Here is a 123,137-nt window from a genome sequence, read left to right on the forward strand (position 1 = left end):
TTCTCAGCACTGGTTTAGCCTGAAATGTGGCAACAGTAGTTGTTAAGGTAGTCTTCCTTAAACAACTTTGTCATCTTCACTTTTCTTCTCATTGCAAATAGACCGTATCTGAATAAAGCTTAGCTTGGTGATGCAATTGTGAGTGGTCCATATGAATATTTGCTATATGATTGTTTATTTTCAGCCGAGCGGTTAATGATCATGCATCTTTTCAAGTTGACTATACGTCATACAAATACAAATTTTCTTTCTCGAAAAATTTAAGTTTATTTAATTTCTTCTTTTTCACAAGTTTATTTCATTTCCCTCCGTCTCCTCTTTCTTTTCCTCTTTTTAGAGGTTTTTACTCTTTTTTCCTTTTTGCTCTGTTGGCCAGCTTCCTATAATGTTATCCTACATTTAATACAATTACTTTCATTAAAATAAATAATTGTGACATGTTTCTAATCATTCCCATTTTCTAGGAGATGCCTAAGCTGTCTTCCTGATCTCTCCACAATCGTCGTCATAGTATCATGCTCTGAAAAGTGAGTATTTAATAAGAGTACTTTCAATTTGTTGTTGGGGTTAAGGTATTGTTTCTTAAAGGTTTCATCGGCATATTTTGTGGTTAAAAGACGACGCAGAACGTGTTGCCAAAATCCATTTCAAGGTCATCATTTTTACCTCAGGAAACATTTTATCTCGAAGAGATCATTGGCTAAAAAAGCAACTTGTAATTATTAAAAAAAACTCACGTTTGAATTGGGGCAATAATAACTAACGATAATGAAAAGTTCTAGTCCATATCATACGCACATTCATTAATTATTGCGTGCAATTGATAATGTGCTACTTGTTTCGAAGAATAGCATTTTTCCAAAACAGCTATGATTTAGTCACAACGTAATGATTGTACACACACATATTCAACAATTATAATGAAATTTCGCTTTGAATACCTGTTTAGTCAATTCGCAGTCGGATTAAATTATATGTTCTACTACTTAGTTCTGAACAGGGTACCCTTCATACATCATAAGAGATACAGCAAAATGGTGCTTCGATTGAAATAGTGTTGTATTTAATGGAAAACTAAAGAGCCATTTTGTATAGTTCCTCACATGTAAATTATTTGATTCACTTAATGCTTTTAAAGGGCGTATTTTGTCAGTACTTGAGAATCGTGAATTGTGATTAGGTACCAGAAATTCACGCCGCTGTTCAGTTTCGCCAATAATCTAGTATGGACGTTAAGTATAGACTTGAGACAAATGAATGGTCAGTTTTAATAGAGACTAAAATTGTAGCCAACCAGACCACTGGATTCTAACCTTACAAGCAAGTTCGACTTTAGTTATGTTGGTCCAGTTCAGTCATGGTTCCTTATGTTTTATTTTTGTTGTTCAGCATCTATTCATAGTGTGCATTTATTAACTTGTTCATAATACTCAAATTAATCTTATATAGGGCTTACTTTATTTAATTTTTCTTTGATATATTTTATTTAACGGGTACGTGTGAGGCTTGTAAGTTAGAGTTTACTTGATTAGATCAGATTTAATAGTATATGTATATTTTAGATCATTTGATTGTACATTTGTTGAGGCCAACATTGAAAACTGACCGAAGCCATATGTATCTCCTCATTTAAGATGTTGTAAATAACATAATTGATAAGCAAATTCCTGAGTCCAGTTGTATTGCATGTAAATAGATACACCGTTTACGTTCAGCTTTTGTACATCGTCTTTGAGACAACACCTGTAATTAATGTATTTGCTCGCTACTTGAATATAATGATGTTTTCTGTTTGCATCAATATTTGTTTTTTATGAGCCATAGGTTCTTATATGCAACTGTAAGTGAATTCATAGAAAATGATAACGTTTATTTGGATTTAAAAAGTTAGATAAGCTATCCATGCACTAGATTATTCACCCTCTACCATTGCTTTGAAACTCTTGTACATCTGTTATATCGATTCTAAATCAGTTATTTCTTTGATCTTCATTATTTGTTCTTATCATGCTCTAATTAAATGACAATTATTCTCAGCATAATACAAAATAGATTCCATGGCTCAAAGCAAGATTGTGGGCTTGGATTCCGATACGAAGATTGACTTTTGGCGCCACGTGCTGATGATGGTCATGGAGCAACTGGATAAAGAAAACCTCCAGATGATTACTCGTCTCCTTCGTGATGAGGTGGATGTGGACATGGAGCAGATTCTAGATGCTTCAGATGGTACTGAAACTTTCCGGAATCTGTTGATTGCGCTGGAAGAGAAATATGATAATGCCATTATTGCGCTGTGGTTGGAAAAAGCTCTTGATTTGTTGAATTTGCGAGAGGAAACCACAGGCACAAAGTTGTCGAACATATTTGTAGATTATAGGACCCAGTTAAATAATCATCTTCAGTCAATGAATGTAACACGGCGGAATGAACCCTTCCTTGGAAGAGAAAATGATTTAGAGAGTGTCAGAAAAGAACTTGAAAATGGTGACAAAAATAGTTAGTACATTTTGTATGTATTTATTTACATTCTTACTCTTCTTCTTCTTCTGTTTCGTCGTATTTGTTATACTCCAAGTAAATGTGATGTGGTGCAATGCCTGTTAAACTAGTCTGCCTTACTATCTGTTTCTAAAGTGGCATATACACTTTTAGCACCATCACATAATACACTCAGATATAAAACTTGATTTTAGCCTCATAAATGCCCTTGACGTGCATGTGATAAATTCGCTGTTATCCCCATTACTTCGCTTAAGGATGTACCACGAATATTTCGGTTCAGAGATGAATTTAACTTTCATTTATATCAACAAAATCTTAACGACTCTAGAAGATTCTTCCTTTTCTAATGTTTTATGATGGTATTTTAACTGGCTTGTTGGTTAAATATGTCATGTTATTCTGCTGACTAGTAAGTCAGCTACAATAAGGGATTATGCTATTGGCTGACTTGGTGTTTAAAATGCTTATGATATTCTGCCAGTCAGACAGCAGTATTAAAAGATGATGCTATTTGAATGATTTTACTGTCACATATATTGAGAAAGCCTGCCAACAACTCGAGCACAGGGCACTGGGTCGGACGGGAGAGAGGCTCATATTATTTGGATAGGATGTGCATCCCGGGGTTCCAAAAGATAACTGAATGTATACATATCCATGTCAAAGCATATGTGCAAGGTCTATAATCTTTCCCCAGGGTTTACTGAGTCAGACACCTACTTCAAAGTAATAAATTTGAGATTACCAATTTTGTATTTATTTACTTTCAGAGATTCAGAGATAAGGACTTTACCTAAAATTTATTACAAAGATTGACCATATTGAATGGGACCTCATCTAATACCAGGAATACCCCTTTCCATTTTCATACCAAACTGAGCCAAAGATTAATTTTGAAATAATGACAATATTGCATAAAAGCTAATTTACATATATGTTTAGATCAACATCTCTGAATCCATATGTACAGAAATGTCACAATATTATTGACACAAATTCTGAGCAATCGAATCATTTCGTTAGTGCTGGAGCTACGAGATGTAACTGAACCGATTTCCTCTGATCGGGATGCTGATGGCTGGCAAGACTAATATCTCATATGTTGCTGTCTGTTCTGGCTAGCCAATGAAATAGCTAATGTCTCTTTGGCCTGCCATCTGGTCAAATAGCTCATAGCTAATTTGCTACCTAGCCGGTCCAATATCCATTTCCAAGGAGCGTTACTGTTGAGCTACTGAGATTACTAAAATACGCATTTACTTATAAAACAAATCTCTAAATAAATAGCTGGTCGTAATTCGTGTTTAAGTTTGCAATATTCCTCAAAAACAAACTTGATGTTTACGTAGGGCCCATGTTTTAGCGACCAGACCCATATAGACCGCTGACAAAGGATATTTAGTATTAGTCTGAGAGGTCCTATCGGAGTTTCCTCGATTCGACGTTACATACTGCGGGTACATTTAGAAATCATTCACTTGTCCAGCTAGAAACAGTTTCTGTCCTCACACAATAGTTCCATTTGTTTTTTGTTATCATAAAGTTTCAGGTACATATAATATGCTAGTCAGTTAATTTATAAAAGAAACACATGAGAAGCCAGTACGTTAAGACAAATACCAAGCTTTACCACTGACATACCCCCTTCCTTCATGGAATGTCATAACCAATCAGGTTCCATAACAGTCAAAGAGCACCATAACTAGACAGTTATTCAAAACAGTCAAATTACGTCATAACGCCATAACTAAACAGATATTCATGTCACATAACGGTCAAATAACACCATAACTAGACAGATATTCGTGAAACAGAGACGTGTACTGACACTTAATACATGATTCATATTACCAGGACATTTTAAGACCTATTTCAGAAGACTGTGTATGTTTCAGGAAAAATATTCAAAAATATCTGCAGTAAATAAATATTATTTCTTGCCAGTCATATCTTTAGTTCCCACATAATTGCTGACCGAGACCTCATGAAACAGAGGCAGATAAAGCACAGTTAATTGACAGGTGATATGTTTATAAGGAATATGAACTAAAATAACCAGAAATTTTGCTTAGCTCACTTTTAACTTGTGTCACTGTTGCAAATGGTATGCCTTCCGAGGGAGGTATATCAACTAATGAATTTTAAATGTAGTGGTGTCATTATTGTGTATTTTTGAGGGATGATAGTTACGTGTTCAATTTCAACTTTTGGAATTAACAGATTTGGAGAGATTTTACAGAGATTATTTACTGGAAAAGCTATAGGATTAGTATGTACCATTTACAAATTGCTAAATAAATATATAAATACAAAGAAAAAGTCATCTTCCAGGAAATCTATCCTGATTAATTCAAGATTTAACCACTTCAGTGTTTACCAATTTAGTCCAATCGGATTATTATTATTATTATTATTATTATTATAGAATGTAACGGTGTATATATATGCGGCATGGGTGGAATCGGAAAAACAAGCCTGGCGCAGCAAGTATGCAGTCTCATGGCCAGCAAATGGAAAATTATCAAAATTAATCTTAGGTAACGTATGTTTAATGTGTTCGACGCTCTTTGTACGGATAGTTTTGTCTCAAGAAAGAAGAATAATTATTTTCAAAACAACAACATTTGTTAGTACTTCTGTTTTTATTTCTACTGCTTTCAGACAGTTCAATCTTAACGGATGGCCTGTCGTCTGTCGTCCGTCTGTTTTGTTATCGTTACTCCTACCAAACGTATTGGAGGATTGCCATGAAACCCACACACGCATCTTATAGTCCATTGATCCGATATGAAAATGGTGCCGCTTGTACATGGATGGTTGTATCAAAATGGTGTTTCAGCTAAACGATTTCTTATGATTTATAGTTGGTCCTAACATGTTGACCATAATAACCAGATTAAAATTCATGTTATCACTTTTTCGTGAATGAATGGTCTTTTTCAGCTCGGGTTTGACTAAAAGACTTTTGATGTCTGTTGGTGCCGATTTGACTTCCAATATGGCCATCATGAAACACTTTATTGCCACTTCTGCTGGGTTACTGGTTTTATCAACATTGTACTTCCACCAAAGATTTACCCATATATCTTGTTGGCCCTGAATGGAAATGGTGCCAATCTGATATCCAACAACGCCATAATTTCGGCTGTCTTGAAATCTAGCTTTTGTTTCTGCTCCAAAACGGAAAGTCGCATCAGCATGGGTTTTCTACAAGATGACTTTTTATATATGGGATAAGTCCAGGCTGTTTTTATCACCTATTTGATTTTCATTATTTCTAAATGATTTGAAAACACATTTCTGACACAATAATTGTGTAATTTTTGAATTTGCTGAGATATTTGAACTGGTGTGTGCAGATGACTTGGTTGCATCTGTCAAAATTGATATTCACCTTCAAAGAATTCTAACTAAAGTAAAAGAATATTGCAACATCTGGAAACTAAAGATAAGCCTGGGAAAAACTAAAATTGCACTATTTCGAAAATTAAGATATTTGAGAGTACATAAAAGTTGATATTTTGATGATAAAAACGGTGATTTATTACAAATATACAGGTTATGTATTATGTTTGAAACAAATTCATGTTGTGTGTGTCAAAACAGCGAGCAGCACAAGCAGCAAAGGCACTTTATAGTTTGAAGACAAGACCGGCTCTTTTTTGTAAACTGTCTACTAAAACGTTTTTCAAAATATTTGATACTAAAATAAACACATTATTGTAACTACAATGCTTTTATGTATAATCAGTTAGGCAGCGACTTACGTAAGATGCAGATATAAAAGAATGATAAGTTTAAAAATGAGTGTCGATACATTCCCAGAACAAAGCTATAACCTACAACTGACACGGGCGAACATTGTAATTGTTGGGTAAATAAAGTTAAGAAGCTACTATTTTGATACGGAATGTGAGAAGTTTGGGTTAATCAAGAGGAGGAGGGCGAAAAGCTCTTTTTCATTATATTCAAGCAACATTGTAAAGTTATTTTTCTACTAGAAGTAAGTGGTGAGTTAAATACAATGGATAGATTACGATTCTATAGTAAGATGAATAGCTCTTTTGGTAGGGAATAACATGTGGATTGTTTAAACTCTTCGCATAGTGTTCGCTTACTGTGTATGTTCTTAACTGGAAACTTTCCTATACCTGTAAAAATAGGTTGGTTTAGAAATATCCCTTATCCTGAAAGACTGCCCTAATTTGGCATATTTAGAAGATGAGTTTCACGTCGTTGTTAAATGTCCTCTGTATTATAATTTGAGTAATGCTTATTTACCTTCATACTTTCGCTGTAATAGAAATCAAATAAGTTTTATAACTGTTTTGTGCAAAGAATCAGTAATAATTTTAGTATCATACATAACTGTTCTCTTTATCTAGTAAAATCTATAAACCTTAGAGAGTCATCGTGCCAGAGTTGTTATGAGTCTTGGCTGTACCATATTTTTTAATAAATGTATTTAATCTGGGCCGGTGGCTTATGTTACAAGAAGAATTAAGATTACTATTATTATTATTGCCATCATTATGTTGTGATAACCTTGCCATGCATACAGTAAGAACTGGAGTAAACTTAATAAGTGCAAGGAAACAGTTCACGAATGATGCAAGGTAATGATTTTGAGATGAGCTGTAATCAATGCTGTTATAAATGAATGGAAAGTGACTATTGATTTTCTGTCTGCTCAAACTATCACTATTCCCTAGAAGAATTAGAACATTTCAAAATCATCTCTGTAAAATCATATATACGCTCTCTGTTGCACTTGATATAATATTAAATGTACTATCTTTAATGACAAATATTTAATGTACTATCTTTGATGACTAAGAAATCTTGAAATCTGACCTTTGAAAAATTAGCGAATATATGGAAAAGATTGTCTCTGTTCATTTTTAATTTAGTATGAAAACTATTTTATCACTGCTGCTCCTTTTCAGAGACAAATCAGACTTGGGTTCAGTTCTTTGTGAAATTGTCAGTAAAAATGGTGAAGTTGTTGGACAAAGTCCAGGGAAGCAAGTCTTGGAACTTCTCGAAAGCATTAGCAAAGGTGCACAGTGGAACGAATACCTCTCTCTCTCTCTCTCTCTCTCTCTTTCTTTCTTTCTTTCTTTCTTTATCTCTTTCTCTCTGTCTGTATGAGTAATTGTATATATATTTATGTATATATATATATATATATATATATATATATATATATATATATATACACACACACACACACACACATACACACACACATACATACATACATATATATATATATATGTGTGTGTGTGTGTGTGTGTGTGTGTGTGTGTGTGTCTGCGTGGATGGGTGGTATCTATATAAATATAGATTACAATACATTGTTGTTTATGATAAAGATCTTGCCCTTCATAACAACGTGATATACAACCAGATATGTTGGGGTAAAGGTGTATATTCCCCATAAAATGTGCTTGAGGTCCTCACATTTCTTAGGGCTAATTGCATGTTTCAAGCTTTGCAACCATCGTCAACAAAATCTGTTTCCTTATTGTCGCTCCTATTATTATTATTATTATCATTATTATAGCAACTCTCTGGTTTATTGACGATGTAGATGCAATTCTCCAGAACGAGGACAGTAGTTTAGAAATGTATAATTTCCTGGAAACACTCACATGGAAAATGGAGCAAACTGACAATCTGTGCAAGGTAAAATGTCTTGTTTTGCATTTTGAAAGTATGAATGTGATGGTAAATCATTCGAAATATGCAACTCTTCTTTTATTTCTATCTTGCATTACATCGCTTTTGATAACTACGCTGATCTTTTTATAAAGATGGAAAGGAATAATTTGAAAGCAAACAAACAATACAAAACATAACAATGAAAATAGCTATTGGATATTTAGGTCTGTAAATTAAACAATCCACAGAAATGATTTATTTGAATTGAAGGGCATCAAGATCAAAATCTTCAACTCGAAAATCCGTACATTTTGAGTAACTTGCCTGTTTGTTCATTTTTTCATTAAAAAGAAATAAAGTCTTATAGCTACACGTAGCCGACTTTGTCAATGGTTGCTTGGTGATTGAGTTAATGTCTCTTAAAGAATTCCACGGTAAATGTTTTAGATGACTCTAGAGGTTTTTCTCTGTGAATGATGGACCTAATGGTTTATTCTCAGACAAAATAAAGACATTTTTGTGAAATTTGATTGATCTGTGACAGCTGAGAGGTATGGTAAGTATGAATATACGTGTATGCTCATGAGGCAACGTCCATGCCAGCTTGGATGATCCAGTTGCTTTGGGTTTGTCATATGTGTCTTGACTAGGATGCAGTGGACCAGGGTTCTAGTCTTGAATGTATAGTTAATTCCATTTAGAGATTATGCCAATCCATCGACAATAAAATAATTATATTTCTCTAATGTTACATATGTTTCTGGCCACCTATGTGTTAGTCTTATTGAGAAAGAATCGGGAAAGAAACAATTATCTATCATAAAGGAGAACAGTAACAGAGTGAAGAATTTTATTGCTCATTTAAACTCTGCAACTTCTGTCTTCTAATATTTGATACTTTTTCTTTTAAGGTAAAACTATTACTAACCACAAGACAAAAACTTTCAAAGAAAGATTTGAATCTAAAGGAGGTTGAGCTTGGGCCAATGTCTGAAGCAGATGCCATGGACCTTCTGAAACAGAATATCAAAACGGTAATATGTCATCTGACAAGTCCTGGACATCAATCTCATCTTATATATGTACACAGAAAGACCATGTTCTGTTTTCTGAATTAAGGTCTTTCATCTGAAGCAAGTGGAAGCAAGCACTTTAGCATAACATGACCTGTTTGGTTGGTGTTTTTTATTCTTTGTTTTAATGCCACTTTCTACACCTTCGTACCAATTAAAAATAAATAGCTTAGTATCCTTCTAAATGACACATAGAGGTCTGGATTAGTCCATATCATCCATCAGGAGATAAACAACATGGCCTAGAAATGGCTGTTTCTGATTTTCGTGTCATCTAACACTTGTGCCTTGTATCTGTCCAACGGTGTATATATTCACCCTCATTTTAAGGCCTCATTTAATGCATCGAAATAGTAATATGGACTGAATGTCACATGGGATGTTGATTATGTCATGGGGAAATTCTGACACGCTTTAAACATGCTCAGGGAAATAACTTAACATGAAAGTACAACTTTAATTCACTGAAGGAAAAGAATCACATTTCCAGATCTTACTGGAAATTACAGTCTATTCATTTAGTCGGTTTGCTGTGGCTATTATTTTAGATTTCCCTGGAAATGTTGGTGATATCACTGTTCTTTCTATGCCTTTTTCTTAATTTTTAATTCCTTATGATAACAAATTATCCTGCTTGGTAAATATATTTTAATTGGATATATCACATGCCTCTCAAAAGCCTTGCTCATGTTTTCACAATTTATATGGCTACTAAACAACGCAGATATTTTTCTTCAAAATCTTGCATGGTCACCCTTCTGAACTAGAGTAATTAATGGTTGTCAGCATGTGGATTTCTTTTCAAGAAGCGCATTATATATATATATATATATATATATATATATATATATATATATATATATATATATATATATATATATATATATATATATAGAGAGAGAGAGAGAGAGAGAGAGAGAGAGAGAGAGAATTATAAATATACACCAGACAGAATTATCCCTTGATTCCTATAGAAGAATACTTAATAATAGTAGGCAGAATTACTATTTTAATGCAAAAAATACTATCATACAGGTTAAAGGATTTTTAATTTGTACTCGACGGAGATTCGAACCCAGATCCACGGATAAACGCCACCCATCGCCTTGCTTGCACACACCAGCCCACATCCCCTCACGGCTAAGCACACATCACCATAATATGATGTTACTAAATCGGTGTTATATGCACTCGTGTGTAGCAGACACTCGCATGACGATCCAGTATTTAATTATCATGTATCTACACAGTCATTCCGGATTACTATGAAAGAAATCAAAGTTCATAGAATGAATTATAGAGAATTATAAATATACACCAGACAGAACGGAAAGTGCTATCCCTGGATTCCTACAGAAGAATGCTTATTAATAGAAGGCAGAATTAATATTTTAATACAAAAATACTATCATACAGGTTAGAGAATTTTTAATTCGTACTCTACGGAGACTCGAACCCAGGTCCGCGCATAAACGGCACCCATCGCCTTGCCTGCACACACCAGCCCATATTCACGCACGACTACGCACACATCACCAAAAAATGATGTTACTCATTCGGTGTTATGTGCACTTGTGTGTAGCAGGCACACTCGCTTGACGGCCCAGTAATTAATTCTCATGTATCTACACAGTCATTCCGGATTCCTATAAAAGAAATCAAGGTATATATAATTAATTATATAGAATTTTAAATATACACCAGACAGAACAGAAAGTGCTATCCCTGGATTCCTATAGAAGAATGTTTGATAATAGTAGGCAGAATTAATATTTTAATACAAATAATACTATCATACAGGTTAGAGAATTTCAAATTCGTACTCTACGGAGATTCGAACCCAGGTCCGCGGGTAAATGGCACACATCGCCTTGCCTGCACACACGAGCCCATATTCCCTCATGATTAAGCACACGTCACCATTACGATGGGTGCCGTTTAAACGCGGACCTGGGTTCGAATCTCCGTAGAGTACGAATTAAAAATTCTCTAACCTGTATGATAGTATTATTTGTATATAATTTCGGGGGGGGGGGTGTATTTATTCCTCGTGCGATCTCAACCTCATTCAGTTCCAGCCTGGGCTTGATACATTTACGGGTTATCTTGCACAGATTTCTCTTTCTCTCTCTTGTTTGTTTCGCTCCTTTGGAGAATGCATTTATTTGCCGATGTGTACATGCATAAAGCATTTAGTTACGAGTAATTTAGTAATGGATTCTTTTATTCATATGATTAAAGTATTTAATTATTCTGAATTTACTGACCAATCATAAGATAACTTAACGCTCCATTTGAACTGATAAATGTAGTGTGTAAACACTCTGGTTTGTGAATGACATGCCGCCTCTCCAGTTTCATCCTTCATACAAAACTGCTTTCACAATAGCAGAAGACATGTTTACTTGTCAATGACTCAGGATACAATGTTGTCAGTAGTAAGATTGCTGGTTTATCTTTCCTTTCCTGAAGCTTTACATACGCCCACTTTTAACTTCGAAAGGCTACGTTATTACAAAACGGTTTGCCCTTGTAAATATGAAAGTATATCAGCAGAAAATAAGTAGTAATTATGAACCAGTTTACTACTTATCATATCTGCTACTTCATTGTAACTTTTGTACATTTGGACAGAAAATAAATTTCGTGGAATAGGTAGCACAGATGTCAGCATTGTTCATATATTCATTATAGCCATGGGGGAGTATTTTCGATGGTTACTATTACATGTAGGAAATCATTGATGATGAAAGATATAAGTGTAAGTGTTGTATGACTATACAATATATATGTTTGGACACATATTGCAAAACAAAAATTACACCAAAGGTTTGGAGAAAAGAACTCGGGGAACATAAAATTTAATCGCAAAAATGAATATATCTAATAAATACAAATGAAATCTAAGAATAATTATGCAAACATTACAAGAGGAAAATAAGCAAGTAAACAACAGAAAAATGAACTTAAATTTTTATAGTTTATAGTTTATGATATAGCAGACATATAACAATATTCGATTTCGTATGTAAGCAAGTACTTAGCAGTACACCTTATTTCTCCCTGCAACTTATTTTAATATTTCTTCCCTAAGTACGTTACCGAATCATAATACCTTAGGAGAACTACTACTACCTCACAAATCCAGCCCTCCCAGATACTACCTTTAGCTAAAGGGAACTAAATGTTGCCTGCCGACTTATGTGGCGGTCGGGCAGAGTGATCTCTCCTCATGTATAAGAATTCGCATCAAAGTCTGAGAACCTATCAGCTACTACTTCTGCTCGGGCCAAGAAGCTTACTCTTGTTACAGGAGACCTCGCAAAAGCCAGAATATACGTGGAAGATATACTACTACAAGCTGGGGTGGTCTCACGTCTAAAGTTTGTATACTCGATTTATATTTCCAACTTTTTCTCTTTCTATGCAGACAATGGTCTGCCTTTACAATTTGCCAACCATTTTTATCGTCGTCACACATAACAATACTGAACATTAAGTTCAGGCAATAATTATGTTATGTACACGCAAGCCTCTAACGCTTATAAATCATTTCTAATATATGTGTAATTCCATTACGAACAGTTACATATCGGCGAGTTTCTATTCCAAGGCATTCGCAGCATTCGGGCGCCAATTTCATTGATTTTACTTGTACAAGCAGTCTTTGGGCCTTTTTCCCAATAAGTCATACCTTAAAATGGATATGTCGCATCTACTTTGTACGGATCTATAACGGTGCCTTAATTCCCTTTTATGTAAAGGTGTTTGTATGTAATAGAAACACTTGTGTACATTTCAGTATTGCTTCCGTTCTGGTCGAACAAGTATAAGTAAGCTTTCTATACGGGGTTTGCTCAGTCGAATCTTGTTCATGCATAGTTCTATAGGCGAAACCTAAGTGATATTTTCTGCATGAGCATTCCATCATATTTAAAGAGCACTTAGTCACTCGCAAGGGTAGCCTATGTGACTTTACAAAATAGGTTCGACTTAATAAAGAAAAGCGTGCATGTCTTTTTTCCCCTTAAGAAACTCTTTATAAATGTATATAATTTCATCATTTCTAACACATACAGATCAGTTTCCTTTACCACGGCATCCTCAGTCTTGGAACGTCATCCTTCAATGGTTATACCTGTACATGCCGTCATTGACCTTCCCTACATGTAGTATTGTAATTGAGCTCGTCAGCTATCACCATTATCCGGGTAATCATCATTTGGTATAGCTCTGCGCACACGATGTATTTGCACAACACATGCGAATTATGCAAATATTTGCAGCGACTAATCGAACCACATACCACCTCGAGACGCTCATTCCGAGAGATGCCAAAGCAGTTCCTCACGCTTCAACAGATGTGGCTTTGCAATGTCTCTACACTCCCTACACTCTGCCATGAGAAGAGATTCGTTACTCAGCGACTGTCTCGAAGCCACGGTTACTAATTCAGGTCGTTCTACGAGCTTAGTGAGTAGCAGACAGCATCACTCTTCACTAGCTAAGTCTCATGCATTACAGGATACCTTAGCTTCACCTCATGCGACCAGAAAATGGTGTTTTTTCTCAAGTAATGTCATCACTTCTAGAATATATGATGTCACGGGAAGATTCAGCCTTCCGAACCTCCATTGATGACATTTTCAGCCTTTCACCCGCGAATTTCTGGCCTCCTCCTCCCACTTTATCAGCCTGGACTAGAGCTCCAGCATCTTCTTGATCTTATGACGAAATGGAATAGTCCAACTTACATTACTTCAACAGTCTGGGAGAGTTCTGAACATTCCTGCCTGCCTTTATCATCAGATCGGCGTCGGTTCAACCTTGGCCATATACTAATATTTCATTTGGACACTCCAGAAGTCAATAGTGATATTGTTTTAAACACATCTGGGCATGCATTGGTGCCGATCTCAAGAATCTCCCGATTACTGAACAGAGCTGCTGATCATATTTGGGCCAGTTCCGTATCACAGCTATAAATTTACATTTAGCGGAACGCTACTCGGTGCTCTGTCTTCACTTTCCTGACGGACCATTATAAGGGAAAGCTAAGAAAACATCATTTATTCTCTAACCATCCTTTAAAGGCTAGATTGAAAAAGTCTGCAAAAGGCCACGAAGGGGATCAATTTCCCTCTCTTGCAACCACAACATTGATACATGAATAGTACAGGAAATCAGCAAAAGGGCCCAAGGACCACGCATAGGATACAAACCTCTGGAAACCGTCCTATCCAAGCTCCATTCAGTAATGCCTACAGTTCTCGCAACCCAAGGCCGATAAAGCACTAAGAGAATCATATCGTTCGTTCCAACGTTTCTTTGGGGTTTTATTCCAGACTTTCGTTTAGGTCCCAAAGGCAACGGCACTCTGTCTCCGGTCATCGACCTAAGAGTCCTTAATCATTAATTCACACCCCTTGGTTCTCATTGGAAACACCAAGGTGCATTTTGGAATGCCGTTCAAGAGGGAGACCTCGCCATCATTGTTGACTTACACGTCGGATTAATTTATGTCCCTACTCACAAAGCTTCCAGGATACCAATTCAGAGTGCTTTCGTTGGGACTCAACCTCTGCCACTTTGTCTTCACTCGTATGATGAATCGAGTAATGTCCGGAACTTTTCTACTGTGGCAACATCTGGACGACATCCTGCAGAAACGTCACGTGAGTTTTATTTAAACACGACATGTTAACTCTTGTTACACTGCTTGCCAGCATGGACAACAAGGAAAACTACGACCTAGTACCATCTCAGCAATTTGTTCACATATGTTTGGAGTGTAGCACACATGCAACTATGTTCATCTCCCCAAGATCGGACACTGAAGGTCCGAACCATGTTGGTTTCATTACTTTAGAGGAAAATTCTATCCACACGGGAGTTCCTTCGCCTACTAGACTTACTCAAAGCGGCAGCGGACTTTTTTGTCCTAGGTGACCATTTTATGTGCCCAGTGCAGATAATTATTCTGTCCCAACCAAGCGTTTGCCCGCTGAACCAACCTCTCCCCATTTGCACATATTTGATGCACCATCCTTTAGAGAAAACAGAGGTGCATAGCTTCACCAGGAACGCCATATGCATATCAATATTCTGGAGATGTAGGCAATTGTGCAAGCCTGGTGGCAGGAATGACTAAATGGGAAAAGAGCTATCATTCTGTCCGACAACTTTACAGTAGTGACTTATTTCAAAAGAAACCAAGTCCACAAACATTTGCGTCCTTGTCCGGGACTTTCTAAGGTGTGTTGTCAACAACAAATTCACATGCAACTCCCAGGAAAATTCGGATTTTCCTTCATCTACTCAAACTACGAGGAAAGTTGTTTCGTCTCTACCCAGAATTACTAACCTGCACCTCGGATCATATTAAACAAGCCCTTAGAATTAAACAATTTCCGCAACCAGTCATGGAGAGAATCCCTCAGGCACAAAGGCCTTCCACTCTGAAAGCATACGAAGGCAAATGGCACATTCTCTTTCAGTGGTGCAGAAGCGAACATATCCTGTCTTCCCAGGCATGTGGGTCGCAGATAGCTAATTTCCTTCTCTGGTTCTTTGAAGAGACAAAATTATCACCGAGTATGATAGAACGTTACCGCTCCACGATCTCTGACATCTTTCGTGATCATGGAAGATTGGATATCGGACAAAGCAAGAACATATCCGACCTACTCGCCAACTTTAAATACACGAGACTGAAAGGTTTACCCTGTGGCCAAGTGGATCTTATCTTGGATATTAACCTGGCTGAATAAGACGCATTTTGTAGCAAATTCAAGAGTATCTCTGGCGCAACATTTATACAGGAGATCTGCTTCATCATGGCGTTAGTGACTGCAGACAATATTTGCGAAATACATGCCCTATCAGCAGACCCGAATCACATGCAGTTCCGAAAAGACGGGTCAATCTTACTCATAAAGTCATCCTTTTACAGCGCCAACAACCGGCTTCCTTCCACGGTAATAAGATTTTCTTATGAAACCACTGTCTCATCTGGACACATCATCTGAAGACCACATACAAGACCCAGTTAGGGCTTTGAAGTGGTACCTTAATACACAGAGCCATTGTGTCAAGAGACCACGCCTCTTTTTTCTTCTCAAAACAGGACAGGATGATATATCAACACGAACTATCTCGTCCTGAATTAGTTGGGGTATTAGCTCTGCAGACAGAGAAATAACCCCAGCTCACATGAACTTATTATGCATTTCGGCTCACGAGGTTAGATCGGTTGCCACCAGCCCAGCATTCGTCCTGTGTGATTAAGAACTGAGTCCACATTCTCTAGCTTTTATATCCGAGATCTGTCATCCCAAAGGGCCCAATTCAATCACGTAGGACCTATATCACTCTTTGAGGTTGACGGACAGCTTCTTAAGAGGAGGCTTCACGACTTCCGCTGGATTTGCGGGGAAAACCTTTCCCGATTTGAAACCGCGCCCCGAAAGGTGTCGGATTACCTAGAAGATGTCTCTTATAACATAGACGACCGAAGATGTGTATCTGTGTGATTTGGATTTTTAACGTAGCTTTAACAATTTTCTAGTCATTTCGCTACGATGTCTGCAATGTGGCAGTTTATAGTGATGTCTAGCGCGGGGGCATCATGCCCCAGACATGTAGCATGATGTCCCATCCAGTCACATTATCCTGTCGACAGGCCGACCAGTCCTAACACTAACCTCTTAATGCTGAGCGCCAAGTGAGGCAGCTGTTAGTACCATTTTTGCAAGTCTTTGGTATGACTCGGCCGGGGATCGAACCCACGACCTCTCTCATCAGAGGCGGACGCTCTAACCACTAGGCCAATCGAGCGGTTGGACCGAAGATGATATCTCAGGGGTAAGGGGATGTACCTCCCTCTACCTCTTATCTATTTTCCTAAGGTATTATGAATGGGTAACGTATTTAAAAAGAAAACAATTTTTCGTAGTAAAATATGTTTCTTCGATAATACTTACCCATTCATAATACACATACACATTCCCCGTAGTTACATCCATAGAAAACATGCCTTCCGCTCCGGTAGTATCTGAGAGGTTTTGTTGCCATGTCGCCAAGTCTTGTACCTAAGGGGAAATCAATATGCCCGACCGCCACATATTTCGACAGACAACTTTTAGCTCCCTTTAGCTAAAATAGTATATAGGAGGGCTGGATTTTCGTGATAGTTACAGTTCACCTAAGATATCATGATTGGGTAAATATTCTCAAAGAAACTTACTTTACTAGGAAAATATGATTTATTTTGCCCAGACATTTCACAGATATTTAAGGAGATAAAATGTTCCTCGACACAAACAATTATTTCACGTGCAAACCATTGCACATTTTAACACGTTAAATTTAACTGAGATGACTTTTTGACAGATATACAGCATAATGTGATAACAAATCCTGACACAATCAATTAATCTTTGCAGTGTGGATTGTAGACGCTGTGTGTGGACTATCTTATTTGCATTAACAGCTCAAAGTGTAGCATATTTAGAAAAATTTGCGTATAGGCTTTGTGTTTACTTTGCGATAGGAAAACGGTTTGAATGTGCACTGCCATTACCTGATGAAAAACGTGTTGATACAACCGACATAAATCTAGACTATTTTATATAATCAGTAATATGTTCAACAGTTAGACTAGAATGTGCTCTTAATGATGATGGTATATTTTTATTACGGTGTAATATTGTAAATAAGACGGAACATATTGCTGGATACAACAATAATAACATAAACCAGTGATCTGATTGATTTATACTAAGAGTGGAGATACTATAAACTATAGAATACAACACCATCAAGTCACTCTGAACCAAAGAAAACAAAGAAATATTAAAATGATGTACGTTTAGCTATTACTGCTTTAAACAGCAAAATCAAATATTAAAGGATAAGACTGACAGCGCTAAAATATAAACTTGCTATTTTAATTGGATAATCTAAAACAGATTTAAACTAATATGTAGACTGAGAACTGATTAATAAAATTTAAATATGGTAAAAGGTAGTATTAATGTAAGGATACGGTTAATGATAACAATTTAGGAAAGATGTTTGTTACCAACAATCACTTCTTCTGATAGTCATGGTCCTTTTAAGCTGAATGACTGCAAAATATTTAGAGCAGGAACATATTTGCAGACACCTGATTCAACTTGTAGAACAAAGAAAGTAGAACAAGATATTATAAATAATATATTGAGAAAGCTAAAAGATAATGCAAAAAGTATTAGAAAAGAAGCGATTCATTGACTAGTAGCAATGGTAAATTAGCTAATGTTCAGCAAGGCTTACGCCTGTAGATATATAGGAAATATAATGTAGATGCGAACAAAATATACATCTACGTGGCTGATGCTCACAAAAACATTCAGAATGACCAAATAAATCTATATACTTTTTAAATATATGGATGAATTATATTTTGTGTTTACAGATCGTGAATGTGACAGATGTAATATGAATGATGCAGATAAACAATAAAGCATAAATTGTTCATGGTATATTGACTTTGAAACAATTTGAAATCCTAAAGGAAAACGAAAAGTAAAAGTCATATTAAAGAGACTACAAGCTAATAACAAATCTATCCACCTGTTAATTGTACTGAGGCGGCTATTGTACAAAAACTGTAATGAGAAAATAAGGAAACAATTACAACAAAGAGGGATAACGTAATAGAGTTTGGTAGTGATTTCCACTACATTTTTAAAACTCTAAAATTCGACAATATCATACAAGACTAACCATATTGCGTACAAGATATTAAACACGGTAAGTGGCAATGAAATAAATAGAAATACTGTTGGTTAGCGTGTAGAGGTAATTATTAAAATAAAACTCTCGTCAATTTTGTGAAAATCGGATACGGTAAACAAGACCTAAAGTATTCCTACTGTCCGGACTTAATTTATAATGAAATACATTCCAATAGCAAACCAGTTGTCAATTCTTGAAGAAATGCTTTCTGGATGAACATTAAATAAAAATGTATAGGGCAGCACCTACTTACGGATTTTGACTCAAATTGATGCTGTTTTTGTTGTTTGTTAACGGCTACATGAGTGGTTTATGGGCCCCGAGTGGCCGAGTGGTCTAAAGCGCTCTCCGTTACGGATTACTGCCATCTCACCTCTGTCTGCGTGGGTTCGATTCTCGGATTCGGCTAATGTGGGTATTTAAAAAGGTCGGTGGTTCTTTCCGGGATTTTCTCGGGTTCTTCCTCCACTATTAATACTGGCCGACATGTATAGCCTATCGTGTGCTGAAAATTGGCGCTAAACCCAACAACAACATGAGTGAGAAAAACAATTAAAATTGCTGGTTAAATGTGTGTGAATATGTAGCACTTTTGGACGGTTTATTTAACAGATTTGTTGTGTAAGCTAATGGGGGAAAATTAAAAGCGTCTGCACGAGCACGTTGCACTTAAGCGACCTCTAAACCGTGACAGAATAGCAAACCGGGGCCGCTTCGGTATTCCTTGTGGAGAACGCTGTTGTGGCTTTTAAAGACAAACTGGTAATTATGATTCATCATGATAGTAAACCACACATACTAGCAAACTCAAAGCCCTGTCAATCAAATGACGCCTGTTCTTACCTATTCTTGGCCACGTAATTAAGACAGTGCATGATTATTAAACCCCATGCTGTTTGTGTGCTACCCATGATTTAATTGTCGTAATAAAGATTTTATTCTGCGATGCTCTATTCAGCGCATCCTATCGATTGAACTCGAGTCCGTTCAACGTTTTATCTAGGTAAACTGATGTGGATATGATCACAGAATATTGTCTGCAACATTATTCATCGAGAGAAAACTTCAATACGGCACATCGACTGTACTGAAGTTCTTTATACGCTATTCGTGAAATAGACGTAGTATTGGATAGTTTTAACTAGTGCAATAATACTTTATAATCTACATTATCACAGATAGACGACAGTGGATTACTTTTCATTGTTTTAATAAAATGTATAAATTGATTCCAACAACCATTAAACTATTTCGTTTCTCGCCAGCAAGCCTTACTCATGCAAGTACAGTACAAAAGGGCATATTGCACTATTGGTAAAAATATAAATGCATGAATAAGCGACACAGAAATGTCACAAAACATTAATTTGTTAGCATGGAGATTATGCACAGGTAAATAACTACTGTATATTCGATGGCGCGTAATTGGATTAAGTATGCATGAAAATAGTTAAGACTGAATCTTGTTTCGCTTAAGTTCAGTCAATGCTTTAACCTTATTAGTGATAACATATTTTGGAATAATGGAACGAATGATATTAACCATACAATTTTTTTCTAAATTTCTGCTATCTTCTTTTTGCAACTATAACATCTCACAGTTTCCATTTATTTGTCAAACCGTACAAAGTAGTTGAATTTATAAGTATTAAGCATACGTCTAGTAGTCATTTTCTGGTTATATACTGTAATATTTTCGAGGGCAGTGCCCTCGTTACACTGGTGTACAGCCAAAATTCTTCCGAAATAAATGTTGTCAAACTTTACTATTCTGGGTCACAGAGAACGAAAATTATGCTTACAATTTTTGATTGGCTCCAGTTTTAAAGATATGATACTGGGTCAGTATATACGTCCCAGGGAGTTGGGAATGGCGGAGGATAGGTGAGTTATAAAGGGAAGGGATCTCAATTTAAACCAGAAATGACTAAAATTCATCTTTGACTAGATCTATGAATAAATATATCACTGGGTTTGGACAGTACTTGCTTTTAAGGCAAAACAATGAATGATGCAATTTGAAGCTGGTATTGCGTCATACATGATATTAATTGCATCATGTTATCCCTACACGTCATGGATGATGCAATCATAACTAAGCTTGCATCGCTCTGCTGAACAAATTGCCCTATATTAGCTCTAGAAATAATAGTTTCGTGCTCTTTTATTTGTCAGTGTTTGATTTTGGAAAGGGACACATTTCTGTTTAGCCAAAGTGACAGAGATGTCTCGCACTTGTGTGAACAATGCAGATAACTTCTGCTGTGTTTGTGGTGAAGTGACTTTTGCATCACTAAAGCGAATTATAACCACTATGGTTAAGAAAGCCTATCACCTTTACACCTTTAGTTTGGCTGCAAAAGTGGAGATCAGGAAAAGAGGTAGGTCTCACACATACGCTGCAACACTTGTGCAACAATTCTTCGGCAGTGGTTGAACAGGAAAAAGAAATATATGCCTTTTGCAGTGCCAATGATTTGGAGAGAGCCAATATATCACATCAGCAATTGTTACTTCTGCATGGTGCCTCCGGCTAGGAAAAGTGTGTCAAAGAAGAAAACGTGGGCTGTGCATTATCGATACATTCCATCCGCTATACGCCCAGTACCCCACGGAGAAATACTGCTGGTTCATGATGTACCAGAATAATTCTCACTTGAGTCAGATGAGGAAGAATAGGATGAAACGTCTAGTCCTGAACCATTAATGTCACATGACCCGTATTTTCTCCCAACCTCCTCCTCTGAACCACACCTCATAACACAATGTGAACTGAATGATCTTGTCATGGATTTGGAACTATCCAAGAGTAAGGCAGAGCTGTTGGGATCGAGACTACATCAGTGGAATCTCCTGGCAGGTGATGTTAGGATTTCCATGTTCCGTGCCCGTCAAAAGAATCTTGTCCAATTCTTCTTCATGGAAGGTGATCTTGTAGACTGCAACAAAACTGATGGTGTGATGGCAGCCCTCAACATCGTTCATGATCCAGATGAGTGGATACTGTACATTTGATTCATCGAAGACGCGTCTTAAATGTGTTTTGCTGCATAATGACAATGTTTTGCCATCAATTCCACTTGGTCATGCAGTCCGTATGAAGGAAACCTATGCAAACATTAAAAAAAAAAAACTTTTGAGATGCATGAACGATGATTAATATCAGTGGCAACTTTGTGGCGATCTGAAGGTTCTTGCTCTCTTGCTTGGTCTGCACAAAGTACAATTGTTTTCTCTGCGTATGGAATAGTCGTGCAAGAGATTCCCACTACACCAAGAGAGACTGGTCAATTCAACAGTCCATGGAGCCTGGGAGGAAAAGTGTTCAGCATTCACCACTTCATGAATCTAGGAAGATTGTGATACCACCCTTGCACATCAGAGTGGGTCTGATGAAGAACTTTGTCAAGACCATGGACAAAAAACAAGCAGCTTTCAATTACCTCCGTGGAAAATTACCACGGTTAAGTGAAGCTAAGATAAAGTGAAATGTCTTTGTTTGTCCTCAGATTCATGAACTTCTTTAAGATGATACATTTGACCGTGCACTGCGTGGCAAGGAAATGATGGCATGGAAAGCCTTCCACTTAGTAACAACAAATCTTCTCGGAAACAACAAGGCATACAACTTGAAGGATTTGGTGGAAACCCTTCTCAAGGCATACGAAAGCCTTGGTTGCAACATGTTACTAAAGATATATTTGTGCACTCTCATGTAGATTTTCTTTCCACCGAACTGCGGAGCAGTGAACGACGAGCACGGCAAGCGATTTCACCAGGACATTGCAACAATGGAGAAGCGCTATCAGGGCAAATAGGGCCCATCAATGCTTGCAGGCTATTGCTGGACAGTGACAAGAGATGCTCCATTTATTGAATACAAGAATCAAGCCAAGAAGCGCCGAGTAGACACTGAATAAGGACTAAACTATGTAGTTATATGCGCATAATAGTTTTTTGCCTTTTGTTTCATAATACATTTTATTTATAAACCCCTTTTGATGTGTTTCAAATTGTTACATAAACAGGACAAGTGAATATATATCGACGTAAAATGTAAAAATTTAAATATTTTGAAAACAGAAGCCAATCAGTTGTTTTAATTGTCCTATTTGAATTCAGCGCATCAAAATCCATAATAAATAGCAAACTTTATCTCTGAAGCAGACGACTTCGAAAAGTGTAGACCAGTGTTATCCGATTGCGCAAGGCAACTGTAAATCTTCACGAGTTGAAACTGTTAATCAGTGAACATGAATATTATAACTTCTATTTCGTTTTCCTAGATTCTTTTTTCTTCATTGCATATATTTTGATTTTCATCCGGCAATTTTACATAACAAAATGTTCTTGCTGGTCGCTCCATTATAACATATCAATGTGTATTTTATGCTGTCAACTCTGACCGAGTAATTTTTCACGATATTGAGGAAACTGTATATTGACTGGGAAATAATGAGAAATATAATATTTTAAACAGTTGTAAATGCCACATTCAAGTCTAATCGAAACCTTAATATATTTCACATGGTCTGAACCAGCAAATAATATGGTTTGAATAAGGCTGCGTCCCAAAAAATTACATGTGAAACTCTTACTACTCCGAAACTCATTTATAACAGTATATATAACTCTAATTGCAACAAATTACGTGTCATGCTGTTCATAAATTTCTAGAAACGTATCTTTTTCTTATTCTTATTGATGAAAATACTGTTCCATCGAACACATATCATCGGCTCTTTTATATTAAGATTCAATATCATCTGCGTTTGTATTTACAGATGCTAATTGAAGAAAAGGATTGCAGAGATATTGTTAATGGCTGTGGTTGCTCCCCTCTTGCTATAACTGTCATTGCTAGTAAAATTAAAAGGGAAAATATCAACCCCAGACAAATTGTGTTGCAGTTACGTCTTGATGAAAAGGATGTTACGGAAACTTTACGAGTCAAGAAGTGTCTACAACAAACGATTGACACGCTGCAGTCTGATCTCCAAGAAATGTTGGTGTGCATGTCTGTATTCCAGACGAGTCCAATTTCATTTCATGATGCATGTAGCATTTTGTATAGTAAGGGGGAGAAATCTACAAAGCTGCGCAAAGGCACACATGAACGTCTACCTATGGATAAGCTAAATGAACTTAATCGATATCACCTCATCGAGATGGATAAAGAGGAGAAAAGAATTAATGTTTCTTTACATCCATTGGTCTTCAAGTACCTTATAGAATGGATTCCTCAGACATCATTTAAAATGTCTTTAGATGAGGCATACAAAAGCTTTGCCGTGAAGATGGAAAACATCATCAACAAAATAGGAAAGTATCTTAGTACAGACTGTTTCAGAGGACTCAGAAAAGTAGAAGAATACAAAACGCACATAATGAAGTATTACCATCACATGTACAAAGATCCACGGATCTTACCTTCATACAAAGAGAGAGTTTCATCAAAACACGTTCTTCAGAAACTCAGGATTCGTGAACTGACAGACATTTTATTTAGTAACGACAGAAAGCGCGCGTCCTTCCAATCAGAAGCCAAAAGGGCACAATTAGATGACAATATGGATATGTTTCTCTTTTGGATGGTACAGGTAGCGGATGTGTATGTAGCACAAGATCGACCAGAGTTCGCTTTAGATTGCCTTAACACACTAGAAGATAATTACCCCTACTTTCGAAATTTTGAGAATCAGGTAATGTATGCAAGGCTTGTACATGTTCTTTTCCACGTGGTCAAAGGTCAGAGTCTGGCTAGGAAAGAGATTCCTCAATTGAAAGATAGTTATGAACATTTGAAATTGGCGAAAGTCTTCTGCAATGGGTTTCAACCTCGAAAAGACTACAGACACCTACTTTCCAAGATCACAAAAGAGATTGGAGACATATATTACAAGAAAAAGGACTTAGATGGTGCCGAAAAGTATTACGTGGAAGCAGAGAGGATGCTTCTTCAACCAACATATCTAGATAATCCACAACTACCCTCCCAGGATGATAATGGCAAGCCAATTGATCATCATTTGGACAAACCTAATTTCTTGAACTGCAGAGCCCTTATTAACTTCCAAAGGGGGCTCATCGCATCAACAGAAGAAGAAAGAAAGCGCTTTTTTGATATAGCTGTAACCATATTCAGTGAAGGAATGAGCTTAGACATAGAACTAAAGTTAGATCAGAGGGATGGATTTGCACAAAAGTTAAAGAATCGTGCAGATGTGTACATCCAGATGGGTTTGCTAACGGAAGCACTGCGAGATGCAGAGGAGGCTATGGATATGCGCAGAGAGATCCTCAGACCCCCTCATTCCTTCATGACCCAAAGCGTTTTTCAAGTGGCCAAATTGTATGACTTGATCGGAGACACAAAGTTACGTGAAAAGGGTCATGGTAAGAATACTATTTCCTAGACATGTTATAGTTTTTCAGATGTAGAATGCAAATATGTAAATCGTACATTCGTGCACACTTAAAAGCACGATCATATTGGTTCATTTTGTTTTTATCTCATAACGTTTTATTTCTTTTTCCTTTTAACTGATACATGTCCATTATCGCTGAAACTCATGAGACGGTATCCATATCCATATACTTTCATAGCGTTACCCTTACAGGATCTTGAATAACTGTAGTTAGCCAAATTACTTACTCATCCTTCGGTCTTAATTTAAGGCTCCAAAAATGAATATGGGAAATTAGCATGCCTTCATGGGCTTCATCTTATTCTTAATTTAAATTGGAAGTGGCTCAACGTTTCTTTTAGCATCAACCATGATTGGATATAAACACAAAAAGACATTGTACGAACAAGTCCCTACGTTAACGATACTGCCCAATGTTTACTTAGGACCAGACACTATTGATTTGTATCGCCTTACTGAGACAAAAGCATTTGAACATGCAATTACGAAAGAAATACATACTCACCTGGATCTCAAATGAGGTTTTGATGGATGGACACTAAACATTTGATGAAACTTTCAATATCTCCGTCTTTTCCCCTGATTCATGAGTGTAGTTCTGCTAATAGGACAGTATATGGAATATAATTTATAATTTTATAAAATACATTTCTTCTATTGTCAAGAATATGCTATGAAGTACTGGCTGACATCAAAGTGTTATTTTGATGAACTCGTGAAGCACCACTTTAAGATGGGCAGTATTAGTAAGCGAAATATTCTGTACCCGGATATTAAAGAGGAGCACCTGCAACTTTTGCGAAAGAGAAATGATATGAAGGAACTGAAAAGTACAGAAAAGTTCTACAAGGTAAGCATCAACACTGGATTTATAATGTAAAGAAATATTTTGATTGCCTTAAAGAAGATACTTGTCAAATCTAGCAATAACCCTTTCTAAGCCTGAGAACATTTTCTTTCATTCCTGTAGCAAATTTGCTACTCATGAAGATTAGTTATTCGCTGTTATGTACAATGTCGGTTTTAGGGTAAGGAACACAACTGGCAAGCATAGAAATGTATTTGCTAACTTCTAATTTTTATCATGGTCCCTAATTTTACACAATATACAAATGTATATATTCCTTCCTTAAAGAAACTTTTTTAAGAATATTGACTATTTGGTGTAATTGCATGTGAGCAGATTTAGTGAATTAAACTTTCAGTGTCTTCACAATATCAGCTTAGTAAAAGTCTTCAGCATCAGAAACATCACAAATCGCACCACAGAATTAAACAAATGCAATTTAATGGCGACGGGAATAAAATTTGTTCGGCTTCTTGAAAGACATAGCAGTTATTAGGAAAATATGAACTTCTTACATTTTTTCCATATTAAACTTTATTTTCCTAAAATGTTCCACAATGTTTAGTATTGGAAAGTTAATGTTCCCATAAGAGAAAATATTGTAACAAGACATTAAATCATTCAGTTCTTAACTATTCAGTATCATAGGTGAACATAAAAACGTTTTCATACTTTTCAAAAGATAATAAAAGCTTGGATCACATTTCCTCTCTTATATGAAAACCCACTCGCTGATGCACTACTTTTTAAAACAGGACTTTGAAAATGGGAAGTACGACAAAGAAGCTGATAGGGGGAGGCGCATTCTTGTGAATCAGACGATGCCCCCGTCAGAGTTTCTCGAGGAGTGTTTCAAAAGAGGCCTAACCTTTGTACAGGCACCTGAACCAATGGAGGGGCTAGAAGGACAGGACCCAAGTGATCTTGGTCTGGGTCCTGAACGCAGGCACAGCAGTGAAGGGTCAGAGGATGAGAACTTCGAGTCCTCCATGGAAACAAAGGACGTCACAGACTCTGCGTTACAGAGCTTATTACAACAGTTTGCATCCCCCTTGGTTAATAAGTCTTCTCAACCACCACAAGGTATCTAATGTTCTCACACCTCCTAAAATTAAATTCCTTAAGAGTTTAATGTGTCTTTAAAATTAGTTTCCAAAGGACATGTTTATCACAAAGTAGATACTTAAGTCATTGTACAATATCTCAAAAATAATGTTTGGAGACTGTCCAGTCGAGTAAATGTGTTAGCCTGGCGGTTTGAATATGATAACCTAGACAGTGTAATGGTTGAACAGTGGTGTTTACGTTACAATTATTATACAATGATTAGGCAATAGTATATACCAGCGTTTCATAAACTTTTATAGTAAATAACTTCTGAAATGTCTATAATTTGACATACTTAGGTGATATTCCAGTGTATTTCTTCTTATTTTATGGACAGTTGAAAATACTCTTGGAATATCATTTATACTTTGTTTTAAATCTAAACTCTAAAATGGTGGGAAAATGCCATGGCTATCCATTATAAAGTGGTGTATGCATACATTAATCAGTGTTCAAAGTATGTTCGTAATTTTCAAAGCATGATTGATGGTTTATTAGACGTGTTTTTAAGGTTTTTAAGAATTAACTGTGAAAAATGTTTCACATTTTAAGATTACATTAAATCATAAAAGTCCTATTAATTTTTACAGCATTTTCTGGATTAGTTCAAATAGTGTTCAAAAGTGTTGCCTTGTTTGTATTCACATGAATATACTGTATATAACATTCAAATACAACAATCTACTTTCAGTTTCTTCAGAAAATATAAAGAAACAACCGAGGAAAAAGAAAAAGAACTGATGCAGAACTAGATTAGATTCAAACATCTGCAATTGTCTTAGTTTTATTATTTGCTAAACTCGGATAAGCACAAAATAATTTGCAGTCTTGTACTAATGAGTTTCTTTATTCCATATTATATTAGTTACAACTGTATAAGAAACAAACTCTGCATATATTATTTGACTAGCCATAATGAATACTTGAAAACAATGTGCATTTTAAAATATTACTGGTTTATGATTACATTTTGCTGTTGAATTACTTGAATATCTACACTGTTGGATGTACATAGTATTTTCCAATATTTATGTATTAGGGAAAATATAATTTTGCACTGGTAATTAATACATTAATTGTAGAAAGTTGTTGCATGATAGAGTGCAAAATGTTGTAGATAATATAATAGATTCATCTTTAATCAGCCATTTCAAAGTTTAAATTATGCATGCGATGGTCCATATATTAAAGAAGATATTGTAAGTAATAATAATGTAAGTGTTTTTGTTTTAAATAGAGCATACATTTCTTTTAATGATATAGAAACATGCAGAAATGAATATGCAGACAAGTCTTTGTTTTGTATACGTTATATGACAACAAGACAATGCCGTGTCACACTAAAAAGGTTTAATTAATTTCAAAGAATCAATTAGTAGACAAGATATTCATCACGTGACCAGGCATATTGTCAAAATATAGTTTGCTCAATATGTTGGCTTCCATTTATAGTACAAAATATGTAGATTAGTGAATCCCCAATGGTGAAGTTGATAAGAAAAATAGAGATATTCATACATCATTCTAGACTATCTGCAATCATGTTCAAATCCTTAATCAAAAAGATGATTCAGATTCTGTGTCTGACTTTTGCATCGGGTCTGATTCTAAATATATATCAATTAATGAAAAATTAACTATAGAAGAAAAATGGAGATAGTAAAACTCTCCAATAATAGAGCACCCAGCATAGATGTATTGCTTAATTAACATATTAAAGCAACTGAAACAATTGTGCTACCGTTATATAAAAACAAAATACTTAACTTTCATGTCCCCATGCATATAAGTTGGGTTTTGACAAGGAAAATATCTGTAACAGTGATTATTCGTTATTATTTCTAACTTGTGAAGGATTTGTAATCTTATCTAAGCATTAATGGGTATAGAGATGCTGAGTCGCATCATCTGCAAACCTCACTACCGCCCCATCTGATTTATTTCTATTGAAGATTTTCCATAAGATTCAGCATCAGATTTTACCACGTTCAGATTTGTTACTGTCTCAATGATTTTTTCCTTTAAGATTGTGATTCGGATATTCAATTATACATTGCCCAAATAGGGCTCTCAGATCCCCTTGTACATGTTTATGTTCTTGCGCTATCACATGGGTAAGTACTCCTCCTTCAGATATATACCAAATATGCATCATCCTTAATGTTAATTCTGTCATCATTGTGCTATCAATAGCCATGCCTGTTCTTGCCTATCACAAGAGGCGATATATGATCCTTTGACCATCTCTAATTGCGGAAGTTTTTAGATATCGTCATTCAGAGTGTCCAGCACGTTATTTTTGCGGTCATTTTTATTTAATTTGATTCTAAATGGGACCGTTTCACGGAACTCTGATGACTGATTCGTCCCCAATGACCTATACGCGGAATGATAAATATTACCGATTGCAGAATATTACCGAATTTATCGGATATTTAATCGCTGTTCAGCCTTGATGATATCATCGATGACACAGATGCATTTGCATTTGTTGCCGTCGACAGCATCTCTGTGTATTCATGTAATTACCTTCTTTCACATGTTGATAGCTATTCGCGATAATATTAAGACTACCAGCAACGCCGACTCATAGAGACACGCCAATTCCTATTACTAGTACTATTACGTACGTTGCTGGCAATGTACCTATTAAAGATGTTGCTCCAGTGACTACAGCGGACACCACATGTACAACGTTGACGATGACGACGATGCGTCTGCTATATTTTCTTTTCTTTTTGTTTTCTCTTCTTTTTTTATCATATGCTCGTCTATGGTGTTTTCCGGCTATGACTTCCACGCACATACTTGATTATATCTGTAAGGCTGTGTGGGATTCGTACCCGAATCCAAATTCATTGCCATTATATGTATTAAGTAAGCAATTGAAGTTTTCCGGCAACAAATTCAAGACACCACCAGTACATCGCCGCGTTGAATGTTTTATCTGCGGCACCCAATATGAAAATTTTCTCGGTGTTTTGATTTAGAATTATTGACATGGTTCCAAAATATACATTGGTTGAATGGTGCTATGGATACGTCGTTTATATCCTGAAGTTTGTAGCGCTTAACGCTGAGGGCCTGTACACGCCGGTGACCTCAGCGGTGTCTCTGATTATGTTATCGCGTTCTTACCAGTTCAGACAGCGCCAACTTATTTTGGCCTTGTTCCGCTGTTGATTTCAGTAGTAGTGTTATTCCACAAGTCTTTTTGATGTATATTGCTGCTTTTCAATCTGACCAGGAATCAGAATAATAGTGACGTATTGATAGATAGGACATTTTATACGGTATCATGAAGTATTCAATTACATGTTTTCTACAGGTGTATCAACGTCCACCAACGTATTTGAGCTTCATTAATTTATTTTATAATATTACAGCGATTGCTCTTTACGCACCAGGAGCAGCTGGTGGTCGTGCTACAAGATCTCAAAAATGTATGTCAACGACGGATTTTCTAAATAGATCCAAGTGTTCCAGTGAGAAATAATAAATCGGATATAGCGTTGTAAATCCGCTGAGATATATGTAGACCAGAACCAAACTTCTGATCACGCCCCATAAATGTCATGAAACGATGATACGCACGTGCGACATGATTGTTCGAAAATTCCGATTAAACTTCTTTGGATGGTTCTTGATGTCCGTTTATTCTTTGAGAAACTTTTCTAGTATCAAACACGATTGGATTTCGCTCCCATGAATCTGCTCTGGCGGCATCCTTAAGTGCTATGAATTATGTCGTGGTATTGAAACTCCCTGCTGTGATGCTATTTGTCACGTGAATAAGCCATCAGCAATACTTTGCATACTGCCTGTGGTCATCGTCAACTGTGACAATGCTGATTTGTCGCCCCTATCCATAAAAGAGAGCTCCTAGATTGGAATACATGCAACAAAAATGTTATGTAAAGATAATATAGTTGACTTTGGCCAAATATTGACTATTTTACTTGAACAAAATGAAAACTCATGTGTACAAAAACTACTATCTTGTTCTTGTAAGACATGCCATAAACCAGGATAGAGAACACTCTAAGTACACTTGTATATAGATCACTTGTATCATGTAGGATATTCAGGTATGAATAATTTTAGGTAATTTATTAAAGATATTGTATTCCTTCCCTCTTTGATTTTAATTGTCTTTCTCTGATTCTCCATTTTTGTACTGGAGCAGAACGTGTGTAGTTTCTAATTACGAATTTGATGAATTCCATGCTCAGATTTTGTACATTAACTTCTTAGTTCGTTTCTAGCCTGTTAATAGCTGTATTTTGTACATTACACCTCATATGAGTCTCTGCACAAATCAACTGAATTTGTTGTAAAATGGTAAATTAAAGTCGTTCTCATATCAGTGGATATATTATTTCACGTGCCCATCAACCTATACAAGGTTATGATTTCTGTGCATATTCGTAAGTGGAGACTCTTCCGGAGACGGGCGCTTTTCTGTTCGGTTGAGTTATTCACTATGTGCGTAGGCATCACTATGTGTGTAGGTATCACTATGTGTGTAGGCATCACTATGTGTATAGGCATCACTATGTGTGTAGGCACGAATCGTGTTCATGTTCCTTATGTAAATTTGTATTTTGTATTTTCAAGTATAACAGCTGTCCCCTATCTTTCAATCCACTCAACTTTGTGATAATACGTATTTAACTCCTAATATATCCCGAAAATCGTATCCACTTGGCAGTAGATTTAGGTATAATTTGACCGAGTTCTTTTTGTTAAGGGTCCTGATCATGTGACTGACTACCTAGCACCCAATTCAGCACCTCCCTAATAGTACTTACCAATATTCAATATAAAGTAATTGTAACGCGACGGATGAAAATTTTAAGTTCAATATCATATAAAACTTGTTTAAAAGTTTATATCCAAATGCCGTGTTCACAGTAGGCCCCGCCAAAATGATCCAGATCGGGCCCAGCATTTTATAAGGCTGTTACTTCCAATATCTATCTACCGTAGAGACCTTAGCGAGGTGTGAAAGGTGCGATCGCTAGCAAGCCGGGGGGGGGGGGAGTGTTTGGGGTTTGCTTAAAATAGATTATAATTATATAATTAAAGCAGGTTGTTTAAAAATAAGTTTAATTTTTTAAAACAAACCTGGATTTTACTATGAATATTTCCTAGAATTTCTTCAGTGATATAGAAATTAGATTCATGGGTGCCCATTGTCCTCATTTCGCATCGGGCAAGCCACTGCTGTCTATTCATTGCGGAATACAAAGACACAATAAATTTCCCGTCAAGGGCCTCATATGTACCCGAATCAAATGACATCACTCGGTGGTGATTCATGCAAGGCACAAGCGGTGAGTGGTATACTTAGATATATTTATCTCTTCTGTTTCATTGATAATAGTTGCTTTGTGATAAAGCGATTTCTTCATTTACTTTACTAATTTAGTTTGCTGTTTTGCATTTTTGGATGTTGCTTGCGGAATCTAGATATACAAGCGAATGCTCAGTTGTTTACGGTCTAGTTACATGTTGAACATCATACATTCCTATGCTCTCGTGGGTCGGTGGTTCTTTCCGGGGTTTTCCCGGGTTCTTCCTCCACCATTAATACAGGCCGCCATGTATAGTCTATCGTGTGCTGAAAAATGCGTTAAACCCTACAACAACAACAACAACATTCCAATGCATGTCCATTATATGGGACACTGCACTGATCAGGAATTCCATTATAGCCTTGGAAGATTTTATAATCTAGATTTTAAAGGTGCGGTTTTATTGTAAAGTCCACAGGAAGTTAAACAATAATGGAAGATATTCATTCAAACGAAAAGAATAAAAGCTCATGTACACCGTTGTATTGCAACTTTCGTTTTAACTTCTTGTGCGTACTAACATACTATACATATGTCCTTAGTCACAACCTTAGGTCGGGGCCCCGAGTGGCCGAGTGGTCTAAAGCTCTCTTCGTTACGGATCACTGCCATCTCACCTCTGTCTGCGGCGGTTCGAGACTAAGATTCAGCCAATGTGGGCATGTGAGAAAGCTTGCCAGCAGCTTCTCGTGGGTCGGTGGTTCTTTCCGGGGTTTTCCGGGTTCTTCCTCCACCATTAATACTGGCCGCCATGTATAGCCTATCGTGCTGAAAAATGGCGTTAAACCCCACAACAACAACAACAACACAACCTTAGGTCAAACATGATTTTGGTGAAGCAAAGACGCCAAGTATTATCAGCTTCATATTATCTTTCATAAGCATTTTACCACTTCAGTGCTGTTTGATAGTTTGCATATTTCAATCAGTTCAGTAGAACGATAATAATACAGATATTATTACATCAACAGATGAGTGGGAGTCCCTCAAATGTTTATAGCGGGCTGACTATGTTAGATCGCTCTATATAGTTATTAGATTTTACAGAGGAATTCGAGTCACAGAAACAACATTCTCTTAGAAGAAGCCTCTTGACATATACATACAAGGAGTTGTTGTTGTTGTAGGGTTCAGAGAGAGAGAGAGAGAGAGAGAGAATTTAAAATATTCTGCCCTCTAGTGCGTAGCTGTTATCAGTGAATTCAGTACACTGTTTCACCCCATGTATAACTGAATCACGTTTGCTGTGCGTTACATAGATTTCAGTTTCCATTCACTCATTTCAATTTATGGTTCATAACATCCGCTTATATTTACAATGAGCAAACTCGGCAAATGACGAAGCAAAGCACACACACAGAGAGATAAAGTCTCAAGTGGTAAACGATGAAGAGTGAACATGACTTTTGATGACCTATACATTAGGTATATATTAGGTTGGGAAGCAGTGTTTATTTGGTATCAAGTAGTTAGCGTACTGTGAATGCTGGGACACTGGTGTGAGGTTAAGACAAAACTGAAATGAAGAAATAAAATATATCTCAAACACTTTTGATTTATTTTCCTCCAACCCACGTATTATTTATTGAACAAGCTCAATGTTGCTAGTCGAACTGTCGCATTAATTCTTTTAGTTTGCACATTTGTGGAACTATTCACAGAATGATGTTTATTACTAGTCCAACATCTGAGTTACACGACATGACATTTTTAGGTAGTGGGTGAATTGGAGAATAATGGGGTTTTGTACTGACATGTAAAGTTCGTTCTTCTAAATAATCCATGGTTTATTTGCCTTTATCTATGATCAATATCATTTTGATTCATGTAAATGTGGAGCTGTTGATGTGAATTGTATTCGTCTTCTGCAAAGTAAGTTCAAAATGGTTTCGGTCAAAATATATGTTCCTGAATGTGTTTTGGATCAAATACCTGCAGTTAACATTTATCATGTGTTCCACGCTTGTACGAATACAGCTGGTTAATGTGGGTCAGTATAGTTCTTACCATGTTTGTGTATTGACGTTATTATTGCCATGACAACAGGAAGGCGTTATCTTCTCAAATTGTATTCGAAGCTTTTATTAGTGTATCGAGCATTGCCTAAGGTTAATGTATGAGATGTTGGTAATGGATATCGTTTGGTTCTGGGGAGGTGCCACGGGTTCGATCAGGAGTGTATGCGACAGTTTAATGTATTTATTTATTCAGATTGTCAACTGATGGATAGGCACTGAACTCACAAATAACCTTTTTTATTTCGATCCCTGATATCGTTATTGCATGCATCCCCAAATGATAGTTTGCTGACACGTTTATAGTTGCCTAAGTGTTTTACATTTTGTGGCAGCAACGTCTATTCATGTTAGTAGATTCGAGTATCGGAGTAGCTTCAGTTTTGAAACCATCAATAGCCCAATATTATGATTCTATAAATAGGTTGCCCAATCATGATACTTTAGTAGAACTACTGCTACGTCGCATATCCAGCCATCCCAAATACGTTTTTAGTTAAAGTGAGCTAAAAGTTGTCTCCCGACCTATGTGGCGGTCAGGCAGAGTGATCTCCCCGTATGGATAAGACTTGGCGGCAAAGCCTAAGAACGTGTTAGTTACTACTTCCACTCGTACCAAGAAGTATGCTTTCGTCACTTGGAGTCCTCGCAAAATACAGAATCTGCGTGGAAGATACAGCGTTACAACTTGGAGGAGGGGGCCCTGAGTGGTCGAGTGATGTAAAGCGCTCTCCGTTAATGATCACTGCCATCTCACCTCTGTCTGCGTGGGTTCTAGTCTTGGATTCGGCTAATGTGGTTATGTGAGAAAGCTTGCCAGTAGCTTCTCGTGGGTCGGTGGTTCTTTCCGGGGTTTTCACAGGTTCTTCCTCCATTATTAATACTGGCCGCCATGTATAGTCTATCGTGTGCTGAAAAATGGCGTTAAACCCTACAACAACAACAATAACAATTTGGAGGAGTTTTTCACTTATAAGGAATATATACTCGGTCTATATCTCCAATTTTTTCTGTTTCTATCCCAAAAAGTTATGCTTTTACAATTTACTAACTTTTTGTCGTCGTCACACATTTAGGTACTTGCAGTGGGAGACCAAGCTACTTCACGTTAAGTTAGGGCAATAATTATTTCATGTGCGTGTAAGTCCCTAAAGCTTATAAAAGCTCTTAAAATATGTCGATGCCATTACGAACGGGCACATATTGGTGAGTTTCTCTTCTAAGGCAATCGTAGCACCCGGACGTCTACTCTACTTAGATGGTTTTATTTGAATATGCGATCTATGGGCAACCTTAACCATGATTCGATTATTTTACCTGCACATGCCGTCACTATTTTCCACTTAAACATCATTTGGTATATCTCTGCGCGCGCTCTGTATTCAAACAATGCAGGTGCAGGCCCACAGGTTTATACTTCTCCCTACAGGTGGTATTGTCATATATTTTACCTGTACGGTTCATTCCTTTATTAGACTGTCTGTTATCAATTTCCGGGTAAACTTTTTATAGATTTGTTTCTTAACCAACATTGCGTTCTAAAGATAGGTGCAGGGCCACAATTTCATATGATTTGTTATATTTATCTTACATATTATAACTATGGGTAAAGCGTTAAAAAAAACACACAGCTCAGAACTAAGACGTCACCAGTCTGCATGCTGACGTTTCCTCAGTATGAGAATGTTGGGTGGAAAAGGGAGATAAGTCATCCCTTACCCTCCAGCCACTTCCCGCCGGACATAGACACACTCTGAAACAGCTCCGGCACCCAAGTCACCACCACAAGACTTGCCTCCTCATGGTTCGAAATGATTTCTATTGCGGAACAGCGAGGGACAGAGTTAACAAACAGCCAAGTTCCCTGTCGCTAAGCAGACATACGGACGGGTTACGTGGATCAAACATACCGCAAACCGTCCCAACTGATGTTCCTGACGATATCCTCCCCACACGGATGGCCTGTTTCCTTTGCGACCGGCCTATGCCATATACTAGGGATCACAAAGCCCCAAAACAACAATATTGCGGGCATAATCACTAACAGCCTGGCTTTCAGTACGTCGAACCCAACTTTTGCAGACATGTACAGGGACCAATCTAACCCACATACCGCCGTGACAGTCATTCAGCACTATGCCAAGATTAGTTCCTCACGTTTCAACAGATGTCGCTTCGTAATATCTCTACACTATGCCTTTAAATTGGTCTTATTTGAAGGTCGAAACAAATTGAATAACATATTTTTAGCATCAATATTTTCAGTGAAATCTTGACAGTTTAATTGTAAGATGTTTTTTTTTTTAAATATTACATATGAAAGTAGGGGCCCCGAGTATCCGAGTGGTCTAAAGTGCTCACTGTTCTGGATCACTGCAACCTCACATCTGTCTGCGTGGGTTTGAGTCTCAGGCTCGGCTAACGTGGGTACGTAAGAAAGCCTACCAGTAGTTTCTCGTAGGTCGGTGGCTCTTCTCGGGGTTTTCCAGGGTTCTTCCTCCACCAGTTATACTGGCCGCCATGTAAGGCCTATCTTGTGCTGAAAAATGGCGCTATTCCCTACAACAACAACAACGACAACATCAACAACAACATACGGAAGTGGTAGAAGTACGGGAGTTTTGGGATATTTCACTGGTTTGGGATACTCGGTTTCCATACTTTCTAGACTTCCAAATGTTACCGAGTCTGAGAGGATCATCGAATTTCCAGACGTTTTAATAGAATCTTTGGTTTGTTCTTTATCTGGTTATAAAGTAATGGTTACCACTGTAACCAGCGATTACTTACGCTTGTGTGAGCTTGATATAACCGAGTTTTCAATGACAGCTTTGAAATTCGTATTTAACAAGCTAACTTTCTATATTTGCATCGTCTTCTTCAGTCTTAGTTTGTATGGCTGCTCGCACCTGATTTCGGAAGCATCATGGCTATAAACTTGGTCTCACCCTGCCGCTGTGCAATATCTGTTGGGAACCATGGTCAGAATAATAGATGCAACATGTGGGAAAATCATTTTGAAGACTTACTCAATAGTGTTAAAAAATTAATCAAATAAAAACATGTGCTCTCAGCACTGAATACCCTTTCTGTTCGTATTGAGGTAATTACATTATCTGAGATCCAAAGTGCAATAACAAGACAAAGGTGGGTAAATGTCCAGGATCAGCTTTTTTATATGTGGAACATTTTAAATTTTCAAATACTAGACTTCATGTGCTATTGATCATTTTATTTAATTGTATGTTTATTCATAACTTTGTACCAGATGATTTCACAAAGGTTACAATTATACCGCTACTAAAGAACAAAATTGGTAACCTGGCTGACAAAAATAACTACAGACCTATAGCTCTTACGACTATTATTTCAAAAATATTTGAATGCATCATACTGTAATGATGTGAAATCACGATCATCGATAATCAGTTTGGTTTAAAAACCAGCATTCAACAGATTTATGCGTATATGCCTTTAAAGAAACTGGCAGCTATTATGTAGAACATGGCGACCCAGTGTTTGCATGCTTTGACGCTAGTAGGGCATTTGATAAAAGGTTGATTGATATTAAAATACCTGTCTACATATTTCATATTGTAGTTAACTGGTATGGCAAACAGTTGTATTATGTGCGATGGGGAATTGTAATATCCAGCGCTTTCCATGTAACCAATGGGGTGAGGCGGGGAGTGGGGTATTTTCCCCCCTTTGTTATTTAATATATATAGAGAGACGAGTTAAATCGTAAGCTGGTCAGTCTTACGTGGGGTTATATCTGTCACCAAATATGTTGTTTCTTAACAATTTTAGTTTTGCTGATGATATGTCATTGATAAGTCATTCTATCACAGGTTTAAGGAAATTATTAAAGATATGTGAACAATTCGCACTGATATAATCTATAATACAACCAAAAAAATCAGTATGCATGGTCTTTCGGCCAATTTCTTTCAAATTACCATCTCCTCCCCTGTACATCTTAACGGGATTGCTTTTACATATGTCAAGAGTTATAACTATTTGGGTCATATTATGAAATCCAATCGGTCAGATAATAAAGATGTGATGAGACATTACCGATTGTTATGTACTCGAACAAACATGCTTCTACGTAAATTTAAGAACTGTTCATTGAATATCAAAATTAGATTATTCAGATCTTATTGCTGCACTATGTTTTGTGCTCCTCTGTGGACAAACTTTAATGAATATGTAAAAAGAAAACTAGTTATTGGTTATAATAATAGTCTTCGTTTTCTATTAGGTCTTCCTGGATGGAACATTGCCTCCAACACGTTTCTAAATTATAATGTATTCAGTTTTGATGAAGTAATGAGAAAGTGTGTATTCTCAATGGTGACAAGAATATCTAGTATTAAGAACTGTTTTATTGAAATCTCTTTGGAACTATGACATTCATTTAAATTCTCAAATTATTAGCGGATCGAATAAAGTACTCTTTAAATATGCCACCATATTTCATTCATAATAATGCAGGGCGCAGTTAATTGTGTAGATGTATCTGTATACTTGTACGTATGATATATATGTTCTGTTATGTTTACAATGTTTTTTACGTTATATCTATATTTTAATTTAGATGTATAGACTATGTAGTCTGAAAAAAAAGAAATCTTATCGATTCCATTCCATTCGAACCGAATCGAATCGAATCGACAGGATTTGTGAATGTCTTAGCTGTGCTGGCGTACAATATAAGTTCCAAGCAGATAACAAATGTTCAGGCCTGAGTGGAAATTATGCCTTCGTCATGCTTTGTGTATAAAGTGACAGTCAATCGTGTATCTCTACAAGCAGTTTTGAACGAAGGAATTTAGTTGGACCAAGATATGATTTGGTTGTCCAGCCATATGGGGGTGGGGGCGTGGCTTTTGCAACAACAGAATGCAAAAAGATTTGTAAACTTTTGATTGTCATCAGGTTGAGAAAAAAAACACAACTTTCTTGAGTTGAGTCAGGTTCATCGTCCGAGTCGGTAGCAGAATTACTCCTGATCCGTTTTATAGCAGGTCTCCCACGATTCAGTGTTGGTTTGTTGTGTTTTCCCATAATGGAACGCAAATATTTTATCACCAATGCTCCCCATCTCCCTCAGAACCAAATTAGGTAAAATATATTTACATTTATAAATTGGGTTTGGGGAAGATTGATATTGTTGTGTGTATTTGATTTAACTTATACCTGATTTAATTGTTTGTAAGTTTTAAAATCTTTCCTTTTTTTAATTTCATTATGTCAAAATAATTAGTTCTGTTTACTAGAAACTCATACTTTTTCCAGAAAATGGTTTGACCGTGACCGTTTATTTCTGTAAACACATAAGGCTGACCTGGTTCCCGACCTTCATTCAGATTTAGTAACAATCACGTCAATAGGTTCTTTTTTATTTAAGTTTTTGTATAATATTTTTATTGTGGGAATAATAAGCGTAAGATCGAGGTTGTATTGAATACGTGACCCTAGGCTTGTAAATAGTTTTAGCGAAGTAAACATTTTTTTTCTCGGAGTAAAATTATTGGTTTTTATCAAGGACATAAAGGAGCTACGTGATTTTTTTTTAATAAGTAAACATGATCCTCTATTTCGAAATTAGGCATTTCCAAAATTGCGCATTACTTAGTTTAAATAGTGATGTTTAAAGAGAGATCTCACAGTCTGGGCTTCTAAACGTTTGATTTCAAGTCGTTTCCTTCTGTTGTAGCCAGTTTTCGAGTTATATGTTATTTTTTTCTTCAGATTATTTCGATTCCAAAAAAACTAATTCGTTTCTCTGGAAATATATTTGTGCTCATACAGAATTCTTGAACAAAGACATTTCTTAAAATAATTATCTGGATTTCCAAAATCGGAGGACTAATTATTGTGTTTCTACAAGGAACTGTTAAATTTTTCAAAGCTTCTTGTTTTCACTCTTTCTTGTCTTTCTGTTCATTCGAGCCTAAACACGCAACATAAGAATAGGGCAGCTCGTCCGGATTTTTAATTTTAGCTAGAGTATTTCAGAAAACTTGCTTTTAAAATTTGAATTCCCCTAGTCATTTAAATCTTTAGTGAAATCGACAAGCTTTTTCTAAATTATCGTCAAAAGTGTAAGTCTTTCTTTCATATCCTACCCAGTAACAATTAGATCTTTTCAAAAAAGATGAATTGATTCAACTTGCCAGAAAATACGATCTTTCTGAGATAAAGGCTTCCTTCACGAAACAGGAAATAAGAAATATTTTGGTTCAGTATTTGGTAGAAAAGAATGTTTTGGATAAAAGTTCTTTGGTTTCAGTAAGTCTGTATCAGACTCTGACAAAAGTGAAGGAATTCTAATTAAAATACAAGATGAAATTGGAGTTGTGGAAGCTGGAGCTTCAGAAAGAAGAAAGAGAAAAACAAATGCATTTACAAGCAGAAAAATGAAAGGAAAAGAAAGGCAAACGCAGTTACAAGAAAAACAAATGCAGTTACTATATGAGAAAGAGAAGATAGAGACAGGAAAGAGAGAAAGAAAAATGCAAGTAGATAAGGAAGAAAGAAAGAAAGAAATACAAATGCAGTTACAAAAAGAACAAATGCAGTTACAGTTGGAGAAAGAGAAGCAACAGAGGGAATAACAATATATAATGAAAGAAATTGAACTGGCAAGTGAAAAGCACATTCATACTTCAAATCCAAATTTAAGTTTTGATCTTGCAAAGAATATTAGATAATGCCCCCTTTTAGAGAAAAAGATGTAGACAAATATTTTCCTTATTTTGAAAATCGTGCTGCTGATGGGTATTTTTTAACTCATAAAATTCCTTTTGTAAATATGACTTCAACTCAACAGTCTTCTGGCAGAAAAGTATTTCAGCCTAATACAAGCCCTTCTAAGCCTCCAACTGGCACGACTTCTAAAAATCAAACTTCAGAGAAGCTTGATTCAAGGTCCTTGTCTCTTCCTACTTGTACCTATTGCAAGAAAAAAGGACACGCAATTTCTTTTTGCTAAAGTTTGAAAAATAAGGTTCAGAATCAAGACAGGCCTATTCCAAATGCTCTTATTTCTAAAGGGTCAAGGTCACGGTCATGTATTGAAAGCAATACATTTGTTGGGTCTAACAAACCCCAGTCAGCTTTTATTATGGAGAATTATGAACCATTCATATCAAAGGGTTCTATATCACTCGTGGGTTATTTGGCCAATCATATCCCTATTAAAATTTTAAGTGACATAGGAGCTTCTCAGAATCTTTTATTGTCAGGTACTTTGTCTTTTTCTGAGAAGTCTTCTTCTAATGAGAGTGTTCCTAATCAGGAAAGAGAGGGCGACGTTGTTCATGTTCCTCTCCATTGTGTAAATGTGTCATCAGACCCATGACATTCGGCACAGTGCATGTTTTACCCGTTGAGGGCATTCATATGCGACTAGGCAACGTACTAGCTGGAGACAAGGTTGTAGTTAATCCTCTTGTAACTGATTTAAGCTTTGCTTGGATCAGAAAGTCGATCCAATTGGAAAAGAATGCCCTGATTTATTCTTAGCTTGTGCATTTACCAGCGCTAAGGCAAAGAAAGCTCTTGAGAGTAATGTTGATAAGGAAAGTAATCCTTTAGCTGACACATGTATTGGTCAGGCTTTTGATGAGGTCACTTTCACTCCTTGTTTGGATCAATCAGAAGGTATTGATCACTGTGATCCTCTTTTGACAACTTTTTCTCTTTATTCTAATCAGGGTGATAAACTACAACCACTTGTCGTCGAACAGGAAAAAGATCCTGAGATATCCTATTTGTTTCAGAGGGCCATTCGTGAAAGAGAAGCTAGTGAAGTTCCTGTCTGTTATTCATCAAAAATGGAATTCTTCTGAGAAAATGGAGAGCTCTTAATGTACCTGCTGGTGATGAGTGATCAGTGATCTATCAAACTGTAGTTCCAAAATCTTACAGACAGGAAATACTTAGTCTGGCCCATGAAAGTCCTTTGGGATTAATGAAACTTATCACAAGATCTTGACTCACTTCTATTGGTCAAAAATTATAAGTGATGTTGGTAAATACTGTAGATCTTGTCATGCCTGTCAAATGGTAGGAAAACAAAATAAAAAACACCTAAGGCTCATCTACAACCTATTCCTGTCTTTGACAAAGCATTTAGTAGAATTATGGTAGATTGTGTTGGTCCCTTTCCTAAGACCAAGTCAGATAACCAATACATGTTGACCATTATGTGTGCGTCAACAAGGTTTCCCGAGGCAATTCTCTTGAGGAATATAAAATTTAAAACAATAGTAAAAGCTTTGATAAAGTTTATTTTACTCAGTTTGGCCTTCCTATATCTGTACAATCGGGTAAAGGGTCAAATGTTAGGTCTGTAAGTCTCCAGCCTATTATGCTTGAATTTTGCATTCAGCAATTCAAGTCAAAAGTGAAACTACTATTTGAATGAACTTCAATGGAGAAAACTTTTGAGTTTGGTAATAATGGAGTTCTGTCTCTCTTGTTCATTCTTCAAAATTTTCTTCAGATTAGATATTACGAACCTTAGAAAGTTAAGAAGAAAATGAATGAGTTAAATTATAATATTAGTACTCCTGGGATCTAAATAAATTATAGGAGTACCAGTATATTGATAGAGATAGCCAGGTTAAACATGCAATTAATTTAGTTGTACCTGTCCCACTCAGTGAAGATTTAAATGAAGGAATATCATCGGATTCTACTGATATTGGAGTCACAAATCTTCGGAATTCAGAAATTATGAAAGTTCTGGACCCCAAACTTTCACATTTGCAAGACCAAGAAAGAAATGAACTTAAACAGCTATTATTTGAATTATAGTAGTTATTTCCACATGTTCCTACAAGAACAAACAAAATTTTTCATGACATTTAAATTGTAAATTCCAAAACTGTGAAACAACACCCGTACAGGATGAACCTTCTCAAACAAGAATGCTTGAAAAAAGAAATCCAGTATTTGCTTAAAAATGGTTTTATTGAGCCCAGTAAAGGTGACTGGAGTTCACCATGCAGACTTGTTCTAAAACCAGATAAAACTTTTCATATGTGTTCTGATTTTAGGAAGGTGAATAGTGTGACAAAAACAAATTCATTCCCATTACCAAGAATCGATGACTGTATTGATAAGATCGGGGATGCCAAGTATGTCACCAAATTTGACCCTCTGAAAGGGTTTTGGCGAATTCCACTAACGGAAAGAGCAAAGGAAATTTCGGCATTCGTGACTCCAGATGGACTTTACCAATATAAACTAATGCCGTTTGGGATGAAAGGGTCGCCAAGTACATTTCATCATCTGGTCTAGACAATTGTGATGCTTACATCGATGTAAAGCCATACTTAAAAGCGCGCCAGTTCTTACAGCTCGAAATTTCAGCCAATCATTTAAACTGTATGTTGATGCAAGTGATGTTGCAGTTGAAGTAGTTTTGATTCAAGAAGATGAAAATGATATTGATCATCCAGTGTGGGTTTTTTTCTACGAAGTTAAATAAGCACCAAAGAAATTTTTCAACAATAGAGAAGGCATTTTTGTCTTTGATATTGGCATTACAACATTTTGAAGGTTACCTTAGTTCAGCTCCTTCTCCGGTTATCGTGTTTAAGGACCACAACCCCCTTACTTTCATCAGCAAGATGAAAAATAAAACTAAAAGACTGCTAAGGTTGAGTTTGTTGTTACAGGAATATAACCTTGACATCAGGCACATCAAGGGAAAGATAATTTAATAGCAGACGCGCTTTCCCGTGTGTAACAGTGTATTCATGTACACGTTGTGTAATATATATATGAGTTCTTTTTAACCTCATGTATAATTAGTTTGTGGCAAAAAGAAAGCTTTATCATAAAAATCTTTTTCTTCATGGGGGAAGTGTTATGCATATTTGATTTAATTTATATCTGGTTTAATTGTTTGTAAGTTTTTTAAAAAGATATTTTTTTTTTAATTTCATTATATGTCAAAATAATTAGTTCTGTTCACTAGGGACTCATACTTTTTCCGGACAATGGTTTGACCTTGACTGTTCATTTGTGTAAACACATATGGCTGACCTGGTTCCCGACCTTAAGTTAGATTTAGTAACAGTCACGTCAACAAGTTCATTTTTATTTTTATTTTTTGTGGGAATAATAAGGATTTATTAAATGCGTGACCCTAGGCTTGTAAATAGTTTTAGTGAAGTAAACAGTTTATTTCTCGAAGTAAAATCATTGGATTTTATCAAGGATATACAAAGGCTACGTGATTTTTTATATATGTAAACATGATAACGTGATACTCTATTTCGCAATTAGGCATTTCCAAAAATTGCGCATTACTTAGTTTAAATAGTGATGTTTAAAGAAAGATCTCACAGTCTGGGCTTAGAAACGCTTGATTTCAAGTCGTGTCCTTCTGTTGTAGCCTGTTTTCGAGTTATATGTTAATTTTTCTTCAGATTATTTGGATTCTACAAGACTAATTCGTTTCTCTGGAATTATATTTGTGCTCATATAGAATTCTTGTACAAAGACGTCATAAAAACATTATTTGGATTTCCAAAACCGGAGGATTATTTGTTGTGTTTCTACAAGTAACGGTAGACAACAACATTGAACAGGATACAGCATACGTCATCTCCTTCCATCTTGGATTCTTCGTCAGGACTTGAACTTAATTTCATTAGAACATTTCAGTATTCGGACTTCTAAAATTTTATTCGTGGATTATGCTTGGATTATTTTTCGATTTGATTATTGAAACCGTAAGTTCTTATTTTTCATTTTTACAGTATTTTTCAAGGGAAATAAAACATTTTTCAAAGCTTGCTGCTTTCACTATTTCTTGTGTTACTGTGAATTCGAGCCTAAACACGTAACATAAGTATATATCGGAGTAATGTTGAATCCTTACTTGGGTGACTCTTGCATAGCCATCAGAAGTTATGTCCTTTGCTCAGTTTCAAAACTAGACAACAATATTTTCCCTTAGTCGATGTGATGTCATTCCGCTGACTGAGAACATATTAAGACCTTTTTTGGATTTAACCTTACTCCTGAAACAACAAACCGGGCTCTTCCCAGTACTGGTTTAGCCTGAATTGTTGCCAAAGTAGATGCTGCATCGGATAAGCAACACTCAAGAATATCCTCCGCTCAACTACAAGGACCCTATCCTCCACCGACAAGCACGCAACCACCGGCACGCACGCAACCACCGGCACGCACGCAACCACCGACACGCACGCAAATACATGCACGCACGCAACCACCGGCAAACAGGTTGCCTCCATCAGTTGGCTCTTGCGACATGCAACAGGACGTATGCAGTCTATTCAACATCACGAAAATGGTGCATGGGTAGGTGGATTGAACAGCAAGCGATCTTCCTTACGTAAACAAAAAATGTGTTATTGGTAACAGTAAGCTTACCATCAGTGATGTTTTCCACTGGACAGACAGAACTATATTTCACTTCTGATGGTGCTATATCTGGTCCAGAGTCAATGAAATAGACACGATTTTTATTAAAATGATCTGTACCATTTAATATTTCCAAACCTCGGTACACGCATTCAGCTAAAGACGACTCTGGTAACAATGTATTCCTTCAGCCCGGGAAAATCTTGTGCTGCATTATCAAATTACATAATTTACGGTCCCTTGGACTATTGATTGGAATTTTGTGGCCACATAATGTTTGGTTTAGCTTTGGTTTGGTGCTTTACGGCTCAGCAACACAGTAAGGTTATTTAGTGCCGAGGCAACTAGAGTAAAGTGCCTTGCCCAAGGACACACCACGGTAGCTGAACCAGGCTATCTCATGGTGGGCATGCTAAACACTCAGCCACCGCAGCTCCCGTCACTTACTGTAAACATTAATTCAGTTAAGGAAAAGTATTTTTCGTGTGATATCGGATAAGAGGCGCATTCATTGATGCAGCGACAAATAATACTAATAATAATAATAAGAAGAAGAAGAAGAAGAAGAAGAAGAAAGCTGATACAATTTATAACTGCATTATACTAATCAAGCCATCGAAATGGGTTGCGCTGATGGATACACGAGCACCGTCGTCAATCTCAACATCGACATTATCATTAATTGTATCATCAAGATGCATTGTGTAATAAAATTTGTTTCATTCACTTGACTACAATGTTTGTTCTTACCTCCTTCCATTTATCAGAACTGAATATAATCAGAAGATAGAGAAGCGATGATAAATAATAAAGTTCAGAATATATTCGAACATAACCTTTTTCGAAATTATGATCTTGATAGAAAAAATGATTGGCAACTTTTATCTGCTTCATCACAGATGAAACGTTGTAATACACCTGCCATAATACGGAGTGTTATGATGTGATGATGTCCGTCCCTCCGTCCGTCATTATGTAAGCATAATAACTTGTCCACAATTTACAGTTTACAAACATTCAAGATTGCTTGCACGTGGAGTAAGAAAGAGTCTTACTGATTTCAGGATCAAATGCTCATTCTGAACGTCACTATGGTTGAAAGTAGAACAGTAGTTTCCGCACAAAGACTACGGTGTGTTCACCAGAGTTACCAATTCCTGTGGATAGCCTCCAAATGTGGTGATAAAATTCTGTCTACTTTAGGTTCAAATAGTCAAATATTAATGTAAGTTTGACGGAGAAAAAAAAAACAATTAGTTTCACAACATTAACGCGTGTCCTCCGCCATCTACAGTTTCCAATCTTTGTGGATGGATTGCACTAGTGACAAGGAACAACCATATCGATTTTTATTTCAAAATGTCAGAATCACTGTGACTGAATGAAGCTACTTTTTGTAAAATACCTCCCTATTTTGTGGATGGATGGCACTTTGGTAAGTAATAAATCTATAGATTTGTGACTGAAAAGGTTACTGGTCAAGATTCGCACAAAATAACTCGACTTCTTCACCATCCCCAGCTACTAGACTTTGTGGATGTTGAACTTTGGGCAAGGTAGAACTCGAATGTGAATGGCGAAAAATGGTTTCTGTACAATATCATCAGTTTTGCAATACAGGCTAGTGTCAAACGTTTTCACTGCATTACACTTAGGGTATGTAAGAAGTTTTTTATTTGGGGTGCAAGAGGTCAAAGGTCAGTGTCATTATGACCGAGAAAGAAAATAGTTTAAGCAGTTCAGTTATCTCAACTGACGACTATTAAAGATGTGGCGGGCATATAATGTGCTGTTCAGGACAGTCTTGTTGCAATTAGCTGTAGTTGTCATGTTCAAACATTTACATTGACGCTGCTTTTATAAATCTAACGCCAAAGTGCATGTGCAAACATAATTTGGATGGATGTTAAATAGTTACATAGTAAATGGAAAGGGATATTTGGTATTACTCCGCGTAATGTAGACATTCGGTTTGATTCAAGGACTTGGGTATTCTTAGACGATGTTATAAATTGCTTCATTTTGTTATTTTACTCAGCAACATAAGATGAGATCTGTCTAAAGTGTTGGCGGCTGGGATCTTTGAACAACTTTGCAACTTGCAATTTTCTACCAGATTGCAAATATACCGTATTTTAACAAAACTTAGCTTGGTGATGCAATTGAGAGTGCTCCATATGAATATTTTCCATACGATTGTTTGTTGTTAGCCGATCGGTAAATGGCCGTGCATCTTTTTGAAGTAGAATATACGGTATAGATATTAACAGTTTTTCTCAATATGATTCCAGCTTATTTCTTATTTTAAAATAAGATTTTTTATTCCATTAACCCCTTCTGTTTCCTTTCCTTCATTTATCTGTTTGTTCCTTTTTGTTTATTTCTTTAACTTTTTACTTTGTTTGACAGCTTTGTATAATATTATCCTCCATCCAATACAATGATTATCACTAACAGAAACTATCGTGACATTTTCAAAAGATTCCCATCTGCGAGGAGCTGCTCAGTCGGTCTTCGTGATCTCATCACCTGGGCTGTCGTCGTACAAGCATAACCTGAAGAGTGAGTATTTAATAGGATTAACTTATACATGAATAATTTCAACTTGTTGAGGTTTAATTATTATTTTGTTCTATATTTCTTTGGCGGCATATTTTACGTTTAAAGAGGGTGCATAAATTTTTGCCAAAATCTATTTCAAGGTCATCATTTTTACCTAAGGGAACATTTTATCCCGAAGAGGTCATTAAGGAGAGAGCACATCGTAATTTTTTTTTAAAAAACCAAGCCAAGCACTTTTCAATTGAGACAGTCATAATTAACGATATTGAAAATTGCTATTCAGTGCTATACGAACATAATAGCATCAATGATTTGGTCTGATTATAACGAACGAACATTCACATACCCAATAATTATAACGAAATTTCGCTTTTAAAGCATGTCGAGTCTATTCAAAGTCGGATTAAATTCAGTTTTGTTAGCACTTAGCTCTGCACAAATTACCGTCATAAATCATTATAGATATGCAAATTGATGCTTCAAATGGAACAATGTTGTATTAATGGAAAACTAAACCGTCATTTGGTATAGATCCTCAAAAGGAAAATGATATGATTCACTTTGTGCTTTTAAACGGCATAGTATGCCAGTACTGAAAAATTTTGAATTGTGATTGAATACCAGATATTTCGGTTGCTCCAGTTTCGCTGGCCAGCGTTTTGTACTGGCATTATGACTAGACTTGAGACATCTGAATGGTCAATTAGCGTTTTGTGTTTGCGTTAAGTATAAACTTGATACATTTGAATGGCCAGTTCGCATTTTTATTAGCTTTATGACTAGTTCAGACTTTGTTAGCAAAATTCAATCATGGTTGCTTACGTTTTACTTTTGTTTATCTCAGTCGATTAATTGTATGTATATATTTACTACCTAAAACTCATATGAACCTTATATATGACTTACCTTAGCTGATATCGTTACTTTTTTGCATACTTATTTAATCAGCACACACGATGCTTGTAAGTTATATTTTGATTATATTATCTTTAATGGTACACGTGCATTTTAGATGATTTGATTGTAAATTTTATTGAGGCCTACAAGGAAGACTGACCTAATGCCAAATGTATCCACTCATTTAATACGTGGTAAATAACATTATTGATAAAAACATTCCACAAGTCCAGATGGATTGCATTCAATCACATACATTGCGTTCAGCTGTTGCACATCGTTTTTGAGACAACACATGCAATTAATGCATCGACTTTGCCCCTAGATAAACATACTGATATTTTCAAAATATATGTATTTTTTACGAACTGTTGTAACTATGAGTAGTTTGATATTTAAAACTATACCTAGGCTATACCTGCATTAGAAAATTCGCCGTCCACAATTGTTTTTGAAACACTTGTACACCTGTCTTCCCACGATTATAAATCAAAGGTATTTCCTTTATCCTAATTGTTTGTTTTAATCATGCTTCTAATCGAAGTTACAGTTATTATCGACACAATCCAAGATGGATTCTATGGCTCAAAACGATATTGTGGGGTTCGATTCCGATACGAAGATTGACCCTTGGCACGATGCGCTGTTGAAGATCATGGAGCAGCTGGGTGAAGATGACATCAAGGAAATCACTGTACTCCTTCTTAATGAGGTGGACGTGGAAGTGGAGAAGTTTTTAGAGTTTTCGGATTTTCAGAAACTCTTGATTGCGCTGGAAGAGAAGCATGACATTGCCACCATTGCCCTGTGGTTGGAGAAAGCTCTTGACCGATTGAATCTGCACGAGATGACCACTGGCACAAAGTTATCTGATATATTTTTGGAGTATAGGACACGGCTAAGTAATCATCTTCAATCATTGAATGTCCTACGGAATGAAACCTTCCTTGGAAGAACAGATGATTTAAAGAGTGTCAAAGAAGGGCTTGAAAATGTTACGATAAAGGGTCAGTCCATGTTGTTGCTCTTCATCTTCTTTGTTGTAATTGTTATATTCCCAGTAAATGTGATATGGTGTCATACCTGTTGAACTAGTCTGCCTGACTATCCGTTTCTAAAGTGGCATAATATGCAGTATCAACACCACCACCACCACAACCATTAGATGTAGGACATTATGTAAGCCTCCAGAATACCCATGACGTGTATGTTTGCCTACATTTCTGTTTTGGTTCAGAGATGAATATATATATATATATATATATATATATATATATATATATATATATATATATATATATATATATATATATATATATATATATATATATATATATATATTTGCCAAACTTTAAAAAGATGTATGGGGCCAATTACGATTATATTTGTTATCCATTGTAATTGATTACATTGCAGGCTGTAATCATATAATCATTGATTTCAGGAGTTCAGTAATTGAAATCATAATCATCCATAACTCACAATGTAATTGCAGAGTGTAATCATGATTAGAAATAATTACAACCTAAAAAATCACTAATTATATTCCTAATTATTCTAAGAATAATAAACTTTCCCTTAACAACAGACCATAAATGTTAACTATTAAAATAAGGAATGGGTAATAATAAGTGGCCAATATACAAGCCAAGTTTTCAAAAAATATACTGACAGATGCAATCTTTGAATGCTTAATGTTTATATATTGTAATAACAGTAGCAACTAAAATTGTTGATGTGAATGTGTTGTAAACAGTGCTAAGTAGTCCTCGTGTGTCATTTTAATTTGCATGTAAATAATTGACAATAAACATATAGATAACAAGTAAATACTTAATGAATCGCAATTATAATCATAACCATTCCCCAGTAATCATAATTGTAATCGTAATCATGTTTTCCAAATATAGGGGCAACATAATCGTAATCATCAGTGTACACAACCTGTACTCATAATCATAATTGCAATCAACTGCATGATATTGGATGAGAGGTCCTAATGACCTCATGCATGATATTGGATGAGAGGTCCTAATGACCTCAAGCATGATATTGGATGAGAGGTCCTCATGACCCATGCGTGATATTGGATGAGGGGTCCTCATGACCTCATGCATGATATTGGATGAGAGGACCTAATGACCCATGCTTGATATTGGATGAGAGGGCCTCATGACCCCATGCATAATATTGGATGAGAGGTCCTCTGTGCAGTTTAAAGAAATGCCACTTTTCATCTTCGTACCATAATGAGCCAAATATTATATTTAAATAAAGATAATATCACAAGATAGCTAATACACATGTTCAGTTCAAAAAATCTGAACCACTATGTACAGGAATGTCACATTATTATAGAACAATGCATACAAATTCTGAGCAATCATTTTGTTAATGCTTCAGCAATGCGATGTAATTAAACCGATTACCTCGGATCTGGCTGTAGATGGTTGTCAAGACTAACAGCTCAACTGTTGTTTTTTTTTTTTTTTGTTCTGGCTAGCCTGTCATATAGCGCATGTCTATTTTACCTGCCAGCTTGTAAAATAGCTCACAGCTATTTTGGTCATATAGTGCATGTCTATTTTACCTGCCAGCTGGTCAAATAGCTGACAGCTACTTTGGTCATATAGTGCATGTCTATTTTACCTGCCAGCTGGTAAAATAGCTCACAGCTACTTTGGTCACATAGCGCATGTCTATTTTAACTGCCAGCTGGTAAAATAGCTCACAGCTACTTTGGTCACATAGTGCATGTCTAGTTTGCCTGCCAGCTGGTCAAATAGCTGACAGCTACTTTGGTCATATAGTGCATGTCTATTTTACCTGCCAGCTGGTCAAATAGCTCACAGCTACTTTGGTCATATAGTGCATGTCTAGTTTGCCTGCCAGCTGGTCAAATAGCTCACAGCTACTTTGGTCATATAGTGCATATCTAGTTTGCCTGCCAGCTGGTCAAATAGATTTTACCTGCCAGCTGGTCCAATAGATTTTACTTGCCAGCTGGTCCAGTAGCTCACAGGTACTTTGGTAGCTAGCCAGTCAAATATCCACCTTCAGCAAGTTTTATTGTTGAGCTGTTGCGTTTACTAAAACATACATTTGCTTCCAAAACTAATATTATAAGTGAATACCTTTTGTAAGCTTGAAATATTCCTCTAAAGAAAATCTGTATTGTTCAGTATCGGTATGACCCATTTTATTACGGACTAGACCCAAAAAGACCACTAATAAATAGTATTTAGTATGGTTACAGAGATCTAATCCAAATTTCATCGATTTGACACAATACTATAGCTACATTTATAACTTTTATCAAGTCTGCTTTTTCAGAAGCATACATATCCAAAGTTTCAAGTCATACTTGTAGTTATACTTCTTTTGAAGGCAAATATAATAAATATGCTAGTATGCTAGTTTATAAAAGAAAAACATATGAAGCTACTAAAATAAGACAGATAGCAAAAATTATGATCTCCTACTCATCCACTAACTCACCAATATCCCCCCATTTAAATGCCATACCAATCAACCCACCCATACACCTCCCTGATTGAAATGCCATACCAATCAACCCACCCATACATCTCCCTGATTGAAATGCTATACCAATGAACCCACCCATACATCCCCCCAATTGAAATGCCATACCAATCAACCCACCCATACACCTCCCCGATTGAAATGCTATACCAATGAACCCACCCATACATTCCCCCCATTGAAATGCCATACCAATCAACCCACCCATGCACCTCCCTGATTGAAATGCTATACCAATGAACCCACCCATACATCCCCCCAATTGAAATGCCATACCAATCAACCCACCCATACACCTCCCCGATTGAAATGCTATACCAATGAACCCACCCATACATCCCCCTCATTGAAATGCTATACCAATCAGGTTCCAGAGCAACTACATAACACCATAACTGGACAGATATATAACAGAAACATCTACTGACACTTAATTCATGATGTAGATTATAAAGATATTCAAAAGCATTTCAGAAGGATGTGTTTCAGGAAAATATAAAATAATATCCAAAATAAATAGGTGATATTTCTTGTCAGTTAAAGCTTGTGTTCACACATAATTTATGACCAAACCCTCATGAAACAGAGGCAGGTAATGCACAATTAATTTGATAGAAATATACCTATAGGGGATATAATACATACTATTGTCTCACAGCTCACCTTTCAATTGTGTCACTTCTGCAAATGGTAAGACTTTGGGACATCGATCAAACCATGAAATTTAAATGTAGTGGAGTCATTATTATTTATATTTTAGGGCAGATAGTCTTCAGTTGTATCTTTTGGAATTGACAGATTTTGGAGAGGTTTTATAACGATTCTTTACTGGAATAACCACAGAATCAGTTTGTTCTTTTTCAAAATTGTTAATTAATAAATAATTAAATGCAAAGAAAACGTCATTTTCCAAGAAACGTATCCTGATTAATTCCATTTTTAACCACTTAAAATTATTATTATTATTATTATTATTATTATCATTATTATTATTTAATTTAAAGGTGTCTATATATGCGGCATGGGTGGAATGGGAAAAACCAGTCTGGCACGGCAAGTGTGCAGCCTCCTGGCCAGTGAAAGGAAAATTATCTATATTAATCTTAGGTAACAAATACATAATGTGTATGACACAAAATCTACAAATAGAATTTTATAAAGAAAGAAAAACAATTATTGGCTGGAACAACAACTTTTATTACTAATTATTTTTAGGCCCTACTGCTTATAGACAGTTAAGGTGTATATGATGGTCTATTAACTGTCGTCCTTCTGTAAGGACAGATTAGGAGGATTGCTATGAAATCCATACAATCATTCAATAGTCCATCGGTTCTAAATGAAAATGGTACATGTACTGCTTGTACATGGATGGTCATATCAGCATGGTGTTTCTACTGAACGATTTCTTATATCTAGTTGTTCCTAACTGAAAATGGTTTCACTCAGAATCCAATATGGCTACCACAATAGCCAAATTGAAAATCTTGTTAGAACTACTTTTCCTGAATGAATGGTAGTATCAGCATGGGGTTTTCACTGATTCATGATATCTAGTTGTCCATAAATGAAAATGGTGCCTATCTAACTTTTAACAGTGCCACCACAATGGTCATCATGACATCAATTCTACTAGATTACTGGTTATATCAACATTGTTCTATGAAAAGACTTCTCATGATGTTTAGTTGACAATGAAGGCAAATGGTGTCAGTCCGACAACTCATATCACCACAATGGCAGCCATCTTGAAAATATATTTTGTGTTGCTTCTCAAAGACAGAATATTGTATCAGCGTGGGGTTTCCACAAGAAGACTTCTTATCTTTCTTGGTCCTAAATGGAAATGGTGTCAATCTGAAATTCAGTATCTCCACTACAGTAGCTAATTTGATAATCTTGTTATAACTGAAGAATTTTAGAGATGGTTTTGACACTCCACATTGAAATGAAAGGAATGGTCATATCTTGTATCCCTGGAAATTCTTTTTGACCAGTAGGGCGACAGACCTATTGAAAGGCTCTTTTTGCTTTTGATTTTCTAAATATTTTTGGAATGGATTGGTATTATTCTTCCCTTGTTTTAGGTTTGTATTTTTCATCCCAAAGGTTATGTGCATGGCCATAAAATACAGAAGAATAGAGGAGATGATTATGATGGTTATCATCATCATCATCATCATTATTATTATTCTTACTATTATTATTATTATTATTATTATTATTATTATTATTGATTTTGATATTTTGCACTGGTCAAGACTTGGGCTTATGATAATGGTTTCTGGAGTTACATCAGTGGGAGAGATGATGATGAGCTTCATGCAAAATGTTATTCTGGATTTATTACTTTATATGTCATAGAACATAATTTCATTATCTATCAACATGATAGTTAAATAAAAAATAGTATCTGGCTGATATTGTACCATTATGTATAAACTGTTCAGAAATACCTGATTTTCGGTGGAGTATATATGTCACCTGAACAAAGTACACGCAGATGAAGACTTGTTTAACACCATAGAAAATGAATTGGTGATTATCAAGTTATGTGACCAAACCACACTTGTATTATTTGTGGAGCAAAGACAGTTTATATTCTGAAGTCATTGACTTACTTGTTTTGGTAAACTGTCTACCAACAGTCTATTCTAAATATTTGATACTAAAATAGCATCAATTTTGAACTATGGTTCAGAAGTTTTGGGCTTTTACAAAGTAAATGATGTGGAAGCTGTACATCTGGCATTCTTTAAATATATTATTAGTATTACAAAACACTCCAAAATGCTTTTATCTATAATGAGTTGGGTGGAATGCCAGAGTACATAGCAAGATATAATACTGGTTCAAAATTTTAAAGATGACTGATGATAGATTCCCAAAATAAACCAATAACCTTCAATTGACATGAGGCAAACACAATGATTTTTGGGTAAATAAATTAAGCTAAAAGTCTACTTTTTTCATATGGAATAGGAAAAGTTTGGGCTAATCAGAATGTGGGGTGATGACAACCTCTTTTTAATTATATGTAAACAACATTGTAGAGATATTTTGCTGCAAGAATTAAATTGATAGATTATGATTCTTTAATATGATCGGAAACTATTTGGGTTGTCAATATTAAACTCTTGTCACATTATTTGCTTACTGTGTATATTCAGAAACGGAACCTTTCCTATAATGGTAAATATAGGTAAGTTTCAGAATACCCACCTTTTTCAAAGATTGTGCCCTTTTTGTGCAGATATAGAAGATGAGTTTCACTTTGTTGCTAAATGTCTCATTTATCATAATTTGACAAATATCTATTTACCTTCATGCATTCATTGTAATGCAGATAACATCAAGTTTTATAACTTTATGCAAAGAATCAATAATAATATTAATCTCCTAGATCAGTTTGCTTTTTATCTAGCAACATCTATATACATTAAAGAGTCACTGTTTTAATTCTAGAAATGTTATGTTTAATGGTAGTGCCATAATTTTTCATAAATATATATAATCTGGGTTGATAGCTTTACAAGAAGATTAGAGATTATTATTACTGTTTAAAGATTATTATTATTATTATTATTATTATTATTATTATTATTACTATTATGTTGCCATGAATACGGTAAGATGCAGAGATGTAGAAAAGTTAATAAGTGCAAGGTAATGACTTTCAGATATACTGTAAACAGTGTTCTTATAATTGGCCATAAAGTGTATATTGATTTGGTGTCTAGTGAGCCAGTCACCATCGCCCAAAGTTCAAAATTATCTCTGTGTAATCAGATGTAGATATTAATGCTTTCTGTCATGCTTATAATAGTTTAATTAACTTTTTTATAAATAAAAAATCTTGAAATCTTACCTTTGAAGTTTCATGAAAATGTGCAAAATATTATTCAGTGGCTTTTACTTTTAGTTTGGAAAATCTTTTTTCACTGCTGCTCCTTTTCAGAGACAAATCAGACTTGGGTTCAGTTCTTTGTGAAATTGTCAGCAAAAATGGTGAAGTTGTTGGACAAAGTCTAGAGAAGCAAGTATTGGAACTTCTTGAAAGCATTAAAGAAGGTACACAAGGAATACCTCTTTCTCTATCTCTATGTGTAAGGTTAATTAAGGTCATTTATTATGTATTTCACATATACATGTATCTCTCATTCTTTCTCTTGGTTGTATGAGTAATTGGTTTCTTCACTGATATATTTTAAGCATAATCAAAAAGTAATTTTACATACATGCATGCATGCATGCATGCATGCATACATACATACATACATACAATACATACATGGATACATACATACATACATACATACATACATACATACTGTTACAACTCTATGGTATTAAACTAAGTAACAGAAAAGACAAAAAGAGAAATGCCAACAAGTTTTGCAAAATTCAACAAATAATTTATTTCCCTACAATACAAAGTGAAATTGTTTTAAAAAGAACTCACAGTATTATGAATTAAATCATAAATAGGCCTAAAAGTTTTATTATATGTCCAGATGTCTAAAGTTCCAACTGAATTCCAAAGGTATTTCAAAAATTTCCCAATATTGAATGTGTCAATATACTTGTAGTCTCAGATGGGGTAATCTGCCAAAGGCCTGATATGTGATTAAGTGCTAACAGTCTTTTGATACATAACAATAATATAAGCCATAAATAGTCTTGTCTTAATTCATTATAATTCCAAATTAATGTTCCAGTCCAATAATATTATTTATGAGCACTTTGTGTTTTCAATGAATAATATTTTGAATAATAATTCCACCAAAATGAAAAACTGAACACAACAATAAGACTGTCTCTTCATCATGATGTTATTGCAAGGATGAGTAATTTCTCAGGTAAACAAGATTATATAAATAGTGAAGACACAAACAGAACCAGGATGAGGGTCAAAAGTTTATTTTTATAACATTCTTAGATTTTAGCAAAATATGGTCTATTACCATGATTATAACAAACACATTAAACACCAGGCACACAAGGTATTTCCATGGGGGAATTCTAGTGTCCTAGACTGATATTTAATCTATACTGATAGTGAAATATTAGCTATGTTGTTTACAAAATCAATGTTCCTAGTTAGGTGCACAGCGAATATGAATTTGGACATGGTCCGGCATAAAATATAAATGTATATAACATATAATCATGGAGTATAAAGACAACAAACAGTACAAATGAAATATATAATACAGTGTATATATATATATATATATATAGAGAGAGAGAGAGAGAGAGAGAGAGAGAGAGAGAGAGAGAGAGAGGTGTGTGTGTGTGTAGTTTATAATACTGTGTCGATTATGGTGTAGATAAGGCAGCATGATATGCAGCCTGGTATTTTGTGATAAAGGTGGAAATGGCCTTTAATATATACTTGAGTTCTATTTAAGTCTTATGGCAAATTGTATGTGTGAAGCATAGCAACCATCATCAACAGTATTATTGTCATTATTGTTTTTCCTGTTATTATTTTTTAGATACTATTTGGTTTCTTGATGATGCAGATGCAATACTCCAGGATAAAGACAGTAATAAGGAAATGTATAATTTCCTGGAAAAAGTTACATGCAAAATGGAGGAAACATACAAACAATCCAAGGTAAAAAAAATGTCTTTTTTTGGTATTTTGAAATCATGAATATGAAGGTAAATCATGCAACATATGAAATTCTTCTCTTATTTCTGACAACTTGCATTAAATCTATTTTGATGACTACAATGTATTTTTAAGAAGATGTAAAGGAATTATTCTGGTAGTAAATAAATAAACAATAAACACAATACAAATGAGATGAAAAGAGCTGTTGGACATTTTGGTCTGTAAATCAGACAATCCACAGACGAGATTTATTTTGTATGAAGGGCATCAAAATCAAAGTCTTGAACAGCAAAATCTTACCTTTCAAGTAACTTACCTGTTTGCTAATATTTTTCATTAACAGAAATAAAGTCTTATAGCTACACATAGTCAATAGGAAGATCATTCTTCCAGAGTTTGACATTGTTTGCTTGGTGATTAAGTTAATGTCTCTTCAAAAAATTCACAGGGTATATTTTAGATGACAGTAGAGGAAGACCTCACTGAATGATAGACCAGATGGTCCATTTTTAGACAAATTAATATTCTGGTCTTATTTTATTGATATATAGGTGCAGAAAGGTACTGTAAATATGAGTATATGTATATACATGTGCAGCCACTTCAAAATCAGCTGATCCAGATGTTTCAGCAGAAGACTAGGGTTCCATTCTTGACTGTCGTTAATTTCTTTTTACAGATCATGTCCATCCATCACCAAGATATTTATAAATGCTGATACTTCAATGTTAAATAACTTTCAGGGCTCATATTAGTTAATGTTATTGAGACAAAACGGTAAAGAAAAATGTATCTAGCATAAAGAAAAACAGTAAGAGAGTTGCTCATATAAACTCTGCAACTTCTGTCTTCTAATATTTGATACTTTTTCTTTTAAGGTGAAACTATTACTAACCACAAGACAAAAACTTTCAAAGAAAGATTTGAATCTAAAGGAGGTTGAGCTTGGGCCAATGTCTGAAGCAGATGCCATGGACCTTCTGAAACAGAATATGAAAACGGTAATATGCCTTCTGATATGTCCCTTTACATCAATCACATCTTGTATATGTTTGAAGAAAGACCACTGTTGACATGTGCAAAAAATATAGCACACCTTCTATTATCTGAAATAGAACTAGAATTTCTTCTGAAGTCAGTGCAAGCAGGCACATCAGCATCATATGGTTGGTTGGTTGGTCGGTATATGACACTTTCTGCACCTTTAATAGCTATGTCTTACCAATTAAAATAAGGGGTTCCATGTTATTCCAAATGACACAGAGGTCTCGATTCACCCATATCATTCATCAGGAAAACAACAATGTGGCCAAAAAATAGATGCTTCGGATTGTCATGTCATCTAATAATTTTGACTTGAATTCTGTCAAATGGTGTATATATTCATCTTCATTTTCTGAGTGATAAGGCCACATCTAATGCATCAAAAGAGTAATGGACCAAATGACACATGGAATGTTGATTATATCATGGGGAAATGTTGACACGCTTTAAATGTATTCAAGGAAAAAACTTAACAATGAAAATACAGCTTTGAGTCACCAAATGAAACCAGTAAAAAAATGTCTGGCTTTTCCCTGAAATTACAGTTTCTGTTCATTTAGTAGGTTTGCTGTCGAGTATGTGGCTATTATTTCAGATTTCTCTAGAATGTTTTTGATAAATGTTATGACATTATCTATGACATAAGGATACTCTTTCTAAATTTGATAATTCATTATCAAATTATTCTGTTTGCAGAAAATTTATTAATTTGACATATCAGAAATAAATTGCCAAAGGTAGAACCAAATGCCTCTCAGAAACCATGCTCACATTTTCTCTATTTCTCTGACTTTGCAGATTTTTTCCTAAATGTTACATGGTCACTGTACTGAACTAGAAAATCTGTTAATCATGAATTAGTAATTTGACATCCAAGATGTAACTCCCATTCCATTCGCTCTAGTCAATGGTAAGAGAAGCGCCCATTCAAGGTCTGCCCCTCTCAGTCTGTTGAAGGATCCCTCGAGACCTCACATTTAACACAGACCCGATGGTCGCAAAGCCCTGGTCCCTCACATCAAGAAAACCAGTACACCCTTCCAAACCAACGTCACCAGACAGCGTACATGTCACAAGAAAACCACAAATTGTTCTGTGACTCCACATCAAACCATGTACATGTATAAGGCAGCTAAAATTAAAACAATTAATCCATGTGGTACATATGACATGGTTAAGTAATTCTGGATTGATATATGTTGCGCATGTGCGCACATGAATTCGTTACCCATTACATTAATCGTTCAATGCATGCAGCGTATAATTAAATTCAATTTGTCTGTTCAGTTACAACAGATAGCTAACTCGAACCAGACTATAGTATTTCTAATATGGCGTTGTATATAACCTAGGTATTGACTATCTGTAGAATTTAGAATAAATTCTAAAACATCTAAAGTATGAAACAATTCTGTCATATAAAACGAATAGTAATAAACAATACTTTAATTTCATTACCTCTACAGCTGGAAATTTGCTCTCGTAAAAGGGTAAGCTTCCTGACAAGACTCATCATAATGTAATTCGTTTATAGAGAATTTGCTCTATATGTATACTAGATGTGACAGATATGCGCAGCTAGGTACTTAGGTTTTTCCGCTGCAGGCAATTTGCACATGCAGCATGGTTTGAGTTTCGCTCAGTATTTCGAAATAACTAGAGCCAAAATAATATACCACCCTCGGGTGATGCTGTACGCGGCAACGAAACCCGAGTACATTTTTGACAACATATACATATTGATATAACTCATTACACCATTCCGTGACAAACCTAATGTATCTTTTGATATGGTTTTCCTACCACACTGGACAAATATCACAAGAGCTACAGTATTTAGAAACATTGCTTTTAATTTTCAGCCAATACAAATGATTTAAGATCGAATGACAAGTCTTGCTGACTGCTAAATTACCAAAGAACAGATTTTCATTGCCCAGACTAAGTATTTCCTGTCGATATACCAACACAAATTGACGACATATGGAAGATCTTTATATGTGTTCAATACTTGTTTATACAAAGATTTCATATGTATCTAATGTTATACAATCACTGTAAATCATATTAGAAAGAGCCAAAGAAATGCCAACCATTCAACAATACTTTAGACTCATTGAAAAGGTGTTAACTTGCAGCTACACTTTGCAGTCTCATCTTACAAAACAATATCAGTTCTAAAAATAAAACAAAATGATCAAGATATTAAAAGAATTTAAAAGATTTTGATAGTGGTGCTGCAGAGTTGAACATCAAACTATATGCTCTCCATAATTGTCCTTCAAATCCTAAAAGAAGAATTTTTCATGGAGATACTGAAAACAATAGAGGACAACAACAACAAATAAATCTGAGCCAAAGTATACTAAGAAATATGAAAATGACTTTAGCTATTAATGATTTAAACAACGTAATCAAAATAATAAATAAGTAGTACTGACAAATTTGGCAGTAGGGTGCAATGATTGAGGAAAAATTTAAATAATCTAGTACGAATGTTAAAATCCATTGAAAATTGTCTTTGTTTCAAATAGTGGAAATTACACAGTTAAAACCGAAATAAAATTAAAAAAAGACATTCAATACTGAATTATGTACCAACGTGTGTGCAGGTAATATTGTTTTATTTTATAGAATTAGGACATTAAAAGTGGAAATCAACAATTACAGAAACAAACTGGATAATAAAACCAAACTAATGCCTACGTGTATTAACTGCTTTACGATTTTGTATTGCACAGTGAGGAAAAATATGAAGATTTTATTTTAAAAATGATCATGAAAGCAGAGAATCAGTGTTTTAAATTAGTTATGTTGATAATATAGGGACAGAAAAGTTATTGTCTATTTTTCACCTGAAACTATACTTTATGTATTAGCTACTTCTTACGGGTTTCACTGCGGTGAATCCCGCATTTGCTGAATAAATGGTGTGTATAATATACAATGTAAGGCAATATGTTATTGATATTTTAGTCAACTTAAATTTTCAAACAACTGATTGATCGCCTGTTTTTCACTTCTGATTGGAGTGTTGCAACATGTTGCAAAAACAATAATTTTAAAAGGTAAAACATCTTAACATCTTAAAGAATGACGTCAATGCTATCTACAAGAGACAAATATTTTATCTTTCGGAATGAAATTGGAGACCTCCCTCATTAGATTACATAATATTTCCTGGAAACGGGATTAAATTATGCTACTTTTAAATAGCTTTAGCACGACCTACAACAATGTCAACAGCTGCAGTTATCAATGACAGTGGGAAATATATATATATATATATATATATATATATATATATATATATATATATATATATATATATATATATATATATATATATATATATCGATCTACCATTCACAGATAGTAATATGTGTCACAATTCTTTGATCCAAACTGCGCAAATGAAGAAAGAAATAGAAGCCTGATAAGGATGCTACAATAACAAAAACAGCCATTGGGAAGCCATCATGAATACCAAACATCACAGCCTGTGCAATGTATGAAAATAGGAATTAAACAAATGTTGCATTTCGTTTTGGCAATGAAATTCCAATTATGAAATGATGTGGATCAATTTTAGGATAAACAACAACCACTGTACCATGTATAATACAAAATTTGACACACTTTACCGAAGCTTCTCTGTACTTATTTAATTTTTTCACTTTTTTTCTTCTTTGTACTTGATAACTTCTTCCACCAAGTATTGATATAAGGGATACGGTCATTGAATATTGAATAAAATATGTCATAAAATGATTTATCTCACAGACTTTTTATTGAATACCTTTCTTAATCTAATTTTTTTTTTCGTTTTGTACTTTGTATTGAGATAGGCCGTGTATGTAGTAATTTCATTTAATTTACACCTGCAAACTGCCATCAACGTGTACAGTTTATTCCTTATGTGATGAAAGGGGAGTAATTCAGTATGCATTTCTGACACGAACTTTTAGAGAGACAATCTTATAAACACCCACATTTGTATGTCTGTGTGTCACCTCGGCCAAACAAGAGAACGTAAGTTCCAAACTCGTGGTATCCCAGTTTTGTTTTACTTATATTTTTATGCTCAAACTTTCTTTTTAATTCACTCATCTCAGTTTTCTTACATATATTTTTTATATCTCTAAACTTTTTTTTATTACTCCCGTCCTAGGACGGGCAATAGCTACTGACGTATAAACGCTTGATTTGATGACAGTCTATTCTCAATTGTAAATTTAAATTTGGACATTAGCTTGAGACTTTAATTAGCTTTTTGTCTCAATCAGTCACATTTTCTGCAAATAATTCTGGTTTTCTCAAGATGGATATCATGATTGCGGGTTTAATCTTTGTGTGTTTTGTCACATATGAAACAAAAATGAGTAAATTAAATCAGTGTATGCTGAATTGATTTGAAGAAAGATTTAATATAAGCAAATTACTAGAACTTATAGTTTTTCTTATTAAAACCCACCCAATGGCTTTTCATTTTCAAATGTTCTAGTTCATTTTCAGTGGGTTTTCTGTAATAAAACTAAAACTTAAAACAAAAAAGGTAATAAATGGACTAAAACTATTTACCTGAAACATATCCTCAATTGGTGATGTTATATCACTCGATACTACTGACCAAGGCATACCTTCCTCATTCACGCCACGGGAAGGCCAAAGCAGAAAGAGATGCTGACGCCTCCTCCAGAGCTCATAAACACATTGCGAGAAAGACTAAAAAAGAAGAACAGCAAGAGAATTAGATGTCTTTGATTATTTACTAAAGTAAAATGATGTACTGATATTCTTGCAAATGTTCTAATTCCAAATTGAACGTGTTTGATATGCCGCCAACCATAATGGCGAGGCAAGAATCCCAATGGGTAGAATTTCATCCAGTCTCGTCTTTTACGACCTCAGCCCATAAATCGAATTTGAAATCAACGGACAGACCAAATTTTACATACGGTCCAGATGCCAATGACAGAGTTGCTCTCGTCAACAATTTCATGCATTTCTTCCTCAGCTAATTTGATTTATATTTGAATAACAAACTGGTAACAGCAGCATAGATACTAGCCGTTACTGAGCGTACCTATAAAATCTCTGTACGGAGAAGCCCAAAACACCCATTTGGATCCTTGGGTGGTATGAAAACCTGACACATTGGAGAATTTCAACACTGAAGCACTCAACCAGCCCATGTTTAAAATCATTCTTTAAACACCACAAGGTGTCCAAGATAGAAGTCATTCGAGATGGCCAAACCTTGTGTACCAGACCCTTCTAACCTAACTTTGAGCAGAAAAATTACTTGAGATCTTACTTGTCCCATGATGTCGAGAAGGCCAGAACAAGAAGTGCATTTAGTCTTCAGTTTTCCTAAGCTAAGAAACAGCTGAAAAATTAAAACTCTCACCCACAAACACTGTTTTGGATCTCAAAACGGTCATCCCTGTCAGATTCAGTACGATAAATGTATGATGATGAGCCAAGAAGAAAAGTCTGAATGGTATTTGAGGCCTCATTTCCGAAGTTAAAGTACTGCATCAGTGGTATTAAGTCTTGTATGACTATTCCTCCCCTTCATTTACTTCTCTGGACATCCAACGCATCGAAGCTTTCCACAGAGTACGGAGATGCAGCTACTTGGTACTTGCTTGACAGATATTTTAAATGAAAAAATCAGGTTTGAATTGATGACTTATCATCACCTGTGAAGAAACAAAATGAATACCTGGAAACTTGATTGCCCTTTGACGCACAGTTTGTACACGACTACTTGAAATCCTGTCGTGTGCGCTAAAGATTCACTTCCTAGTGGCAAATCTAGAGACAATCAAGCCTATGTCATCAACATTAACGATATTTCATCAACCAGGAACCCACTGGGCCACCGTGTAATTTTTCAATGATCACAATGTTGACTAGTTCAATTCTTATGGATCCCCACCTTCGGGAGATGATATCATTTACTTTATGAGAAGAAATGCAATATCGACTCTATTCAATAATGTGACATTACAAGGAATATATTCTATGGCGTGTGAACAATACTGTATTTTTTTCATTAACGCAGTATTGCCGGTCTTTTAGAATATGTATTAGCTTATTTTGATAGTGAATATTCTAGAAACGATGATAAAGTGGAAAGATGTTTTGGGAACATTATATTTATATTTATCTTTAGCTAGGAAATGTAGTGTGCATCGATGACCCAATGACCTAGATCAGTGGAAGTCAGGTTTGACTCCACAACATTATCGACCTTGTAAATATGTTCCTGGTCGAAAAATTGTTGATTTGTTAACTTCTATTGGAGAAGATTCTTGTTATGAATAAAAATATTGACATTTTTGTATAAAAAGGTGTATGTTGGTTTTTTTTAATGACACTATGAATATAGACTCCACCTCTCTCAATCCCTTTGGATCATGTTATCAATGACATTCCCAGGATCGCAGGGATGTTTTCAATCACTTCCATGCTTAAGACATGTAAAGTTTTGCTCTCGCCGGTCCATGTAAACAACTAATAGCAAGGGCGTGGTGCATTGGCTGCCAGCCAATGCAATAATTTCTTCACCGGCACTACAGACAATTAGAGCCCTATGTAAGGCTCAAGCAGATAACTGGAGTCTTAGAGCTGGAACAAAAAGAATTACTTTACTTCTTGTCTGGGATAGGAGTGAAGGGGTGGACCAAGATGTTGCTGACCCTAGGGAAATGGCAAACGTAGGCCAAACATGAATAGAAAGCGCAAAGAGAGGAGGAAAGCAGCCCTATTTAAGGCCTCGAACCACTCAACTGCAATATTTGGACTGCTACCGAAAAGTGAACAATCACCAGAACCAATCAAGGTCACCTCCACTGAAACTCAGACACTACCAATAGGACGGCAGGTAAACAGCAAAACCGTGGAAGTGCAAACTGAATGCAGTATTCCTATTTCTGACTCAGAAGAAGGCGAAGATGAAGAACAGACTGAAGGAGAAGAGAGCAACGCTAACGAAGTAGCTGAGGATGACAAAAGTGAATCAGATAAATTGGTTGAGCTCGGGCTAGAAGCTGCACTAAACAACTCAAGAAAATGCAGTAAAATACATCGGCTGGCGGCAACTCGCAACCAGAAGAACGAGAAGTTAACAAAGGCTGTTTGGGGTTCGTATACTTGACCAGTATTACAGCGTTGCCTTTCACAAACACTCAGTGGACACACTGATAGAAGCCACAAATCATCTGACTACATTACACGTGTTAGAGGCATTCCCGGAACAAAGAACCAAACAGTGCAGCGGAAATCGTGGACGAAGTAGACGACTGCTGGTCTTTTGGACTGCCGTCCTAAAGCCCTTGTAAGGGCTATCACTAAACAAATGCCTTTTGTTTTAAGGGTTTCTACTTGGCTTAGAAACCTGATTTGATTTAACTTACACAACGAATTTTTTTCCTTTCGTGACAGTTCAACATTATATTCTGTTTTTTAATAACTAATATTGACAGAAATTTATTATAGCCACTTTGACTACATTTAAGTAAGATAATGTTTTTGTAATTTTATGTACTCTTAATACACTCAATTTTAAGCTTAAGACAATAGGAAAATTTGAAAATTTGATTAAAATGTGACTACGGTAATTACGATAGTGGCTAACACAGAATTGCATATAAGGATTCCCGATAATTTTCAACTGGGATAATTTGATTCAGAGTAGGTCTTGGCGTTTCAGGTACGTGCCTGTTGGCGATTGTTGCCTCTTGCTGGGTCCCTTCCCTCCTTCCACACTCAGACATTCCTGCCAATTAAGGAGTGTGACATTCGCACATAAATGCGATGATGTAGTGACATAATTCCTACGGCATCGACCAGTTAAAATGACAACATTCGTGACTAAACAGGTCGCAAAAGTCCTTAAGAAACGTAAGCGACTTTAATCCTTATTCGATTCAAGCCTTTCTCCCATCCCACGATCAATTAAGTAGCCGCTTTGGGGGCATAAACTCGTCGCAAATGCCTAGTTAGCGAAAGCGACGTAAATTCCATTAAGAAAGTATGTCTACCATTTATTCCAGTCCGAGCTATACAGCACGTTACCGATGAAGATAATAATTACAGCAATGCAGGGCGAGGCAACATACAGATTGCCAGCCAATGCAATGGTTCCAACACAGGTACTACGGACATTAGGACCCTAGGTACGGCACTGGCAAGTAACTGATGCCTGAGAGCTGGTGTTAAAGAAAAACTTTGCTACTCGTGTGGGATGTGATGACTGAGGAAGTGGGCAGTAGCAAAAATTCTGGTTTCAGCCAAGAGGACGAAGAATAAGAAGTGGAAGAAGAGGAGAAAATAGACACATTCCATAGATCGTGACCAATCTCAAGTCATTCCTAATGTTCTCTCACCATCCAAAAACAAACATGTCAGATTATTACAACCGACCATGAGGCTCAAACAGATATAAGTATAAGAACTATTAATGAACATGGAGCCAGAGCCGGAGCCGCAGTCAATGCCAACGTATAATGATCTTCTACTAGTGAAAATGATCAAGAATCTCAGCAGTCGGAAGATGAAAAGACAGAGGTGGAATAGAAGAAAAGGAGAAGAAGAGGAATGTGATCCGGACAAACAACGGCTCTTGGATCTTGGGTTAGGAACAGTGCTAGATGATCCTTGAAATGCTAACCATGGCCACAAGAATGGATGTTCGGAGTTTCTGAACACCATCCCCTGTCTAGTTTGGTCGAGGCAGCAGAGCATCTGACTGAACTGATTCAGCATTACGAACAAACACGGAGTGCAGTTGTATGCAGAGAATAACAGGACCGCCGCATAACATTCAGTGTGCCGCAATTAAACACCCTTTTAAGGGCTTCTAACCAAATGCTTCTTACTTTAGGGACTCAAATCAAATTTGACCCTTTTGATACCATTCAAAAATGAAACATTTGTTATCTAACATAGCAGAACAAAATTTAATGAGTCACTTTGACCCTCAAATTTCGCACTTTATATTTAGGACATGTCATATACAATATGTGCACAAAATTACAAATTAATTGCAAAGGAAAATTGTAACCAATTTTATAGCCTGACTAATTAAGAATATGGCTTACACAAAATTGGCAATATGATATAGCCCGATGTAGTTACTGGGCATAATTTGACCATAGTACGCCAGGTGTTTCAGTATTTCAGCGTTCCGGACGACGTTTGGAGTTTCCTGCTGAGTCCTTTTCCTCCCTTCCATAACTAGGACTAACAAAGACGAGTGTGTTGGCCGATTCCCACTCGTCTACTAATAATGTGCCCCAATGAGCGTGTAAGCACGGAACCAGAGTGACATCACAATGTAGTGTTCAATCCCACCCGACGTCTGATAATCCAAGAAGACAATGAGTGTGTGCTGGTACGATTCCCACTCATAACAAGGAGTTTTCCTCCTCCTTGCACACCAGCAAGCCTTATTCCATGTGAAACCCTACAGTGAGATGGGAAAATCCTTGCAGATGCTAAAAGATTTGCCAGAACCAAAAACAAAACAGCCCTTTTAATGGATAAACAGATCTCTTAAAAAGAGACTGATTAATTGCCAAAAATATTTGGTTTGTATGTTGTGTGTTGGTATTTGTTTGTGTGTGTGTCTTTTTCCATAAGGAAAACCCTTCTCCCTACCCTAGTATGTATTTGTATGTGAGGGTTCGTTGGTGTGTCTACAAACTTACTACCCTCGCTTGTATGATCGTGTGGGTTTGGTGTATGGTTGTATGTTTTTTTTGTAGTATAGTGTGTGTGTAAAAGGTGGAGAGAATTTATTTTAGGTCCACGCAGTACATGTTTTCAATGTTAGGGTGTTGTGTGTGGTATGCATTGTATAGTTTTATGTAAGGATGTTTATCATCAAATCATTTCTTCGGACATACAAAGAGGAGCGTTTGCTAGTCTGTCTGCCCATCAATGACGCATCAACATCCAAAAAATGAGTAGATCACAAAAGTTAATGGAACTCCAAGTACACCTGGAGCATGTTCATCGCCTCCTAGATGATCTTTCCATGAATGTTTCGGCAGAAGAAGCTGTCCACGAGGGTGAGAAGGAGGAGGAGAACGATGAGGACACAATCCTACTAATAAGACCGATTTACCATGTCAAGCCTATGGTGAGGATATCACTTCAGAAACCACCACAAACGTTCACGGTACCTCAGACCGAAGACTGGGACCTGGAGTTGAGACAACAATGAGAACAGCAGTGGACACAACAATACAATAGCAGCTGCTACGTTGGAAGGGCACAATCTTCACAATCCCTAAAACAGAAGATTTGGGCAGCAAAGCCATACAAGCCCTCAGCGCTCCCAACTTTCACCGTGGCATGGGAGAACGATTGGAGTCGTCGCTGTGTGCATGCTGCTTGACCTGGGTGGTGTGGACATTAACCAAGTGCACTGGAGGAAAAAGCGGCCCTTTTCAGAGCCAACAAATCTCTATAAAAGAGATAATGATTAATTTGCCAAACACATTATGTGTATGAATGTGTTTGTTTCTTTGTGTATGTATGCATTTGCTTTTGTGTATTTATGAGTTTGTCTTTTTTACCATCAAAAATTACTTTCCTTTCTTCAGTGCGTGTTTCTATGTGAGCATTTAGTGGTGTGCCTATAAACAGCTGCTAACCTTTCTTGTATGATATGTGTTGGATAAGTTTGTTGATTGTGTGTGATATTGTGTGTGTGTCTGTATGTGTGCGTTTATGCGTTTGTATGCGTCTGTGTGTTTCTTTGAAAAACTTATCCTTTCCAAAATATGTGTTGGTATTGAGTACAGTGTTTTATCTGTAATAATGTGTTGGTTTACATTTTAAATAATGGAAAGACAGTTTATTTTAGTTCCGCGCATTACTATTTCATTTCCAAGGAAGGGTCTTGTATGTGATGTGTAGTTTCTGTGAGGGAGATGTTTTCCGTCATGTTGGTGCTTCAGGTCTATAAAGCGGGACATTCGTCAATCTGGTTACCCTCGTTGACCTGTCAACACATACTCAAATGATTTCTGTGTATGATTTGAAAGTCATTTGGATGGTGGATGTTGAGTATATTCTAGAAATGGTAGTGGCCTACTGAAGGTACCAAGCTAGTCTAAACTTTGTGAGAAAGCAAGTGCCAGTCATAAAAATAAGCTAGGGAACTTGTCAAAGAGGTAATGGAGTAGGAAGAGATGAAGATAAAAGAGTTCATCACATTTCAACATTGTAGAGTAGGACAATTGAAAGAGGCAGTGGATTTGATTGCAGTGTATTTTTTTAAAAGAGATTGTTGCCTGCACAGATTGGCCTTACCCACCAATAAGAAGTGGGAGTGGAAACAACTGTTTTAAAGATAACCAAGAACCTTGTCAGGAAAGTAATGGGAGAGGAAAATGAAAAAGATCAAGGCTACATGGGCAAATGAATGAAAAGAAAATGAAAATAATAATAAAAAGAAGACTTTGAAAGGCTGAATAAAAAATTTGATGAAGGTACAGGATAAATTCAGTGCCATAGGCCATCCAGACAGAATGCCTGAGAATGAAGAACATAAGAAAGTGAAGTTGGTATACAAAGTAAAGAATTGGTGGAAAACATGGTGATCAGAAAGGAAATAAAAGGAAGCAAATGGCCCTTTTAAGGGCCACTCACTTGTCCTGAAAGGATATACTCTTGCCAAATAATTGTGTTTGTGTTGTATAAGTATTTGTGTATGTTGACCCCATCAACACTTTTGACCTTATAAAATCTTCTGACGCTATAAAAGCTTCTGTCCTATAAACCCTATGGTTGCATTTAACACAGCATTTTCCATATCAGTCTATAGTAGCTAGTATTGAGGACAACTCGAACATTGTTACTAAGTTCCCGCCCGATTGAGGTCATCCACTAGTAATACTGTTGCCCTTTTTTCCCCAGTGTCCAGCACTGTAACGTCACCCATGATTAGTTCCCGTTTGAGGCTATCAACTTTTGGGCCATTTCAGGCTATAAACGTTTGAGCCATTTTAACACAGGATGTCCAATTGAGGCTCAGTCGCCCCTATTACTGATGCGGTGTATGGAGTAATTTCATTTAATTTACACCTGCAAACTGCCATCACCGTGTACGATTTAGTCCAGATGAAATGAAAGGGGAGTAATTTAGTATGCATTTTCGACACTAACTTAGGAGGGAGATAACGTATCAATGCTTAATTTCATGACATTCTTTTCTTCTCAGTTGTAAATTCAAATTTGGACAATGACTTGAAACTTTAAGTAGTTTAGTGTCTCAATCAGTTGCATTTTTGGCATTGAATCTTAATGGTTTCTTCTACGGTAATGTTGTCTAGATGGATATCACGATTGTGGGTCCAATCGTTGCATGTTTTGTCATATATCAAAAACAAAATTCATCCAAATTTTGTGTAAAGGAGATCTATTTGTGCCTAATATATTTGAATAACGATGTAATATATACAAATTGCTAGAAACTATTTTCTTTTTTAATATAATCTAGGCAATGTGTTTTTGTTTTCAAATGTTAAATAGATCAGTTTCAGCAGGTTGTCTGTGAAAACAAAAACCAATTTTTAAAATATCCAACAAAAATGTTACTAAACGGAGTAAAATGTTTTACTTCATATTCATCCTCAGCGATTTTATATCTCTACGTCAAGTTTGTATTTTATACATGTGAATGTATTTTGTTTCTTTGACAGAACAGCCAGTTGATAGTTTCTTTATTTGTGTAGAAGCAACAAAATATTTTCACAATTTTTTCCGGAGTCTCACTTTTGCGCAGAGCTTGTACTGATGGTCCATAAGTTAGCCAGATTGTTCTGCTGTTATTTCTGTGCGAATATTGTAGAGCAGTCTTATCAAAGAAGAAAAAGTTGAAAGAGAAAGTGAAGTACATCAAACAGTAGAAAGAGAAATACACCATTTAATTGCATCAGTAGTAGATCACTCCTGTAACCTAAGTGATTAGAGTGTACCCCTCGGATACCGGAGCTCGGGGGTTCGAACCCTGACCGAGTCATACCAAAGACTTATAAAGATGGTACTTAAGCAGTTTCCACGCTTGGCGCTCAACATCAAGAGTGTTAGTTCTGGCCTGCATGGTGTCAGGATAATGTAAATGGGTTGGACATGATGCTACATGATGCCCCAGTGCTAGACATCACTATAAACTTCCACACTGCAGACATCGTTGCTATGTGACTACAATTGTTAAAGCTATGCTAAAAAATTTAAATCACACAAACAACAATAGTTTACAAAATCACCAGAAGCATTACCTGCCTTTGCTCAGTGCAAAGGTTAAGACAAATTGTGGTCTAAACTGTAAACTGGCTTGTTCAGACCATGGCTGATGCTTACCAAATGTCAGGCTGATTCCAACCATATGAAAAATGTAATAAAGCAATACATTGGAACACCAACCAGTTTGTTTTAGCAGTTATTCCTACTTTCACAAACATAGCAAGAGCATGTTAATTTGTAGCCGGTAAATTTACATAACAAAATGTTCTTACTGGTCGCTCCTTTATAAGGTTATCAATGTGTGTTTTATGTTGTCAACTATGACCGAGTAATTTTTCACGATATTGAGAAAAATGTATATTGACTGGGAAATAATGAGAAATATAATATTTTAAACAGTTGTAAATGCCACATTGAACTCTAATCGAAACCTAAATATATTTCACATGGTCTGAACCAGCAAATAATATGGTCTGGATAAGGCTGCACCCTTAATATTACATGTGAAACTCTTACCACTCCGAAACTCATTTATGACAGCATATAAAACTCTAATTGCAACAAATTATGTGTCATGCTGTTCATAAATTTCTAGAAACGTATGTTTCTTTTTCTTCTTCTTATAGATGAAAATATTGTTCCATCGAACACATATCATCGGCTCTTAATAAATGTAAATATCATCTGCATTTGTATTTACAGATGCATATCGAAGAAAAGGACTGCAGAGATATTGTTAATGGCTGTGGTTGTTCCCCTCTAGCTATAACTGTCATAGCTGGCAAAATTGAAAGGGAAAATATCAATCCCAGACAAATTGTGATGCAGTTACGTCTTGATGAAAAGGATGTTACGGAAACTTTACGAGTCAAGAAGTGTCTACAACAAACGATCGACACGCTGCAGTCTGATCTCCAAGAAATGTTGGTGTGCATGTCTGTATTCCAGACGAGTCCAATTTCATTTCATGATGCATGTAGCATTTTATATAGTAAGAGGGAGAAATCTAGAAAGCTGCGCAAAGGCACACATGAACGTCTACCTGAGGATAAGCTGAAAGAACTTAATCGATATCACCTCATCGAGATTGATACAGAAGAGAAAAGAATGAATGTTTCTTTACATCCATTGGTCTACAAATATCTTATAGAATGGAATCCAAAGAAATTTAAAATGTCTTTAGATGAGGCATACAAAAGCTTCGCCGTGAAGATGGAAAACATCATCAACAAAATAGGAAAGTATCTTAGTACAGACTGTTTCAGAGGACTCAGAAAAGTAGAAGAATACAAAACGCACATAACGAAGTATTACTATCACATGTACAAAGATCCACGGATCTTACCTTCATACAAAGTTGAGAGAGTTTCATCAAAAGTTGTTCTTCAGAAACTCAGGATTCGTGAACTGACAGACATTTTATTTAGTAACGACAGAAAGCGTGCATCCTTCCAATCAGAAGCCAGAAGGGCACAATCAGATGACAATATGGTGATGTTTCTCTTTTGGATGGTACAGGTAGCGGATGTGTATGTAGCACAAGACCGACCAGAGTTCGCTTTAGATTGTCTTAAAACACTAGAAGATAAGTTCCCCTACTTTCGAAATTTTGAGAATCAGGTAATGTATACAAGGCTTGTACATGTTCTTTTCCACATGGTCAAAGGTCAGAGTCTGGCTAGGAAAGAGATTCCTCAATTGGAAGATAGTTATAAACATTTTGAATTGGCGAAATTTTTCTGCAATGAATTTCAACCTCGAAAAGACTACAGACACTTATATTCCAAGATCACAAAAGAGATTGGAGATATATATTACAAGAAAAAGGACTTAGATGGTGCCGAAGAGTATTACTTGGAAGCAGAGAGGATGCTTCTTCAACCAACATATCTAGATAATCCGCAACTACCCTCCCAGGATGATAATGGCAAGCCAATTGATCATCATTTGGACAAACCTAACTTCTTGAACTGCAGAGCCCTTATTAACTTCCAAAGGGCGCTCATCGCATCAACAGAAGAAGAAAGAAAGCGCCTTTTTGATATGGCTGTAACCACATTCAGTGAAGGAATGAGCTTAGACATAGAACTAAAGTTAGATCAGAGGGATGGATTTGCACAAAAGTTAAAGAACCGTGCAGACGTGTACATCCAGATGGGGTCGCTAAAGGAAGCACTGCGAGATGCAGAGGAGGCCATGGATATGCGCAGAGAGATCCTCAGACCCCCTCATTCCTTCATGACCCAGAGCGTTTTTCAAGTGGCCAGATTGTATGACTTGATCGGAGACACAAAGTTACTGGAGGAGGGTCATGGTAAGAATAACATTTCCTCCATAGTTTTTCTGATTTAGAATGCAAATATGTAAATCGTACATTCATGCACACTTAAAAGCATGATCATATTGGTTCATTTTGTTTTATCTCATAACGTTTTATTTCTTTTTCCTTTTAACTGATACATGTCCATTATCTCTGAAACTCATGAGATAGTATCGATATCCAGATACTTTCATAACGTTACCCTTACAGGATCTTGAATAAATATAGTGAGCCAAATTGCTTACTTATCGTTTGGTCTTAATGTATGGCTCCAAAAATGAATATGGGAAATTAGCATGCCTTCATGGGCTTCATCTTATTCTTAATTTAAATTGGAAGTGGCTCAACGTTTCTTTTAGCATCAACCATGGTTGGATATAAACACAAAAAGACATTGTACGAACAAGTCCCTACGTTAACGATACTGCCCAATGTTTACTTAGAACCAGACACTATTGATTTGTATCGCCTTACTAAGACAAAAGCATTTGAACATGCAGTTACGAAAGAAATACATACTCACCTGGATCTCAAATGAGGTTTTGATGGATGGACACTAAACATTTGATGAAACTTTCAATTTCTCCATCTTTTTCCCTGACGCATGAGTGTAGTTCTGCTAATAGGACAGTATAGGGAATATAATTTATAATTTTATAAAATACATTTCTTCTATTGTCAAGAATATGCTATGAGGTACTGGCTGACATCAAAGTGTTATTTTGATGAACTCGTGAAGCACCACTTTAAGATGGGCAGTATTAGTAAGCGAAATATTCTGTACCCGGATATTAAAGAGGAGCACCTGCAACTCTTGCGAAAGAGAAATGATATGAAGGAACTGAAAAGTACAGAAAAGTTCTACAAGGTAAGCATCAACACTGGATTTATAATGTAAAGAAATATTTTGATTGCCTTAAAGAAGATACTTGTCAACTCTAACAATAATCCTTTCTAAGCCTGAGAACATTTTCTTTCATTCCTGTAGCAATTTTGCTACTCATGAAGATTAATTATTCGCTGTTATGTACAATGTCGGTTTAAGGGTAAGGAACACAGCTGGCAAGCATAGAAATGTATTTGCTAACTTCTAGTTTTTATTATGGTCCTTAATTTTACACAATATACAAATGTATATATTCCTTCCTTACAGAAACAGAAATGAAAGCAAAGTGTACACATTAGTCTTTCTGTAAAAGTCTTAGCCTAGCCGAACGAATCTGACATGTATTGTGACAACCTGTAGTTAAACTTTTTTTAAGAATATTGACTATTTGGTGTAATTGCATGTGAGCAGATTTAGTGAATTAAACTTTCAGTGTCTTCACAATATCAACTTAGTAAAAGTCTTCAGCATCAGAAACATTACAAATCGCACCACAGAATTAAACAAATGTAATTTAATGGCGACGGGAATAAAATTTGTTCGGCTTCTTGAAAGACATAGCAGTTATTAGGAAAATATGAACTTCTTACATTTTTTCCATATTAAACTTTATTTTCCTAAAATGTTCCACAATGTTTAGTATTGGAAAGTTAATGTTCCCATAAGAGAAAATATTGTAACAAGACATTAAATCATTCAGTTCTTAACTATTCAGTATCATAGGTGAACATACAAACGTTTTGATACTTTTCAAAAGAAAATAAAAGCTTGGATCATATTTCCTCTCTTATATGAAAACCCACTCGCTGATGCACTACTTTTTAAAACAGGACTTTGAAAATGGGAAGTACGACAAAGAAGCTGATAGGGGGAGGCGCATTCTTGTGAATCAGACGATGCCCCCGTCAGAGTTTCTCGAGGAGTGTTTCAAAAGAGGCCTAACCTTTGTACAGGCACCTGAACCAATGGAGGGGCTAGAAGGACAGGACCCAAGTGATCTTGGTCTGGGTCCTGAACGCAGGCACAGCAGTGAAGGGTCAGAGGATGAGAACTTCGAGTCCTCCATGGAAACAACGGACGTCACAGACTCTACGTTACAGAGAATATTACAACAGCTTGCATCCCCCTTGGTTAATGAGTCTTCTCAACCACCACAAGGTATCTAATGTTCTCACACCTCCTAAAAATAAATTCCTTAGGAGTTTAATGTGTCTTTAAAATTAGTTTCCAAAGGACATGTTTATCACAAAGTAGATACTTAAGTCATTGTACAATATCTCAAAAATAATGTTTGGAGACTGTCCAGTCGAGTAAATGTGTTAGCCTGGCGGTTTGAATATGATAACCTAGACAGTGTAATGGTTGAACAGTGGTGTTTACGTTACAGTTATTATACAATGTTTAGGCAATAGTATATACCAGCGTTTCATAAACTTTTATAGTAAATAACTTCTGAAATGTCTATAATTTGACATACTTAGGTGATATTCCAGAGTATTTCTTCTTATTTTATGAACAGTTGAAAATACTCTTGGAATTATATTTATACGTTGTTTTAAATCTAAACTCTAAAATGGTGGAAAAATTCCTTGGCTATCCATTATAAAGTGGTGTATGCATACATTAATCAGTGTTCAAGGTATGTTCGTATTTTTCAAAGCATATCTGATGGTTTATTAGACGTGTTTTTAAGGATCAACTGTGAAAAATGTTTCACATTTTAAGATTGCATTAAATCATAAAAATTCCTATTAATTTTTACGGCATTTTCTGGATTAGTTCAAATAGTGTTCAGAAGTGTTGCCTAGTTTGTATTCACATGAATATACTGTATATAACATTCAAATACAACAATCTACTTTCAGTTTCTTCAGAAAATATAAAGAAACAACCGAGGAAAAAGAAAAAGAACTGATGCAGAACTAGATTAGATTCAAACAACTGCAATTGTCTCAGATTTTATTATTTTCTAAACTCAGATAAGCACAAAATAATTTGCAGTCTTGTACTAATGAGCTTCTTTAATCCATATTATATTAGTTACAACTGCTTAAGAAACAAACTCTGCATATCTTATTTGGCTAGCCATAATGAATACTTGAAAACAATGTGCATTTTAAAGTATTACTGGTTCATTATTACATTGTGCTGTTGAATTACTTGAAGATCCACGCTGTTGGATGTACATAGTATTTTCCAATATTTATGTATTAGGGAAAATGTAATTTTGCACTGGTAATTAATACATTAATTATAGAAAGTTGTTGCATGATAGAGTGCAAAATGATGTAGATAATATAATAGATTCATCTTTAATCAGCCATTTCAAAGTTTAAATTATGCATGCGATGGTCCATATATTAAAGAAGATATTGTAAGTAATAATAATGTGTGGGGTTTTTTTGTTTTAAATAGATCATACATTTCTTTTAATGATATAGAAACATGCAGAAATGAACATGCAGACAAGTCTTTGTTTTGTGGACGTTATATGACAACAAGAAAATGCCGTGTCACACTAAAAAGGTTTAATTGATTTCAAAGAATCAATTAGTAGACAAGATATGCATCACGTGACCAGACATATTGTCAAAATATAGTTTGCTCAATATGTTGGCTTCCATTTATAGTACAAAATATGTAGATTAGTGAATCCCCAAAGTTCTGGAAACGTATTAATGAAGTTGATAAGAAAAATAGAGATATTCATACATCATTCTAGACTATGTGCGATCATGTTCAAATCCTTAATCAAAATGATGATTCAGATTCTGTGTCTGACTTTTGCATCGGGTCTGATTCTAAAAATATAACAATTAATGAAAAACTAACTATAGAAGAAAAATGGAGATAATAAAACTCTCCAATAATAGAGCACCCTGCATAGATGTATTGCTTAATTAACATATTAAAGCAGCTGAAACAATTGTGCTACTATTATATAAAAACAAAATACTTAACCTTCATGTCCCCATGCACATAATTTGTGATGACAAGGATGTGAGTATTACAAAAACTATATCTAAAATTGCAAATTTCATCCCAATTAATTCTGACCAAAACTGTTGTTACATCGCTTTGATTGATAAAATGGCATCAGCATCTTTGGAAGGAAACGATCTTTAATCTGAACTAAGACAAGGTTAATCCGGCAGGGATACTGCAATGACACAATGACGCTGTATTTTTTAGTTAATTTTCTAATTGTAAACATTAAAAAAAACTTATTTTTACATTTTATAGTTTATTATTTTTTATATATTTATAAAATCTATTTGGGTCAAAATCATTATCTGCTAGAGTATGTAAAAATGTTTTGAAGTAATAAAGTTTATCAAAATTAACACCTGTTTATGTCAGTCGTAATGTTACAGGTTTATTATCATGTTCTGTTGGGTTTTGACAAGGAAAAAATCTGTAACATTGATTATTCTTTATTATTTCAGACTTGTGAAAGATTTAAAATCATATATTAGCATCAATGGGTATAGAGGTGCTGAGTCGCATAATATTTTTAAATTATATATATTTAAAATGTTATATTGTTACTGTATGTCAATGATACAATGCTTGCAACTAATAATTACTGCAATATGCATTGTATGATCCATTGCTTGTTGTCTTGTATTTTTCTAATTATATTAAAACATTAAAACTAACAGTTCATGTTGACAAAACAAAGGTTGTAATTTTATATAAAATTACCCATATGTTTTCAGCTCAGTACTGGCCACATAGAAAAATAAAACTTTGGGAAGATACATCTTTCTAAATAAAAGTAAGAATGAACTAATAGCATATTAAAGATAAAACGTAAACATGTTACAGTTAGGTAAAAGGTATATACAAAAGGTATCTAGGTTTTATTATTTTGAATAAATAAAATTGTACTTTGGCTAAATCAAATCAGTTTCAAATGGCAAAGCTTTTATTTTTGTTATGCAAATACGGATATAATTTTGAATTTACAGATTTATTATGATCTGAAATTACTTGGTCAAGCTACTTCTATATTTGTACTTACGTCCTCACAATTATAGCTTTTAAAAATTTTATTCGTTTGAAAAGGTACATGTTTGAAATTTCAAAATCCATTTCAACTATCAAAATAGAACCTCAAAATATATTATTTATGGAATTTGTGACAAAATCTATATCTATTCATATGAAACTAGGATGATTAATTTTGGTGCTGAATTAGCTTTAGGAACTCAAACATTTCTTATATATAGGACAGAGCTTTGCATAGGAATCTTTTATCAGATACTTACAAGAAGTAACTGGATTGATAAAATAAAATCTACTTCAAAAAATCTCTGACTTAATTACATATGGTTAAGTAATTCCTGTTCGACTACTAATTCCTTAATTGCACAATGCAAACAAATTTTGATCAGTTCCAAAAAGCTTGGAAAACTGTGTCACCAACAGGAGAAACATATATTTTGTTGTTTTAAAAAGACCTATAATTTGAAACCTACCTGTGAGTTTGGTCACAAAAAATACCCACCCACCCCCAAAAAAATTGTAAACCTCATGTTAAATTTGTAACAAGCAATTATAGATTCCCAACAGAAACGGAATGTTGAGAGAAGTAACTAAGGGATTGAAGGAAATTTGTTTTATTTAGAAATATATTGGTGATGAATTGCAATAATTTTTTTAATGTGCATTTTTTAAAGGGCAATCTTTATCTGAAAAATAGCTTTTATGTTAAACAAAATGTTTTGAAATTTATAATGAATTAATATATGAAAAATAACATACAATTTTATCACAACGTGTTACTTAGTTCATCAGTGCTTTGCTTACTTTTTCTACTCCCAATTATATGTTCGAACTATACGTCTATGCAAAGGCCATGAATGGTAAATATATAAGTGACTCGTGCATTGTGTCTTAATTTATTGGATATCTACTCTTTAACAGGAATAGTAAATCTATAAATGACTTGTGCTTTATCTCTTCATTTATTGGATATCTACTCTTTAACAGGAATGGTAAATCTATAAATGACTCGTGCATTGTGCCTTAATTTATTGGATATTTACTGTTTAGCAGTAATGGTAAATCTATAAATGACTCGTGCATTGTGTCCGCATTTATTGGATATCTACTCTTTAACAGGAATGGTATTTCTATAAATGATTCGTGCTTATCTCTTCATTTATTTGATATCTACTTTTTAACAGTAATAGTAAATCTCTAAATGACTCATGCTTCATTTCTGCATTTATTGGATATGGTAAATATATAAATGACTCGTGCTTTATCAGTAGTGAAGTGGGGCACCCTACGGACAATGGAAATTCCACTCAAAACACCCCTGGGTCACTCTACGGACAATGGAAATTTAACATGGCGAAAAATCGTGGGTCAATCTACGGACAAGGGGAATTTAACATGGGAATAAATCGTGGGTCACTCTACGGACAAGGGGAATTTAACATGGGATTTTTTTTCTTTAAATTTTAAAAAAATTTTTTTTAAAAAAGGGGTAGGCAATGGAAAGGCTATCTCTTTTCGAGAAATATGGCTGGCCCTGAAAAGGGCCTTTGGGTTTTATGTTAATGTATTCATTAACATAAATGGCACCGCATTGGTCTTCTTCTTGTCCTTAGGCTGCGTCTTACTGTTGGTCCGTACATCAGCACTCTTTTCAGGCATCCTTGTCTTTCGACGTAGATCCTACGTATCCACAGGCTGGTGTTTGTCCTGTGGACAACGGTCCACTTCGATCGGACATACATGAGCAAGTCTGTCCGAAACATCATGGAAGACACAAGGGTGGATGACTCAACTGTAGTCCACATCTTGAAGCGACGAGAACAGGTGAATCAATGCATTGAACGGCGCTTATTTATAGGCGGAGGAAGGATTGAAACGGATTGAGTTCATTTACCAATCCGAACACGCGTTACAGAATTCAGTCAGCTCGCATCCAATCCGAAGAGAGCAGTCTGTGACGTCACGTAGTCAATATAGATTCGCTAGCGCTTGTGTGCAGTCAATCTATGCGACAGTGATTCAACATGACGGAAACTCAGAAAACGATCCAGTGGGGTGCACCAGCAGGGGAGACTGCCCAAGGGAACCCGGACTTACTTTCAGAAGAGGTGAATTGGGATTTTGTGGATTTTCTCTCCTCGCAAGAATTTGTTCCGGAACCTTCGTTACTTTCTTCATTACCGCAAGTGGAGAATTTTAGACAGAGACAGAAAGAAGAATTGGAGAAATTTATACAACGACAAAAGGAAGCGGAACAGACTTTTCTCCTACAGCAACAGCAACAAGAAGAAGAGGTAAGAAAAAAACAACAGCAACAACAGCAAGAAGAAGTAGCAGCAAAGAAACAAGAGGGTGAAAATCAAACGGTCACGATACTGTTAGACATTTTAGCGGAGTTAAGAAGTCTGAAACAAATGTATCAGACTTCTTTATCACGACCGAAGAGAATACGACCTTCCCGAGCCAAACATGTCAACCCTGTGACTAAGCCTACCGTACCACCCTTAGTGATTTCAACCCAATCATCATCATCAACATTACGCAGTCCAGAAGTAGGCCTTGGCCGTGGCAAAGGCTTAAGGCAGTTAAAATTGATTGCTTAAACTCACCCCTACACCATGAAGAAAAAAGGCCCTTTTCAGGGCCACTCACATTTCTCGAAAAGAAATACAATTTCAATTTGCCAATAACTCAAAAAAAAAATTCACCCATGTTACCCTTTTAATACGTGTCTGTGTATGAGTGCGTGAGTGTAGCTTCTTATTTTAAAATCACAACTCAAAGACACTTACCTTATATCATTCATTTATTCTTTTCTCCATTTTTTACAATCCAATTCACAATTTATAACACAACACTTTAATGAAAAGTTCATTAATTTCTTCTTTTCTCCTTGTTTAGTCTCTCTGTTTTTTGAATTTCTTCACCTTCACACTCTTTTCCTCTTCTTCCTCCTCGCTTTCTTCCCTTCTTCTTTTTTTCTCCTGTTTCTTTTTCTTCACCTGTCTTCTTTCTTCCTCAGAAGAATCCCTCTCTTCCTCAGAAGAATCCCTCTCTTCTTCTGAAGAATTCCTCTTTTCTTCTGACTCCTCTTGTTTCTTTTTTGGGCAATCTGGAGACCAATGTCCTTTTTCTTGACAATGATAACAGGTATCTTGACTTTTGTCTCTTCTAACCCCTTTTTTTCTTTTTTGACGGTCTGGACACTCTGAAGACCAATGCCCTTTCTTCTGACAGATATAGCAAGTATCTTGACTTTTATCTCTAAAGGAAGGAGAGTAGTCCGTAGGCTGGTCTGAAGAGAATTTTCTAATGACCCCTCGCAAAGCTCTGACGAAACGTTCCATCTGGTCAGTCTCTTCCATCGTTGTGCTCGGCTCGAGAGTGAAATGAATAGTGAAAGGACAAGACACACACCCTTTTATATACGCTGGTCTGCTATGACTATAAAGTAGTTTATGGTGTTTGAACTTGAGTCATTTGACTTTTTGCTTTCAAGATGAAACGATCCCATTCATTCGAGAAGAAAGAAGAAAGTAAGAGGCAGAAACGTGATCTATCGCCTCGTACCAGGGCTGAGATCTTGGCACAAATTCATGCCAGTGATTTTGAAGAGGACATGAGTGAACCAGAATTTGAAACCTCTAAACCAAGTTCACCACCCTTAGTCAACCCTGAAAAATACTATTCCATTCGAGAGACGGAAAAGCGCTCCTCTAGAAAATTTAGAACCACGGCTTACAAATACACGGTGAAGTTTAAAGATTTCAAGTCCGAAGTACCGTTAGAGAAAGCAGAAGGGTTCATCACCGGAGTGTGGGATTCTCTGCTCACTGCACTCAAGCGACAATGTCAACCCAAAGAAGACGACCGCTTGAGACTTTCCATACAACACGACGGTTTGAAATCCCCTGTTTGGATCGAGTTTAGCACCCCTGCAGAATTGACCGCTTCCAAAGTCATGGACAAGATTCAACACGTACAACAATCTAATGATCAGTTTGACATCACCGATGGTAAAGCCACACTGGACATGACCCACGTCTCTCCTCCTCAAGGGACTGGACGCAAAAAGATGTTATTGGTGGACGACCTTCGCAACACCAAAACAAGTCTCGTCCGAATTAAGAACCCTCATGACCAGATGTGTTTAGCCCGTGCCATCGTGGTGGGACGAACCTATGCCAACAAGAACGACACGGTAGAATGGAAAAGAACCTGGGACACTATTCAACGTTCCGACCGAGCCAAACAACGAAATGAAGCAGAACTCCTGTTACAACAAGTCGGACTGTCCAAAGACACACCCTGTGGCATTCCTGAGATGCAAAAATTGCAAGATGCCCTAGCTCCACGATACACCTTGAAAGTGCACCCTCAAGAAGTGAGCGGGCCTCTATTGTTTCGAGGCCAAGACTTTAAGGACGGAAAATACATTCACCTTTATCATCACGATGAACATTTCGATACCATTACCAGTATCACTGGATTCCTGGGATATGTTTATTATTGTGAGAAATGTGACTATGGTTATAATAATCGAGAGCAACACAAACATTGTGGATGGAAATGCTCAGGATGTTTGGCCTCTCCACCCTGTCTGAGCGAAGAACCAGTGCCTTGTTCCACTTGTCTGCGCACGTTTGTCAGCCCTACCTGTTACCAACAACATCTGAAGACGCAAGGTTCACAGAAGAAATGCGCTTGTCAACTGCTGAGATTGTGCCCTACGTGTGGACAAGGCATACTTACCAATAATGCCAAGGCACACGTATGTCGAGGAAAGAAAAAATGTCACATTTGTCACCACATCGTGGACTTGGAACACCAATGCTACGTGCAAAAATACCAACCCTCACCAGAGAAAGAGAACGGTCACAAGAAGAAAGGCAATTTCATCTTTTTCGATTTCGAATGCATGCAAGAGACCGGCATTCACATTCCTAATTTTTGCGTGGCTCATCGAGCGTGCGAGAAGTGCATTCAAGAACCTATCTTCAGTCATTGCCCTCACTGCAGCAAGACTCCTGGAGGACGTGAAAAAATCTTTCGGGGACCGAACACGTTAGCCGATTTTGCACAATGGGTCTTAGACCCCATCGACAAGACGTGGAGCCAAGAGGACATCGAACGTTACGGAGATTGTCATCGTCATGCCACGGTGATGGCTCACAATTTCTCCGGATACGATGGACAGTTTCTTTTGAGGTACTATACGGAACAAGGCACCGAGCGTCCTAAAGTGACTTTGAACGGAGCCAAAATCATTTTCATGCAAGTGGGACAAGTACAGTTTAAAGATTCGATGAGCTATTTGGCCATGCCTTTGAGTCGAATGCCTAAAACGTTTGGAATGACAGAAATGGCTAAAGGGTACTTTCCACACTTTTTCAATACGGAAGCCAATCAACACGCCGTTCTACCCCATTTGCCTGAGGCTCACTATTACGACCCCGACAACATGCGTACCGAACAACGAGAAGCTTTCTACGCTTGGTACCAGGCTCACGCTTCGGACCCTTTCGACTTTCAGGAAGAAATGCTAAAGTATTGTCGTTCCGACGTGGACATTTTACGGCGTTGCTGTGGAAAATTTCGAGAACTGTTCATGGAACACGGAGGGGTCGATCCTTTGAAAGAAGCTTGCACCATTGCCAAAGCGTGTTCCTTAGTGTATCGACAACGATTCATGCCTGAAAACACCGTGGCTGTCATCAGTCCTCAAACGACCCACTTTGTCAAACGTCAATACTCGGTCAAAGCCCTACGTTGGTTACATTACTTGTGCGACAAGGAAGACAAGTGGATTCAGCATGCCCGCAACGGAGGGGGTGAAAAGACCATCGGAACATATTCGGTCGATGGCTGGGACTTAGAAAACCCCAAGATCGTGTACGAGTTTAACGGTTGCTTATTTCACGGATGTCCCGTCTGTTACCCTGACCGTGGCACTAAAAATCAGTTTTTGCAACGAACCATGGAAGACTTGTACCAGGACACTTGTCAGCGACGCCTAAAGTTAGAACAGCAAGGATACCAAGTGGTGGAAATGTGGGAACACGAGTACGATCACCGTATGAAAACCGATCCCGAGTTTAAACGTCTCGTGGAAAGTTACCAGTTCATGGACCCGCTGAACCCGAGGGATAGTTTGTACGGAGGAAGGACCAATGCCACCTGTTTGCTGTACCAAGCCGACGAAGAGAAAGGAGAAGAAATCAAATACTTGGACGTGTGTTCGCTGTATCCCTACGTGTGCAAATATTGTCGCTTTCCTGTAGGGCACCCGCAATTGCTGACGGAACACATCGACCTGAAAAACATTCGACAATACGAAGGCTTGATCAAGTGCAAAGTTTTGCCTCCCACGAACCTCTACCATCCCGTCTTACCTCACCATTGTCAAGGCAAACTGATGTTTCCCTTGTGCCGTACTTGTGCCGAAACGTGCAACCAAGATCAACCTTGCCATCACAGCCAGGAAGAACGGACCTTGACGGGAACCTGGGTCAGCGTGGAATTGTTCAAAGCTCTGGATATGGGATACCAACTGTTAGAAGTGTACGAAATTTGCCACTTTCCCAAGACACAACAGTACCGCAAGGGTGACCCCACGCAGAAAGGCATTTTCGCAGACTACGTGGATGCCTTTTTGAAACTGAAGCAAGAAGCCAGCGGCTATCCTTCCTGGTGTCACACTCCCGAAGACCAAATACAATTCAAAGAGAAATACTACGAACAAGAAGGCATCACTTTAGACCACATCGAGAAAAACGAAGGCAGGCGATCGTTTGCCAAAGTGATGTTAAATTGCTTGTGGGGTAAAATGGCACAACGACCGTGTTTACCCAAGACGGAATATTTGACAGAACCTTCCCGCTACTTCCAGATGATTCACGACAAAACCAAATACATGAAACACGTGGACGTCGTTCGAGAGAATTTGATCTTGGTCAATTACGAAGAAGATCTGGACTTTGTACAAGACGACCCTTTTGGAAATGTCATCATTGCGGCTTACGTGACAGCCCATGCTCGCTTAAAATTGTACGAAGCTTTAGAACTGTTAGAAGAACGCGTCCTGTACTTTGACACGGACAGTTGCATTTACATCCATCACCCGATTCAACATCACCCTAACATCGAAGGAGACCGTTTAGGAGCCTGGACAGACGAGCATCCCGACGACAAGATTCTAAGTTTCGTCAGTGGCGGTCCCAAAAATTACGGCTACGAATACCGGGACAAACAAGGAGAAGTGCACACGACGTGCAAAGTGAAAGGACTGACTCTGAATTATCGTACCAGTCGAGTGGTCAACTTTGGGGTATTGAAAGAAGCCTTGCAATCGGGAGAGGATGGAAACTTTAAAGTGACCACCTTTCAACCGAACAAGATTGTACGTTTACCCACTCACCACATCGTCAGTCGGCCCTTGGAAAAAGTCTATCAAATCGTGTACCAGAAGCGAGTTCGACTTCCCAATCATTTCACCTTACCGTATGGACACGTTGGTATAAAACATTGGTTGTAAGAGGATAGTTACCCCACCAGAAAGATGACTTCGCCACAGCAAGAATCGAGTGAGAAACCCGATGAGAACTCCAAGTTCAAACCCTACCATTTTCCAGTCTTCTTACCTGACTATTGTGATTGTGCCCGTCGATTGGACACGTTTCAGAAATGGTCTACGGATAGGGAAGGATTACCTTCTTCGCATGTTTTAGCTAGAACAGGATTTGTCTACTTGGGACCTGAGTCAGGATTGGGATACGAGGTACAGTGTTTCGCTTGCGGACTGAAGTTACGAATGGATCTATGTATCTATAAAGATTCAGCTATTCTGGAACATACTCGATGGTCTCCGCACTGCCCTTACCTTTCTATGGCCTTTCCACCCATCACACTACGGTACAATGTTGACGGTACCTTAGAGACGGTACCTTCCAGAACAGGACATAAAAAACGTAAAAAAGGAAAGATGTACAAGCTGGAGACTGCATTGCGACTAGTATAAAAAAGGGGCTATGGTCAAGATCGATAGTTCATTGTGACTACCAAGACCGAGCGAACAAGATGAATACTTTGAAAAAGACATCGTTTCAGTTTGGGGATTGTAAAAAAGTTGTATCTTCCTCTAGTGTGACTAATATTGGATGGATAAGACCCATGCATTGCGACGGAAAATGTCCGGAAGGAAACTGCGATTGTCCATGTGGTTACCATTGTAATTGCGTAACGGAGTTTGCAGACGAGTGCGATTGTGAGCCTTGCGATGGGACCGATGCTGTACCTTGTGACCTGAGCGATGCCGTAAAGCATCATGGGAACTTTAGTACCCCTACCCCTATCATGGAAAGTGATGCTGTGCGTGTCAGACCTGTGGGATGCGAAAGTGATGCTGCTCGTCCTCTTGGACATTTTACTGGGTTTCGTTTTAAAGGGGAATGTCCACCTTCACGTCTACCCCCTTACGGATGTCATCCAGCCCTGAGCAAACTCCTACCTATGTCACTCAACCCTCATCGAAACGAACCTGTGAAAGACGAATATTCGTTTCCTGTGCGTTCGTCGGAATACTGCGACTTTGAAAATCGTCTTCAATCGTTCAAAGGAAAATGGCCAAAGTATCTGGGAGGACCGACCCCCGAAGAATTAGCCAGAGCCGGATTTTTCTACTTGGGCGAAGGAGATAAAGTCAAGTGTTTCAGTTGCGGTGTGTCACTTCACCACTGGGAACCGCAAGATTCGGCCTACGTAGAACATGCTCGATGGTCACCGAATTGTCATTACTTACCCTTAGTGGGACCGAGACATTGAAGTAACTTTTTTTTACCATAATCATCTGTTCATGGATACTTTACAAGAGAACATTCGTGCTTTGCCTGTGGAGTTGAGAGAACGCATTTATCGAGAACTGGTCAAAATACAAGTGAAACGTAAAGAACAATTGCATCCGATACGTCACCGGTGTTTGAACCACTGGTACCTGAAGGCTATACAAGGACTGATTCAATTGAAAGTGTTCCATTGGACAGACATTGATCAACGACCTCCTGGTTATAAAAAGGAATGGTTTGGTATTGACGATTCTATCTACTACATTGTAAACGTACTGCATCGAATTCCAGAGGAAGAGTTAACGAATTACCAACATCTTAAACACAATGTCAACTTAGTGAAAGAGGAAACTTCTGAACGAATTGTAATGTGTAGATTAGTGACTCAACGATTTAAATTCGACACTGAAGTGAAACCATGTTTGTGCAAAGAGTACATTTCTTGTGTCAGACCAAAGAGGATTTAGTATGACCTATTCATGGATACTTTGCTAGAGAACATTCGTGCTTTGCCTGAGGAGTTGAGAGAAAGGATTTACCGAGAGCTGGTGAAAATACAAGTGAAACGTAAAGAACAATTGCATCCGTTACGTCACCAGATCTTTAACCACTGGTACCTGAATGGTATAAGAGAACTGATTCGTCAGAAATTCTTTCAATGGTCAGACATTGTTCAACACTTTGAGGTCGCTAATGATCGACATGTTCATAATTATGGTTACTTCGAGATTCACCTAGTGCAACGCATTGAGGAAGACAAGTTAAAGGATTACAAACATATTTTACGTGGAATCTACTTAGAGGAAGAGGAAACACCTAAACGAACTCTGACGTTTCGGTTACAGTATGCAAGATTTAGATTCCCTACTGGAGAACGAAGATCTCTGGCTAGAAAGTACGTCTATTGCATCCGAAAAAAAGAGAATATAAAAACAGGCTGCCATGCCACGGTTTATGTCACATGTCATCCAACAGATTCCGTGGAAGGAACTCAATGACCATATTCAAACCGTGGATCATTACCATCAATTATTACAACAACTATATCCATTCAATTTTGGACGACAAGTGGTGTGTGTCTTAGTGACTTGTTTTCTGGGATTTCGTTTACCAGCCGATTCTTTGTGGACTCTTTACGATCAGTACTTACCACCTCCATGGCCTTAAATGGTCACGAAAAACTCCTTTTGTTCAAAGCCTTGCGTTTTCATCTGGATACTTCTCGACCTCAACAGGAAAAAAAGATTCGTCAACTTTTAGCAACCCAAGACGTGTATGACGATGTGTGTGTAGCTTGTGACTTACACCCTCATTGGACAGATGTTCGTGATTGGAAAAAGGGGGGTTTTGAGGCTTGGACCCAAGAAGTGGCCCAGTATGCACAAGAGTTGTTCAAGGAAAAAAGTTACTTTTCAACCCGTGTTAGTGACGGTGCCAGAAGAACCCGTCACCGAGAACAACCACTCGCTTCAGGACAGGACTGTCATGGACATGCCTGAAAGGTCATTCCGGGAGGACACTTGTGTGACAATACCTCATGTAGAGACTGTAAGAACATTACACACTGTCCCTAGGACATCTTGGTTAACCAAAACATGTTGTACAGACACTTGTTTATATTCCACTTTGATCGCTTTGCTGTGTTTTATATTCCTGTACATCACTATTTGGGTTGTATGTATTTTTGTCTTTCGTGTTCATATTTGAAACATTCAATAAACGTGTTCTGAAAAAGTATATAAACTCTTGTCTTGTTTGTTTTTTCGTGTCACAAGTGACATTTCTCATACCATGGCTACCTCTGCTGTCTCTGCTCCCTCTTCCTCTACTGTCAAAGTCATCGACGAACACTTAGATCGTGCCAGTTGGGAGGCTTTGTATCTTCGCCATCCCTTTAACATGCTCATTGCTGGACCTAGCGGTTCAGGCAAAACCGAATTCGTCAAACGTTTGATCGAACATAAACATCATTTGATCGATCGGCCCCCTCAACGGATCGTGTGGTGTTACAAAGAGTGGCAATCGGCGTACAACCTCTTGCGAGAAAGTCAAGGCGATTCCATCGTGTTTGTGGAAGGCATTCCTAAAGAAGACGATGGCATCGTCTCTGACTCCCGTCTAACCCATTTGGTCATTTTCGACGACATGTTAGGAGAAGACGAAGAAGAAATTAAATTGTGGTTTACGCGCAAAGGGCATCACCGTAATGCCAGTGTCATTTACATCACCCAAAATTTGTTTCAACAAAGTAAAGCCCATCGCACCATCAGTCTCAATGCGCATTACGTGGTCTTGTTTAAAAGCCCTCGAGATAAATCGCAAGTGCAAGTCTTAGCCAAACAGTTAGGAACGCCTTGGCTGACTCAGGCGTACGACGATGCCACTCAAACGCCACACGCCTATTTACTCGTCGATTTGAAACCTACGACTCCCGAGGATTTGCGATTTCGTACCCACTTGTTTCACCACTGGTGCCAAGACGGAGGGCCTGTCCTGTACACGTCTCCGTCCTCGACTTCATTTCACTCCCCATAAAAAATCTATAAAAACCTCAGACCCTTTTTCGTCTGTCTCACACAGTGTGAACATGACGTCCCTTCAGTCACATCTTCCCGTCAAATTGATTCGTGCCTTGTATGGCATCAGTCGAGAAAAAGATCCACAAACACGAGCTCGTGTCTTAGAAGCTAGTCTCAAAGAAGTCTTACGATGGTTCACGGTGACGGCACGTCAATTACTCCAAGGAATCATTCAGATTCCTCATCAAACCCAACGCTTTTTCGATCGAAACAAAGTCGCTTTGGTCCAACTGGCCGATCCCCGCATCGACACTCAAACCAAAAAACAAATCATTTTGAAACCTGGAGGGAGCGGTACTCTAGGAGGGGTCATCATTCGCTCACTCTTAAGATGGGATCCTAATGCCCCCAAAGTTATCCCCAAGACAAAAGTCCAACGAAGCCCCAAGAAGAAAAAGAAAAAGACCAGGTCCCCAAGAAGAATAACTTCTCCAGTGGCAGGACCCTCCTCTTACCAGACACCACCACCATCACCCCGGAAAAAGAAAAGAAGCCCCCAGAAAAAGAAACAGAGAAAAAGTCCCCAGAAAAAGAAAAGTCCACAGAAGAAGAAGAAAACTAGTCGCAAGAGAGGCACTTCGGCCAGGACGCAACCTTACACTCGCAAGCCACGACCTGCCACAGCGTCTCCGGCAGCCTCACGTTTGTCCACTTCTCCGTTGATGTCACCAGGAACTGAAGAGTACTTGGAGACGTTGATCACACCAAGAACTTCTCCGTTGATGACCCCCAAAAGAACTTCCCCAGTGGCAGGACCTTCCAATTTAGCGGCAGTGGCTGCTGCTCACAAAGTACCTTCTCCCAAAATCAAAGTCCATGAAAGATCGGGCATGTTACAAAGTTTACTGGATTTGTCCAAGCAAGAACTGGCTCGATTTAGTCCGTTACGTACCCCTGCACGACGTGTCATGCCTGTCCTCAAACTGATAAAACGTAAAGACAATCAGTGGCGACGAGTTCCAGTATAAAAAGACCTGTGACCAAGTCGGGGGTATCAGTGAACTTGTAAAAGATGTCACCTCCAAGAAGCCACAAAAGAAAGAGACAAAGGCAGACGCGTCATCCGACAAAGCGCTTAGCCAAGCATCGACGTTACCCTAAAAAAAGACACAGTCGTTCCAAGAAAAAGAGGCGTCAACAAAGGGGAGGATTCCTTGGCGATTTTCGGAAAAACATTGTCACCTTTATGACAAAGTGATAGTCCCAGAAAAAAAGATAAAAGGGTGTGCGTTAAGTCATCGACGTTAGTGTCTGTTCGGTGAATGTCCCGGAACCCACAAGCAAAAATGTCACCCTCCAGAAAACCCCAAGGAAAAAAAAGGAAAGGACTGCCACCACGTTTAGCCAAACATGGGGACCTGTTATCTGTCCTGTCCAAAGCTTCTCCACCCCTACGAAAAAAACTCATTCAAACGGCCTCCAAAGAGGTCATCGATACCGTGTGCGAATGTTGTTTGAACGTTTTGAAAGGCACGATCCCTTTGTCCAAACACCAGAAACAATGCTTAGGCAAACATCGTCACGTTCTTCGGAAAATGGTTCAAAAGAAAATTCCCATTCGTCAAAAAAAGAAGATGTTGGTCCAACGTGGAGGCATTTTACCTCTCTTGTTAGGCCCCATACTAAAAGGAGTCTTGGGAACCATGTTGGGAGGACTGATGGGAGCAAGATAAAAAGGCCTTCGGAAGTCCCAAGATCTCAGAATCGACCCCTGACAACCCCATGGAAGGACGAAAACTAGCTTTAGTGCCTTACAAACGATGGATGGAATACCATCGGTGGCAAGAACAGCGCACCCCGCATTTACCTCCCAATCCCAATTTGAGCGAGATGTCCCAGTTACAACACGAACTGCAGTCCTTGATGGATCGCCAAGATTTGTCCGAAACAGAAAAATCGCAAAAGTACGGTCAACTCTTGCAACGACTGCAACTCTTTCACCAGAAAGCTTTAGACGAAACAGCTCTACCCACTTTGAAAGATTTTAAGACCTTGATGAAAAGTCCAGCACCATCACCAGTACCAGTACCAGTACCACCAGTACCCGTGACCAAGACAGAAATAGGAGAAGAAGAGGAAGGGTTTCAAACTCCACCAGAAAAAGTACGCAAGTTAACAACACCACCTACCTCCAGAATTGGATGGATTAAAAAGATGATGGCCACCCCTTCTTCCTCACAAGAGAAAAAGAAAGTGAAGACAGAAGTGAAGACAGAAGTGAAACAAGAACCGATATCCCCCGCTCAGACATCCTTCTCCTCTTCGACACCTATTGCCGGTCGCACACGCAAAGCCTTGCAATCCAAGAAAATACCCCAAGAGAAAATACCCCAAGAGAAAAAGAGTAGCCTCTTCCAAGAGTGGGTGCCTTATTAACACATCAACCAACACAAAAAATGGAAAAAGTCTTAGCCAGCATTTACTACGATCCCTCCCATCCTGCAGGTTACGCAGGAGTTCAAAAATTGTATCGTGCTGCCAAAACTCGACTGAAAAGTCTCCGTTTACCTCAAGTGCAACGATGGTTACAAGAACAAGCTACCTACACTTTACACAAACCCATTCGACGCAAGTTTGCCAGAAGTCGCACCCGAGTGGAAGGCATCGATCATCAATGGCAAGCCGATTTAGCCGATGTCTCTCATTTGGCCAGCTACAATCGTGGTTACAAATATTTGTTTTGTGTCATCGACGTCTTTTCCAAATTTGCCTGGGTCGTGCCCTTGACTTCCAAATCGAGCAGCGAGTTAGTGCGAGCCCTGCAACGGGTGTTGAAACAGAGCGGTCGTCGCCCTCTTCGATGGCAAACGGACAAAGGCACCGAATTTCTGAACCAAGCTTTCCAAAAAGAATTAAAGAAACGTGACATTCATTTTTTTACCACCGAGAATCCCGAAACCAAAGCCAGCATCGTGGAACGTTTTCAACGTACTTTGAAAGAACGCATGTGGAAATATTTTACGCATCACCACACTCTGAAGTACATCGACATCTTACCGCACCTGGTGCAAGCGTACAACCAATCTTACCATCGAAGCATCGGACGTGCCCCGCAAGACGTGACTCCCGACAACGAAGTGCTGGTGTTCGAGCGCCTGTTCGGTACGTCCCCGACGAGGGCTGTCCCCAAGAAAAGTGGAGAGTTGACCGTGGGAGATTGGGTGCGCATTGGCAAAACCAAACGCACTTTCGACAAAGGTTACTTACCTAACTGGACGACCGAACTGTTTCGCGTCACTGGACGAGTACATGGCCGTCATCCTGCCGTCTATAAATTGGAAGACATGAACGGAGAAGTACTCAAAGGAACGTTTTATTTGCCCGAGTTACAACGTGTCACCAAAAAAGAAGACGACGTGTACGACATCGAAAGCATTCTCGAACGCAGAACCCGTAAAGTGGGCAAACGACGTGTCAAAGAAGTCAAAGTACGTTGGAAAGGATATCCACCCAGTTTCGATTCTTGGATCGACGCTTCGCAAGTCATCGACTATAAAAAGAAGAAGTGACCATCATGCCCTTTCACACAGCAGCAGACGCAGCTACGTCGACCAGTCCTTCTTCCCCTAGTTCTTCTGTGCAAGATTTACAAAAACAACCCTTGTGGGTGTGGTGTGGAGAACGTGTGCCTAAAACGCAAATCGTCTTTTTCTGCCAAATCTTCGTGGTGTATTGTGTCATCGGGGCAGCCATCGCCAATTTGAGTTTGCAACAAGGAGACAAACAATTGTGGACCATTTTATTGAGCAGTTGCATCGGTTACCTGCTTCCCAATCCCTCCCTGAAATTCTCCTCGAACGGGAACGTTGTGTCCAGTGCCAGTGCCAGTCACCACTCCAACAACCACAACCAGAACCCCATTTTGGGCGGAGACACACCTCTGACATCCACTAATATTCCCTCGGACAGCCACAGAACTCTGGAATTATGAGTCACCAAAACCAATTTTACTTAACCTTACCCAGTGACAGTTCCATGGAGGTGTTTCCCCACAACACGTTGTGCTGTTACACGGCCAAATTACCTCAGGCCATCCCCTTAGATCACGAAGCCCATTGGGAAGTGGCTTTAGTGGAAATCATTCACCCGACCCAAGTCCTCAATGTCATTCCCAATCAAAATTTTTTTAATGTGGAAGTTCATGACGAGTCATTGCAACAGGAGTTGAATAAGAAAGTCACGTATGACAATAAAATCTATAATGAGAAAACTCAAAAATGGACCTACCACTTTTTAATTCCCCCAGGTTATTATTTCAGTGGTCAACATTTGGTCAACGTCATAGCTGCCAAGTTTAATGGCGTGTTTGGGAAAGCTTTGGAGCATGCCAAAATAAGTGTCACCATGGAGTACCACAAAGTAGCTCGTCGCTTCTCGATGAGATTTGAGCGGAGTAAAATCATGTCCATTTTATTTTGTCCTGAATTGTTTGACATGTTGGGCGGAGACATGAACCTGAGAATGAGCATACTCAAGAACAACGAATTACCCATCGTTTACGACAACGAGTCTTTTAGCAAGTTATTTCGTACCCCAGTAGAACTGAACCAAGGACTGAATTTGATGTTCGTGTACTCCGATGTGGTGGAATACAACGTGGTGGGACACACCTCCGTGCCGTTACTGCGTGTCATTCCTTTCAAAGTGGATTCTGCCGCAAACGCTGACGAGGAAGGTGGAAACACTTACCACGTTCACCGCGAATTTGTCCATCCTCATTATTTGCCGGTCAGCAAGTCGTATTTGGACACGGTCAACATTACTATAAAAGGAGATTTGGGACAAAATATTCCATTCACCAAAGGAAAAGTCACGGTGAAACTCCATTTTCGAAAACGGTTCTCTCACGATTCGTAAGCAAGTCATGTATCCAGTGTACCAAGGGGTTGCACGACAGCGAGGACACGGTTTAGGAGATATGTTAAAATCGGCCTTTCGTTCGGTGGCCCCGGTGTTGAAACCGATGGTGACACGCGGATTGCACGCCTTGAAAGATGCGGCACTGACGCAAGGCAAAGAATTTCTCCAAAATGTCATCATCGACAAACAAAACCCTAAAGAAGCCTTCATGAGGGCAGGCAAAAATGTCCTGTTGCAAACGGGTAAAGACATTTTAGGCCGACGAGACACACCTATAAATGCCCTGCACGCTACCGAGTCAGGCATTCAGCAAGGACAAGGCAGAAAGAGACGACGAAGAAAACACCCTTTCACCAGACTTCAAGCTAGAAAAGCCAAGAAAAGAAGAACCGTTCGAGACTTAGACGTTTTCGATTATTGAGACACAGAAAAAATGATGCACCGAGAGTCATGTGCTTGTTCCAAGACGGAACTGGATATGTTTGCCATGCCCCCCACCATGATGACGATGCAAGAATCCCAGTGGGTGGAATTTCATCCCGTCTCCTCTTTGACGGATTCCGCTCCCATCGAGTTCGAAATCAAAGGACAACCCGAAGATTACATCGATCTGAATAGCAGTTACCTGTATTTGAAAGTCAAAGTGATCAAAACTGACAACACCAATCCTGGAGCCAATGATAGGGTAGCGCCCGTCAACAATTTCATGCATTCCTTGTTCAGCGAAGTGGACTTGTACTTGAATAACAAACTGGTCAGCAGCAGCATGGATACTTACCCATATCGTGCCTACTTGGAAAATCTCTTGACGTACGGAAAAGAAGCCAAGAATACTCATCTGGATGCTTGCGTGGTATGGAAACCTGACACGGCAGGTGCAGGCACGTTTAGCGACACAGCCCTGACAGAAGATGACAATCCTCACAATGTGGGGTTTAACACACGTAGAACTAAAATTTTGCAAGGACGTAGTTTAGAACTGATGGATCGTTTGCATTTGGACATGTGGTTACAAGAAAAGTATTTACTGAACGGAGTTGATATTCGCCTGAGACTGAATCGTAGCACTGCCGCTTTCCATTTGATGGCCCATGCCAACGAATACAAAACTGTTATCCAAGAAGCCAGACTTTACGTACGCCGTGTGGAAGTGTTACCTAAAGTGGGAAACGACATCAGTCAGACGTTGAGCAGAACGACCGCCAAGTATCCCATACGACGTGTGGAAGTGAAAACGTTCACCATTCCTGTTGGACAGCGATCCATGATCGAAGATCATCTGTTCCAAGGACAGTTACCCAAGCGTTTGATCGTTGGTATCGTCAGGAATTCAGCTTTCAATGGACTTCATAACGAAAATCCTTTTGAGTTTCGACACTCTAGCGTGTCCAAAATCGAAGTCAGTCGTGACGGCAAGACCTTGTGTACACGACCCTTTGAGCCTAACTTTGCCCAGAACAATTACTTGAGATCGTACTTGTCCCTGTACGAAGCCACCGGACAGTTAGGAACCAATACCAGTCACGGTATTACGTACGAAGATTATGCAGGAGGCTACGCTTTGTGGGCTTTCGATTTCACTCCAGACCAAGGCAGCGACGAGGGACATTTCCACCCTATAAAATCTGGCCAGATTCGTGTGGAAATTCAGTTTGCAAATCGAGACCCTGCTGATCCAACGTTGAACGTGATCCTGTATGCAGAATTTGACAATACCATAGAAATCAACAGTTTGAGAGAAGTCATTCTAGATTACTAGAAGTCATGGAAGACTGTTATCCCTCTTTACCTAGTGAAGAAACTTTGGACATGAAATGTGAGGAGACTGTGGAAGAAGAAGAAGTGATAATAATGAAGTCGAGATGGCCAGAACAAGAAGCCCATTTAGTCTCCTGTTTTGCCAAACACTTGGTCGACAAAATGACGGAATTGATCAAGAAAAATTGTTATGGATGTCAAAACGATCATCCCAGTCAAATTCAACACGATAAATGCCTGATGTTGAGTCAAGAAGAAAAATTGGACGAGTATCTGGACGAAGCTTGGAGTCTCATCTCAAACAAAGACGTGTTGCACCAGTGGTATAAAGACTTGCGTGAACATTCTTGTCCACCATTAACCACTCAAGAGATCCATCGTATCGAAGCTCTCCTGAATCAGAGTGAGGAAACAGAACGAATAACCGTTTATTCGTCAGACATTTTCAAGCAAAAAGTCAGAATCGAATTGACGACTTATTATTACCTGTGAAGAAGAAAAAAAAAACACAAATCAATGGATACCTGGGAACTTTATTACCTTTTGAACCATAGTTCGTATACGGCTTCTTGGAATCCTGTCGTCTGTGCTAAAGATGAACTCCCTCATCGCAAACCTAAAGACCATCAAGCTTACGTGATCAACACGGACGAAAGTCATCTCCCAGGAACCCACTGGGTAGCCGTCTACTTTCCTCAAGAAGGATGTGTGGAATATTTCGATTCGTACGGATTGCCCCCTTTGGAAGACGATATCATCGACTTTATGAGAAGAAATGCTCAAACCACCCGATTCAATAACGTGAAATTACAAGGCACAGATTCCTTGGTGTGTGGACAGTACTGTGTGTATTTTCTGCATCATCGCAGCCTGGGCTATTCCTTAGAACATTTAGTGACTCATTTTGATCCTCGTTCTTCTGCTAGAAACGATGTGAAAGTAGATCGATGGTTTTGTGACCATTATGCTTATCTTTTGTCTCAAGCTAGGAAACGTAGTGTCCATCAATGGCCTAATGATTTCCAACAGTGGAAATCACAGTTTCATTCACAACGTTGTCAGCCTTGTTTAAAGTAGATCGTATTTGAAGAAAAAATGTTTGTGATTTGAAAAAAATTGTTAGATGTTATAGTGTTGGATTAATGTTAAAAAATGTTAGAGTTGTTGTTGTTTAGTGTTAAGTGATTTTTGAATAAAAAAATGTTGTGTTTTGAAAAAAAAAATGCCTTTGTGGTTTGTTTAGCTATAAGAATATTGGATTGATGCTCTTTCATTTCTTACTATCCCTCTCATGAACGTTGCGGCTCGAAAACCGTGTGGGGGGATGTTTTCCTTCACGTCCGCGCTTTAACTTTAAGAACCGGGTTGTTCCCAGTCTAGCCATCCATTGTCGACTCATCCTCCTAAGAAGATGTGCTCCAAACTAGCTAAGCTCAACGAAGCCTACGTGAATTTGCATAGGGTCAGACACAGTCTGATACCGAAGCCAGAAGAAATAGAGAATGTGAGAATGTTAAAAATCACTGAAGACCTGATAGAAGAGCTCTTCAGAGAAGAAATGAACAAGGAAAAAGAAGAATGGACAGAGAAGTACAGACTTCAGAGACAGCAACAACAGCAGCAACAACAACAGCAGCAGCAACAACCTGAAGCTGACAGAGGCTTTGTCGATTGTCGTATCGACACCAAAGAATTCTTCTTCTCTTTCCGAAGAAGCAGACCTATTGCCAGAAAGTCTATCCTCAGAGGACATCGCATTCTTAGAAACTAAAAAAAGAATGCCATAGCAAAAAAAAAAAAAAACAACAAAAAAACAGCCCTTTTCAGGGCTACCCCAATACTCTAGAAAAGAAGTAATGATCCATTTGCCAATGTGTGTAGGTAGAGAAGTGTGAAAATAAACACTAACTCTTTCTTAAAAATTTTGAGGGTATGTGTTAGTGTTTGTAAGTGATAAAGTAGGTTGGTGTGGATAGTAGATTAAAATGATGTTAGTTTGTTTTTTTTTGGGCTGCTTGAGGTGTATATTTGGGGTTAGATTGGATTGCTTTGAGTATGTGGATAGTCTATTGAAGTGATGGGTAGCATAAAAAAGTGAGCGAGTGTTTCTTTTAGGTCCGCGCGTTGTTGTTGTTTTTTTGGTCATGATCTAGGTAAGATGAATTTTATGTTTTTAGGGGGATGTTTTCCTTCACGTTCGCGCTTTCAGTATAAATTGAAACTCGTTCGGCAGTCCAACTACCCTTGTTGATTGATCAACACAGCCAGAAGAATGACTAGCAGAATAGTGAAACTGTTAGAACTCCAGATGCACCTGGAATATGCCAGGCGGATAGTAAACGAACTATCAGCGGAGGCTATCGTAGAAGAAGCAAGAATAAAGAAGGAAGAAGAGGAGAGAAGACAGAGGGAAGAGGAGGAAAAGAAAAGAGAAGAGATGATGTCGTTTAATATTCCTGAAACAGAGGATTGGGCTGCTGAAGCGAATCATCCTCCCTCTGCGCTCCCCAGAAGAAAGGTGAAAGAAGACTGGGGAAGAAGATGCGTGTGCGGCGCCAGGCCAGGAAGGTGCAACCATTAGATAGGTGCATCTGGAGTTTAAAAAAACAGCCCTTTTCAGGGCTACCCAATAGTCCAGAAAAGAAATAACTATTAATTTGCCAATGTGAGTAGGTAGAGTAGTGTGAAAATAAACACTAACTCTTTTTTAAGATAGTGTGAGGGTATGAGTTTGTGTGTTCGTGTTTGTAAGAGCTTAGGTATGTTTGTGTGAATAGTAGATTATGGGTTTCTTAGCGTATGTGAAGAGTAAAGTTAGGGTTTTATTATATGAAATGAGAAAGTAGGGGGATGTTTTCCTTCACGTACGCGCTTTGTTTGGTCATGATCTAGGTAATATTAATTTTATGTTTTTAGGGGGATGTTTTCCTTCACGTTCGCGCTTTAAGTATAAAACTAACAGTGTTTGCCATTGGAGCCCATTCTACGGAATAAGCAAACAAGAAGATGCCAGCAGCTTCAGCTTTGTACAACAACCTTATGGGAAGTTGGTATTGGATGGTGGATGGATTGAATGTAGCAGAAAGGCTTGAACAGGAATGGAGGCATGCAGTGACAAAAGACTTCGTCTCAAGACAAGTAACCAGCCTCCACTTAGCCATCGATATAGTAAAAGAAATGATAGAGGATGAGGAGAAGAGAATCAGAGGTTTAATTAACCCACCGTATGTGAAAGTGGGTAAGTTGAAAGAAGCGATAGTTTATGTGACAAGTGTAAGGTGTTTTTTAGAAGACATTGAGGAATGGACAGATTGGTCTTTTGTGAAGTGGGGCTTAGACAAGCTTAAGAAAGCGGAAGAAGTAATGAGGAATGTGCTGACCGAAGAGGTCAAGAAGATCAAAGAAAAGTGGTCAAAGGAAAGAAAAGAAGAAGAAAATAGAAAGAAAAAGGAAGAACTAGAGAAACTAAATGCAAACTGGATGAAAATCCAAGAGAAGTTCCGAGCCATGGGTCACCCGGACTGGTTGCCGGAAACAGAAAAGAAAAAGAAGAAAGGAATGATGGACAAAATAAGAGGATGGTGGAAGAAGTTAAGAAGTTAAAAGAAGAAGAAGAAAAAACCCAAAGGCCCTTTTCAGGGCCAGCCATATTTCTCGAAAAGAGATAGCCTTTCCATTGCCTACCCCTTTTTTAAAAAAAATTTTTTTAAAATTTAAAGAAAAAAAATCCCATGTTAAATTCCCCTTGTCCGTAGAGTGACCCACGATTTATTCCCATGTTAAATTCCCCTTGTCCGTAGATTGACCCACGATTTTTCGCCATGTTAAATTTCCATTGTCCGTAGAGTGACCCAGGGGTGTTTTGAGTGGAATTTCCATTGTCCGTAGGGTGCCCCACTTCACTACTTTTATCTCTTCATTTCTAGGATATCTACTTTTTAACAGGAATGGTAAATCTATAAGCGACTCGTGCTGTATCTCTTCTTTTTTTTATCTATTTGTTTAACAGGAATAGTAAATCTATAAATGTCTCATGCTTTATCTCTGCATTTATCGGATATGGTAAATCTCTAAATGACTCGTGCTTTATCTCTTCATTTATTCGATATCTACTTTTTAACAGGAATAGTAAATCTCTAAATGACTCATGCTTTATCTCTGCATTTATTGGATATGGTAAATCTCTAAACGACTCGTGCTATATCTCTTCATTTATTGGATATCTAATTTTTAACAGTAATAGTAAATCTATAATGGTCTCATGCTTTATCTCTGCATTTATTGGTTATGGTAAATCTCTAAATGACTCCTGCTTTATCTCTTCATTTATTCAATATCTACTTTTAACAGGAGTAGTAAATCTCTAAATGACTCATGCTTTATCTCTGCATTTATTGGATATGGTAAATCTATAAACGGCTCTTGCTTTATCTCTTCATTTATTGGATATCTAATTTTTAACAGCAATGGTAAATCTATAAACTACTCGTGCTTTATCTCTTCATTTATTTGATATCTACTTTTGAACAGGAATGGTAAATCTGTAAATGACTCATGCTTTATCTCATCATTTATTGGATATCTACTGTAATATGTGCACACGTGCATGCTAGTAGGACACGATGATTTACCTGTGGGCAAATGATCTTTTTCCGAAGTATATTATCAACATGTGAATATTTGAGTTATAACCCTACGGAACGCTAGCAATACAGTTTGTTATTTGAGTTTTGCAGACGCACTTTGGCTCTGACGTTCACAATATATGATTATTTAAAAAAAATTACTTTCTTCTTTTTAAAATACTTTTGTTCAAAAATTTTGAATATGATTCCAGAATAATATTTTTCAAAATCAGTAACCTAAATAATTCTCAGTTACTTTTACTCAAGCTTCCACTCCCACTCTGTTAGAAATAAGTCTGAGTACAATTGTTGTTACAAATGTAGTGACGTATTTTTCTTTTTTCCTATGTGTGAACATTAAGAATACTTTTAACAGTGAACATACAAACAATTATTTTCTGTTTGTGTGATTATAAGGCGTTAAATAGTGTCGCACGTGCAAGAATGCATGGCTATGAATGTGTGTTAAAGCATCGATTGATAAATATCGTTATCTGTTTTGTAGATAGGTATTTTGTCAAAAGACACATTAATTTTCTTAGTGCTTGTTTCTGTTCAGTAGCTTTCTTTTTAAAGAATAGATTGTAACAGAAAGTTGTAAAGGGGGGTGTGTGTGTGTGTATATATATATATATATATATATATATATATATATATATATATATATATATATATATATATATATATATATATATATATATATATATATATGATAATAGATGTACCTCTAATAATACAGATTACTACTACTACTATGGGACTTGTACCTATAAAAATACAGTTTATTACTACTACTATGGGACTTGTACCTATAAAAATACAGTTTATTACTACTACTATGGGACTTGTACCTATAAAAATACAGTTTATTACTACTTACTACTACTACTACTACTACTATGGGACTTGTACCTATAAAAATACAGTTTATTACTACTTACTACTAATACTACTACTACTACTACTACTATGGGACTTGTACCTATAAAAATACAGTTTATTACTACTTACTACTACTACTACTATGGCACTTGTACCTATAAAAATACAGTTTATTACTACTTACTACTACTACTACTACTACTATGGGACTTGTACCTATAAAAATACAGTTTATTACTACTTACTACTACTACTACTACTACTATGGGACTTGTACCTATAAAAAATACAGTTTATTACTACTTACTACTACTACTACTACTACTATGGGACTTGTACCTATAAAAATATAGTTTATTACTACTTACTACTACTGTTTACTACTACTACTTCTGCTGCTGCTACTGCACTTGTACACTGCTTGCAGAGAAATAAATAGTAGTAATGACAAGTTTGTTTGTTTTTTGTTTATCCTAAATTGTTAAAGCTACGTTAAAAATCTAAATCACACACACACACACACACACATCCTAAATTTATATTTCTACTAAGGCAAATATAATACAATAATGGGTCAACATTGCTTGTCTACCTTCGGTATCTCATTTAAAGGTAGTTGATAATGCCACTAGGTCTTTGTGTACAGGATTTATTAGTCCATGTCCTGACAAACACTATTTAATCGGTTCAAGTATGAATCATTACCAAGTCTTAAAATTTTTTATTTTATTTCAAAAGGAAATCGATTCTATTTCGAGTTTAGATTTTATTTTTTGTCATAGATTTATTACAGAGGTGGGGTATATAGACTTGCTTGTGTCCGTCTGTATGTCTTTTCGTGTGGCACAATTTCATCAGCGAAAATAGTCACGTAGTTTTTGATGGATTCACATAAACTTGATAAATATTATTGGCATCAACTGAACATGTGCATATTTAGAACATATGTATATGTTTTGCAGATGTAGATCTGTAAAAAGTTCACACCACTTTCTTTTTTTTTTGTTCCGTTTATTTGTTTCAGTTCTTCATACCATACGGTAGTCTGACTTTAAATACCATTTGTACGGTGATACAATGCTTTCTGTATGGTGATACAAATCTTTCGTATTTAGCAAACATTTGTATTTTAGATGTCGTTCAGAAATTGAAAAGTCAAAAAGCTTTACTGACGCGCATATATTGCTAACACACATGCAATTCTACTGGTCATGAGCAGATAAATATAGCAATTTCTCTTTATTTCTTCCGGATGATTCCCCATCATCTCCGCAACGATTCGCTATAGAAGGAAGTACTGTTCACTTTAATCTCACTTTTTGTTTCTTTTTTAAATTTTAATTATTTATTTATTTATTTTTGTTTATCCCCTTTCTTTCCTCTCTATATTCTCAATTTTGTACGCAATGTTTGACATATTTGGATTCTTTGTACGCAATGTTTGACATATTTGGATTCTTTGTACGCAATGTTTGACATATTTCAGCTTCTTTTCTTTCTTTATGCGTGTCCTTCACCTACTCCCTACTTGTTCATCTTCGTGCTTTATATATATATTGGTATCATGCTATTATTTTGTCAAAAACACGCTTCACTTTGGATACTCAATAATTGAATTATTTGTGTCAATAAAACTTAATATCTTTCGCCATAGATTCATATTTATTTACAATTTTTGTATCGTAAAAGGGGACAAAATTGTAAGCCTATGACTTTCGTTCTAATCTTTCATCTCCTATACTATATAGCATGTAATCTCCAAAAAAAAGTTTATCAAATAAAATATGTTCCGGGCCGATATGAGGAGGGGGCAACCGGGGATATATGCTCGGGGCTCGGGCCCGTAAGGGGTCTCGGGCAGAACAACACTTTAATAATATAAAAGAAAAGAAAAAAATTTGAACAAGAACTAGGTATTTCTTACCCCAGGACCCATGATTGCTCTCTATGGTCCAGAATATGTTTTCACATGCGCATATTGACAGATTATTTTGGTTCCGCAAGTTTTGTTCTTGTTATTGCCCATTTGGTATTCTTACAAAGCTTAATGCAGTGGGTGACACAATTTCATTAGTGCAGTTTATCCCGTAGTTTATCATATATTGTCATAAAAGCTGCTCTTATAATTGTCACCTGAAGATATCTGCAGACCACTTTCTTTCGGCAATTTCTGTCCCAGTTATTCACTTTATATCGTCCTGCTTAATGCAAAGTATTACATAATCTAGTTTCCGCATCAAGTCCAGCAGTTTTGTTTTCATGGACTCCCACGAACTATTTTAGTCATCACCTACGAAGCTGACATCGACAATGCACTTTACTCCATCAAGTTTTGCACGAGTTATTTGCCTTTTTGTCTTGTAGCCTAAAACAGTGTACAGCACAGTCTTATTAGCGAATCTAGACCCTCAGTGTTTGATGGATAGTCACGAAACTTGATAAATTTTATGGTCATCATCTGATGATGCACTCGTTGAGAAATTACGTCGATCACGCAATTTTAATTTTTATTAGAATTATCACCCATATGTTGTCCTGATGCATTATACAATGTGCAAAGGGATCTTTTGAAAGGAACCTGTCGTTCTGTATTTGTGACGTTTATATTGATTGCTGTGAAACATACTACAGATTATGATTATCTGAAAATAAACATATAAAAAATTGTCGGGAGTTTTGTTTAACCTATAGTCCTTTGTTACTTGCAGCTGTTTGCAATGTATGGCATAATCTAAATGCAGCTATTGCAGTTTTAGTTGATTGCTGTGAAGCTTAGTTTATGTAACAGTAAATCGTCAGCTATACACGTTGATATGCAAATGAATATATTCTTACTATTGTAAATAGCGCTTTTTGGTTCTTATACTCCAGCTTGTTGGTAGAGCCTATTATGCCATGACCCTGTTCGTCTGTCTCTCCAGCGATATTTTGTCTCCCCATTAATACATCCGTTTCTGCACCATTACTTCAGTTTCCACAAGCACCTACGTCTACCAAGCTTTTCAGATGCATTCTTTTTGGTGAAAGAAACAAGCCTATCATTTTGATGGTCTAAAAGTCAAAGTCACTGACTAAAATAATACAAATTGTTCCCGCACAAAAATTCACATTAACATAGTTCAAAATGGCACATTTACACCAAACTTTGAGTATGTCTTGCACCTGAAGTAAAGTAGGCGGGGTCAGAAGGTCTAGGCTCAAGGTCAGCGCGACTGAAAAAAAATATAAATGGTTCTGCGCAATTTAAGTTCTCTACCGTGTACCTTTGTAACAAGATAACCGGGTGGGATATCTCGGATTAACAACAGAACACGTTTTGACGACATATATGGTTTAATATGGCGATTTATATGAGTAGTGGATTATGAAGATGTGTGCGTATTTATAATCCAAATATTGGATCTATTTAACATAAAAACGCACAGTTTCAAAGATGGAAAAAATATACAAATAAATTTAGTTCAGTAACCCTAAAATACAGGATAAATGATTTCACAAATGATTCAATAATGGAAAGATGAATATAGTTCACTCAAATAGTAAACAATGTAAGCGTTTACACATAGTAAAAAAAATGTATTCGCTCAGGTAGCGAAATTATGTCACTAAACAAGAACGGATATACAATCTATCCTTCCAGTCCTGAATAATACACTGGGTCTTACTAACCCAAAATTAGCATACAGCTAAAAATACATGTGTGGAGATGCACTCCGTCACCCGTGCACCTTATCCGCTCCACAGCTCCTCTGAATCAATTTCACAACCAATATAGACTCCGGACCCTCGGAATACTATGATCACTTGAAATATTAGACCCTCCGGACACTTGAAATATTAGACCCTCCGGACCCCCTGGTCCTTTGACGGCTCTACAGCTGGGTCACCTTAGTCACTCTTGACATTCCGGACGCCAGACATTAGACGCTCCGGCACCTTAAACGCTCCGGACACACGGACGTTTCTACCCTCTGACAACACCGGACACCCCGGATATTCCTACCATCAAAACACTCAGCTGAAAATATACCCGATACAGTGTACTAAACTTGTTACAGACATAACGTAAGGACGTTATACATGGTAAGTTAAAAAGATTAACTTATTATGGCAATTACAAAACAGGTTCAATAGTAAACCTAACCCTGCTTGACAAGACAATAGTAAACAATTCTTTTAAAAAATGTAGCTTTACATTACCAATATAAGTCCTGCACTACGTCGCAACAAGAATAAAAAATGCACGCATTATGGTATGTAAAGAAAACTAACAAACATGCAAAGGCAAATATGGTAATACACTAGTTATCACTTAAAACCCAAAAATTACCTACCCCTACAGCTGGAGTTGTGCGAATCCTTTTAGCAGGCCGCTTGCTGTCAAAACCATTAGTATTGTAAAGGTCCTTTACATGCAGTAACGTATTTATACCTTTAGAATTTTCGTTATTCTTTATCAAAGGCACCTTGCACGTGTGGTACAGGACGAATCGTACTCACGATTTCGAAATACAATAGACCCTGATATAATCACCCTCGGGCATCGTTGTACAGCGAAAAGAAACGAAACCCGAGTACATGTATCTAATTAACAACCTTTACACCATTCCGTGACAATACCTCCCCCCTAAAAAAAAAGTGGTATCACTTTTAGAACAATCACGGAATGTGAACAATGAATCATTATTAAAACTTCCAATTTTCAGACCGAACGAAATGATTTGCTACTTACACCCTACTTAAAAAAATCAGCTCCCACATTTTCTGACCCTCGAATTGCCTCGATTCGAAAACTGTATGGTTGCAAAGACAACGCCCAACGCATCAATCTTGCATTGGTGACCTTTGCTTTATTCAAATATAAAAGCGGCTGATGGTCCGTTTGCAAGGTAAACTCCCTCCCAAAAAGATATGTATGGAATTTTCCTATTCCCCATACTAAACCTAGGCACTCCTTTTCAATCACGGAGTACTTTTCCTCTCTAGGGAGCAATTTCCTACTTGCATAAGCAATGGGCAATTTCATCCCCCCCCCCTTGCTCCTGTAGCAAAACAGCCCCAAGACCCGTATCGGACGCATCAGTCCTCAGTACAAAAGGTTTATCTATTTCCGGCAACTTTAAAATTGGTGCACTTACCAGTTTGTGTTTTAGAGTGTTAAACGCTTTTTCCTGGCATACACCCCATGAAACTTTATTCGGTTGCCCCTTCCTAGTCAAATCCGTTAATGGGCTGGCAATAGCCGAAAAGTTGGGGACGAATTTCCTGTAGAACCCGATTAGACCTAGGAAAGACCTTATTTGTTTTTTTGTCTCTGGTCTAGGGGCATCCCTGATTGCTCCTATTTTATCTGGATGATGTTGCAACTGGCCTAGTCCACTTACCAGATGTCCCAAACATTCCAGACTGGAATACCCTATGCTACACTTAGTAGGCCTAACTGAAAGGTTTGCAATGTGAAGTCTATCGAACAGATCCCGTAATACCTTAACATGTTCATCCCATGTATGCGTGTAAACAAAGATGTCGTCTACGAAGCTGTCGACGTTTTCCGTTCCGTTTAATAATTTGCGCATGAGACGAACGCACGACGCACCGGCGTTGACTAAACCGAAAGGCATAACTTTAAATTGAAACAGTCCTTTGGGAGTCGCGAATGCCGTTAACTCGCGGGCATTATCGGCGATGGGTATCTGCCAATATCCCTTGCTTAGATCTAATTTGGAAATGTATTTATGACCTGCCAATTTTGAAAATACACTTTCCATATCTGGCATTGGTTCTGCATCAAATACGGTGATCTTGTTTAATTGCCGAAAGTCGATGCAAAACCGGTTGGTGCCGTCTTTCTTTCTGACTAACACCACGGGGGACGAGTATGGGGAGTTTGAAGGTTCGATCACTCCCTGGTCTAACATTTTCATCACTTCTTCGCTGATTGTCTCCCGTGCATTAAAGGGTATCGGATATCCTTTAATCCTGATAGGCTCAGTGGTATTCAATTTGATCTCGTGTCGAATTAGACCCGTACAGCCTGGTCTGTCCGTGAACACATCTGGATATTTGGACAAAACCTCCATAATCTGTGTACGTTGACCCTCCGATAACTCAGGGCATACATTTATCTGGTCAATACTTTCTTTACCAACGTCCATGGGGTATTCAAGGGGTATTTCTGTGCTGGAGACGAATTCCGCTTCGTCACCAGACCTATCCTCTATCACCGCAACGCATACTACATTCAAAATCCCTTTATCAATCGTTTGTCCAGGTCTCGCTACGTAGAGTTTAAGCATATTGGCATGAAATGTCTTGGACTTCCCCTCCATATCAATGATATAATCCATTTCGCCTTTCACCTGTCTGACTTCATATGGCCCTTTCCATTGGACTAGCAGCTTGTTGTTATTCGTTGGGAGAAGCACCAACACTTGATCGCCTACGTCAAACTTTTTACTCCGAGTTCCTCGGTTGTAGTACTTGGCGTACCTACGACTAGATTTCGCGAGTTCGTCTTGCGCCATTTGACAAGTACTTTCTAATCTTTCGCGCAAATCAACTACATAATGGTATGTGGTCTTAACTTCTTCGTCCGCGACCTCGTCTGTCCACAGTTCACGAAGTATGCGCATAGGACCACGAACTGTCCTACCGTACAATAGTTCAAACGGGGAGAAACCCAAGCTTTCCTGAGCAACCTCACGATATGCGAACAGAAGGGCGTTCATATATCTATCCCAATCCTTCGGTCTTTCCGCACACATTCTCCGCAACATTTGCTTCAATGTGCCGTTGAATTTCTCGACCAATCCATTGCACATAGGATGGTAAGGTGTTGTGCGTAACTGTTTAAGGGACAACAACCTACTAATTTCTGCCATAAGATCTGAGGTGAATTGCGCTCCACAATCCGTAAGAACCTCTTCGGGCACTCCGACCCTGCTGAACATGTCTACGAGCGCTTCGGCTACACGTTCGGTTTCAATTGATGGCAAAGCTATGGCTTCTGGATATCTGGTAGCGTAATCTACCAGTGTCAAGATGTATCGGTTTTTCCGATCTGTATGCGGAAATACTGGTCCTACAATGTCGATGGCTACTCGTTTGAACGGAGTATCTATCAAAGGCATCTGACCTAACGGTACTCTAGTTACCCTGCCTTTAGAGATCGTCTTCTGGCAAACGTCGCACGAGCGACAGAACCGCGCTATGTCGCTATTGACGCCAGGCCAATAAAATTCTCTTAATACCCTATCCGTTGTTTTCTTTACGCCTAAATGACCTGCCATACTCGACTCCTGCGCGACCTTTAATACATGTGCCCTAAATTTCTGGGGAACCACTAATTGCAAGAACTTCCTATCCGATGTAGAGTACTCCCTGTACATTAAACCCTTTCGAACAAGGAATTTAGAGGAACCCCCGTTCTTACACTTTCTCACGGTATCCGTTAATGCCTTCTCAGAGGCTGCACGTAAAGACGCGTCACGTTTTTGCTCATTTTGGAATTCTTCGCAGGATATATCAGTAATGGCTTCCGGTACTTTTAACTTACGCAAAGGTTTATTTTCCTCCTTTACCTGAGCCCTAGTTTGCACTGCCTGGATGATAGGGAATCGGAAATCTGCTATGGTTGGAAGTCTAGAACCCGGTACGTTGCCAATCGTCAGTTCATAGATCGGGTTGGCTACGCATAAAGCTTCCACAGTCCCGGTCAAGAAAGGTGTATCTATCATTATCCTTGCAACTGGAACGTGGTCGATTGTCTGGTCAAGCAACATGCAAGGTGATTTAACCCCAAGCAAATGATCATCGCGGACTAAGCTCCGTTTCACGACTACAGTAGTGCATCCCGTGTCTCGTAGAACGGTGACTTCTTGTCCGTTAACAGTGCCGTTTGCGGTCGGCACCCGTGCCTCTGGAAAAATACACGTGCCGATTGATTGGATCACATCGCGACTGATCTCTGAACGCACCACCGGTTCACGCGCCGCTTTCCGCTTAACTTGCTGGGAAACATTAAGTTTTCCATTTACCGATCTTCTGCCTCTAATGGCTACCGCTACTTTCTGGACTGGTCCCTTCCGCTTAGGACAATAGTGGGAGATATGACCCACTTCTTTGCAAATGAAACATTGCATGTCACTCCGCTTCCCCTGGTTACTCCTACCAGATTTTTCAGGTTCCCTAGGTTTTCTGTCGTTGACCTGATTCCCACCTTTGACATCTCGCGTGATGACATTCTGCGAACCTCCCCGAGCTTCGGCGAACAAATCCGCCTGTGTGGCCATTTCATGTACATTTGTGAAGGATCTTTCCTTCAAGAATAAATATAACTCCTTGCCACAAGTTGTTAACAATTGGTCACGAAGCAAGAAATCGACAAGACCCTCAAATGTCTTGACGACTTTACCACATTCCACCCATCGCTGCAAATAATTGCAAGTCCTACTGACGAACTGTGTGAATGTTTCGCCTCTATCTGGTTTACTATACTTAAACTTCTTGCGAAACCCTTGCTCGGTTAGTTCATATTTCTTGAGAAGTGCCTCTTTCAACACGGGGTAATTGAGCGAATCGGCCGTGGATAAACGCGAATACACGTCTAACGCTTTACCTTTCAATAACGCGCTAAGATGGAGCGGCCAATCGTCTTTCTTCCATTTTTGTACCGTAGCATACCTCTCAAACCTATTTAGATAACTATCCATATTATCTTTATCGTCTTCAAATGGGGGCAATTTTGGACCTCTCAGTTTAACATCATGTTCCCCCTCTTTTTTAGCTTGCAATAGCTCAGAATTTCTTAGATGTTCCCTCTGCCGATTTCTATCTTCCATCTCTAAAGTTTCTGACCTTACCTGTTTTTCCCTTTCTAACTTCTCCCTCTGCTTCCCTTTCCCATTCTATCCTTTCCCTCTCAGCCTGTTTCTCTAGTTCTATCTTACCCTTCTCTAATTCTATCATTTCCTTCTGGGTTTCCTTTTCCTTTAATCTTTGATCCCTCTCCCGGGCTTGTTCTTCACGAACGAAATTTCTAAGGGACTCCCCCTCATAACCAAACTGTTTCCCCAGTTCTACCAGTTCTTTCATAGAAGACATTTCAAAAGTTTGGTGGTGACCAACCTTAAAGTGCAGTTGTATACAAAACACGTAATTACCACAAACCGTATTTCCTTTCACGAAATACAAAAAAAAATATTAAATACAAAAAATAAAGTAATATTAGGTATCTACCTAATCTTGGTGCTTTGTCAAAAAGCATACAAATATAATAAAACAATTTCAGTGCTCTGTTATATCCGAAATGATCCCACTTCTGACACCATTTGTAACAAGATAACCGGGTAGGATATCTCGGATTAACAACAGAACACGTTTTGACGACACATATATGGTTTAATATGGCGATTTATATGAGTAGTGGATTATGAAGATGTGTGCGTATTTATAATCCAAATATTGGATCTAGTTAACATAAAAACGCACAGTTTCAAAGATGGAAAAAATATACAAATAAATTTAGTTCAGTAACCCTAAAATACAGGATAAATGATTTCACAAATGATTCAATAATGGAAAGATGAATATAGTTCACTCAAATAGTAAACAATGTAAGCGTTTACACATAGTAAAAAAAATGTATTCGCTCAGGTAGCGAAATTATGTCACTAAACAAGAACGGATATACAATCTATCCTTCCAGTCCTGAATAATACACTGGGTCTTACTAACCCAAAATTAGCATACAGCTAAAAATACATGTGTGGAGATGCACTCCGTCACCCGTGCACCTTATCCGCTCCACAGCTCCTCTGAATCAATTTCACAACCGATATAGACTCCGGACCCTCGGAATACTATGATCACTTGAAATATTAGACCCTCCGGACACTTGAAATATTAGACCCTCCGGACCCCCTGGTCCTTTGACGGCTCTACAGCTGGGTCACCTTAGTCACTCTTGACATTCCGGACGCCAGACATTAGACGCTCCGGCACCTTAAACGCTCCGGACACACGGACGTTTCTACCCTCTGACAACACCGGACACCCCGGATATTCCTACCATCAAAACACTCAGCTGAAAATATACCCGATACAGTGTACTAAACTTGTTACAGACATAACGTAAGGACGTTATACATGGTAAGTTAAAAAGATTAACTTATTATGGCAATTACAAAACAGAGGTTCAATAGTAAACCTAACCCTGCTTGATAAGACAATAGTAAACAATTCTTTTAAAAAATGTAGCTTTACATTACCAATATAAGTTCTGCACTACGTCGCAACAAGAATAAAAAATGCACGCATTATGGTATGTAAAGAAAACTATAACAAACATGCAAAGGCAAATATGGTAATACACTAGTTATCACTTAAAACCCAAAAATTACCTACCCCTACAGCTGGAGTTGTGCAAATCCTTTTAGCAGGCCGCTTGCTGTCAAAACCATTAGTATTGTAAAGGTCCTTTACATGCAGTAACGTATTTATACCTTTAGAATTTTCGTTATTCTTTATCAAAGGCACCTTGCACGTGTGGTACAGGACGAATCGTACTCACGATTTCGAAATACAATAGACCCTGATATAATCACCCTCGGGCATCGTTGTACAGCGAAAAGAAACGAAACCCGAGTACATGTATCTAATTAACAACCTTTTACACCATTCCGTGACAACCTTCACCGAAGTTTGTGACTCGACTACAAATGGAGTAAGAAAGAAGACAACTGATTTTCAGGTCAAACTGACCAAAACAAGAAACTGGTTTTTGCATTATAACTTTATTGAAAGGGAGCGTACCGTGACCAAATTTTGTTTAGAGTGCAATCTATGTGGATGATTTTATCTTGAAGAAAGTTATATACTCTGGGTCTGAATCACAGAAACCAGTCATGATAATTATAATATGAAAATATCGGTCACAGGTGACTATTAGACACGGGGAAGGCATATAATGTGCCCTTACTCAGGGAACTCTTGTTAAGAATATATACTCATTTCCATCATGGATAGAGAAGGGGTCGGGATACACAGGGTATCATTATCTCAGCAAATTGCCCACCATTCTAGTTTTTTTTTCTAATTGAATTTAGAATTTATAATTCCTGCCCTGCAGCTCCACTACATTAAGTGTATTTACAAAGCTGTACAACGGGAAACATAAATCATTATCCTCCACAAATCATTGCTTTTCACGTTTCGTATTTGTTCTAGAAACTAATACAAGACGAACATACATTTTGATGGTAAGAACGACATATAGACAATAAAGAGTTCTTAGTTTGAAACACATATATCAGGTCTTCCCTATCTGTACCACCAATCCCAGATTAACAGATTGGTAAAGTCCCTGAGACTAATCACCAAACAAGTGCTAATATCAGATTCATATGTTTATCTTTAGTTTTATATCAAGTTAGTATGCACGTGGTCATATAGTGAGAATCTCCATTGTTTTCAAGTACTGCACAGGGGAACAGCAATATTCATCGCAAAATTCCACTGGGCCTAATCTAGTTTGCCCATATCAATTTGTTTTTAGATGTTAAACAAATATGTCTAGTTATACGGAAGAGATCTCAATAAATTCCAAACTATGATCCAAAGACTGTATTCGTGGGGTTAGGAAATGTTGCCCCTGCCTCCCCAACTCTGGTGGAAATATTAGTCACAAATATGTAATGTTCTTTGTTTACCTTTATATATATTTTTATATCTTGTAATATGCTTTTAGAATCGGTTATTATTATAGTAAAATCAGATGCTTCGTCATCATTGTGATGTGAAAACACACCCGGATGCATGCTGGTTACAGTGAAATTGTATTTTTATTCCCTATTACGGTATTTATGGTTGTGAGGGTGGTGATCGCATTAGTTTATTTACGGTTGTCAGGGTGGTGATCGCATTAGTTTATTTACGGTTGTCAGGGTGGTGATCGCATTAGTTTATTTATGGTTGTCAGGGTGGTGATCGCATTAGTTTCGACGATATTACCTAATGGCTGAATTCAGTGATGGTTATCCACATTGTCATAACCTGCACCACTGTGTATGTCTGTGTCTTTTTTATTTTGATGTGTTATTTTGACATAAATTGGTGTATTCTGTTCACCTCAACAGCCCTTTCTATTGTATCACATATGAAAAGATAAAACTGAAACAAAACCACGTCGAAGCTATGCGAGAGAGTTTTTAAAGATAGAAAAAGTATCCGCCGTCCCTTCCCAATCACACTTCTTCAAATCTTTGCATGATACTGGGTCTATGTCTGTAGTTTTTAATAAACGTGCCTCGCGGGACTTTGGCTTCCCTAGCATGTGACACCATGAGCTGAATCCTCTTCTAGAGTTTGGGAACATGAAATTGGATCTTAACTCTTTTTTTCCCACATTTTCAAGCGAAATTCGGCCTGCAGTGGGAACGCTGCCTCTTAATACTAGACAGAGATGTTAACTACAAAGAGCTTTACATTACTGTTTACAAATCAGGTGTTGCTTATTCAAGATGTAGAAGGAGTGTCGTAGTTTTTTGCAGAATCGATTCTAGCAGTGGCTATTTTTTTTTCACATAAATAAGACTTATTGAAAATAAAATGGCAATGACTTCATTTCTACAGAAACAGAAGAGAGTAAACATGTATTAAATACGACTATATTGGAATCGTAGCGCAATCGGTACGTGACACAGAAATAAAATGGTATTGTTTTAAAGCTATATGACGATAGAAAGAGATAGAACTACCAACTTCAAAAACTCGCACCCTTTATTCGTCCAAAGTGAGCTTGAAGAGTGGTGCGATATTTGGCAAAATGTGGAGAAAGTGATCCAGAAATGTTTCACAAGTCAGCAACAATAAAAAGCGTTTATTACCCCAAATATGATTTATTCCTGGGGTTCACAGTTGACTTGGCAAAGATAGTGATATATACTGTATGTAAACCCAATGCCTGCTGCTTATGTTGATTTTAACAAGTAATTATACATTTACATAATATAAGATGATGTATTTTAATGTGAGAGTTAAACTATTTAACAAAGATGTTCTTGATTATGTACTAAAAGAAGAAAGTAATGATGTGCCATTTAATTCATTACCTCAAGGAATACCTCTTATTGTTGGGTTTAGAGGAGATAACAGATCATCATTGGCTCTGGAACAATACAGAAAGTTAAAAAGGAATGTATTGCTGAAATAAATAATGGTCGAGAACCAATTGTGGAATATTCTAATAATCAAATTGATGTAAGAGAAGTAGATTATGAATGCGCTCGATTCGCAGATATGTACGCACCACAACATATATAACCAATTATATAATCTATGAATAAATGATGCACTATCATGCCCGAGTCGATCTCACCAATAAACACATACTTAAATCATTAATAAGAGCAATTTTAACATTGCCATATACAGAAAAGTTTGGAGTAACTTTACACATAAACAGTACTGGTAGAGACGACATATTACTAAGGAACAGTTACAAGAATTCAGGGAAAAACATGAGATATGTCATATGTGATAAAAAAATCTCATTATGAATGTGCATCCCCCTGCTGCTAGTGGCGTATAAAAAAAAAGTGACAGGTCTCTCAACCAAATATTTTATCGAGACCTATGCAATATTCCGACCGAGTATCGTTTAAATTTATCGTGATAAAATCATGAGGAATCGCTTGCGCATGTAAGAAGTTTTTAAACTTGATCATATGCATGTCCCCAGAACACCAAGTCTGGTGGATTTTTCATAGTGTGTGGGTATCAACACCATTAAAGACAACCAGAAGATTACAGTTATCTCTAATCACTTTAGATATTTGCACATATCGCTGAGTAACATATCTAATATCGGTGTTTTTGTGTCTGCCTGGGGAAAGTATGCAAGCTGGATTTGATTGTCTAGCATCAAATCATCGTATACTACGAGGTTGTTAATACTACTATCAAGATCATCCACCAACGGCGCATCGTTGATGTTGGTGATAAAATCAATAATATCATTGTCACGTTGCCTGCCCGCGATTACGTAAGTCAGGCACAAAGGAATGGGTTAGCGCCATGTGTATGTAGACCCTGCGTCTATCATAGCGATTTGTGTTGTACAAGAGCCCACATCGTTAGGTGTCAAAACTAACATGTAGGCGTTGGAAGCTTTGTTCTAGAACAAAGGACCCTCGATGCTGTTGTAAATCTCCCCGCCTTGACAGATGGCCTGAGGCTCGTCTGTTAAAATGGACCGACTGGGGTAGAATTGATATCCAATCGGAACTGAGGAAGGGTGGGGCCATCAATTCGAACCAGAACTGAACATTCATTTGGGCTGGGAACGAATTAGTCATTGTGAAGCATCGTGCTGAGAAGTTGTAGCAATAACTCCGAGGAAGCCACTCTTGAATTGGCGGGAAAAGAAACCTTGGTACATTTAAGGACAGAAAGCTTCGTAAAGGTCAGTGAGCTATTTGCTCGATTGTTGCAGAATGTTACGGCATTGTAATTGTAATTATGTGCAGTATGTATATTTACTTACTAGAATTGTTAGTACGTAGAATTACCTTTGTATTGTTTACTTTACATGCGTACTTGAGAAATGAGCTATGATTATGTAGATTGCTAGCTTGTAGTCAGAATTAATATTGTAATTCGCTATCTGGTTACTTCGTGGTAAACTAGTGTATTTATTTATGTGATATTCTAGATTTTGCAATTGTTGAATTAAATCGTAACTTTGGAAATGGTTGCAGTGTGTAAATTTAAATAATATGGATATTTGAATATTTGTGTACACTTGTGGGAGTGTAATGTACAGAAATACGTCTGATTGTTGTAATATTGTTCAGAATAATGAGATTAAGAATATAGCCTCTATCTGATGACTGATTGTTGATTTAGTGTGAGCGAGATGGCTAACGAAACATGCTAACGTTCTTGTGTTTTTCGCAGGAAGCTTTTGGGGACAGAACAACCGGGTAGTCAAGTCCCGAGTCTCAGAGAGACAGGATAGAATACGGCAGTAGACAGAGAACAAGCCTAGTTGCTAGAGAAAGAGATTGAGAAGGGGGAGGAAAAAAGGAGACAAATTGGGAAGAGGATAGAAAGAATCGGAGTACGAAGAACGCCGGAAGGAGGAAAGGAATTGGCAGAGTAGAGCACAGATGAGTAGAAATCAAGTACAGGGGAAAGCCATATCATACTATAATCACGTGATGAAATAGGTTGTTACATGGTCGAGAGGAAGAAGATTGGTTGAGATATTAATATCGTTTAAAATGTATTAAATTGTTATTCTTTTGAATTTCACCTTTGTATTCTTAATAATTTAATTGTCAGTATTGTTGACTGGGGGCTCGGAGCTTTGCCTCTCTTTCCATCACTAATTTCGCTTCCTACAAAAACGAGCCAGGGTGGGAATTCCATTGTAATTCAAATAAATATTGGGAGCACCCCACCCCCAACTCATAACAGAGCGTTCGTAGAACGCCACAATCATTACTGTCCTCAACCAGCGACGTTGCATTTTCTTTAAAATCTTTAAGCACGTCGTAGCATATCTGATTATCTATAGATGGTGCCACTAAATATAACTTATCCCACTTGAGTCATCTCACTATCAGGTTAAGTAACAATTGCATTTTACCAGACCCAGATGAGCCTATGATAATTGCTCTGATAGAATTTGGTAGCGCTGCATGGTACTCGACTGGCTCTTGCTTTTGTATCGCTGAGAAATCAATGACATCCATGTTGTAGAAATAAAATAAGTATATTAGTTTATATTGTGTTCGATGTAGAGTACCCACCCCCCACAAGAGGATTAAAAACAATAACGACAAGGAATAAAACATGCACGTACAGGCAAGTGTGTAAAATGAGGTACAAAAAAATACAAATTTATCTCAAACTTGACGAATGTCAACGGTGGTGACATCGCTGCTTCACTGGGAAAATTACCAGGGGCTCCATAGGATAAGTATGCTGGTGAGAAGCATCTTCCTGGATATAAGTATTGTGGTCAAAGAACCCCACGTGATATCGACTTAATATACGACTTGATGAGAAAGATCAACCAAGACCCGGAGAGTGTCCAATAAATGTGACTGATCAAGAGTGTCGTATTCATGATGTCGCAAATCCAGGTCTGCAACAACGACATATTGCAGACGTGAAGTGAATTCACACTCTAAAATCTAAATAAAAAAATTAATCTCGCAGAGAATTACTTTCGAATATTGTATAAGATCTTCGATGAAAGGTAAACTAGTGGTAGGGACCGGTAATTAGTCGGCCGATTATTATTATAATAATGGACTCAATTTATTATAGCCAGGAGGGTATTGGAGGGGTAGAGCAGCGATTAGTAAACTTTCTGATGCGGCAGGTGTTGCATGTTCTGTTGCTACAGATTGGTTAGCACGACAGGCAATATGACAAATTTAACTACCAGCACCTAAACAAATTCAGTATGCACATTTTGATGTCGCCACTCCCAATGAAGTTCATCAAGCAGATATTTTGCTTTTACCACATGATACTGTTAAAACTAGTAGACATCAATCGCGCACATACAAATACGCGTTGACTGTCGTTGACGTTGCAAGTAGATATAAAGAAGAAGAAACACTATCAACAAAAACAGCAACTGAAGTTGCATCTGCGCTTGAATGAATTTATCAACGTGGCGGCCTGTCATGGTCACTACTACTACAGGTTGATCCTGGCAAAGAACTTTTTGGTGCAGTGACATCTCTGATGAAATAACATTACGTCAAAATCAGATGAGAACATACCGCAATTCATCACGATCAGGCAATCGTTGATCGAACACCTGGTGTCAGGATAATGTGACTGGGTGGGACATCATGCTACATATCTGAAGAATGACGCCCCTGTGCTAGACATCACTACAAACTGCCACGCTACAGACATCGTAGCGATATGACTGAAAAATTGTTAAGGCTACGTTAAAAATCATAATCAAACACACACTTAACTTTACAACATCTCAAGCGTGGTGTAATCGAACAGGGTCACGTTTGTCACAGATAATCCAGATGTCATCTACCGCTACGATAACTTTATTCTAAAATATATCTTTGTTCGTCGAGATAATGAATAATTGTCCTAGCTCGCTTTTCATTTATTGCAGCATCAACGTCTTGCCTAATTTTGAAAGCTGATCACAAATCAGCCGTACCATCATTGCAAAACTCTCTCTTTGGTTCACGGATACGAATGATTAAAGTCTTATTCCTCTAAACAACAACAATTAAAGCACGCCTCGGCATGTCAGGGGTTATTCTGTCAAGATCAAATCTAGCTTTAGAGGGTTTAATCGCAGACAATCTCGTAAATTCCTCCATCTTATAATTAAGGCAAATATATATTAAAGTTAAACTTCAGCAAAATTATACAATGTTTCAAGCAAAAAATAATTATAAGTGGTTGGTGATTGGATCTGCAAATCCTTGTAATCGGGCTTGTGTAAATGAATTATGTGAATACCACTTGCAAAGCATGTGACGAGTCTGTCTAGGACCAAACCCGTGTTTATAGTGTGACGTAGGAGTCAGAGGAGAAACGCTAATGTGTGTAGGATACGACAGTAAAAAAAATACAGAGCTTTGAATATATATATATATATATATATATATATATATATATATATATATATATATATATATATATATATATATATATATATATATATATATATATATATATATATATATATATATATATATATATATAATGTATTTTAATATATAAAAAATTGATGGTAATGAATCTCCGATAAAAAAAATCACTGAAGATTATCTCGCAAGAATTTCGAGTCCTTGACAAAGTGAAGGAAAATATTTTTCTAGTAATAAAATAATAATTTAGACAAATAATATTTACTATATAAATGAAGTAAGATGAATTTGTAAGGCATCCCATCATCAAGAATTATGAGACATCACGTGCTGGTGTGATTAGGAACTGTCGACTAAAAAAAACAACCGCTTTTGTCAATAATGCTGGTTGTTACATATTCTGTGCTGGGGGGAAAATATATCTCTGTCAGAATCTTGTGTATTAATGTTTTCACGGACTGATCAGAGATGGACTTGTGATTGATCATGTTAACGACCAAAAACTCGAAAATTATTTGAATAATTTGCAGGCTATTACCCCAGAGTCCGAATTGTAAACTTTGGAGTACCGGCAAATATAATAAATTCATAAGAGCAGTTACATCTATCTGTAAATCCGTAGACATGGGAAGAAATAAAATTTCAATTAATATGTGCAGCTACCAGATATTTCTACACTTTCCCAGCTTCGGTACAACGTGTCGCAGATAATATAACCAGATCAGCATTTTCAAAGAAATATAAACAAAGCATAATATTTAAGTATCTCCTGACTCTGTCAGGGGCAGAGGCCGTCATTTCTGAATTATATGATGAAGTAAAACAGGAAAACACTCTTGAAATTCAATAAAGGGGAATAATTTTGTCAGTTCCAGTGAAGATTAAGGAGTAACCTCGCTTGTATTTTTATAACTATTTTCACTTATAAATGAAAATATTTTTAGTTGTATATTTTTAAGTTTAAAAAAAAAAAAAAACATTATTCTTTGTTTTTCTGACTTTTGTTACATTTCTTACCCCTCCCGACTTTGTCTCTGACTGTGTTAGAGATAATAGTTAAGAAGAAAGAGAATAACAGACAAGCGACTCCTCTTAGGTGAGCTATTTTTGGTCACCTGATATAAAAGTTCTGAAACATATGATAGTAGATAAGACTCGTGGAAAATAGCGTTCCAATCCTGTGACTGACAAATTTCTCTAATCGCATTATAATAATTGGAAGTCTAAGGAAAAATAAAAATAAAATTCATGCACACCTCCCTACCATGTTAAACAACATGGTGGTTGCTGACGTTTGCACTCCCGTGGGTTTGATTTGGGGGGAAGGTGTGCACAAAATTTAAAAAGTTTTGGAAAACAGGAACCCCCAAAATAGACAGTTGAAGTGATGAGCCTTCCACAAGTCAAGTAAGAAAAATAACCTCATGAAGCGTACCCTATAGAATAAACTCCGTTCAGGTGTGAAACAAGGGGAATAGTTCGTTTCTGTCTACTGTGACTTTGTCCTTGACATTCCCCAGAGTCAAGGAGATTTTAAAAGATTAAATTATTTTTTTAATTCAGATTAAAATATTTATTATTTATTTTATTCTGATTCTGTTTATAATATTT

General features: G+C 37.3%; 3 protein-coding genes across 6 annotated transcripts; 2 read left to right on the forward strand and 1 right to left on the reverse strand.

Moving 5' to 3' along the window:
* The first annotated feature begins 8,133 nt into the window (after positions 1 to 8,133).
* Positions 8,134 to 28,557, forward strand: LOC149801721 (uncharacterized). Its single transcript, XM_089956838.1, has 6 exons — positions 8,134 to 8,193; positions 9,081 to 9,203; positions 23,807 to 25,418; positions 26,116 to 26,300; positions 27,053 to 27,380; positions 28,096 to 28,557. The coding sequence occupies exons 1-6, from the start codon at positions 8,134 to 8,136 to the stop codon at positions 28,143 to 28,145; spliced, it is 2,358 nt and encodes a 785-aa protein (XP_089812964.1). The 3' UTR covers positions 28,146 to 28,557.
* Positions 28,558 to 32,622: 4,065 nt separating this feature from the next.
* On the forward strand, positions 32,623 to 79,561 carry LOC149801722 (uncharacterized). 4 transcript variants are annotated; one of them, XM_089956024.1, is made up of 11 exons: positions 32,623 to 32,740; positions 48,673 to 48,753; positions 50,195 to 50,657; positions 54,198 to 54,300; positions 57,152 to 57,264; positions 58,692 to 58,813; positions 59,692 to 59,814; positions 73,826 to 75,437; positions 76,127 to 76,311; positions 77,160 to 77,487; positions 78,195 to 79,561. In XM_089956024.1, the coding sequence occupies exons 3-11, from the start codon at positions 50,222 to 50,224 to the stop codon at positions 78,242 to 78,244; spliced, it is 3,072 nt and encodes a 1,023-aa protein (XP_089812150.1). In that variant the 5' UTR covers positions 32,623 to 32,740; positions 48,673 to 48,753; positions 50,195 to 50,221; the 3' UTR covers positions 78,245 to 79,561. The 4 variants fall into 4 exon arrangements, with proteins under 4 accessions (XP_089812150.1, XP_089812153.1, XP_089812152.1 ...); XM_089956027.1 differs by having other exon boundaries at positions 50,201 to 50,657; XM_089956026.1 differs by lacking the exon at positions 32,623 to 32,740 and having other exon boundaries at positions 46,826 to 48,753.
* A 27,657-nt stretch (positions 79,562 to 107,218) lies between these two features.
* LOC149801723 (uncharacterized) lies at positions 107,219 to 112,921 on the reverse strand. The gene is made up of 2 exons (XM_089956029.1): positions 108,216 to 112,921; positions 107,219 to 107,899 (listed from the first exon to the last, which is right to left on the reverse strand). Exon 1 carries the CDS (start codon positions 112,719 to 112,721, stop codon positions 108,879 to 108,881), a length of 3,843 nt encoding a protein of 1,280 aa, XP_089812155.1. The 5' UTR covers positions 112,722 to 112,921; the 3' UTR covers positions 107,219 to 107,899; positions 108,216 to 108,878.
* Between the last annotated feature and the right edge of the window lie 10,216 nt (positions 112,922 to 123,137).

This window comes from Sinohyriopsis cumingii, chromosome 4 (assembly GCF_028554795.1).
Source record: "Sinohyriopsis cumingii isolate HCF-2022 chromosome 4, ASM2855479v2, whole genome shotgun sequence".
Taxonomy (NCBI): Eukaryota; Metazoa; Mollusca; class Bivalvia; order Unionida; family Unionidae; genus Sinohyriopsis; species Sinohyriopsis cumingii.

Coding starts and splice junctions, on each gene's coding strand:
- LOC149801722 (XM_089956024.1), top strand. CDS start 50,222: ATGGATTCTATGGCTCAAAACGATATTGTGGGGTTCGATTCCGATACG. Junction 59,815..73,825: donor TGAAACAGAATATGAAAACG/GTAATATGCCTT, acceptor TTGTATTTACAG/ATGCATATCGAAGAAAAGGA. Junction 76,312..77,159: donor GTACAGAAAAGTTCTACAAG/GTAAGCATCAAC, acceptor TTTTTAAAACAG/GACTTTGAAAATGGGAAGTA.
- LOC149801723 (XM_089956029.1), bottom strand. CDS start 112,721: ATGGAAGATAGAAATCGGCAGAGGGAACATCTAAGAAATTCTGAGCTA.
- LOC149801721 (XM_089956838.1), top strand. CDS start 8,134: ATGTATAATTTCCTGGAAACACTCACATGGAAAATGGAGCAAACTGAC. Junction 25,419..26,115: donor GTTACGTGAAAAGGGTCATG/GTAAGAATACTA, acceptor TCTATTGTCAAG/AATATGCTATGAAGTACTGG. Junction 27,381..28,095: donor GTCTTCTCAACCACCACAAG/GTATCTAATGTT, acceptor ATCTACTTTCAG/TTTCTTCAGAAAATATAAAG.